Source organism: Trachurus japonicus, chromosome 13 (genome assembly GCF_045865225.1).
Source record: "Trachurus japonicus isolate A0001 chromosome 13, Traja_1.0".
Lineage (NCBI taxonomy): Eukaryota > Metazoa > Chordata > Actinopteri > Carangiformes > Carangidae > Trachurus > Trachurus japonicus.
In genome coordinates this window covers 15,857,815-16,001,993 of record NC_140919.1, presented here as the reverse complement: position 1 = coordinate 16,001,993, position 144,179 = coordinate 15,857,815, and the positions used below count along the sequence as shown (strand labels likewise).

General features: G+C 44.5%; 1 protein-coding gene and 1 non-coding gene across 3 annotated transcripts; one reads left to right on the top strand and one right to left on the bottom strand.

The window, feature by feature from the left end:
- Window positions 1-30,992: 30,992 nt before the first annotated feature.
- Window positions 30,993-31,064, bottom strand: trnae-uuc (transfer RNA glutamic acid (anticodon UUC)). The gene has a single exon. It is a non-coding gene; the product is annotated as a tRNA-Glu (tRNA).
- A 9,172-nt stretch (window positions 31,065-40,236) lies between these two features.
- On the top strand, window positions 40,237-98,863 carry epha4l (eph receptor A4, like). 2 transcript variants are annotated; one of them, XM_085794973.1, is made up of 17 exons: window positions 40,237-40,498; window positions 42,584-42,651; window positions 46,050-46,713; window positions 68,013-68,168; window positions 74,986-75,321; window positions 81,233-81,357; window positions 81,755-81,914; window positions 83,954-84,065; window positions 86,647-86,702; window positions 87,202-87,315; window positions 87,858-88,043; window positions 92,299-92,360; window positions 93,496-93,705; window positions 93,850-93,999; window positions 94,368-94,564; window positions 97,303-97,464; window positions 98,509-98,863. In XM_085794973.1, exons 1-17 carry the CDS (start codon window positions 40,402-40,404, stop codon window positions 98,621-98,623), a joined length of 2,970 nt encoding a protein of 989 aa, XP_085651099.1. In that variant the 5' UTR covers window positions 40,237-40,401; the 3' UTR covers window positions 98,624-98,863. The 2 variants fall into 2 exon arrangements, with proteins under 2 accessions (XP_085651099.1, XP_085651098.1); XM_085794972.1 differs by having other exon boundaries at window positions 86,644-86,702.
- The last annotated feature ends 45,316 nt before the right edge of the window (window positions 98,864-144,179 follow it).

Below are 144,179 nucleotides of genomic sequence, written 5' to 3'. Positions count from 1 at the left end.
TCAGTCCACGTGATTCAAAAATCTTAAATGACGGGCCGCCGCCGGCTCTGTATCTCACTGATAATTACATTTCAGATCGAACTGTAAGAGAATATTACACTGTAAAAGAGAAACACCATGCACAGAAACATAAAGTCAGAGCTCAAACATCTGAGAGATTCACATCTGTGACCAGGGCTGTCACAATCATGAAAATGTAGTTGATGATTGGCTGTTATACAAATAATTGCAATTAACGATTTGATTCTTTTTTCTGATCATTTCATGCCACTATAATAGTATAAGTCAACACATAGTTCAGTAATACACAATACACAAGAAGAGTCATTTATTGGCTTTGCAACTAAATCAATGATAACAATGTCAATAGTTGCTCATTGAAATAAGACCATCAAATATTAGAAATGAAACCATAGAAGAAGAGGAAGGGGGCACAACGTGATGATGTCATTAAAAGAGCAGCAGTCAAACCTCAAAGGATGGAAATAGTGATAGAAATATGATCTTTCTGTTAGTTTCATCCAGCTGTTTTTATACAGATGAATGGAAACCATTTTTACGATCATGCAAAGCGATTTCGATCGGCTCAAATAATTGCGATCAGGCAATGGTGTTATAATTGTGACAGGCCTGTCTGTGACTATAGTACATAATTGATGTATTTTTTAAATTTAAATTAGCATTATTTATTTCCATATTCTGTTTTCTGCGTTTTACTGTAGCACAACTGTTTCTTTATTGAAGATCATTAATGTTTTAGCCGTACAGCGTTTGAGAGAAAAAGATCTCTTGATGATTTCTTTTTTCTTTTTTATTTCATCTGTGATTCTGGGACGTTTGCCAAACAAATGAGTCATATTTCGTCATAAACTTTGAATTGGGTCAGTAGACATCAGATCAGTGCGGGTTAGCGAAGTGAAGCAAGTGGTGTCTGGTTTCAGAGATTTGGTCCGTTTGAGTCTGGAGTCGCCCGACATTTACGAAGGCGACTTCACAGAGGAGCTTTTATGGAGCTGAGGAGTCGCACGACGTGGACGAAGTTGGCTGATAAATCGGGACAGAGCCACTTTCTTGACTCTTTCTTTGTTTCTTTTTCCACCCCCCCTCTCTCACACACACATATAACACACACACCCTAGGTGACCCCGGCGTTTTGTCATCATCCATTAGTAATTAGAAGCTGTTTCCTGAGTGTGTATCCAGAGGCTGGCTGAATAAAGGCTTTAGAGGAAATGATAATAAATAATAATCAGACCCAACCAATTAAGACTGATTACCCTCTGCATGACGCTGGGTGCTGCACACTTCTCAGCATACACACACACACACACACACAGACACACACACACACACACACACACACACACACACACACACACTTACACGCATATGCTGCATGTACAGGTTGTCTCTGACATGTGAATATTTATACACAGCCCTGCTTGCTGTACACACATACATGCTGCTGGGTTTCTTCCTAAATAAAGCCAATCCCATGCTCTAATTCGTAATATTGCAGTAATTGGGAATCCCTCCCTACCCCCCCCCCCCCCTCCCTTCCTCCTCCCCCAAAACATTTGACTCCTCACAGGGGCTCAGTCTAATTTCAAGAGAGCGGGCCTGTGCCTCTCAGGATGCCTCCATAAGCCCCTCTAAGCCTCAGTCTTAGCACAAGACAAAGGCGATGTGGCTTGGGGAGGATTAGTAGTATATGGGTGGAGTGGGTTGACATCCCAAAACGTGATTAAGTGTTTGGTAAGTGACTGAGGAAGACTCCCGAGACTTAAAAGTAACGCAGTGAAGATGCCAGGGTCCTTTTCTGATGTTAAATAAGGCAGGGAGATGCAGCTCAGTGGGAGGGGGACGAGGGAGGGGGACAGTAGGGAGGAAGACGTCAATAAGGAACGCTTGGCTTCTGACGAGGAAGACGCAGCTGCTTTTGTCTCCGTGACGTCCTCAGGGTGGAGCAGAAGGAGCTGCGATCACCTACACATGTTCACTCAGTCACTTTCTCCAGGCTGTGCAGGGAATACATGAAATATTAATGAGCTGGGAGGAAGAGACTTTCTTTATGTCCTAACACACACTTGCACTGTCTTTTTTTATTCTTTTTCTTATAAATATATATATATATATACTACCTCGATGCGCACATTCACCCCAACAAAATTAAAGATTCATAGACTCAGTGCGAAAACCATCTCTCTCCCTCTTTCTGCCTCCATCAGTGAGTTTTAATGGCGCGTAATTATCATCTGTCAGTGGTCCGTCGGCGGGCCTGTCCCCAACGGCTGCTTTTTTTTTTTGTGACTGACACCCACAGCACGCAGCTCAGAGAAGTGCCATATGGCTACAGTTAACACTGACATACAGGACTGTAACGCAGCCTCATGGGAAGACAGTGACAGGATTTGTGGACACAGTGTAATGTGTGTGAAAGTGAGAGAGAGCACAAACTAACACAGTGGCTGTTGGTGATAGTATCGCTGCGGTATCTCCACTGTCAGATTAAAGGAGCGGCTCAAGATGAAACCTGTTGGAAATAGGAATAAAGAAACTGCTGGTGTGGTGTGGTTTGGTGTGGGTGGATGCAACAACAGCACTGATAAAACCAGCAGGACGCAGCAGAATTAATGTGTTGTAGAAATAATCAATAGTGTCACAGATGAGGGAAGATACACACCAATGATTTCAAATGCAAATGGAATCAGAGTGAAAAGCTAAACCGTTATGCACGCTTCAAATCTAAAAATGCAACAAGTTGTCCAAATATAATTTAGATTTATAAAATGTGGTCAGTTTATTCCAAGTCTTTTTATGTATTTTGGGGAAATGTCTGAGATGTGAGGATGACCTGTGATGTAAATGACTAAAGTAGTATTTTAATGTACATGAAAATTATTCTATTTGAAGGATAAAAGTTTATCTTAGCAAATTTCACCTCACATAACTTAGTTACTGCAAGTTTTGAAAGTTAAGAGAATCTTTTCTGTTCTGTAAATTGTTATCAATAGCTGTGTCCCAATTTAGGGTCTGGATCCTTCAGTGGTCAGCGGAGGCAACGGCTTTAGGGGCGCCTCGGACGGCCGCATCAATCGTTGGTAACTAGGACGGTCTAGCCGTTGGAGCATTTCCCGATTGTGTCCGAACGCAATCAACATCCTAACGTCAAACATTTGAAAGTTGCTGCTTTTTTACACTTCCAAGAGAACTTGGTGGAGGAGCCTTCGAACTGGGACAGTTGTTGTTGCAACACTGTGATGTAATCGACCTTCCTCTGAAGGATGCAGCCCCTGAATGGAGACACAGCCACCATCACATAGCATAAGGATACAAACGTGCTAGCCAGCGGGAGACACAAATATGCTTAAAACAACATGAATACAGACTTCATTCACTCTAAGTGCACCAGTGCCAGTATGTACAGGCTGCGAGGCATGAGGGCTAATGACACCAAGTTGGAATGGAGCCATTATGAATGTTATTGTATGAATGAGTGTTGTAATGTAATGTTGACACAGAGTCTGTGTTTCACTGCAGCACCAACACCACCACCCACCTGCCTCTTTCTTCTTCTCATTGTTGTGCTCAAGTAGACTAAACACATACCTGAACCGTGTCTACTCAGGAGATTAAGATGATATCTAAAACCAAAATAAATGTAATCTAAGAGGCCAAAAAGTGGAAGATAAAGTCAACTTTATTGACATTATTTAAAAACAACCGAAACACATTTTTTCCCCATGCAGTTAACAAAAGAGCACAACGACAACAGACGCTGCTGCTAATGAAAAGACGGATACTTTAAAACACACGTTGTGATTTTCTTAACAGGCTCATATGTGTAAAAGCTGCTTGTTTCTGGAGTGGCCTGCTGTTACTCTGTCAACATTAAAACCAGCCCATTCCCTGTTTTACATCTCACAAGTGCTACTCCTGCCTTCGCTGATCATGTGCTGGAGGTGTGTGTATGTGTGTATGTGAGAGAGTGTGTTCTGGCCTGAGTCATTTACCATTGGCTTAGTGTGATAAATATGACCTGTCTGTGCTACTCTGGGTTATGTGCCATTGAGGGATGGCGGCTGTGTTTTGTAACTGAGGAATGAGGCCGAGAGAAACAGGCCTAGTAAATGACTTTAACCCTGGGAGAGAGTCGGGTTATCATTAACAGAGGCGCGACGCCGCTGCGCTGCTGTCACAGCTCTAACCCGCGACACAGATGTGACAAGGACATGAGATGTTGTGCTACGGTTTTGACCTTGTGGCAGCTCGGAGAGGCTGCCTGCGCTGTTTGCTTGGCTGCTTTTCTTATTTTTTTGTTCTTTTTCTAGATTTATGTACCGTATTACTTGTCCGTGAGTTTCTGGATGTCCGTGACTTGCGAATGCAGGAAAACATGCTGACACACACATACACACACATGGACGTCCATATTTTTATCAGTGGCTGTTCATCAAGTTTAGTTCCTTGGGTTTTATTTCACCCCTTTTCTTAGCAAACAATCCTGTGCAAACTGCTTTCTGTCGGCGTTTTGATGAAGCATAAACTTTGTTTGCAGCCATGAAAACTCTTTTAGAAAGTGTTTCTTTACTTTATTTCTACTGGTTAAAGAACCCACCAAGACTCTGTTACTGCTTTGGTCTGCAGTGGAAAAGGGTAAAATCTGTATTTGTTTCTGAGTCGCATTCATCCACAGCAGGTACAGCTATTATTGGATCTGGCTCTGATTGGTAGAGGTGTAAACACAACATCTGGGTGAGTAGGCTATGCTAACTTTAGTCTCGTTTCCCAGCTGTGATGGTTTTGTAGCACACACACTGTCACCTGTGAAGCAGGAACCAGGAAGGGCGAGCTGCAACCTCGAAATAAGTTTTAAAAACACACAGTCACTGATCAAAGCGTCTCACACAGAGGCGCCAAAGCTTTTTACAGCAGCGCAATGAGACACCATGTTGAACTGTGACCAGCAGTTCATCGGTTCTCCTCTGGCTCTGTTTAAATGCAGATTATTATTACTATTACATTACTCTCGGATTGCAGTTGTGTGTATCTCCCGCTTATGCTGGCTGATTTTGTTGTACCTAAAATCTGGATCACTTCAGCCTGACTGAAATTTCTTAACAACAGCTGGATGGACCATGAATTCCTGTCCCTCGCTGCATTAATGGTAGTAACTGTTAACTGATAACCTGTGTGTTCATCTAGCTTCATAAGCAGCTAAATATGTAAGCTCCTGATGTGATAATGACATCTGTCAGTCACAGCTCTGCCTTGTATTAAGTGCAATTTAGAATAACAAGTGTTAAAATCGTGACCATAATTAATATATTTCTTGTTAAGCATGTTAGTAGGGAGGGATGCACTGATCCGATATTAAGACCGGATATCATCCCAGATATTCATTTAATACCTAGATCTGGTATTGGACAATGGAGCTGATCCATGATGTTAATCTATTCACTTCAATTCTATGTTTGTGACGTGTGCTACTGCTACATCACATGTCAGCAGCACCTGCAGCAACAATGTTTTACAAAGTTAGGAAAGGAAAATTAAAGTCAAGCCTGATGCCTTCACTGTCTGTGTTTATTAACTAACAAGGTGTACAGTTTATTAACTCAACAGTGGTATCGGATTGGTATTGGGCACTATCCGCCGGCATTATGAAAATCTGTTGCCAGCCGGACCACCCCTGGAACTCCAAAAGCGTTTTGATCTTCTCCAAACCCTTTGTTGGCATGACGGTGAGTAGAAAATTGGTGAATTATCGATTTTGGGTTAAGTATCCCTTTAAGCCCAGACCATCGGTATGGGCACTAGGACTGAAAAAGCTGGATCCTTATACTGTATGTTAGCAGGATAAAGTCAGTGCCGCCTCACAGAGCCACCGTTGTTGAAAACTCTTCAGCCTTGTTAAAAGAAATCATAAATTTCTCTCTGTCATTTTTCATTGTTGAAGAACTTCTCATCAAAGAGGTGTAGGAGAACCTTTTCTCCACCTGTCTTCACTTCACACAAACCTCTGTCATAACAGCTGTCTTCTTCATCCTCACGTCTCCGTCTCTCTGTCCCCCCCCCCTCCTTTCTTTCCCGACGGGTTTGTCAGTCCGTCACTTTGTAAATAGGCTGAGGCAGCGCGGCATTGTTGTTGATTTCATACATGTCATGCGACACAATTACATTAATGGCTCCCTGAATGGATTTCCCAGAGAGTCGGTCGGATTTGTTTGGGAGGCAGTTTAGAGACACAAAGAGGCTGTCATCTGTGTTTGGCCATCAGCTCCAAAGCTCTTATTAGCAGATGAGAGATTTGACAGTGCTGCTGCAAATGAAGAGATGATTTCTCTATAATGAGCACATAAGAGAGTCGTTGAGGATTAGTTCTTCTTTCTGTCTTCTGATTAGAGGAAAGACACGCACTCTGTCTCTGCGCATTAGAAAACACACTCAAGCTGCTGCTTTTGGCCTTTTTTTGGCACGCTGGTGTGACCTCTGACCTCTTTGTCAGAGCTGGGAGTGGACAGTGGAGTGGGTGAGCTGCGACGCTCCGACACGATGCTCATGGTAATCATGTGGAAATCTCACCTCTTGCTTCCCCGCTGCTCCACTCAAATCATCTCAGCGGTCGTCAGCGCTGCTCATCACTTAACATTTAAATCATCCTCAGCCTCCGCTCCGGCTTGCACCCACATGCTCTGATTTTTTCCTCTGTCGTCTGTGGTGTAGGATTGTTGTTAGGTTTCCTCGGTGCAGGTTTGAAGTGCACGCTGCAGGGGGTGATGCAGCGTGGTGATTGGAAAATATACGTATTCTTTACATGAACATAAAGATAGAGAGGAGTCAGTCAGTCAATCATACTCTTGTAAACTCACATACGTTTTGTTCTTATGATACTACTCTTGTTGGATGCACAGTCTGTGTCTTTGTGATGTAGTGTTCCCTCAGCAAAGTTACAACAAATTAAACGCTATATGGAAACACACTTGTAGCTTCACGATCGCCCTCTGATGATAAAATCTACTTCCCTCAGACCTTAATTGACCCTTGGATACAAGTAGCTTTGCTCAAACCAAATGGCCCTTTTCCACCAGCACTGCTCAACTTGACTCGACTCTTCCTGTTTTTTTTGCTTTTCCACTGGATAGTGGATAGTCCCTGGTACTTTTTTTAGGTTCCAAATGAGCTGAGCTGATACTAAAACATGAAGCCACCCCACTGCCAGCCACTGATTGGCCAGAGTGTCGTCACTGGTTTGGTTTGGTTTAGTTTTATTATGGATCCCCATAATACAATAACATTTAAGAAGTTAATTATTTAAATCCAAAATCCAAAATAATATTACAAATAGATTTTACATAGTATTACTGTACAGTTCAAGATAAGAATTCAACCTTTCTTTTTGAATTTCCATGTTGCTTATGTGGGAGGAGCTGATTGGAAGAGTCGTGACCACCGCATCTGACATAAGAATCAAACCTGCTATTTTTTAAAAACACACCGACAACAGCGCCCACTGATCTGTATTGTGACTTATTCTTTCACACGAGTTAAACGTCTACTCTGCTCTGTGGAAAACCACACTGTGGTCCGTCGACGAGATGCAGACGAGTGTGTTTGGAGCTGACGAGAGGATGGAAAGCAGAGAGCTAGATGAAGCAACCGTAGCAGCCGTGCTGTGCCTGCCCACGTTGAGGAGGAACTACGAAGCATCCAGTCGAGTTGAGCCAAGCAGAGCTGTAACTGTGTAATGGAAGAGAGCCAGTTAAGATGGACGTAGCCTCTTTGACGGCACCCACAGGTTTCTCATGCTCTGAGTCGACCGCTACGCTGTCGTGAGGGGTTTATGTTGGGTGACTCACTTTTCAAAACCTTTCGAAGAAGTGCAGTTTTCTGTGCTTCACTTTTTAAGCCTCTAACATCGCAGCTTCACTCAGACCAGCACTAAAATGATGCACGTAAAATGCAAGAAAATAGAGGGGGTCATAGTTCAGGTCATGTTGAGACTCAGACAAGTAGAACGTGACCCCAAGTAGAATGTGACCCCAGATGCAGCCTGTGTAGATGTCTGTATTGATTAAAGAGAAAATTATAGATCTGCTTTTATTCTAATAGAAGCATTGGTAACACTTTATTTGACGCCTGTTTCTATAATGCATTATAACCATACTTATAATGAATTATAATGCGGTTATAGCACTGTATAACTATAGTTATAAACACTCATAAATGATCAATGCTTTATAGCAATAATCATAGCACATTTTAAAGCATTTTATCATGGCTTATAAGGTCAGGTATTATAATACGTTATAATTGTTAGTAATTCGCTGACAATGCCCACATTGATAATGCATTATAAATATAGTTATGTGTTATAATTGGCTTATAAATGTGTATAACTATATAATCATTATAAACACTCATACATTATCATAAGGCATAAGCATAACACATTATAGAGCATTATAACTCTATAATACTTGACCTTATAAGCCATTATAAAATGCTCAATGATGTTTTATGCTTTAGTGTTACCGAGCTATTTTATTTAATTCTATACTTTGTTTTGCATCATGTTTTTCTGAACCAAGTCAAACACATGAGCAACATGAGGGGTTCTGCCTGACTTGTTTCCAGCCTTACTCCAACATTTTTACAGTATCACCGGGAGGCAGGTTTACTTTCTCATCCCCTCACATTGCGCTCTGACGTCACGGTGGAGAAAACCTCTGGGAGAGTTTTGGCTCGGATTGGTTTATTTTCTTCTCTGCGCCCGGAGGCGTCTCTGCAGCTCCGTCTGCCTCCCAGAGCCGCGAGCTGCATTTCTAATCAACTCTCTACAATAAACACGCACAGTCAACAGAGGTGATTTGCTTTTTACATGAACATAACATGTGATCAGAGCCAAACGCACTGAGCGCTGAGTGAGTGCAGCTATATGACGACGGCGGGGCTGAGGGCTCATTGTGCGGCTGCCTGGCCCGCCGCCACCTCCATCACCTCCACCGCAGCAGCAGCAGCAGCAGCAGGAGCCCTGCTACTCAGGATGTTGCAGACAGGGAGCCTGGAGTATTTGTGCTTTCACTGCCCACCATGCCAACCCAAACTGAGTCACAGTGCTGCAGGGAGTTTCACAGCAGACTGTTAGTTTTTGTTGGACGCCGCCGCTGACGCCACAGCGGAGGAACTTCTGGTGTGTGTGTGCGTGTGTGTTTGTGTGTGACAGCGCGAGGACTCGAAGCTGCAGTTTTCAAAGATAAAGACGCGGCCCGTGCCAACAGGAAGGGGGGACGGCTGACTTATGCAACCTAATGCTATTACTGTGTCTGAAATCTCCCGCTCATTCATTCACTACACTTCCTAAATGATAAGCACTCGGCCCACGGTGCCGAGCAGAAAGTTATGAATCGTTTTGAATCTTTTGTGTTTGGTGTAATATCGCTAAATAGTCTGAGAGTCACATCTGAGCTGGAACATTCTGTATTCAATGAGGAGTCAATAGAAAAAAAAACACTTCTTGATTTAACTTATTGATTAATGAAGGAAAAACACCCACAGTCTATGGTTTATTGTCATTTTTAATAGGTACCTCAGGGCAGGCAGTGGAGCAGTTACTGAGGTGGCCATAGATTTAGTGCGTTATATTGACTTCCTGTGGAGACATCTGCATAATCAGCTGCAAAAAATGTTCCTTTAATGGCTCCAAGCCTGAGTCATATATCCAAGTTCTTTCACTTTCATCGTCTCTTTGTTTTAAGTAAGCAACGTATTGACAAATCACTAATGAATATTCTATAACACACCTCACTTAGGTTCAACATTTTGGCAAATTTGCCTATTGCTATAATCCCTATAGTCTTAGGGATAGGTTAATTACCTTTATTTATCAGTGCATGTTGTTTTTAGATGGGCGGGGCAGAGACGTGAGCTACTTGCGTTTTTTAAATCACTCTGCCCAGCAGCCGTGTCTTGAATGTAGTTCCGGCTGCATTTGCCTCAAAAACAACTCTGTCTGGTAACGTTCTGTTATTATCTCATAGCGTGGTGAATGTGCAGGTCACAACTTGTCCACCAGAGTGTTTTGGAGTTGTTGGATTGTGTATTTGATGAGTTTTGAGGGACAGGGAACCTGTACCGTTCACTCCTCCATTGTGTTCACTGAGCAGCTCGCGTCTCTGCCCCGCAGATCTCAAAACAACATGCACCGATAATTAAAGGTAATGAACCTACTGCCATGACTATAGGGTTTATAGTGATAGGCGAATTTGCCAAAATGTTGAACTATCCCTTTAAGTTACTGCTATACGTCATGTAATACAACTATATTCAAGTGAAAAGGGTGCAACGGGTTTTATTTGACTTCTATGTACAGTGAACACCTTGACTTCTTCAGGTTCACAAGGTCTGATACATACACTGGGTCTCATTCATGAAACGTGAGTAAATCTGTGTGTAGATTTGCACATAAAAGCTCACTCTACTAAAACTCTACTCCGGATTCATGAACGGTGCGGATTTGATCGTAAATACGTGTGTAACTTCATGAATCCCAACCCATCGTAAACTAACAACACGCCCCCGGTGATCAGCATTAGCATAGATCTCCATACATGAATAGCCATATAAGGAGATCCTGACCACCATATTAGGAGGTAAGCGCAACCTGCTCACCTGCGGCCATGACGCAAACGAGGAAAGAGGGAGAGAGAAAAAAAGAGAGATCACGGATCAAAGTCATTTTGGGTGAAGTGGAGTCCAGAAAAAATATTTAATTCTCTTCTGTTAGTAGTGGTGTGACTGGGACAGGTCAAAGGCTGGAGGGAAGAAACAGATTTAGTGAATTAAGTAGGCCTATCCTTGGTTTATTAAAGAACCGTTTAAGAAGTAGGCCTAAAGCCAGAATAGTTCGATATGAAACATGAAAAAAAAAAAAAAATACACACAACTACAGAGCTACAGCAGCGACGGGAGGAGGAGGCTCTTCACAGCCTCAGCTGTAGAGGAGCATGGTTGTATCAACACATATAGGCAGGTTATATTGTTACAGAAGCACTAGCCATCTGTCACAGCTCCATCCAAACCGGTGCCGACTGCGCTACTGCGCAGGGTGAAGTGTGCGCCCACCAAGCGTGTAGCAACACAAAAAAGTTTTTTCCAGTTTTATATCAGATTATTATCATCATTAGATGGAGCCTTGACGTGTTTGTACGTGTCCGATCCCTAAAACGTCTCTCTCTCCAAATATTTCTAATTGTTTGTCATGTTTAAATTACGTGTTTCAAAGGTGTCGGCGTATTTTGAACATGAGAGAGAGTAATACGGATTAAAATTGTAATTTTCAACAGTGACAAGCAGTATTTATTTGCATTCCTACATTTACACAAGCGCTACACACAGTCCGGAGCAGGTGTAGATTTTGTGAGTAGCTACGAAAAAATCAGCACTACTAAAAGATTGATGAATGCGGAAATCCACGCGCTGCTCAGGGTTTACACACAAATCCGTGCTGCTCACGTTTCATGAATGAGACCCACTATATTTACTAAGGTCACATGACTTATATATCAAACTGTGTAACTTTGGTAACTCTGAGAGATATTGATAAGGCTTTTTGATAATGGGTAATTAGTAAGCAAAAGAAAAACAATCGTGGCAAAAAACATTCAGTTCTATTCAGTTAGTTTTAGTTTATTTAGTTCAGTCACTGAAAGTATATTATATATAACATTAGGAAAGGATTCAAAAATGACTTACTAATAAAGTTTAGTGAATCTTCAAAAATCTATTTCTACACTGTGTATTTAAAACCATTTTTACTATGTTAAAAACACAGTTGGTGATGTAGTGAATCATTATTTTATTCCCAATCACTTTCAAAGTGAGCGATGGTGAAAGTAAATCTCACTGAGCTGCATTAAATACTGAAGGATGAAGATAAAGCAGATGAATGTGTGGGAAAGATAAATGGTAGATGAACTGAATTGGTTTTCAGTCTGAGTAAAACCTGGACAGAGAGACAGCACAGACACAGACGAATGGAGAATTTGTGTGTGTGTTTTTTTTTCTCTGCGTGTGTGTGTGCGTGCGTGTGTGTGTGTGTGCACGCAGCGCTGTGCTGTGCTGGCCAAAGGTGGCGTTAGATGAAATGCTTGCCTCTCTGGTGACCCCACTCCCATCCGTCATGGTAGGTAAACAGCCCTCTGACACCCGCTGACACTCCACCAGGACCCAGATCACCCCGGTGTGCCAAGTTATGGGTGGGCTTCTGTGGATTGGGAGATCAAGGATAGACACACACACACACACACACACACACACACACACACACACACACACACACACACACACACACACACACACACTCTTCAGGCACTTTTTCCACTTTGATTTCTGTCTATTTAACATACAGAGATTTAGGTAGAGAAATGAAGCAAACACTAAATTTTCCATACTACACACAAACACAAACGCAGACCTGTCATTGATAAAATACATCCTGATTCTTACCCTAAATTTCAAAACTTAACCCTTAAACTACCAGTTAAACCCGTGGGCCCCAGCAGTTTGGTCTCCTCCTCACACACACAGACACACACACACAAACACAGGAGAAGATATCAACATACACATTTCCTCCTCATTGTGGGGTCAGTGTGGGGTGTGAGGTGCCTGACAGTTGGTTGTCACATTCATGACAACAGTGATGGGCTCTTCCACCACCTGGCTTAGATTAGCACCCGACGCCAGATGTATCTTTTCTGCAACACACACACACACACACACACACACACACACACACACACACACACACACACACACACACACACACACACACACACACACAGCGTGTCAGAGGCAGCCTAACAGAGTGTAGACCTACAGCTCCAGAATGAGGGGTGGCAGTAGAGAGTTGGAGTGCAGCAGCCAGCCAGAGAGAGAGAGGGCGTGACATGCATGATTGAATAAGCAAAGCATCTGCTCTCCTTCCCGGCCTCCTGCAATAACAAAAGCCTGATTTGAAAATCCGCTGCCTAAGGCCTCGGTTCATGCCTCATATGCGGCTCGGATCGGATGTGCAGCAGCAGCACCAGCAGCAGCAGCCCTGTATCTCGGTTCGTGCGCCCAGTACTTGGCCGCAAAACTCTTGTTTCCAGTGCTGGGCTGAAAAACTTCAATACACCAGTGATACGTGGAGAGAAGTTGAACTTTCTCCTCTTTTTTTTCTGTTCGTTTTGAAACATTTCTACAGCGGGTCGACGTGGAGCAAATGCAAAACGCTCTTCATGACAACACTGACAACACAGTCTCATGTCAAGGTCCGTGTAGTAGTAGTAGACCCTCCGGAGCTTTCAATAATATCTGATGATCTGGAAAGCAGATGTTTCTGTCGTTATGGAGATATAAATATTCATTTTTGTTTTGCTGAGGTTGTGAGATCTCATTCTGCTGATGAAGGTCATCTGATCTGGCTGAAAGCTCCTTGATCTGTCAACTGCTGCCTCTTAGGATAAGAATAAACTTTATTTATTTATAAACTTTTTTTTTTTTATAGCAGCAGCGTTCAATACAAAGCTAAAGGAAAACTTTGTTGCGTTTCAGTGTTTGCAAAAATATCATACATGGAAAAATGGTGGAGCAACAAGTGCCAGAGTTACAATGAGGTCAAAGCTTCTTCATGAATATACATAATGTAAACATCAAGAAGTCCAGGCGTCAGTGATTGCTGCCTGGCAACAGGTCCTACAGTCTGTAAAATGTAAAAATGCAATGTTTAGGCTAAATTTTCTACAGATCTAATAAAAGAGAGGATGGTAGTTTTGGACAGAGCCTAGCTGTAGCTGTTTCCAGTCTGTATACTAAGCCAAAGCTAAACCTAAAGCTAAAGCAGCTGCGGGCTCAGGCCACATGCAGATGTGAGAGCGGCATCAGATTTCTTCTCTAGCTCTCATCAGGAAAGTAAATAAGTGTTTCCTTTAATCTCTCCCCTTCTGTTTCCTCCAGAACGTCCAGTGAAGGTGAAACACTGAGCTAATCATTCAAAGGTGGCGTAGAAATGTATTGTTCTTGTTTTGTCAGTGGCCGTTTGTGAGCGGATCAAATTTCTGTTTATTTCAAACCGAGCGGCGGACACAGACGGGTCAGAGGGAAATCAGGTTTCATGCACATTTTCAGCATTTGCATGTTTTTGACTGAAATCATACAGTCAAATCAAACATAGTTAGAAACGACATGGAACCATGCACCTGTGTGTGTGTGTGAGTTGACACCGGGGTGAGGACACTGTCTTCAAATGACGAGCTCTGACCTGACAAACACATGAATAAACAGACGACAATGGGAGGAGGAAGTGAGAGGAAACCTCTGGAGTAAAGGTTATTTTAGGACTCGTAGTTTATCCGGACTCATATTTATGATGTTGCTCTTGTCTTGTAGATAAAAAAAAAAAATCAAGCACTCATGCTGCTTTATGCGTTTCCTCATATGCCTCCACTCCTTCCAAAGTAAAGACTAATGGTAGTGATGTCATGCTGCTTCGTATTTTCATAGCGGAAAAACAGAAACATAAATGACGGATAGTTCATGTGTAACTGTCGCATAATTCAGCAGAAAAACACGAATCCACGCTCCACCTGCTACAGACGAGAGCGTGATCCCGTTGTATTTTACTTTGAAAATTAACGAGCCATATATTATGCTTTCAAAGCAACTTTTCCAACACTTAAGATGAGATGAAACTTTAATGATCCCTCCGGGGAAACTGGGTCATCGCAGCAACAAAGAGGAGGTTATATTATCCAGCGAGAGGAGAACAAATACACGCTCCCATTGTTCCTACAACACTTTGGTCGGCCATAACACTCATTTAGAGAGATTTTAAATAGAATACGTATTGTGTTTTTTTTTTGTTTTTTTGGCTGACTCGTCTTTACCTCCTGTGCCTGTGGAGGATGGGACCAGGCTCGCATCAGCACAACTTTACCCCAGCAACAGTCTCGCATCAGCTGGGCACTTTGGTGAACAAAAGCACCACCACCACCTCCACTGTTCTCACACCAGCTCCAATACACGACTCGTTACCAAGCCGTTAGTCCTCACTGATCTCCAGCAGCTTCTGTTTAAACCCCCCACACCCTGCAATAAACATTGTCAGTCTGATCCAGGATCAGCTCGGCTTTACTTTTAGTTGTTTAGTTGTTGTTCAGCTTGCTATTAGAAAACTAGAGGACGGTGACTAATGCCACAGTCGATATGAAATCACACAGTTTGTCGTATCCAAGGTGACTCAGTCTTTATGATATATAGTTTTTAATAGAGCTAGTCTGAGCAGGAACGTGGTCTAGCAGGAATGTGTGCTTGTAAAAAGCTGAGTATGGTTCAGCTGTTTTCACCAGGCGACCCTGCCGTGTTTTACCAGAGACCTCTGTGTTGGCAGCTCCTCGCCGCTGATGTACTGGCTTGTTTCAGATTAATGAGAGGGGAGGGGGGGGGGGGGGGGGTTTCACACACAGCTCAGGTTTGGTCTGAAGGTGATGGCCCGAGTTAACACACAGACATTTGCCTTTGCGTCAAAACAACAGACGGGGGTGGTTGGGGTGGAGGGTTCTGTTGTTTAATGCACCGGCGAAACAGTGGGGGTGCGTGATGTACGTGATAGGCCGATCCAGCGTCTTATTATTAGGTGATGTCACATTGTGTTGCAGCAGAAGTTGAATCAGGTTCAACTTTCTCGTTTCAAGATGCAACATCTGCGTTGCTCCCCGAGGAAATCAGGTTTCTCTGATTACAGAACCCAGGGTTCTTTATTTACCTGACATTTAAGTAATCAGCTCGTTGGAGAAGTTGGATGGTAACTTGAATGAATATAAACACAGTCTGTGACAATGTTAACAAGCTGATATTAAGCAGATACAGTGAGGTTTATCATGCTTACCATCTCATTTTGTTGTGTTAGCTGGAAACACAGAGGAGGAGGAGGAGCGTTGGGTTTGATCATAAACCAAAGTGATAGATAAAACTCTGATCTGGTGATTAGAGATGAATAGTAAACGGACAAATGAAGGATCACAGAAGACAGTTTATTTAGGCGGAAATGTGAATGGACGTTGCTGGTTTCATAACAATCCATCCATTTACTACTCAAAAAACCACAGATGCCAAACTCATGCTGGTGCAAGAGGTTCAGCAAAATCATGAAGATGTAACACTGTTCTGAGTGTTGTGCCAGTTCATCTGCAAACTTTGACTAGCTTCTGCTGCAACTTAGGCCGTGTCCACATGGATACGAGGGATGCACCAATCCGATGTTGAGATCTGATGACCTAGATCAGGTATTGTTTTTTGGGGGGGCAAAAATGGAATTTTTTGAAAATGGTATGTTTTGAGTTGTTTTCATTGGATCAGTGTGTACTCAGATAGTTCTTGAAATGAGGCAGTGTTTACGGAGATTTTTTTCAAAATAAACAAGAAAAAGATCGGCGGATAGAGCTCACTTTTGAATTGTCCAAAACACACACTATGAAACATCCAAATACCTCCATATTGCTCGTCTGTACTGACCCGAGTTTCCTGAAGCCGCGGCATTAAAGTTGTTTGGAAAAAATAATTTTAGCCTTGTTGTAGTAGTAGCTGTAGTACCAGTGAGGGTGCGCAAGATTTGCTGCGAGATGTTGTTCCGTGTTTACATCACACATCCAAAGGTTTATAATGACGAACGAACATCTCGCAGCAAATGCATGTGCACAAACATCATAGTGCATGTTTTGGATGATTCAAAAGTGAACTCTATCTGCCGCCATTATATGAAAATCCATTGCAAGCCGGACCCCCCCCCGGAACTCCAAAAGCGTTTTGATGGTTCTCCAAACCATTCCTTGGCATGACGGTGAGTAGACAATTGGTGAATTGTCAATTTTGGGTGAAGTATCCCTTTAAAGTTTTAAATACCTTCGAACTGACTGAACGTTTCCATCCCTGAGAGTAAACAAGCAATCCGATGTAACGGTCGGTTGTTCAATAAAGTTAAGAAGGAAAAGCTGTTCTCAGGTCAGTTGAATGGCCTAATTCCACCCAATAAACATCCTTCAATTAGTCAAATGTAGCTGCACTTTGAGATGCTAATTAGAGCGCGGGCGTAGCAGCGCAGCACAACAATGGAGCGGATAACACCGGCTCTCTCCAGCCAGAAGGAGAGTGTCAGAGTGAGAGGTAAAGCAAAGGACCAACAGGCTCTCCCCCCCTCACCACACTGCACTGCCATCGTTATCAGCACATGAAGAGGGGGGGAGGGGTTGGAGGTCTGGGAATGGGAGAAGAGGGTGATAAAGCGCTGAGATCTTGTTGACAGGTCGTTGTCCAGCGGGCCAGGCTGTGTCCGACAGGCCTGCCAGAGAAGTCGTGTTGACGTGTCTTGTTCTTTGAAGAGACAGCTGGGTTCCCGTGCTGCGGTCGCCGTCCGAGCATCTCCCGTCTCCCACGGCGTGAGCTGTGTTACAGGAAGCTCTTGACATGTTGTGATGTATCACATTGTTTCTCTGTTGGACTGATTCAGCAAAACTGCACCCAGAGTGTGTGTGAGTGTGTGTGTGTCTGTGTGTGTGGGGAAGGAATAACATGTCATGCAATTTCCCAGTTGTCAGCCGCGGACAAAACTGGGATGAATGTCTGAGGAAAATATGACCATATGGAGCTCCAACTCTGATCTCTGATGCAGGCTGCACACATCTGCTGCGAGAAAACCTTTTATGTTGTAATAACTCAAATCAGTGAAGGGACAACTTGTATATTAGAATTAGCATATGTGCTCAAACCTCCAGCGCCGGCGTCTCAACATGCTTTTTAATGGGATTATTCCTGTGACAGAGTTTTACCACTTTGCAGAAACATTACTCCGTCATTTTGGAGGAGGGAGGGAGGGGGGGTATTAAAGGAATAATTCACCAAAAAATGAAATTCAGTCATTAGTGACTCACCCTCATGCTGATGAATACTCCGGAGTAGTCTTTTATTCCTCAAAGTGCATCTGGAGACCCGGGAGGCCGGTTCTTAGTCCAACGAAATCCTTATATGAGAGTAATAGCGCCCGACACAAAAACGTCCATAAAACTACACAAAAACCATTTAATATTCCTCCACACTGCTCATCCACTGATATCCAAGTGTCCTGAAGGGATATAGTCCAGAGTTTACTCGAAATGACGTCATTTAGGACATTTTTACAGCCTAAACTGTCCTGTATTAAATTTGCCTGGTGCGCGCTCTCACGTGATGCATGCGGACGTGACCGGACTTGCCTCAATGACATTGTTTCAGGTAAACTCTGGACTATATCCCTTCAGGACACTTAGATTGCTACGGACGAGTGGTGTGGAAGAATATTTCAAGGTTTTTGTGTTGTTTTGTGGACCTGTTTGTGTCGGGCAGGATGCATGCATGTGTCGCGTGAACGCGAGACTGCGCCGCAGGCAAATTCAATACAGGACTGTTTAGGCTGTAAAAATGTCCTAAATAACCTTTACTTTACTTTACTTTACTTTATTTTCTCACGACTAACTAGATGATGTAGTTTCGAGTAAACTTTGGACTATATCCCTTCAGGACACTTGGACTGCAGTGTACGAGCAGTGTGCAGGAATATTACAAGGTTTTTGTGTAGTTTTGTGGACGTTTTTGTCTCGGGCGCTATTGATTCTCATATAAAGTTTTCATTGGACTACGAACCCCCCTCCCTGGTCTCCAGATGTACTTTGAGGAATAAAAAACTACTCTGGAGTATTCATCAGCATGAGGGTGAGTCACTAATGACTGAATTTCATTTTTTGGTGAACTATTCCTTTAATGTGCTGCTGCACACAATCTCGGCATTTTCATAAACGAAACTCGCATGTTCGCTTTCTTGTGTGTGTCTCTGTCTCTCTCTCTTGCGACCTTGAGCAAACGGTTGGTTGGTTTTCTCCGCCTGGCGATGACGGTCGGAGGCGCTCTGCGGGCCGCCGCGCTGAAACTCAATAGGGGCTCCATATTAGCGGGCACTGAGTGAAACAGTCAACAGCAGTGTTTCAGGGAAGCAGTGGAGCTTTAACACCTACTGTAACGCCCTGCCCTGCTTCCTGCTCTGGATTACATCTAGGCTTACAGTAATATAGGACACACACACACACACACACACACACACACACACACACATAAACGCCAAGACTTTCTCTCAATGTCGGCCTCTCTTTCCCCCACCCTCTGTTTTTCACCTTTCCCACCCACTCACATCCACACAGGGGTTGTTCAGACTGCTGCATTGCACCTACTCATGCTCACACACACACACATACACACACACACGAAATGACATGCGAGCTATTTCCTAAGCCACTTAATACATACTTGTTATAATCTGTTTGTAAGTGTTATGTTAATGGACAAACAGCAAAACACCTAATGCGCAGAGCATTAGTGATACAACACGCACCATTCAGAAGCAGCTATGATAGGCTGTCACATGCACATGAACACACACACACACACAAACACTCACACGCACACACAGACACACACACATCACCTTTTGTTACATATTAGGCAGCTGGTAATGGAAAGCCCCCTCCTATGAGTGCTGGCCTCATTTAAGTAATTACCGTGTGGAAGGTGTAATGGAAGCCTACTCCCTTGAGCGGTACAAAATGACACACACACACACACACACACACACACACACACACACACACAAACACTTATCAATATACAGTACTTTCTACGGATGTCACGATTGCTTGTTTTCACAATTAATCGCGTTTGTTTTCACAATTAATTAATTGTAAAGATTCCTAAATACCGACACTTCCGAAATAAGATTATGTAGGAACCATATCGGCAGATGTGCACCAAAATAAAGGTAAATGTCCATTTACCTAACATAACATTGAATTGGTAGGAATTTAAATGTTAGTGTGTCATTTGTATTAAAAAACAAAACAAAACAAAACAAAAAACGATTAAAATAAATGTAAATTTGGTATAGATGACAATTTATGACCTGAATATTTCAAACACTTCCCCTGGGGGGTTAATAATTGGTCATATATTAATACTTGAAATATTTTGTGTAAACAATGAGTAATGTAATTATATTTTGACTATATTTGATTTTACACATTCATAGTGTTGTGAAATTAATTAATGGATAATAATGGTAACACCGTGATTATCTCTCTGACAATGGCTACCAAGAAAATGTATTGTAATCGTGACATCCCTAGTACTTTCACATATATGTGTGCTCTGCATTCCCTGCTATACATCCTTACTGTTGGTAAAATATCTTTCCCTACACACACACACACACACACACACACACACACACACACACACACCACCTGTCAAATGGCCAGTCCTATCTGTTATCAGCATGTCTTGGTCTGTCATACCTGCCTGTCGTCTGCAGCCTGTGTCCCAGAATGCTGACAGATAAGTCTGTGGACTGTGTGTGTGTGTGTGTGTGTGTGTGTGTGTGCCAGTCAAGCATCAGTATGTACTTTCTGGATCTCACACTCATCCACTTTTAAGGGTTTCCCACGATCTGCTGGGTTAATATCAGCCCCCATCAGTCTGTGATACACACACTCTGAAACACATCCACATCAGTATCTTACAATTCTGTAGACACATTGTTAGTCAGATGGATGTGAATGTGACCACGCACTTATAAACACAGGCACAGTGACAGAGGGAGATGCCACAGTGAGACACGACATGACGTGAGTTGAGTTTGGGTGTTTGATGGTGTAACTGAGCATGAAATAAGCCCCAGTGATTCAAACTGCAGCTTGTTAGAGGGCACGAGGAGGAGGACTGATTCTCTGCAGCACGCTTCACACGCCTCTAAAACACAGACAGGAGTCAGTTTTAAACAAGGAGACGTTGTGTAAGGTCACAACAAGTACAAAGTTACTGATGTCAATAATGCGTCCCTCATGCAGGAACTCAGGAGCCTGAATGCAAAGAGTGAATCCTGGTTCTTTTTTCTGTATTTTGGTTGTATCTCTTATTTTCTTCATCTTGCTCTTCTCTCAATTGTTTAAATCCCAGTAACACCAAAATAACTCCTCATATTGACACAACTGAGAGCTTGCTTCAGTTCCAAAGTGCTTTCCTGTAATCTCCTGTTTCCTAAATCAATGCTGGACATTGTTCAACCTGTTTGGACACTTATTTTGGACAATTCAGCGACTGTAGACTTCACCCCAAATTTTAAGGATTACGAAGAAGTACTGTCTCAGAAGCAGGAAGACTTTGGAGTGCAGTACCTGTGGCCCAGGAACCAAATCTAGACATATGGCCCTTTTCCACTAGCACTACTCAGCTCGACTCGGCTCAACTTGACGGTAATTGTTTTTCTTGCCTTCCACTAAGGATGTACTTTTTTTTGGGTAGTGCCTCAGCCGACGTTCCAAGCAAGCTGAGCCGATAATAAAACGTGACGTCAGCTGACTGCCGGCCACTGATTGGTCAGAGTGTTGTCACTGGAAAAGTCTCAAGCATGATGTCCAATGGGCTCTATGCACAGCTTCACTACTTCCTGAACGTAATGCTGCTCCTTTATTTCCTGTCTTACATTATTGGACAAACTGATTAATCCAGGTGCCTGACCATTGTGACTACTCAGAGGTTAATCAGTTTGTTCAATAATGTAAGACAGGAAACAAAGGAGCCGCATTAAGTTCAGGAAGTAGAGCTGTGCTTAGAGCCCATACAAGAATCTATTAGGGATGGGCATTTCGACTAATTTACTAATCGAGTAACCGAAGCTGGTACTAATCGGGTAATCGAGTACTGTAATAAAAAATAAAATGACGTCATGTCTGACGGACAGAGCGCAGCCGGTGCATAAATGCGCTCTGTCCGTCAGACAGTCCGCATTACTGACACACAGCGTCGTCACACACAATGTCAGGTGGATAATAAGAGTAGAGACTGGAGTTTAAGATGCACACACGAGGCAGATGTGCATCTTTATGCCGGGGAATAAATGCGCTGCATGCGCTCTGAGCGCTGAGTGCAGCGCATTTATGCCGCGGCTGCCACGGAGGAGAAAACTTTTTTTTTCTTTTCTTTTTTAAATCATTAGCGGTGCTTATTTATTAGTCCACACTACACATGTTGGTGCCTTCGGTCCTCTCTGCCTCGCATCGTTTCAGGAAATAACAGGGAAGGTTTCAGAGTGTTTGTAAAGTGAAAGTATATTTTCTACCAGACTTGAGACCTGTCGTCTCCCTCCCGACGGCGTACGTCGCCGAGGGAGGGAGGGAGAATTATTGTAAAAGGTTTGAAAGTCCGAGGCTCGATCCAAAAACGCTTTTACACAGCAGAAAATCACGTTGCTTGATCCGAAACTGTTTAACACTACAAAAAGCCGAACCAGGGCATGATAATGTAGTCTGATCCGACACTAGATTGCGCTCTGACGTGCCGTTTTTTTTAATCCTCGGGTACCCGAGTAATAAATTCATACCCGAGTAGCAGATTGCTACTCGAGTACTCGAGTACCCGGGTAACCGTGCACATCCCTAGAATCTATCCTGCTATTTTTAAAAACACACATTGACCACTGATCTGTACTGCGACTGTTATAAAAGCTGCTGCTGTGTGGAAAATCACACCGTGGTCACCGTGTTTGGCGGCTGACAAGAGGATCCAAATAAAAAAGCTAGATGGAGCAACCATAGCAGCCGTGTTATGACGAACCTGCCCACTTTGAGGAGCCACGATGAAGTAGTCATGGAAAGTGATCAAAGTTGAGTCGAGTCAAGCTGTAACTGTGTAATGGTAAAGGACCATAAGGTTCCTGGTCTGAAAAGAGTCCTTAAAGTTTTCTAAAAGTTTGCACTGAGGAAAAGGACAATGATCAGTGGCTAAATCTTACATCATCCACCACAATAGACTGTTTCCACCCAAACACAACTGTAGGAGTCTTTGGTCTCAGTGCCATGAGCCTCATTTCGACCACAGAAACCAGGAACCTTCTGAGGAACCTTTTTTGACCACAGGAACCAGAGTCTAAATTTAGTTTCAGGGTAATTGATCGCCTCTTGATAAGTCGGTAGGAAATTTGGTGGGTGTGGTCTGCAGCGCTGCACATTTTTGATTGGTTGAGTACTTTCTTGAATTTCATGTCATCTACCTTGTTTAAAAACCCACAGCTTCCAGATACCAGGAACTTTTTTTGGCTGTAGTGCACCTACAGTCCCTGGTGTCGAGGGGAATGTGCAGGAACTATTATGTTGCGGTCGCTCAGCTGAATTCATTTACTTCCGTTCACACAACATGAAAAGAACAACCCACTGACTCATTGAAAAGATTTTTCTGTGGGAAAACTGAGTCTCCAACAACCACCTAATTTTCCTCCTCCACCATTTCTCTAATTTCCTTTGTCACAGTTCATCAGAAACTCTGGATACATACAGTACTCACTGTATTCAGTTCCTGATGACGTGGCCAAGGCGAACTGGCAGCGGTCGGTAACCAAGCAACGTGGTGTAACCATCATGCATTGCACATGACTGGAGTAGCGTCCAGTGTTAATTAGCTCGACCATATCGAATTGTCTAATACATGGCGTTCCCTTTATAATGAATAACGATTTCATGTCATATCAGTGGATAAATGTCAGATCTGTCAAACCGAGCAGAAGAAAACCCCATTCTTTTCTGTCTGTAGCTGAACTGTGATTCATGCAAACACACACACATCCACACACACAGGAGGAGAGCAAACAGGAGGGGACTAGAAGACCCAGTGCTTGGAGGTGGGTGGCACTCCTCAGCGACTCTCAGTAATAAAAGTCGAGCGCGATTTGAAAAGGCCCTATTGTGGTTTCATTCTGTTTTTTCCACGAGGGTAGCATTCCTTCCAAATTGGACAAAAGAATTTTAATGGGGCGGCTAATGGACTGTGATTAGATAGGAGGAGAGGGAGAGAGAGAGAGTCAGAGAGAAATAGGTGGGCCTTGTTGGGAGTGGGCAGGATGGGGATCTAAAAGTTGAGATGGGAGGAGGAGGAGGAGGAGGAAGGGGGGCTTCGGTTTCATCCATCCAGAGAGAGAGGGGGCGATGGGCCAGGAGATTACCCCATTTACCTGCAACCTTTGAGGGGGAACTGGAGAGGGGGACAGGGGGTTTTATTGCGTAGGTTAGGTTGCGAGGGGTGGGGGAGTGGGGGGACACAGGGGACTCCACTCCAAAGGTATATCCGTACCTATAGTGCTGGGATGGACAGAAGCCCACCTGCTTTTAGCAGTTAAGTGGATTCAGTGTGGTTGAAGTGGGTTAATGCAGGGCTCACTCTCTCTGCATAGATAAAGCTGCTAAAAATAACACCGGGGTTGGTTTCTCCCAAAATATGAGGGTAGACGATGGATCGACGCACAGCTGGGAATGGATGTGACAGAAAATATGTCAGATGTATGGAGCTTTATTGTGAAATGCTGCCATGCACTTTTACCATTCCCCTTTAGAGATAATGAGAGTTAGCTATCAGCTGGAAGTTTTATGTTTCATGGACTGGAGTCGTCAGTCGTTCAGACCTGTAACTGCTCTCTGGCTTCAACACTGACGACCTGTGGCTTCAGCTAGATGAAGATTGAGAGTTAGTATAAAATCTGTGCAGAGAGTGAACTCAGCTCTGAAGGGAAAGATCCACTGGCAACAAAAAGCAGATCAGATTATGTGTTAGAGTCAGATTCAGATTTAAAGACTGATTTTAACAAACATGGACAGCAACATTGAAAGATTATGGTCAATGGAAACACTTTTATTGCACTTATCTAGAGTTATTGACTATTTGACTTGTTAGACTTGAGCGTATGCATTTTTAGCCACGGAGCTGCTGATACAGGTTGGTGGTGGTGTCGCCCCCTCAGCAACAGCACCAAGGCAGGTATCTTCTCTTTAAAATCCAAAACAGTCCCACACCGCTGACTTTTGACACTAAAGTTTCTGTATCCAACAGGTTAAAGTGTGACATTGTTGTTGCTTCTTTTTGCCGACCAATTTTAATTAGGGCTTTTGTGTGACTGTGAAATAAAAGATCTGGTTAGAAAGCACTTGACTTTTATGGTTTCATTAATGAGCTAAAGAAGTCTATTACCGAAGGATCAGATCAGGTTCAGCTGAAGGACAGATTGTGTTATTATCCTTTTAACTTTATTAACAGCCCTAATTTTTTTTTACATCTTTATCTTTAGTGAAATCACTGTTTTTTCTCTTCAACTTTCAGCTTTTAATAAGAATAAAGCAGTAACATCAAAACCAGACAGGAACTGAATCAACCTATGTGTGTTTGTTCCAACCAAAGTGTCTGTATCAGCAGACCACCAGGAGCCAGGACGCTCCTCTGGAGTCGACTCCCACTTGACCTTAAGTTCCTAATGTAAGAACAGATCACACACAGTGTTTCTCAGAGGAGATACGACGTCACATAACCTTCTCTCTGTTTTGTTAATGATGAGAAGAAGGAGCGTGTCTCTTCAGATGTTTTAGTTGTTCTAAAAAGCTGAACCTCTGAGGAAGCTCCACCTCATCAGTGCCGCCCAGTCTTTGTAGACCTAAGTGACTAATTGACAGATTTGAACATCACCGTTGAAATATGTCATTCGGTCACTCGGTGAAATCACTAGATAAATGATTTGTCACAGCGGCTGTGGCCACATGAGAAAGGTCGCGGGGGTCACGGCTGAGGTGAAAGGAGGTGGACGGTATCTCTGAGCTGAGACAAACAGGAGCCTGTCAATGATTGGCCGGAGCTACTGTTGACTTTCTTATCTGTTTGATGGAGTATTGGTGGAAAGTGCTGGAAATCAGATTACACTGTGAGATCGCAGTAGGTAAAAACACACTTGAAGGCTGTTGTTGTTTTGTCTGTGTATAAAAACCAAAATATTCCCGGCTATCAATTGCGTAATTTCTTTCCAGTCCAGGAATGAGGAGGTTGATGTGTTTCTCCTGCTGATTCAGTTTGCCGGTCTCGGGTGCTGTCAGGTATTTCCATGCCGTCACAGCAATTAGCTTTACAAGCAGCAGCGGCAGCAGCGAGTGATTGGTGCCCTTCTTTCTTTCTTTCCTTCAGATTTGGGCTCTCAGGCTGAACACAGGCCGCTGCTCTACGCTCTGATTAGTGGAGGTTAAACCTGAGAGGAGGAGGAGGAGGAGGAGGAGGAGGAGGATCTGCAGGTGGTTAGATAAATATTTGATGTATGTTATTATAGTCAGTAGCCTATTCTTCTAAAAAAGACACCAGTCAAAGATGAGGGCAGTGGAATATATTATTTATCCATCATAAAGTAATAAGAAAAGCTGTAAAATGGTGTCAGTGATACCACAGTTTATATGCATTTCTGCTTATTTAGTTACATATACTTGTGCTTTTTAATTTGAAAAGCCTGATAATGAATTATATTACAGATGAGTAAACAGGAAAAACGCATTCATATATATATATTTTTTGTATTTTCTTATTCTGCTCTTGTTGAGGAATCTGAGACTTTAAAGCAGAAGTAAGCGATCCGGTCGTTTTGGCTAATGCTGCGTTCCAGGCAGGCTTTTGAAACCGTAAATTACAGCTTCAAGTCATGACTTACGACTTTGTAGCGTTCCAGGCAACCCGTAACTCGTGTTTTTCTGACCTGTTTTACCTGTGAAAGTGCACTATAACGGCCACTTGTAACTTCTGACCCGTGAACTGGTACGACTTCACAGGTCGGAAAAACACGAGTTACGGGTTGCCTTGAACGCACCATAACGTCTTGTCAGCCGATGGAGTTAGCAGCCCCCGCCCTTGTCATGGATCTATTGGTCCTCGTCCCTACGTCACCACATTCAGGTGCATCCTTGGCTGCACACACAGCCCTTCATGCCGTTCTCTCTCCTCATTGGATAAAACTTGTAGGATACAAGAAAAGTTTTCTCCTCGGCTCAGAGCAGAGCAGAGTGACAGAGAGACCCGTGTTTCGGTCCAAACACTCTATGTAAGTGATTGCTGTCGGAAGATATAACTATTTAAGACTTATATTAACACAAAAATATTGCTTACTTCTGCTTTAAGTCTGTGCAGTATACCATAATGGAGCTTTTTTCAACCAAAATGATGCAACTAAGAATTTTTCAGATTCTTTCACATTAGTTAAGTTTGTATTTTTGCACAATTTAAAGGTATTCGGAAAAGAAAATTGAATTTGAGCCTAATGGTTCTTAAAATTAGTATAATCACTCATCTATCAGACGATGTAGCCCAAACTTTGTGCAAAATTCTATTTTTGAGTGAATCCGGGGTGAAAGTGGGGTCATTTTTTTTTGCACTGGATAATGCAAGCGCACAAATTATGTGTCACGTTGCTCATGATTCATCAGCCAATGATATTGGATCCGTCATCCGTCAATCAAACGTCTGAGAAAAACGAGGAAATTCGTCCACCACCACCTACTCCACTCTCCTCCTCCGGATCCCTGCTGTCCATCACTTAGCCTCGCTAGCTAAGTTAGCAAGCTATAACGTAGCAAATCTACTAGCTAACAGTTAGCTACATTAGCTAAACACACTCGCACACACACATACACACACTCATTGAATATCCGCTCGATAACGCCCAATCAAATTTGTTTTCCTTACTCGGGTAAACTCATGCAGCAACTCGTGGAAACTCGTGGAAGGAGGCGCGATAAACAGGACAAATGACCATTTCTGAACACCTTTAAAATACACAGAATAAAAGAGGTGAATAGTCCAATTGTCTTATTCAAACCCTCCACATTTGTACCTTGAAATATCACAAGATTATGAAAAAAAAGATGAACTTGATGAGAAACTATAGCTTAAAAATATACAACCTGTAATGGTAAAAAAAAAATCTCTGCTTCTTGAAATAACCCCTCTCCTCACCTTCTCTTCATCCCTTCGAGCCATTTCTATCTGAGTGTGTGAAAAACGCCTCATTTTTCTCCCTCCGACATCAACATCAACATTTCTACTCTAAATGTATGGATCTCTGCCTCATCATCATCCCGTCTGGCTCTCTGCCTCCTGGTACGCCCAGACTGAAATCTCCTCCGTCTTCACACCCCACCCACACATACACACACACACACACACACACACACACACACACACACACACACACACACACACACACACACTTTACTTTTACCTTCATCCCTATGCAAATAAACCCCCGGCACACAAACACATACATACGTACTGTCATTCTTTCCCCAAATTGGATAGAGACACTGCTATGCCATATTTACATAAGTAATAACAGGCAGCTGCTCCGGGGGCCGGCAGCTCCTATCTCACTGCACAGGATGGGTAATTGCTATTTTGGCACTGAGGTGCTACCTGTGTGTTTGTGTGTGTGTGTTAAAGTGCAACTGTGTTTATATGTGTGTGTGTGTGTGTGTGTGCGAGGAGGGATCTGAATAAGACTCGGAGTAAGAACGATGAATTTATTAGAGATTGGTGCATGTGTGTGCATGTGTGGAAGTGTGTACGTTTGCTTACTGATGGAGTAAATCTCTTCTTCTTCCTCTTCTTGTGTAGATGACTGTCTGTGCTAGTTTGGGTCCAGTGGGAGACGGCAGGCTGCGTCTGTAGCCCACAGCTCCTCGGCTTGATATTTGGTGTCGGGCTGGCGCGGCTTGTTATCAGCACATATCGTCCCATGCTGCAAGTGTGCTGTTGTGTGTTTTAGACACTTAGTGCGACTGGATGTCGTGTGTGTGTGTGTTTGAATATGTTCATTTTCAAGCAAATATGTGGGCAGCTGCCAGTTGCTCTGGATGACTCTGTTTCTGGGTGAAAACGTCTATTTTAAATGTGTTTGTTTTGGTCTTTGCATGTGTTTCTGACCACATTTTGTGTTTGTGTGTGTTGCATATTGATTTTTTCCACCTTCAGCGAACGCAGTGGGAGTTATAGGTTAAAGATAAGCTGAGGTTTAGATGAAAAACCATGTTAATTCAGCTAATAGAAGGGCTCCATGTGTATAGTAAGTCAATCTAGTGTGTTTGTGTGTGTGTGTGTATATATATATGTGTGTGTGTGTGTAATCCCCAGTGCGCCTCGACAGCTCGACAGCTCTCTCCTCTGTGCAACTCAATAAGCTCTTGTTGCTGTCACTGTGCAGCGGTGGGACGCCATAGCAACCGAGTCCACCTTCAGGTGATTACCATGCTCAGCCCTGCCTCACCCACCTCCTCCATCAACACCCACGGTGCAAATAAAGCCCCCACCCCCTCCCACCCACCCTACCACCCACCCCTAGGAGAAACGGAGGGAGGGTGAGGAGCAGGAAGAGAACAGCAGGTCGCAACAGAAATATTTTACCTCAGCATCATCTCTCCATCTCTGAGCCAGATTACATCGGCTGCCGCATTGTGCTTTTTTTTTTTGCAGATATCTGGTCTGATTGTCAGGCAGCGCCGATTCTTCTGCTTTCCACTGGAGAATAGGGAAAGTAAATGATGTTCAGTTGTGTGTGTATATATAGGCCTGCTTTTCCACTGTCTGAGTCTGCACAGTGAATGAATGACGGTGGAGTTGAGCAACAGAGAAAAGGTCATTTGGTTTTCACTTCGGTAACTTAGTAAGATATTGACTCAGGCTGTGTGTGTGTGTGTGTGTGTGTTTGCAGCTGTTGTTTGTGCTGCTTTCATTCGAGTTAACAAGATGTGTGCATGGGTGTGAGGATCATCATATACATATTGTGACGCACATGTCCACACAGCAGCTGCTCAGGTGTACAGATGCGTGAATAGACAGGGATTGAATTGAAGATGTGAAGTTAAAGTGTAAGTGGCAATACTTTCCAGATGTAAAGGAACATACTTGTCTGGTACAAGGACCAACAACAAAAGATCATTGTCATTTACAAAGTTCTCAGTGAAAATGAAAAGCAAAAATGAACTGAAATGAAACTATGGCTTTTTTTTTCTATCACTGCTTGAACTCCTCATCGAACCTTGAATCTGTGATTGCAGCATTTTTCGTGTTACCTTGGAGAAACAGCTTTGCCTTCAGATGTTGTCGGACGACCTGTTGTGTGAACCAGTTCATCTGAAGGCTGTTGAGACTGTGAGTCAAAACAAGTCTCACCACATTTTTATTATTATTATCATTATTATTATATAACACAACCAAACTACAGTTGAGACTTTAAAAACTTCCTGATTATCTACTGATACCCATCACCATTCCTAAATCTTAACTTTGCATCCTCACCTCGTGAAACTCATTTGGATTATTTTTTGATGCGAGCAGCCCCGTCATCATTACTGAATGAAAGCAACAGATAGTTAATTACATCGATCACACTGGCTGATTCCCAATCTGCTTAATTAAAGTCAATATTGGCACCAGGACTGATCAGATGATCGGTTCTTTCCTTCCTTCCAGGGAATCGACTTATCAAACACAACAGCCCTGTCGCTCGTCTGCAGCTCTGCACTGTGCAAAGCTATTTACAGCAGAGGTGTGTGAGAGGCTGTTCTCTCCGAACCCTGGAAGATTCCCCAGATTGCGATGTGTGATACTCCTTTGGCTTGGTACTTTGATTTTGTTGCATTAAAATACAGACACGGTGGGAAATACATCTTGTAAGTGTGTTCACTGTGCCCTGAACCGACTCTACTGTTGACCAGGACAAAGATGACCTGTGTGTTCTGATGGATGTATCTCATCAGCAAAGAGGAATCAACTCATTCATTAACTTTATAATTTTGAAAAATTTAACACATAAACAATAGTTTTTGAATGAAGTTTTTAATATCGACATCCCAGCATGCATTGATCAGGAGTTAAAGCTCACTACGGAGACTCAATGATGTACGTATTCAATAAATACAAATGTAACTCAGGCAAATGTGGAGCTGAAATAGTGTGTTACTGTATGTTTGTTTATCTAAATCACAATCGGGACACTTTATTAATCCCCTGCAGAAGATCAATCAAAGAGGAAGTTCCCATACCGGGAGTTGAACCCGGGCCGCCTGGGTGAAAACCAGGAATCCTAACCGCTAGACCATATGGGAGTGATACTCGACAAGACCAATCAGGATGTCTTGAATGATATCTTGGATGTATGAAGCGTTAATCCAACCTTTTTGTATGTATATATGTCACTAAATCCAACCACACACATCATAAACCTGTTAGTCAGATAGATCCCTCACAATTTTGACCTTGTTGAAGTTTAACATACGTAAATAAAATAAAACCCAACATTAGAAAACAAAGGCAGACTGAAGAAAACCTTCCTATCTGTCGTGCTGCTTCTTCGTGTTGCATTTACTGTAACTGCACTCTCACCTGATGAGGTGAGACCTCCCACTCCTCACATGTAAGTCATTTGCATTTATGTATGAATATGCAGATCCAGCCCGTTAAAGACGCCACGTGTTGCTTTTTAACATCAGTATATCATCCGTCCTCTGGCCCGTCGCCAGCATCTGCCTGTTACTCTCTGTGACACCGGTTCAGTTCAGCTGTAAAGTCAGATTGTTTTATGGCTGAAAAACAGGAAGAGGGGGCCGTTCACACCACGAAGAGGAGATGAGGTTTCTTCTATTTGACTGGAAGCTCCTAGGTTTTTCAAACAACATCGCCATGAAAGAAACAGGCTGCGAACTGACCACAATTGGATTTGTTTACAGTAGTGATGCTGAGACACCGCAGCCATTCATCTGGACCGGTTTGTGTGTGTGAGTAAGAGCCGAGGGGCCAAATGCTCGTCGTGTGCTTCTAAACTCCCACTACCTTCTGCGCCTTCTCTCGATTCCCACTAAATTAAGAGATGACATCAGTTGGAACAAACTCACCAACACCAAATCGCAAGTTCGACGGTTCAGCCAAGTGTCAGTTTGTGTTTCGCTGTGGCGCTTGTGTCTGTATCTGTGCGGTTAAAACTACATCTCTGACTAAGAGATGTGACTTTTATTAATGCAACGATGATACATTTAATTCCATAGATAATCCTGTACTTGTACACATAAACACAAACCGCCGATGATGCGTCCGTATCTTCCACATACATACCTACACTTGCTGCCACTGCTCCACCCTCCTTGTCTTTCCCCAAGTATGATGATTAGGAGGAGCTCCAGAGCGTCTGACACGGCGCCATAAAATAACTTAGAGACACCTTAAATCATCTCTCCCGGAGTGCTTATTCCCTTTTGCGGCTGCCAAATGTCTTTTGCGTGTAATCTTTTACATAAAAATTCTGAGCCTGCCTAGAGTTGGACCTGATTTGTGGCTCGTGTTGATGCTTTAAGCGTTGAGTGACTGTGCCGCCACAGACATCTAAATGCATCTACCGGCAGCCGCCCCTAATCTGGCAGCCAGATGAGAGTTTGCTGGCTCGTTACCCAGCCCCATAACAACCAAAAATGATGCTTCTACAACAAAACAGTGGGATAAGTGGGTTTTCATGGGGTTACAAAGAGCAATTTGTGACTTTGATACAACTCCGCTACCTTTTTACGCCTCATAAAAACAAAGACACAGCAACTTGTAAATCATGCACCTTAGTCACAGGCTAAGAAATGAAGGTTCACTTAAGATGCTTATTTTGGTTGCACTTTCAATTTACTCCCATCAGACTTGGCAGAGAGAGGCATGTAACCTCGATATGTCTTGATCAGAGAGGTTATGTTACAGCGTGGCATTAGACAGACTCTCTGAGTGACTGAGCTCACACTGCACCTCCCGCTGTGAAGTCTCAAACCAGTGGCATTTCCCCGAACAACAACCCAGGACTGGAAAGTGAGGGGTGGTAAACAACGGGGTACGCACACCGACGGTCGCCTTTTGAAAACCCTCGGGTAATTCTGAAACCACACAAAGGGTCTCTTGCCGCTCAGTTGCTTTTTCCCCGGCCGCAGACAGAGCTCGCGCCTGCTGGGCTGGACTGCCGGACCTGCCGCGATACTTATCGACTGACACGCTGCCGTCAGGGGGTAAAGAGCTGGGGTGGCGGCCAGGGGCACGAATAGGTCAGATAACAGCCAACGACGTGGCGTGGGGTACGGGCAGGGTGCGGCGCGGTGGAGGAGGTTGCAGAGTTTAACACAGCGATGCAGAGGAATTTAAAAAACAACAACTTATTATTCAGTTATATATCACTGTACCTGTCATCATGTCACACCTTTGCATCTGTTCAAAGGGGATCAGGTGTCGTTACAGCTGAACTTCCATAAATAAGCACAGCAGGTCTGACGAGCTGTGAAGTTATCCACATGCCACAGGCGCTGTGTACTTATAAGAGCCACACTTCATATAAAAGTCACTGTCTCTAAAATAAATCAAGACCAGACAGTAGCCTAAGGTGTTAATCACAAACTAAAACAGTCAGCATGCCTGGCTAACTAGTGTAGCCTACTAGCTACCTTCAGTAAAAGTTAAGCATTACTACGGTTGATATTCCATGTGGTAATATATTCAGCACAGTGTGGGAGCCATGTTGTTAGTATACGAGAGTTTAAATTAACTATTTTGGGCTCTGTTTTACTGTTTGTTTTGGGGACGTTAGCGCTCCAGCAGCCATTGGGGCGGACATTGAAGTTTTATTTTAATTTTATTGCTAATACTTGGAGTAAACTTGAGGTAACTTCTCCTCCGTCTTTTAGCATGATGTCATGGATTTAGCTGTCAAGTATACATTTAAAACCCTTTTACACGTTTAGCATTTTGATACAAATTAGTTTACCACATTAAGAGCTAAAGAGAAGTTGGACGCAGTATTTAGCCACGTCAAGGAGGTGTTGTGTTAGCTACCCTGTGCTAATTAAAGGGGAACTATGCAAGTCCGGTCAGTTTTTCCGCTGTTTTGCTAACCCTCCTCCCGGGCATGTGCATTTGTATTTGATTTGATGTTACGATGAGTATATTTGTGTAGTTTAATCTGTCATGAACGAGAGATTACGGGTTTATGGGGCGCGTTTGTGTTGCGGTGCCACATAGATAGCCAAGAGACGCTAGGTGGAAGACAGTGAGCCTCCATTCTCCCTGTAATAAGTCAATAAGTCATTTATTTAACCATCACAATTACTCCAAAGCTGTTTAATGAAGGGTAAAAATGTAGCATAGTTAAGGTTAAAGTCCTGCATAGTTCCTCTTTAAAACTGCAAGTTATACTGTCACTTTAATTTCAGCCCCAAAAAATCCATGTTCATCTGCTTTTGTTTCAGAGTGAAGTTTAAAAAATGATTCCCACGTGTATGAAGCATTGTTTGTGTTTGGTAGTTGTATCTACAGTAAGTAAGGCGGACAGGGCTTAGCGAACAGTCGATTGTGGGCCGTGTGCTCGGGCGGCCCTGTCTACATCACTTTATTTAGAAATGTCACAAGTAAACACATCGAACCAGAACTGCTAAAACAGAAGAAAAACAACAACTTTATCTCTTGAGTACAAACAGGGAGAGCTCAGAGCGGCAGACCTGACTGCCACCAAATGTTTACTCCCAGTTGAACTGATAGTGTTGTCTTATTAATCATGAATCCTGAGCAGGTTTGTATATTCCTCTCTCTCTCCCTGGATGACAGCCTCCGCCCCAAATGTAAATGTAAACAGGAAAAGGAGAAAGTGACTGGTCAAGCAGTGGTTTGGAAGATAAACACAGACATGATACAAGTCAGACGGTAATGTTTCGTAGACTTTTTTTTTTTTTTTTTCCCAAAAGCTGGACTGAGCAGATAAAGAGTAAACAGTGGACGGGCATTCAGGAGCACTGTGAGTGTGCAATAGTGGAACGCAAGTAAATGCAAGAAATAGAAGCTCCAGGATGTGTGGTAAAAGAGGAGACAATAAAGGATGCAAAGAGGAATGCAATTAATTAACTAATTGAGGTAATGTCCTGATGACAGATTTACAAGGTGGAAAGCATCAGTGATTCACATTATTATCATATATGGGCCTGAAATGATCTGGCAGAATTAATGTACGTGACTGAAAAATGGCCTCAGAGGAATTCGTATAATTACTTAAGTCCCCGCCGCGCTGGAACAACACAAAACAATTGACTATATATAGCTTATGTGTGTGTGTGTGATTGTGTGTGTTTGTGTGGGCAATATTTCCAGTCCAGTGGATTTTTATCTCATCTCTGACATTCGGGTTCAGAGCTGCTCTCCTGCTGCTCTCCTGCTGCTCCTTTGATCTCCTCTTCCCATTCTGCCTCGGCCTCCTCTGACTCCCACTCGCTCCGACCTCCGGGGACTCGCCTTTCCTGACGACGGGGCCCGATGAGCACCGCGTGAGGCCAGGAGGGATCCGAAGGCGGTGGGCAGAGCCCGTGTATAGCCTGGGGGGGTCACAGGCCAGCAGGAGGGACTTTTAAGGGCTTTAGTTGAAACAATGGCCCAAATTGTAGTCACAGAGGTGGGAGATGACCAGCAGAGAGGACGGGGAGGGGCGGGTTGGAGGGTTTCTTTTTTTCTGCTTTGTTGACAGTAAATGTGTGCTGTACTTCCTGAGGAGATGTGAATGATTGAGCGAGGTTAGTGTGAGTTGGATTTGTCTGTGAAGCACTCAGAAAAAAAAACCCTGTGACTGATCGTATGTGTTGATTTTCTATTGATAACTGTTGTTATCAATCAAAGGTTAAAAATATATATGGGAAAGTCAAAGCTCCTGACACCAACTCTGTAGAAACTGGATTATAGAGATTATCTGCAGCACTTTACAGTGGCTTCATGTTTAATTCATGAAGAGTATTGATACTTATCTTGTCAGCCTGGTTGTTATGTGCTGGTAAGGATGTTTAAAGATGGAAACCATGTCCCTCTACAGTAGATATGAAGAAGCTGATAGGCTCAGAGATGGCAGGTGTGTTTAACCTCTCTGTGACTGTTCTAAAAACAATTCCACATGTAAATACATCATCTCTTTCAGGTGTTCCCACAGTCCTGAGACCCTCCTCTGTCCAGGCTTTTGCAGCTCCAGTGGCAGGGGATTGAACCAACAACCCACACACCAACAGACAACCCACTGCACCACCTGAGCCACGGCCCGTCTGGACGTACAGAGACAGTAAAACATCATACAGGTATGTATCAGGTACATGAAAGGAAACATGATCAGAACTCTACTTACATCGTATGTTTCTTTTATTATCACACATTTATGTCCAGCTCACTGTATTCGCTTTCAGGCAGACACAGTTCTGGTTCTGGCTCCGTTCTGGTTCCTGAGTCTCAGAACCTCGGTGCTTTCTGGCGAACCAGCCCGCGTTCACACCAGTTTAAGTGGAGCCAAAGTGGGAGGATGTTACTCCGAATTACTCAGGCGGAACTTAACACAACAGCTTTTTTGCCGTCTTGATAATCCTTCTTCAGTTTTTTCAGTTTATAAATTGTTTGGTCTGGTTCAGTATGTGTTATTTTTTCGGCCTGAATGCGCCGGCTGGTTCGGAACCGGAACCGGCCGTTGTGAAACCCCTCTGTGTGTAGGTGTAAAAAGGAAAGTACGGGACCTACGACTGCATAACCTCAATCATGTAACTCATTTGAAAGCTTGTCTTCTTAGGACCACTATGTTTGAATAAAAAAAACAAGCTGGAAGAAAGAGGGAGAGGGAGAGAAAATTTCAAGTTCAAAACTCAGAGTTTTTAAGTCAAAAATCACAAATTTAATTGAAAACAATTTGGGTATTGTCTGAAATTACAAAGCCAGAAATTTGTGTGCAAAAAAGTGTTTTTTGTTTTTGTAAATAAATGAATGAAACTGGTCTTTGCAAGGTTGGAAGAGCACAGGCGCCACAATGATCTGGTGATTCTGGGGCTAAAATAACAATTATCCAACTGGAAAGTAGAGACGTGTTTACTTCTTTGACTGATAAAAAAAAACTAATTTGTGAGTTTCATTTCAACTTGAAAATTCAGAATTTCTCACTCCCCCTCTGTTCCAGCTTGTTTTTTTTAAAAAAACCTACAATGACCTTAATACGCCGTCAAAGTCACCTCCTCTTCTTGGATATTCAGATGCAGATGTTCCTCATGAAGTACATCAGTGTGTACTCCTTTTTCTTTTATTAGTCTGCTTTTCAAAGCTCCTGTGATATATTGTTACCCATTCAAAAAATACCCCACAAATACTAGCACATCCTGACCAGTCACCATGACTATAACAACCAGTCTCTCCTGGTGCTGTGCAGGAGAACTGATCTGAGAACTATCTGATAGCACTAGATGTATTTTTTAAGGCAAAAAAAAAAAAAATCCTCATTCATTTTCCTTTTTCCTCTCGGCCTGCTGCAGCTCAGCGTGACATGACATGATTCTCACTTTTCTGGTGCACACACACACACACACACACACACACACACACACACACACACACACACACACACACACACACACACACACAAACAAACACACACACACCGAGTCACAGAGAGACAAAATATCACAGCAGAGTTCTGCAGGGAAACAGGAAGTGATGATTTCAGTCGCACTGAAGACTGTGGCGTGTTTAACAAAGCTGATATATCTATAGCAGATGTATCAATATGTCATTAATTGGTCTATAACACAAGTTTCAATGAGCTTGTGTGTGTGTGTGTGTGTGTGTGTGTGTGTGTGTGTGTGTGTGTCGGCTCAAGCAAAGGCTTTGGAGTCGGTGTGCATGATTGGCACACAATGCAGATGTGTGGGCAGCAGATGCCATCTGGAGAAAGCAGAGTGGGCTGGTAGTGGGAGGGGATTTGGGTGATGGGAGGGTGGGGGGGTGGGGGGGTTGTAGCAGGGGTACTTCACTAACAACCCCCCCTCCAGCCCCCCACTCCCCTCCAGGAAAAAAGGGCTGCAGTCTTGACAGGAAGATAAAGGAAGTGATGCGAGTGTAATCAATCAAAAACACTGTGACACTAATAAAAAGAGGACACACACACACAACCTGCCCACTCACACTCACACACACACACACACACCCCGTGTCCTGAGTCCTGAGTCCGGACCGCCACCACGGTCCGTTCATAAAACTTTGCCTCCATTGGTCGGAGCAGATCAAAAGCAGCTCCCTCTCTGTTTTTTTCCTCTTCTTTTTTTTTTTAAAGGTTGCCAGGCTGGTCGTCATGGGGAAAGTCCTTTCATCTGGGGGGATGTAGTTTCAACCATTCGATGTTTGTAGGTAATTTGGCCAATTTTGGTGCAACACCAGATGCTCTGCAGGAGAGACCACAACCCCGCGACGGCACGACACAGAAACCCTGAACACGCCTGAGTCATCCCACTGCTCCCAGTTCAGTTCTCCACCGCCGCCGCCGCCGCCCGCTCAGACCAGTTCTACTTTAAAAGCACTATTACTGTCTGTCCTTCCCTGTGTGACATCGACAGTGGCAAAAACACAAAGCCACGTTCTGTCTGTGGAAGAGTCTGAGACAAAGGCAGGTCTATTCACAGTGAGCTCGGCCCTATGAGAAAACTCCTAGATGTTTCCTTGTATGGGCAGAAATAAATATATTGTTGCCAAGTCTTGGAAGCCTGAGGTTTGTGTGACAGCTACTAAAAAAAAGAGAGAGAGAGAGAGAAGAAGAAGAAGAAGAAGCAGAGAAGGCATGGGAACTGCAGCAGCTTAGGATGTGCCAAACATGGATGCTACAGGCTGGAGTCTATATTTCCACACAAAGAAGCAATTCATGTATGTTTGACGCTGTAATGAGATGAGAGAGAAATGGATTCAGACACCTGCTGAGAGCCAGGGAGACTTTCCTGTAACTGTCGTAAGCCCAGTAAAAAATGCACGCAGGCTTCGTTTAGAAAAGAAAGAAAGAAAGGAAAAAAAAAAGCGAGATGCCTTCCTGAGTGTCGTGTGATGGAATCATGTTTTGACTTTTTCCACCCTCAGAAAAAAAAGAAAAAAAGAAAAGATCAGCAGTCCTGCAGCTGATAAGGATCCAATGATTTGCCCAAGGACACTTCCAACATGGTGAATGTTTTCCAGCTGAATCACTGTCTGTGTAAAGTGTAAAAAAAAAGGCTGCATGCATGCATACCACTCTGAGGGAGACACGGTTTTATAAAAGCACTGTAACAGTCCTGGATGTCGGTCAATGGAGGGTTCAGAAGTTCCCTATAACCTGCCCACACACTGACATCCCCCTCTGCAGATCATTGAAAAGGTTGCCTGCCATGGGCACCCCTCATGGGGGCAATCGAAGACCTGTGTGGGAGGAATGAATGAAGGAGGGCACCCGGGGGTGGTGGAGGTGAGGGGGGGGGGCAGAGCCCGAAACCTGGGCACAGCTGGCTCTTCTCAAACACAAACAAAGCAGGCTTTGTCTGAGGAGAAACATCAATTCCTGAGCATCATTCACCCTCCCAAAAATAACCGCCCTGCACTCACAGATGGATGAGATGTGCAGATTCATCATAAATAAATACCCATAATAATATTAGAATAATAGCAAAGTGACTAATCCAATACAAACCGCCTACCGATCACACACACAGAAAAAAAAACAGCATTGTCAATTCCACAAAGTGCAATACCATGTAATGTTAGTGGGGTCATGCTCATGCTTGTTCTTTAATCCAATTCTGGAGGCGGAACAGGCGTCAATGTGTCCGCTAGGTGGCGACCTTGGTCCGACAGCGGCTCACCTTGGACAGCGCTGCGCTTGACTGGAGCCAGACTACATGCAGGATCAGCAGCGGAGTGGCAGAGGACGGAGACTGGCGCAGTGTGTGTGTGTATGTGTGTGTGCATATAGATATTATAACGTGCAGAAGCAGAGAGAGAGATAGCGTGTATGTGTTTGGTGGTTTAAAGTTTGGAGCGGGATGTAGTATGAAATAGGCTATATGGCGCACACAAACGCGCGCTATATCTTCTCCTCTTCGTATCCACTGGTGGTGACTAACTAACAGGACATTTCCACATTTCCACCCGTGGTTTTGTTCTCGTTGTGTGACTCGGTTGACTCACTGTGAGTTTTACATCGTCTTTGTGGGCTACCTGCATGCGTGGAGTCCGTGGACACACACACACATTTGCTGTAGTGCCCACTGGTCAACAACAGAGTGAGTTGTTAGGGGTGTGCAGAAGGGGAGGGGGTAGTTAATGATTATTTGCCCCCCTACCACCCACTCCACCCCCCCCTTCTCCGTTCACTGTGTTTCCTATATGGATTGACAGACTCGGCTAAGACCCGCCTCCCTTGGCTGGCTGTTGGTGCGCTCGGTGCGTCTCTCTCTCCCCTTGTTGTGCGCTTCAAACCCATATTCCACTGGGAAAGAGACGGAGAGAGAGGGAGCGAGAGAGAGAGAGGGAGCGAGAGAGAGAGCGAGAGTGAGAGAGAGAGCGAGAGCGCAGGACCCTGGGATAAGAGCAACGAAAGAAAAAGAGGAGAGAAAAACGGGAACAACGACACAAATGGCACTCATGGCAGGGATTTTGTTCGCGGTCACCTTTCTCGTTTTTGGGATATCTACATTTGTTTCGCCGGCACGGATATACCCCCCGAATGAAGGTAAGGTTATCGGGAGAGAGAAAAACACACAACTGCCGCGGACTTGTGACTTCATCCTCCTTCTCGCTCCGTGTTGTGCGCGTTTTGCGCCGCGGAGCCTTTTTCCACTCCGGGGCCCCTGAGTGAGTGCGTGGAGCCCGCGATGAGTTTTACCCGTCACCCCCTCTTTTTTTCCCCCCTTCTTTCTTTTTTGTTTTTAACGCAGCGACTTTTTTTTTGCGGGTTTCGCGCGAACGAAACTGGAATGAGAAGAAGTGTGTGCCCGAGTTCCCCGCATGCATGCATCGGGTCTCGGGCTTGGATCGTGCTGCCAGCTGCCCGACGGGGCTGCGAGCAGGGAGAGAGGGAGAGAGGGAGAGGGAGAGAGGGAGGGAGGGGGGGGGTAGCTTGTACTTGTAGCCCCCGATGCGTGCTGGTCTCCCCGGCGCAGAGAGAAGGTCAAGCCGATGATCTCTGCTGGAGAAGCGGTGTAAAAACGCCGCGCTGCATCGATCTGAACGGACCTGTAGCACTGTAAATGAAGCGGATTTACGAGTCAGTGGGAGATCAGCAAATTCAGCGCACATCCGACTGACCCGCAGCAGCAGCAGCAGCAGCAGCAGCAGCAGCAGCAGCAGCAGCAGCAGCAGCAGCAGCTCCGCGGTGATCAGTCAGAGCTGATCTCTGCGCTCCTGCTCCTGCTGCCTGTCACACCGCGCTGAGCTGGGAAACCATGTAGAGATTTCAGGAAAACAAATCCTACAAGTTTTTTTTTCCTTTTTTTTTTGTACTGCTCTGCAAAGTGCGTCAGATGTGCACTGAATTAAAGAGTGTGTTATTGCTGCGGTGGTTAAAATAGAGTTTCAGCTGTTTTAAAAAAAAAAAAAATCTATTATTATTTCTTTTTTTTGTTCGTGATCGAAACACGGAGCTGCAGGATGTTCAAACCGAGCGCAGTCCGACACAAAGCCAGAGCTCCGGAGCCTCCTGCTCCTGCTCCTCGGTCCCAGAGCGCAGCAGTGTATCCAGTTTCAAAAATGTTGGGGCCCAACACAGACCACAGCCTGTTTGTCCACTGCAAACACACACACACAGCTATAAAGAGTTTATTGTAATAAATAAATAAATAAATCAAATCAAATCAAAAACAGCCTGATCTGCTGTGTGGAGTCTGTCCTCTGCAGACCTGACGGCTCAGTCTGTCTGGGTCCGGATCAGCCTGTTTGACACGAGCCCACAGTGAAGGATGCATCACGGACCCACTTTCTATTTAAATATAAAATTAACAGCTCCGAATCTGAAACGCATCAGTCTGTTTTATGTAATGAACCTGGTGTAACGTTAAACAGTGGAATAATTACATAAGAGGCTTATTGAGCCATTGATTTATGCCGAGCAGTTGATTAATGATCGGATTCAAAACAAGGCTAAAACACACACACACACACGTCCACAGCTTCTTCTCTTGTTTGTCAATCGAAAATACATTTTTTAAATGAAATATCTGCTTTTATTGTGCAGGAGACAGTCTATCCGTCTGTCACGAGCGTTTTCTTTTTTTTTGTCCCTCAAGTTTATGCACACGGCTCTATGGTCTCTAACTGATTCTGATCGCATCTAACAGGCTTAAAGCTGCTGCTGCTGCTGCTGCTGCTGCTGGGGCAAAGTGAAAAAATCATTATTTTAAAGACACTTGGGAAATGTATTTGTCATTTGTTGAATAAAAAATCTGTTTCTCAACGAAAATCAATGGAAAGGACGCCAGTGGAAGCTCAGCAGGGATTTCCACCCAACAAAACATTTGGCCTGCACTTTTTATTCCCTCTCTCTCTGTGTACTCACATTCATCATGAGGGCTTTTCTATACTTAATAAACCCTTTAACAATTACTTGCATTTTCAATAAGGCCCTTTAAAGAACACACACACACAGCAGCAGCAGCAGCCCTGTTTTTCTCCCTCAGTGTGTGTGTGTGTGCGTGTGTGTGTGTGAGACCTATAAGTGGATTATAGTTGCCACTGCTGATTGTTGCATGGACAGACCCAAAGAGAGAGAGAGAGAGAGATACTGCTGCATGCTCACCTCTCTCCCATTCTTGTTTTCCAGTCACGTTATTGGACTCCAGATCTGTACAGGGGGAGCTGGGATGGGTCGCCAACCCGACAGAAGGAGGGGTGAGTACTGCAAAAGAAGTGTCCCCTTGTTATAGGACGCATGATCCCCTATTGAGCAAAAAAAAAAAAAAAATGGAGAGATAATATCCATTATTGGCAGCAGCTCTGGAGTGGACCGCCAAAGAGATACACAGCCTTCTTTGATAAGACTTTGTCCTGGTGAGCTCCTTTATGGGAATATCTTTGTGTGTGATTTATTGTGCAGCTGTCTGCACTGTAGGGACATTACAGGCTGCAGGGGGAGATCAAGACGCTGCCTAATTTCCACTGTCTTACACTGAAAATATGGATAAACGAAGAACAATTTGCCGTTTTTCGCATGTGCATACAGAGGACCCTCCTGAACACCCTCCAGGGCCCCCATGGGGTCCCCGGAATTCACTTTGAGAACCACCACCACCACCGGGGTCTATAGGCAACCCTCTCCTCACCCCCTAACCCCCCCCCCACCACCACCACCACCACCACCACCACCACCACCACCACCCACCTCCCTCCTATTCTCCCCTTTCTCCTCGCTCCCCTTCTCTCTAACCACTCTGTAATGGTCAGATGCTGGGGCCGATACTGCAGCGGGCGTCAGATTTCCTGAATAGACGGTGGATTGAATCGTTCTTTGTGGGGAAACTTTATATCCCTTTCCACCATTGAGTCGAGGAGAGAGAGAGAGAGAGAGAGAGGAACTTGGCAGCTGAGAGAGAGAAAGAGAGAGAGAGAGAGAGAGAGAGAGAGAGGGTCCTCTGGAATGGATGAATAAAGGGGGGAGAGTGCAGTGGGGTTCAGCTCTTGCCGCAGGACGACCGGGTCGGGGCTCGAAGCGACGGGGGAATGGGCTCGACTGAAAAAGCATGATCTCGAAGTCTAATTGGGCGATCTACAGTGTGTGTGTGTTTGAAGGGGAAAGAATAAGGGGCCGCAGTCGGGGCCCTGGTGCGCCACAGGGTTTATTAGACTGCTGAGTGCGGAGAGGTGAGGCCGCATGCTTTGTCTTTAATCACGGCTGAACGTGATCGTCACAGAAACGGCCTGAAATGCAGCGGTGACCTAAATGAATTGGTGTTCATAACAAGCGTCAGTCAGTCAGTCAGTCAGTCAGTCGGTCAGACCTCCAGTTCGTTCTGCTGAGAGTTTCACAACAATTAAAACAAATTAGCATCACATGAATCCAAACCAGAGGGGGAGCTGATGTTCACCTTGCAGGGTTGAGCTTTTTTCTCCATGAACTTGGCTGTCGTTCACCGCTGCCGCCGCCGCCGCCATTTTATCACAAACAAGTGATTGACAGGGTCCTGGCTGCTCCCCGTCAGGCCTCTGCATTCACCCCCTCATTACGACCAATTGGCCTCATTCTTCCTCCTTCCCCTGCTATCAGGGAAAGGTGCGGCCTTATCTCGGTGCTGCTTGATTTCCACAACAAAGGCAAAAGACTTGGGGTGGGGGGGGGGTTAAAGGAAGAGAGGGCAGAGTGGGATGGAAAAGCCGGGAATGATAGACATTTTTTTAAACGGTACAGCCGCAGCATTAACCCTCCCCTCCTCTGGGGAAATAAAGGCTTTAGAGCAGATTGTTTATGATAAGGCGTTAAATCAAATCTGGCAGTGTAACCCCCCTCCATATCTCCCACTGCCCCATTATTATTATTATTATTATTATTATGTTTTGTACAGTTTTTCCTAAATGGGGGTGAAGGTACGGCAGCCAAAGGCCCGTCGGCTCATGTTTACGGCCCCGGCAGCTCAGTCAAAGACTCTATTTAAAAAACACACGATGAAAAACTTAAGGGGAGCACACGGCTTTGAGCCTCTTAAGACAAGCTTGTATTTGCTCAACAGTGCTCTGTGGAGAAGAGTGGGATGGGTGGGGGTCGTGGTAGTTTGGAGGGAGAGGGGGGGGCGACTTTATCATAAGTAAAACAAACATTCCCCCTCTGCAAAAATAAGCCAGGCCGTGCTGGATAATGTAATCCATGCTGCAGCCTCACGTCAGCCTCTCCTTCTCCTGCGGTGAACATTTGTGCCGTCTCCTCACCCCCCCCTCCATCGTGTACGCAGATGTAAAGCAGGATCACATTAGATCATTAGCGCTGATTCACAGGCCTCCATTTCTTTTGGGAGGGAGGGGGTTTCACAATGTGTGTGTGTTTAAGAAGAGGATATTGTGTAGCTATACCACTCCCCAAGTAATTGAAGTGTAGGCATCACTGAGGCAGAGGACTAATTACAAATTTCCCTTTCTCGCAGTCGAGGAGAATCCATGAATATTAATATCTTTATGATTCTATATTAGGACCTAACAAGTCTATTAGGTGCCATTCATAAAATATGCATTAAGTTTAGGAATCAATTAATTACTCTGCCGGGACTCAAATATTGACTAATCCTTCTTGCATGCTCACAACTCGACTCCCAGTCGTGTGTGGTGTTACGTACTAGTTGTGATGTTTTCCGGATGTTTTAAACCTTCACTGACGCATTTTCCCTCTGTTTTAATCGTCCGATTTAAAGGGATAGTTCAACATTTTGCCAAATTGGCCCATTGCCATAATAGGCTTTATGCACAGCTCCACTTCCTGAACTTTAGCCAGCTCCTTTATTTCCTGTTTTACATTATTGAACAAACTGATTAATCCAGGTGTGTCTCACAACAATGGTCAGACACACCTGGATTAATCAGTTTGTCCAATAATGTAAAACAGGAAATAAAGGAGCTGGCTTAAGATCAGGAAGTAGTGGAGCTGTGCATAAAGCCAATTGCTATAGTTATAGGTTCGTTACCTTTATTTGTCGGTGCAAGCTATTTTTAGAACCGCCAAGCCAAGCGTCGAGCTGCTCAGAGCTACGCTACGGAGGCTAATGGGATTGGGAAAAACTCCAAAATGCTCTGGTGGACAAGTTGTGACCTGCACATTCACCACACTATGAGATAATAACAGAACGTTCGGAGACAGAGTTGTTTTCAAGGTAAATTCATGCAAAACCGCAGATGCGCGTTGCCTTCAGCGACAGTTTTTCGGCAAGCAGTCTCTGCATTTACCTCGAAAACAACTGTCTCATGACGATCTGTTATTATCTCATAGCGTGGTGAATGTGCAGGTCACAACTTGTCCACCAGAGCGTTTTGAGTTGTTGGATTGTGTATTTGATGAGTTTGATGAGGGAAACCAAGAAATCCCATTAGCCTCCGTAGCGTAGCTCTGAGCAGCTCGTGGCTCTGCTCCGTTGTTCTAAAAATAGCTTGCACCAACAATTAAAGGTAACGAACCTACTGCTTAGACTATAGGGATTATGGCAATGGGCCAATTTGCCAAAATGTTGAACTATCCCTTTAACAATGGTTGAGTTTGGTTTCATCCTGTAACGTTTTCCCCTGTTGTGTGGACTTTTTTCCCCCCAACGCAGTGGGAGGAAGTGAGTATTATGGACGAGAAGAACATTCCCATTCGGACGTACCAGGTGTGTAACGTCATGGAGCCCAACCAGAACAACTGGCTCCGCACCGACTGGATCCCCCGCGGCGGCGCCCAGCGCGTCTACATCGAGATCAAGTTCACCCTGCGAGACTGCAACAGCCTCCCGGGCGTCATGGGAACCTGCAAGGAAACCTTCAACCTCTACTACTACGAGTCCAACAACGACAAAGAGCGCTACATCCGCGAGAACCAGTTCGGCAAGATCGACACCATCGCCGCCGACGAGAGCTTCACGCAGGTGGACATCGGCGACCGCATCATGAAGCTCAACACGGAGGTGCGAGACGTGGGCGCCCTCACCCGCAAGGGCTTCTATTTGGCCTTCCAGGACGTCGGGGCGTGCATCGCCCTCGTTTCCGTGCGGGTCTTCTACAAGAAGTGCCCCCTGGCCGTGCGTAACTTGGCGCAGTTTCCCGACACCATCACCGGAGCCGATACGTCCTCGCTTGTGGAAGTTCGCGGCTCGTGCGTGGATAATTCAGAGGAGAAGGAGGTTCCTAAGATGTACTGCGGCGCCGACGGAGAGTGGCTGGTGCCCATCGGGAACTGCCTGTGCAACCCTGGATATGAGGAGCGCAACTCGGAATGCCAAGGTAAAGACGTGCTGTTTGACTTATGCTGTTTTTTTTGGGTCTCGCCGGCTGGTTTTTGCCCCTTTTTGCTATTTATAGACCTCCCTCGCTCCCTCTCTCTTTCCTCCCTCTGCTTCATTTCTCTCTATTTCATTTTCTTTGTCCTCTCCTCCCTTGATTCACCTACCTCCGTACCCTGTGGGATATGTATTTGCCTCCCCTCTCTCCCTCTCTCTCTCCCTCTACAGCCTTCTTTCCAGTGTCTGCTCGGGTGATAGAGGCAATGATGACTGTAAATGGAGTAATTAGCGAGCCCACTGGGAGGTTGTTGTGCAATGGGGTGCATCCCCAGGAGAATCGGTGACACCGAAGGGGAAAGGGGGGGAGGGGAGGGTGCAGAGAGCTCCTGCGACTGGTTTCGCACCGCCGCTGTGTGTCTTTTTTTTCACTCCCCACCTGCTCTTTCTCTCACTCCCAATGGAGCCTGAAGCTGGGAAAAGGAGATAGGCAGTTTTCAGAGGGGAGAGGGAAGGAGGAGAGAGAAGGAGTTTATCATTCCAAGCAGGTATAAAAAGGGAGTGGAAACACACAGCTGGGAGATGGGAGTTGAAATACTGCTGTGTGGTAGGGGGGCAATAGCCCTTCGCCGGCGATTATTCAGCTCTCATCTCAATGTGATCCTATAGCAGGCTTTTTGATGAGGTTTTAAGGTCGGTGCAGAGGAGCTCCCTCACTCCACATTTTTTTAAATCAGCTGCATGATCGAAGCTTTGGCCTGTTGCTGGAGCTGGAGCGGCCTCTAGAGCTCCTGCTTGTGGAGTGATTGGCATTTTTTTTGATAGACTCACTCTCTCTCCCTCATTTTTTTTTTTCTTTTAACAAGCTTTGTTTCATTGCTTTTTCACGCTGTAAACCGCAGCTCATGGTATGAGCGCACGCATGCATTGTAGGGCAGCAGCATCCAGTAGTATATTCAGCAGCTGTTTTGTGGATCACACATGCAGCATTTTGCCAAAAGCCGAGGCACAGTTGTTGTCAGCCGGCCAGACGAGTGGATGCTAATTCTGCCACGATGGTTTATTTATTGGTGCACACAAACACACACACCACACACAAAACAGCAGCGGGCCACAGCAGTGAGGGGTCAGAGGCTGGGCACGGGTGATTAACAAGGGGGACGGACCACTACACCTCTCCTAATTTACAAGGGAGCCTTTATCTTGGGGGACTAATTGCACGACAAACAGCTCCGGTGATTTAAGGGGACCACTACTAACTGGCTGCTTGGGGGGTGGGAGGAGGTAAAAAAAAAAAAAAAAGAAAGAAAGGGGGGTACAAGTGGTCACAGATGGGTGTGTGTTTGTCCCAAAAAACAAAAAAGTATAATTTGAGCCTTAAAGAATTCAACTGGAATGCGGCCCATCTTCCCCGTCGCTGGGCTCAGATGGCTGCGGCCAGGTTTCTGTCCCCGGGGTCGGTCGGCTTCAAAAGGAGCTCAGAGGGGAAAATGGAGGGGTTGAGTGAAGGAGACCAGAAGGTAGTTAGTTACAGACTTTAGGTAAATCTTCCCAGGACTGGCAGTTGACTGTAATAACCTCTTATTTCCACCCTGATCTCATGCTTCAGATCATAACTCCAATTTGCCCCGCAACACTTAAAACGGCCCTCCTTATCTCTCCTTTAATTCCAGTTTTAGATAAACAGCTGTTAACCCTCCAAAGAAGGCAATAAAGAAGGCTGTGGAGACTTTGATTTTTTTTATTTTTTGTACATGACTAATGCAGTGTCGTAGCGTCTGCCAGCCAGCCAGCCAGCCAGGGCTCGGAGCTTGGCAGCGTCGCTTCTCAAGCCAATACATCCATTTAGTTCACATATCGCTGCATCTGCTCGGCTTTTGTTTAAGTTTGCGGTGCCAGTGCGTCCACTTGGTTCACTCCGAAGCTCCAATTACATCGTTTTTGAGATGTTAAACATTTCGCTCTCGGTTGCGAGTGCGGGGTTGATGTTGCATCGAGGCCGACATTGCCTTTGAAAAACCCTGAGGCCGAACGCCGGCGTGGGTCAGCTCTGGTGACCGGAGGGTTGAAAGGTGGCGGCCACCGTCGGTCCTCAAGTGCAATGATGAGCTGGTTAATATTCCTCAGTGTGACAGGCTCCATGGGAGAGAGAGGGGCTGCTGAGGCGTAGCAGCTGAGCTCAGGAGGGGGTGGGGGGTGGGAGTCATACTTTTTCCTATATATCAAAAAGTTGTGTTGTGTCGACCTATTCTCACTCTGTAAGGCCTGATTTGGCTTCAAACTTTTCTTTCTGTGGTGCACATGAGCCCGATTGTGTGTGTGCAAGACGTGTGTGTTTGCATACTTGTGTGTGTGTGTGTGTGTGTGTTGCGTACGTGCGGGGTTAGAGGGGCCACCGCGGCCCTCGGTTCCCAGCCTGCAGGATGAATGGGCTCTCCTCCATCATTGTTTTGGGGGGAGCAGCAGCAGTGGAGCCGAGTGAGTGAAGCTGCTGATGTTTTTGATGGTGGAGTTGGGATTGGGGGGGGATAGAGGGATTGGGGGTGAGGGGGGGTAGATGGGGGGGCACATAGAAGTTGTATTCTCCACCCCTGGCAGAGGTCAGAGGTCGGCCCCTTCTGCATCCATCTTACTGCTCCGTCTGACAGGGTCGTGGATCCAGGATTGATTAAGACGTCAGGGTTTTGACAGCTGCGGCGGGTTTTGGGGGTGAGGGGGGGTATGTGTGTGTGTGTTTGTACGTCTGTCTGAGCTCGAGGTGGGCCAAGGGTGGCCAGGGCCAAGGAGAGAGGGGCGACCAGGGCACTGAGGGCCAAGGGGGGGGGGGGGCAGATCTGAGGAGAGGGGACGCTGGCTGTTTGCATTTGGGATCCCGTTCCCTGTCAAACGGGTGTATGTGTGTATGGGGGGGGGGCAGTTGTCCCCTCGCTCCTCATCTGGTGAGGGGGCTACTACCACTGTTGGGGGGTGGGGGGGGGGGGATTAGAAAGAACTATGTGCCCCATTAAGGCCAAATGATAATTAGCTCCACAGCTTCTTTTTTTTTTGCTGATAGAGAGAAAAGTTTTGAAGGATGACGTTTGGTTTGTGTCTCTGGCAAAGTTTCCTCTCTGCAGAGCAACGATGTGTGTGTTCAGGGAAATCAGCACATTTCAAGTTATGTTTCCGTTAATGTGTGTGTGTGTGTGTGTGTGTGTGTGAGTGTTGGAGCAGCAGCAGCAGCAGGAGGAGGAGGGGAGGCGCTATGACTTTGCCTATAAGTTGTTTTTGTTGGCGCGTGTGTGTGTGTTGAGGAGTGAAGGTGACGCACATCTCTGACAATGCAGAATGCTGGCTCATGGTTGAGCTGCGATCTATCACACACACACACACACACACACACACACACGGACACACACTCAATAGTAGCTGCCATTGCCTCAAAACAGGAGTTAAGTTCCCATGGAGACGATTGAAGCTCCAACATTTACATTTTTATTCATCTCTTAGAATTAAACAAGACTTTTACACTTTTTCTTCTTCAGAAACTTGAACTCACTTTTAACTTCTCTCAACGTAAACTTCACTTCCTGTACTTTGTGTATTCCCTGTCTGCATATGTGTGTGTGTGTGTGTGATGGTTTAGCGCCCAACTGTGATGTCAGTGTGTGATCGGAGAATTTTCTCACCTGAGACCCTCTCCTCCCTCCTCCTCCTCCTCCCTCCTTCCTCTTAATTCCCAGGAGGCATTGCTGAGCTGGAAACTCTTCTTGGTGTTAGATTAAGAGGTTTTTAAGAGGTGTGTGTGTGTGTGTGTGTGTGTATCTAGGTCTCCCATTCTCCCTCTCCCTCTGTTGACAGTGTTAAATTGTTAAATATGCGCCTGGGAGCATCATTCTAAATTCACCACGTAATTCTATTTATCCCGCCGGTCCCCGATGACTTTAAATACACACACTCAGTCTCTCACTCTTCCTCTCTCTCTCCTGCACACACACACACACACACACACACACACACACACACATACACAGTCACACAAATGAAGTATTTGCATCTTCTTCTTCTGTCATTGACCTCGGCTGCTGTAGTTGTGTTTTTCCTGCCCGCGTCCTCTCTGTCTCTTTGAATTTCCTGCTGCTTTAACGTCTCTCTTCCCCCTTTTTTTCCCCTTTTATCTCTCTCCATTTTTTTTTTGCTGCTGAGTTTCTGTTTGCAATTTTCTTCCATTCACACTCTTTCTTTCTTGTTTCATCCTCCCTCTCTCTCATTTTTTCCTCCCTCCCTCCCTCCCTGCTTCTCTCTGCTCCGGCCGTTAAGGTGGTTAGTGTTCGTCAGCTTGTCTCTGGTGGTGGCGGCAGGAAGTGGGCTGAATAATGAGATTACCTTCGCTACTGGGAGAGGAGAGGAGAGGAGGGGGGGGGGGGCTGCACACGCAATATCATCACCCCGTCATTATTCCCACAAACACACGTGCACGCTCACACCAACCTGAATAATAATAATAATAAAAAAAACCCTATAAACACAGAGAGAGAGCAGAGGATGAGGAGCTGAGCTGTTGCACACGTTGCTGCAGCCGTACATGCACAAACAAAAGTCCAGGCACGCACATGTGAAGTAACTGACACGAGTGCACAGATGCATTCATAAATATGTACAGCAGATGCAAACAGAGGAGTGGGTTTAGTATGCACACACACACACACACACACACACACATACAACACAGCGACACACTCAGAGCTGAGCAGAATAGAGGTGAATGTACTCATCACTCTGCCTGCCACCAGAGAGGCTCATTTTGTGCTGCTGAATAGAGACGAGGAATCTATTACCAACGGAGAGCAGCGAAGAACAACAGATACAGAGAGAAAGGACAAAATGTCTCATGAGCAATCCCCCCCCCCCCCCGCATCCCCTCCCCATCCTACTGAAATAATTACTTAAAGCATTTTTTTATACTCTGCTCTTGTTTAGCTCCTCAAATGATGAAAAAAAAACTCTCCTCTCCTCTCAACACTTCCTTGGCCTGGAGGGAGGGAGGGGGGAGCTGCTGGTGGTAATTCAGCCGTCATTAACCAAGGTGCTGAAATGCTTTTCCTGCTCGGGCTGCTGTCCTGCCTCAGTGTTTGTTCCCTTTCCAGTCCTCGACACTCATCACCTCTCCTGCCTCCTCGTGCCCCCTCCTCCTCCTCCTCCTCCTCCTCCTCCCTTTGCCCCAGCTCGGGGCAGGAAGCCGCCGCTGGTGATCGAGCATGACCCGGACGGAGCTGACGGCTGCAGCGCTCCCACAGCAGCAGCTTAAACACACACAGTCACACAGGAATACGCTGCCACGAATATCCATCTTTAAATCGTTCGTCTCCTGCTGGTTTTTTTTTATAAGCTCATTTTTTCCAATGAAAATCAAGTTTCTTTTTTTTTTTTAAACCGGAGGAGTCTGTTTTATTTTTTGCCCTTGTTTCATGGAGCTGACACTGGTTTTAAAGGCAGTGCCAGGAGCACGCCAAACTACATTTGAAACAAAAAAAAAAAAGTGGAATTACAGCAGCCTCAAATGTCAGCAGGGAAAATATGGTTTCGATACTGGATGTGACACAGAAAAGTTTATAAAACTACAGCGTGTTCTTTATAAAGCAAAGAGGACGCTGAGTGGATAAGAGGAGATGTATTCTGCTCTGGTTTTTTTTTTTTCCCCCATGTTTTAAACTGTCATGGTGAATGAGATCACTGCACCGGTTAAACAGCAACAGGTGTCATTTAAATACCTGGAACTGGCTGATCTCCACTGTGACTCATCTAAAACTGAGGCTGGCAAAATAAAAAGCTGGTTTTGGTTTGTTCGAAATGAGAATAAAAATCACCCCCACCCTCCACTCACCCCCCTCCTCCTCCTCCTCATATTTCTACACAGCAGCTTTTCATTGTCGATTTAATTCACACTGGGGAAAAAACAACAAATAACACAAAAGTGAAGCGAGCAGCAAAGATGCCAGGCTGCTTATTAGATTTGTTCACATTCAGAGTTTCCCATTGATGGACACTGTTGTTGTTGTTATTGTTGTTGTTGTTGTTGTGGAGCTGGAGGCGGCGTGGTGCTGCTGGTGGTGAGGCAGCTTCAGAAGCGTCTCGCAGGAAGGAAGAAGAAAGTAAATATTTTATATCAGGGAAATTTTCTCTTGTTTTTCCAGAGTTTTCAGACTTTAAACTCCAGCAGTGCACGTCTGTTTCTTTCTTTTCTTTTTCTCAAAAAAACACAGATACTGATAATTTCATGCACCGCTGCCGTCCAAAAGAAAAAACAGTTGACATATTTAGCTTTTAGAGGAAACACTTCAGTTCCTCTAAAAAATTCAGGATGCAGAGATGGATGGATGTTCCCAACATGGCTGTCAGGAGGAGGAGGAGAGGGATGATAACCTCTCTCCTCTCCTCTCCTCTCCTCTCCTCTCCTCTCCTCTCCTCTCCTCTCCTCTGCCTCATCTTTTTGAAAAGCATCCTCTCTTTGAAGCCCGCGATGGGAAGAGGGAGCGATTAAAGCAGTCAGCAAGCAAATTAGCATGTCAAAAGGCCCTGAATCAATACCCCGGCTCTCTACCAACACAACCCTGCAGTCCTTTCACCCCCTCTTCTTTCCCCCCCTCTCTCTCTCCCTCTATCCGTCCCTGACGTTCCCCCATTCCTCCGGCTGTTTCCCTTCTTCTCCCCCTCCATTTTCTCCCGCACTCCTGCACACTCTCCCTCTTGCTCCTTTGCCCCATCTCTCTCTTTCTCTCTCTGTCGCTCACTTTAAAATTGTTTTCTTCCCTCTCTTCTCCCTCGGCTGACAGACGGACAGAGAAGAGGCCGGGTTTGTAAAGAGAGATGGACGGATGTATAGGCAGAGAAAGACGGATAGGGGAGAGAGAGAGAGGGAGGAGAGAAGAGAAGTGGACAGCGATCAAGTGGGCATGGTCGGAGAGAGAGAGAGAGAGAGAGGCCTCTGCCACCTTCTTTGTGCCGACAGAGTGAGGGAGAAGAGACCTTTTCTTGCCAAGAAAAGTGGAGGAGATGGAGATGAGGAGGCAGGGAGGGACGGAGAGAGAGAGACAAAAAACATGGGGGGGGGGGGGGAGTGAAGTGGAAAGAGATTTAGTTCCAGTCTGGCAACAGTGCGTTTTCTACACTTCATCCATCGGTTCACCATTGCACGGAAATCCCTTTGATCTGGGCCAATGTGTTACTGATCGTGAGGAGAAGGACGGCCCGTGTGTCTGAGAGTGTGTGTGTGTGAGGACGTGTGCGTCTGAACCGGTATCTGTCCTATATTTATTCTGTGCATCTGTCGCTTGCAGCCGTATCGCATGTTGTATCATAAACTTCTATTAACGTTCCAATCGCGCCGCGCGATCTGAGACAAAGCATCCGAGCAGATGGACGCCCGTCTCTCCCTCAACCCCGGACAATGGGAGGCTGATTGCAAACACCTTGAAAGTGTTTTTCTTGTCTTTGCTTTTTTCTTTTTTCTTTTTTTATCTCTCCCTCTCTTCGTTCTCCCGCTGCTGATTTCTTTCCTTAAACTCCCTCCATCCTGCCGGGGGGGCGATAGTAGGTGGTCTTTTTCTCCTCTTTTGTCGTCATCCGGTTTTTTTCTCCAGGGGTGAGAGACGGACGGACGGAGAGAGAGAGAGAGGGAGGGAGGGTGGAAGAGTTCAGTGGCCAAATCAAAGGCTGCTCCGTTGCAATCAGTTAGGGGTTATGACAAAAAGGCCCTGCAATAAAGAGGCTGCTCTGTAATCTGATTGGCCCTGAGACTGGACGCAGTGTCCATTTTAATGAGCCGAGATCCCCCTTTTCTAATCACAGTGGTGGAGGAAATAGCACACTGATTCATTCTCCCACACACACACACATATACACACACACTGGGGATGTGTGAATTGTATGGAAGAAGAATGAGGCATATACGCAGGTTGATGCATTGACACATAGAGCTGTCGTCAACATCTGCCAGTGTGATGGATCTGCAATGTATTTAGGGCGACCAGGGTTTTCTGGCAGTGATGTATACGCACGTTACGGCAGAATAACTGATATGTCGGTAAAGAGCCGAAACCTGTGTGCACACCACTTCCGAGGTGCGTTCAGGTGCATTATGTTCGGTAGGAACCCTGAAAAAAACCTTCAGTTTCTGGATCCATTCTGAATAGGGATGCAAACAATTAATCGACTATCGATTAATTGTCGATAAGAATTTAATCGATTAAATTAAATTACTTGCAATTAATCGTTCCTTTTCAATGGGAGTTTTACTGTGAAATGTAAACAAGCAAAGCCGACATAATGTATCAGATCTCTGTGTAAACGTGTGCAGCGCTGCGCACTGCAGCACACAAGGGAGAGAGGGAGAGGAGGTGAAAAGAGACAACACTGTTACCTGTTGTAGCTATACGGGACTCAGGCTGTACCATCGCTAACACACAGACGACCGGTGAGTAACGAGTCAAAAAGCCGCCGACACGGAGCTGCCTGAGGAGTTGTAATGCAGCCTGAACGCAGCTCAAACCGACCCGGTGCCTCAGCACGGCGGAAAGCTTTGATAAACACACCGGATCCGCGCTGGTTTACAGTATCCTACCGTAGTTTAGCCGGTCGCTACCGGAGCTTAATTTAAAAAAAAAAAAAGAAAAGAAAAAAAAAAGCGCTCGTTGCGGTGCCGCGGAGAACAGCGCGTGTGTCCAAGCTGTGTTGGTTTATGTAACTTGAGGGGACAAATGAACCACATGTTTATTGTCATGCATTGCTGACCTGGGCATTGTTTCTCAATAAATTAGAAAACCCTTTCCTATCATTCCCCTTTTCCCTGCATAGTTGAAGGAGACTGGCTCGCATCCACGCTCCCACTCCCTCCTGCGCCGACATGTCACCTTAAGTCACATAAACCAGTACGGGTGTGTGGACACAACCACCTTGATGTCAGCGCCTCATCACCGCTGGTGTTAAAAGGCTCCGTTCTTTCTGCAGTCAGGTTAAAGCGCATCCGCTGTGTTGGTAAACAAATAATCCCTCTATATCAACGGAGGCAGCCGTGCTTGAGCAGCTTGGGTTGGAGGTGGTGTGAGTGCGGGCCAGCGGGGGACAGGGGGGGGGGGGGGATTCGGGCTTCAGCACGGTACGGAACAACTGGCCCGTGTGAGTGCGTCCTTATTTGTGGCCGCTGCAGCGCCACACGGGCTTTGCCTTTCAGCAATCAAGCGCTGTTTTCGTCTTTGTTAATAACAATAACAGCAACAGCTGTCGGCAGCTGAGATTGCTGTGCCGTCACCATAGAAACGCAAGACGCATTACGGCTCATTCGCAAAATACCTTTCAATGGAAACACCCGCAAATGGCAATTGCACTTTTTCGAAGTTTCAGAAATATCGCTTTTATTTTGCGAAAATCTGTAATGGAAACGCAGCTCTCTCACCTCATCTCATCTCATTATGATAGGACTTCAACCTCAGAGCTCTCTGTCCCAAATAACCCCCTTAAATTTAGGTTCTCAGGAAAATCGCCGCTTATCAATTAATCGATCATCGATCGATAAGGTCTATCAACTATCGATTAATGAATTACTCGATAATTTGCATCCCTAATTCTGAATGAATGAATTTCAAAACAAAAACCCTTCCAAATTTGGCTTCTTCTCTCTAGCAACAGTGAGGCTGTTGAGGCTCAGACCTATAACCACGATGCAGAAATTATAAGGCCGTTACATAAACCTTCAAGTGTCATTTGATTTCCAGGGTTGCCATAATAAATTTGTCTGTTTACAGTGCCGTGTTACCTTCGGGGAGCCGCTGTGTCCGACCAGCCCAGAAATAGTCCGGCACATAAACCGCCTCTAGCTGCCTGTCCCCTCCTGTTCCCAGTCTTTGTGCTAAAAGCTAAGCTAATTGGCTGATAGTTGCGGATCCGTGTGTGTTCAGGAACGAGGGAATAAGAAAGATATGGAAACATGAAACAGGAGGAAAACTGTGAAATGAGTTTTCGTACATCGGGAATCACTCGACACCTCTCCCTGGTTTTCAGCCCAGACCTCAGATCAGGTAGCCGACCTCTCGCTGCGACTACATGTGTATGTGCGCCGGCATGCAAACTACACGTGTATCAAACACGCTGCGGGGTGCAACCTCCCCGCAGGAGAGCTGAAATGTAATTTGGGGGGGATGTGGAGGTCTCGCAGCACCAGGAGGGGGGGCGGAGGGAGAATCCGAAGCTGCGGATCTCCAGCCAAAAAGCAGAGGTGTGTCCATGCTCAGGCACGTCTCTGGGATTAGAAACCTTGATCCTTCCTGATCCACAGCGAGCAGTCAAACATGGCTGCAAGAGGAGGGAGGGAGGGAGGAAGAGGGGGGAAAAAAAGGAAAACGCTGTCCCCTTGAAGGCAGCATGGACTGGAAGAAGAAGAAAGAGAGGAAAGAAAACAGAGAAAGAGAGATAGGATGGAGATAGAGAGGAGAAGAAGTGAGTGGAAGGAAACAGAAACAGAGTTGTGTGTGTGTGTGTGTGGAGTAAAAGGAAAGAGAAAGATGAATTGACTCCTGTCCAGTGGCCCTGATAAACGACTGGAGGTGTGAAAGGTGCAGCGGGGGGTTATGGGTACAGACGGTGATCGCTCTTTGAACAAGCCCAGTGTGGTTGTGTCGCGACCTCCAGCAGCTGTGGTTGATATTACTGTCAATATCACTTCCTGTGTGTATGTGTGTGTGTGTTGTGGAAGCAGGTTCACCTCACCGACTGAGGAAGTAGTCCCTGCTGCCACGGCGACCCAGATCAATGGAGATCGTTTAGCACAGAGGTGGATGTCCATGTTGTATCAGAGCTTCACTTCACAGAGAAACTGAGCCGTCATGACTTCCTGTGACTTTGTGATGTCACAACAAAGCAGTCATTAAGCCCCACCCCCTCACTATCCAACACTTGCAGGATTTGGTTTCTTTGGTTTTATTCTGAAATCCAAAGTATTTTTATTGGATCAGCAAATCAGAAGAGAGGGTTTAGAGCCTCCTCCCTTCTGATTGGCTGAAACTGACCTGTCGATACGAGAGCCCCTGAGAGGAGATGTAAAAAACTACACTGAGATGTTGTTTTCTTTGTCCTTAAAAACCAGAATCATATCTTCCTGAGGATATGAGAACTTAAATAAGTGTAAAAGGTTGGATCTTAAAATGGCTGAAGTGCGGCGTGTGGGCGCGACGCAGCTCCTTTCTGTGTGTTTGGGGTGTAAAAATACAATTTTTGGCAACGCGCAGCGAGAATAGTACAGGAAGTCTTGAACACATTTTTTGGCAGCTCCTGCTCCGCACAGCGCAGATCGCTGACGAAGCCGCCGAGAGTGGAGCATCAAGTTAAGTGGCGGAAAAGAAACCATAAAGATAAGGAGAGATAGCAGAGGAGGCAGGAAGAAGAGAGAGAGAGAGAGCGGCTCGCATGCCACGAGTGAAAGAGGCCGCGGAGTCCGAGCGAATACACAAAACACCTCGCAGGAAACTCGAGTAACCTGCAGAGCCCACACACACACACACACAGACACACACAGACACACACACACCTCTGGATCTCACGCCTCTTTTGTTTGCATCGTCCCATCATCGCCGCGCCTGTGTGTCTGTCCTCACATCAAAGCTACAGGCTAAAACGTTACACATTAGCAGAGTAACCCTGTCTAAGCAGCAGCCATTAACCCCAGGCTCCTGTTACACACCCCTCTTACCCCCTCCTCTTGTTGCCACCGACGCCACCTACCACCACTGCAAGGCCAGGTTCAACTAGCCTGGGGGTTACGGAGGAAGGCAGAGTGCACACACACACATGTAAATGCGACTAACTTAGGAAAGCACGCAGGGCAGGCACATACACAAACACAACACGTGAAAAGGAGCTGACACAGTTTCGAGTCGGAGGGGGTATCGCTTCCACGGCAGCAGCGAGCGACCTTGATCCTGTTTTGAGAGTCAGAGAGAGGGAGAGAGAAGGGGAAAGTGGGCGTCGGCCTGAGTGACACCGGCAGAGGTCAAAGGTCAAAGCAGTGACAGCCACAGTGGAGACTGGCCGACCGTCATGGGGCCTGACATGAGCTGTTGAAGAGCTACTGACCCAGGAAAGGTTTTATGTAGCCTGCCAGAGCACACACACACACACACACACACACACACACACACACACACACACACACACACACACACACATTACATTTAAATGCTCACAGTGCAGAGACACAATGGTGTGCACGTTTTTCTCAGGGACACACACCCTCGCGCGCACATACGCACACACATATGCACAATAGAAGGTGTTTTGAGGCCCCAGACAGGCTGTCGTCTGGGAGCTACAAGTAGATTACCTAAACAAACAACCTAAAAATACCTTCCTTTTCAGCCGTAAGTCGAGCCCCTGCAGCCCCCCCCCCCCCCACACACACTCTCCTCACCCCTCCTCCCTCCTCCTCCTCACGGCCCCCCACCGCCGCCGCCACGCCGCTTCTGAGAAAAACTGACAGGGCTGCTGATGTTAAACTTGCTCCTGTGACCACAGACGGCCCCGGCGATTAAAGTTTTGTATGTGTGTTTATGCACAGTTAAGTGTTGACAGATGAGCAGCGCGCCGTGTGATGTCACACGTGTGTTTGATCTGATTTACTGTTCCAGGAGCAGCAGACGCTCACTCTGAGGTTGCTTTTTTTTTTTTTTTTATGGTGAATTTATCACTATGACATCATATGTGATCACATCCAATAATAGACATCCATATTTAGATATCTCTACTGTTTCCCTGTTGAACCCCCTTCCCCCCCACCACCATCTGCACAGGGGACTGGTTTCCTATTGTTGTTTCCATATTTATCTGGATCCCAGGCCACATGATACGGAGGTAAAGGTTTATTCTGGCTCTGAGGTGTATGTGATATGTTTCTGTGGCCATGATGTCACACTCCAGTACAGTCGTAGTCACCTGAGGTCACGCACCTGTGTACGGCACATCAGCAAGGATGGAAATTCAATAGTCGTATCACTGTTTAACCAATGTAATTTAATAGAATGAGTCAGAATAACAACAGAAATACAGGCACAATATAAAAATAAAAGTTGTACAAATTGTTTAGTTGCAATCTCCAATGATCCGGATTGGATCATGAATGTTTAACAGAATAATTGGCGACTTAGATAAACAAATATGCCATTTGTTTTTGTCAAAGTGTCATATTATTAAATGTTTTTCCAGTCGCAAACTCTCAACTATGAGAATCTGCAACTTTTTGCAAGTGAACTGATTTTTTTTTAGTTTTTTGTGCAACAAAAGAAGCAGAGTGACGACATCCAGGAAGATTATTACTATTTTCTGACATTTTATTGACTAAATAAAAAAAGGACAAACAATAAAATATAAACGAGTCAATTATTTACTTAAGCTTCACATTTTGTTAGTGCCAGTGTGATATATTTGATATTTATCAAACAATTTATCACTTACTGTATACCTGCTTTTTTTCGGTCACTCATTGTGTTTTACTGCGTGTTTTTGTCTTGTGTGAAGCTGTTTTGAATAATATGTTTTGTTTTTCGTCAGCTGCTAGAAACAAAATCAGCCACCTTGACACCGCTCTGTATACGGGTATTGTGTCTGTGTGGGCGGAGCTTCTGAGAATTTGTTTAGCTGTTGCGTTCAGATACCAACGGAATAATCTAATCCACCTTTAATGCAAATGTTAGCATGCTAACGTTAGCCACAACACTGCTTTGAACCACAATGCGGCTTTTAGGGGCCGTTACTGTGCAGTTCTTTTCTCCTGATTTTGCAACAATATAAATATTTTATGTATAAAAAAATAGATAAAATAACCAAATAAAAAATTTAAAGTGTCACGTTAATAATACAATATGTTGCTCTGCTTTATTTATTCATTTTATCAAGCCGTGTTACTCAGATGAGCTCAGAATATTCTACTACTGGCTATGAAAAACCTTGATTTAAGATGAAAGTATATTCATGATAATGCAAAACCACTCAAAACACGTATGTCAGGAAAGATCCGAAGTGCAAACGACCTGTAATGACTTAACAATAGTGTTGCCTTGTGCCGGGTTTTTGCGATGATTTGTTATGTATTTGTGCTCGGGCCCGACACGTGGTTTGCACTTGTTTACAGAATTGCATGAGCCCCCGTTGAGACGGCCTCCCTATCGCTTCCTCTTCCTCTTCACCTATTCTTAGTGTGTTTGTGTGTGTTTGTATGCGTTCTCCTCACACATCCTCCCTTTTCCTGCCCCATTCTCCTGCACTCACTCCGGCTAGAATGGTTTGGTTCTCCCAATTGTTTAGCGGGGTGTGTGTGTGCCCATGTGAGTGTCCCCTCGCACAACAACATTAGCATACACCCCTCCACCTCTCTACCTCCGTTTTTTTTATATGATTGAATTGAAATGCGTCTCTTTTCATTGTAAACAATGTCAGGAAAGCTCGCTAGATACACTGCCCAGCTAACACACACATAGCAGGTACATACACACACACAAACACACACATATGTCCAACATGAGATTTGAGCCCCTGGAGACTTTGGGGAAATTTGGACCAAGACAATACCTTGACTTGAGTTTGTTTACCTCCCGTTGTCCCCCACTGTCCCCCTGCTCACACACACACATAGAGCCAGTTTGGCGGAGAGTGTGTTTGCATGCATGGCGCTGCAACGTGCACCTGTGCCGCCGTCCAGAGGGCCTTTGAAGGGCTTTGTGTGTGCTGAATACCTGAGAGTGTGTGCAGGTGCGCGCAGGTTTGTAAGCCTCTGTTTGTGTATATCTCTCTGTCGTGTTTGATTTGAATTAAAGCCCATTACCCACCTGCTGCGTGGATCTGAGGTCACAAAAGGTCCTTATTGGGTTGGCACCGTGCCCGGGGGCGGCAGCGGTGGTGGTGCTTTTTGTGAATCTGGCACGGGTAGCAAAAGTGGAATCAAACAGGTCCAGGAAACAAAGATGGATCTGTTTGCTGTCTGAACCCCTCCCCGATCCGTCCATCTCTCTGCACGTCTCTGTCCAGTTTGATGTCTCTGTGCACTTTGCCCTCTTTCTTTCTCTGTCTCCATACAGTCACCTCAGCACCCGGCGGGGCCTCCCTCCCTCCCTTTTAAGGAGCGCTCTTTGTCCCTTTCTGGAGTGGAGCTGGGTGGAATACTTAAGATTTTTGAGATATGCCCATTGTGCTGATATTCCTTCTTAAGGCCAGGCTGAAGGAATTAGGGAGGAAGCTGAGGCCTACGTGTCAATAAGAACGCAGAGACCTCGGTCTGCAGGAAGCCTTCGGAACAATATTTCACTTTTCTCTGTGCCGTTATGCAATCCAAACACTAATAATACAGGTGCCACCTCGGTTCTAACAAAAAAAACCCCGGCTTTTATGTTGCAGCAGGAAATAGTTTGTTTGCCCCTGTGCATTAGGTTTCATATACTCTATTGCTGCGAATATGTGAAATATGTCACATTTCTGTTCAAAAAAGAAGCGTAAATGTCACTGAACATCTCCATTTATTTGCTCTCCGGGTCTTATTTTTCAACATTGTTGTGCTCATCTGGTTCTTTGGCTGCTTGCTGGTCCGGACATTTTAATTAGGGCAGCGTCCTGGGTGGCTGGTACATGATGATGGATTGGTGCTGCTAAAAATACAGTTATAAATCATCCAGAGTTTGACAGACAAACTGCTGGCAACTCTCTTTCTCTGGCTGGTGGTCGAGAGCCGACTGTCAGGCAGCAGGGTTAGCCTCTGTGTTATTACCATCGTTAGCCCGGCTGGCTTTTGTTCTTAGCCTTCATTAACACCGCTGAGGCTGTCAACCTGGACCTTCTTCTGCTTCTTCTTTCTTTTTCTTTTGCATTTTAGAGTATTACCCCCTTTCTTTTCCCGTAACCCCTCCCAACGGCCAGTCGGGGAGGGGGTCAAGGTCAAGATGTGTGTCGAGTGTATGTCATCAATCATGGTGATCAGTTTCGGTGGCCGTGTGTCCCTCATCCATCACGCTGATGGCTTTCGCTGGCCGTGTGTCCGTGTGTGTCGCCGTCCGGGCCGGAGGTAATTAATAACCCCCCCAGTGACGGAATTAATGAGTTAACCTGCTCCACTCTCCTGCTGTTCCTGTGACAGATGTTAACGGTCAGCAGCTAGTTATCCCTGCTAATGCGCCGGTGGCTCAGGTGTACCCATGTATGTCTTCTGACTATATACACGTCTCTGAGGGGAATTGACAGTATATATCTCTCTCTCTATATAGACTCTGAGTGATTTTTTTTTAAACCCGTCTTGGGACCACAGCCAGAGGGTAAACAAAGCACTGCTGGAATAACAATCCTTTTTTTTCTAGCAGGAGTCTTACCTGAGCCACGAACTGCTTTCCACTGGGAGAAGTAAAAAAAAAAAGAAAGTGAGAGATAGAAGAGACACAAAAGACGGAGGGATACGGCAGAAAGGCAGGTTTGAATAGAGATCTCTGGCTCCTCAAGGTGCAGCAGGAGAAGGAGAGACTCTCCTTGCCCTCAGGTCCTGAAAGCCGATCGCTTGTTTTTTTTTTTTTTTTTTTTTTGAAAGAGCGGCTTTGTGAGGACGCCTCTGACTGAAGAGCGCTCGCTGTCTGTTATGACTAAAAAGAAAAAAAAGAGTGGCCGAGTTTTCATCACCTAAAGAAGAGAAAGCGTTGCAGCCTTGAAAGGAGAGAAAACGCCGTAGTTTGAACTTAATTCTCCCTTTCTTTTTTCTTTTTCTTTCTTGATTACAACAGAGGCGATTGTTCTGCCTGGGCAGGCCTGGTTATTGTGTGTGTGCCGTGTGCTGGGTGTTATATTCCTGGAGTTTTTTTTTTTTTTTCTTTTTTTTTGGGATGGCTATTGTAGTGCAAGTTTTGCTCTCATGCTTTCACTCCCTGGTGTATTGGATACTTTGTTGTGTAGGCTGCAGTATAACTTGCCTATCAGGCTTTTCCATGCGGGTCAGTGGAGGTGGGCTGCAGTGGGCGGCCGTGTGGGTAGACAACGTGGTTTTATTCGCCCGTTGTTGTTCAAAGCCCGGTGTGTAGGCTGCTACTGGTTATAACTGCCTCGCGTGTGGGTAGCTATCATTGTATCATTAGCTTTTTCTTTGCTTTTCTTTTCTTTTTTTGGGTTGTCTTGAGCAGAAGTTGCAGATATCTCCCCCCTCCCTCCCTCCTTGTACTCCCTTCGCACCGTGCAGCCAATTCATCCGGCGAAATCCGCACCGCACGGACAAAACTACTCATTAACTCCCACAACCCTCCTCCTCTTCCTCCTCCTCCTCCTCTTCCACCCTTGTTGCCCACCCCTCCAAACGTGCTTTAGCTTAGAGACAACCGGGATGTGGATGGGGCAGGGAGGGAGGGGGGAGTAGGGGGACGGGGGGTGGTGGTGGTGGTGGAAGACTGACAAAAGGGAAAAAAGGACTAAAGCCAGAGAGGAGGATTGAATGAGTGAAAGAACTGCCGGGAGAGAAAAGAGGGGAAGAATGCGATGTCCCAGTCTATGAGGGTTTCCATTTTTTTTTTGCCTTTCCAGAATAGAACAGTAAGTCACCAGTCTCTTTGTCTGCCTTTGATCTGTCGGCTCAGGGATTTGGCACCTGACAAACCCCTCTCTGTCTGAAAGGAGGCCTGCAGAGAGAAAGCCTAGGAGAGTGGGAGAGAGAGATAGAGGGCGAAGGAGAGACTGAGGGAGGGAGGAGAGGAGAGGAGAGGAGAGGGGGGGTGAACGTAGGAGAGAGAAAGAGCAAGAGAGAGTGACAGCGAGCGGAGACGGTTTAAAAAAGACGGTGTGGAAAAATGGGGTTAGACTTTTCAGAGGATATGATGAGGGCTTCTCAGCTCACATCCCATAAAAACTAAATACATGTGTGTTCATGTGTGTCAGTATTTGTCTGTGTGTGTGTATATGTGTGTGTGGGTTTGCCACGGCTGGCCCGGGCAGTGATAAATCCAGCGAGTCTTAAGGGAGATTCCTCTCTGAAGCCACGGTCTCTTGGACCACCCACTACTGCGGTCTCTTCCCTCACACTCACACACACACTCGCGCCGCTAATAGGAAGCAAATTCCCGAGCTTTACTTGGATATCGACCCCTCTCTCTTCCTCCCTTGGACTCGTTTCCTTTCTGCGGGGCAGTCGCTGCTGTAAACAAGCCCTCGTGTGTTGACATCACATTTTCAAACACAATTTCTCAAAATGCAAAGACTTTCATAACCACTTGAAGATGAAGATGAAGATGAAGATGAGGCTGTGGCAAAGCATCCTGGGACGGCCCCCCCTGGTTGGCTGGTATGGGAGCTGCATGGGGTCAAGCCGGGACAGCTTAATAATTGACGAGCGAAAAACTCATCAAGCGTGCACAGTTTGAGGTGGCCTGCTCTTAGACGGTGTCTCCTTAAAGAGGCTCAGGCCTGCAGGCTGTGAAGCATGGGAGTCAATTAACTCTCCCTCCGGCTTTTAGCAACAAGTCTCTCTCAATCGTCTCCAAAACAGCTGGGTGACCCCGCTCTCACCCCCCCTGGACACTTTTCCTGGTCAGCGCACATGTACAAACCCAGCAACTCTGTGTTTTGTCACCTGAAGCGGTCACAACCCCGCTTTAAACAATACCCATAAAATCCCCAACCGTCCTTCTGTTCTTGTCCCCAGCGATGAGTCCCGGCCCATTGAGAGATCGTTTTTAAAGATAGAGAGATAACGCAAAGTGCCCCCCCCCCCTCCCCTGGACTAATCTCTCCTCTTTTTTTTTCTTTTTTTGGAAACTGTGAAGAAAAGAAACGAAAGGCTTCACGCACCCCCGCCGGCCACAATCAAAGAGGCCCTTAGCTTAGCGTTAGCGGGTGAAGCGGCAGGGATTTAGCGCTGATTGACTGAGTGGTGAAGAATGGCTCAGCAGGTAGCAGCTAGCCTCGCTAACGCCGCGCTAATCTGGCCAGCAAGGAAGAAGAAGCCTGACTTTTATTACACCTCTAACAAAAAAAAAAGAGGGATTTCCCGGTATTTTTGTAGTGGGAGGAGGGGAGCAGGGAGTCGTTGTGGATTTCCTCTGCTGATCGTACGCGCGAGTGTTCGTCGCACGGTCGGTGGAGTGTGTGTTTTTGTTGGAGCGTGGACTTCCTCCTCCTCCTCCTCCTCCTCCTCCTGCTGCTCCTGCTCCGCCGCCGCGGCGCATGTGGCCAGGCACTGATTTGATTTCTAGTGCGGTGAACGCATGTGGGAGTTTGTTTATGCGACTGCTCTTTTGTATGTAGGATCCCCTGATGTATTTATGACTGTGGCATTGAAATCTGTGCCTTTCATATGCACTTTTAGATCTGGGTTGAGTGTGTTTCCGAACCCAGAAGGGGGAATCGCTGAACCCCTGCAGACTAAAAGTGTGTAATTATCTGATTTATATTGGGAATGAATTTACCCATCCGTCTCCAGTGGGTCGCCTTAGTACGCCATAACAACTCCAACACACACACACATTTCAGTTCAGTTTCAATTTAGTTTATTGGAAAAGGGACAATGCACATAATAAACATTGTATAAAAAAACACATGTAAATGCACCCGAATTAGCTTAAAAAGCTAGTTTTCATCGACAGTCCTTCTGCCAGATTGTACAAGGCAACCTTTAAAAAGAACAACAATGGAATAAAATATTATACACATACACATACTTACTGTCTGTATACATACATACGTTAATAAATACATATTTGGACAACAATAACAACATATAAACTCTCACACATGTACCCTTCTACTACAAAACTCAAACCAACAACCCTTCGGGGGCCCTCGATGCGATTCGCTTGCCCCACTGCCCTGCACACGGCCGCCCCGCTGACTGACAGCTTATTCGGTCCAATCGGTGTCGCGACTGTCTGCGCCGCACCTCTCGGAGAATTGTTCTTTTGTCCTCCTCTTCTGGTTCAGCGCTCAGGGGGTGAAATATAACCCCGTTAGGCTTCCCCGGCAATTACAGAAATGGATAGAGGAGGGAGAAACTCCTTGAAAGACGAGCCCTCCAATCAAACTGTCACTCAAGAGAAAGGCGAGCGCTGTCGCCCAAAAGAAGGAAAAGTTTCACTTAGGTTACAATTTCAGAGGTGTGTGTGTATGTGTGTGAAGGTGTGTGTGTGTTAGTATGTGTGTATGTGTGTGTGGAAGGCCCTGCGGAGTGAAAGCAGCCATGTGAGAGTGACAGAGCTCCTGGTGTGCCAAGTGTGGTGGCATTTGTTTGTTAAATGGTCTGAAATGCCAACGGCTCCGGTTTCACTGAGGCTCCCGACTCCTGGCGGAGGAGCCAAGCTCGGATTTGTGAAAAAAAGACACGAGGCAGTGATTTGATCTAGTGCTTTTTTGTCAGAGGAAATCGCAGCCTTCACTCCCGTTCTGTTGTTTTTGATAATAGAAGGCAGGTTCGTGAGAGAGGAGAGAGAGAGAGAGAGAGAGGGGAGAAAGCCTCGGAGGTGGAAATTTAGGACAAAGAGAGGAGAGAAAGAGAAAGGAGAAGAAGAAAAAGAAGAAGCCTCAGGGTAACATTTTGTTTCCTGTTGCTAATTGGGGGGGAAATGGGAAAGATAATTATTTCCCATTTGAAGTCAAGTGCAAACAGTGGCACCACCCTCTTACTACAAAAACCATGGACTGATAATGATTTGTGGCTTTAATTGATTTCCAGTTTCTTTTTTATTATTATTAGAGATGTAGATGTTGGTCTGTCGGTAAGATCTCAATTATCAATCAATTAAGATGATGATTCCTGATCAGTCACTTAACTTTTCATCCTTTGCCATCAACAGGTCTGGACAAGTTTCACATGATCAGTGACCAAACAATTAATTGTAGAGACTCGGCTATGTTAAGCCTACACCTGCATTGTCTCTGTGAGCTTGATAGCACTCAGAGCTAATGTATGAAGTTTACAAATTGGTTATAGTATGGTTGTAGGCTCTGCTACCAGATGTTAGCATGCTGTCTCTGCAAACCAAGGTGATAAAACTTGACTTTACATCTGCAAAGCATCAGCATCATTGTATGCACGAGCATGTTAGCGTTTAGCTCTGCCTAATTAGATGCTTGCGGAGGCGCCGGCAGAGCCGTGTTGTCTGCACAACTTTCCCCCTCGACCGTAAAAAAAAAAAAAAAAGCTTCACGTGATGATGATCATGACTTTGTGTGTTTTTTCAGTTCAAAGCCGCCCGCCGTTCTCAGCTGATGTCGCCGTGTCGACGTCACGTCATGTCACATCTAACCACCTCCTCTGTGTCTCTGTTCTCTTCTCAGCCTGTAAGATCGGTTACTACCGCGCTCTGGCCACCGACGGCGCCTGCTCCAAGTGTCCGCTGCACAGCTACTCCGTCAGGGAGGGCTCCACCTCCTGCGTCTGCGACAAGGGATACTTTCGCTCCGAGACGGACCCGGCGTCCATGGCCTGCACCCGTGAGTATAGCTACTACACCCACACACATGGAACAAGACGTGAGCCACGGCTGTTATTAAGAACGCTGCGCCATGATAGGCTGTGATTTACAGTGATTTGTAAACGTACCCTGCTGCTGTGTACTGTATTTGTAACACAATACTCAAAGAAGCCACACACACACATACACTCGGACTCACACACACACAGAGTGATTGCCTTCAAATGGTCACAGATTCTCTCGTGCAGTGTCAGCCTGAATTATCCCCTCACACGCACACAAACAGCCGCTCTGCACACACATAAAGCACGCGACGGCGGCGGCGGCTGCTGCTTTAATAGGTGTCTTTTGATTCCAGGTGGTACTTAGTGATCAGTCATGGTGACAGAGAACTAATAAGGGTATTAAACCGCGCCATCCCAGATTCAGTCTTCCGACGGAGAGACTGCCAAACAGCAGAGGGAGGGAGAGCGAGAACAATGGAAGAAAGACAAATAGAGATAAAGACGTTGGCGGAGAGACGGCGGCGGAGGTGATGAGAAAAGGTGGAAAAACAAAGGGCAGGTGGGAAAGGAAGCCGGAGAGATGTAGATATATATATGTGGAGAATGAATAAGCTGTTGGTAGAGGAAAGAGGGTGAAGGTGCCAAGGAGGAAGACAGAAGAAAGCAATTAGAGGAACGCACGGAGCTGAAGGAAGGTGTTCAGTCACTGTTAGATTTCTCGCTTTTCCTCTGTGTGAGTCAATCCCCGTCCTCCCCCCTTCGCTCCTGACTCACCACCACTGTGATAACAAATATTGTTTAACAATCTCGCTGCATAATGACACTTCTTCTTTTCTTTTCTGAGTCATGCCACCAGGAGGTTGTTGCAGTGGTTAAAAAGAAAAAAATATCCAGAGAACAAAAAAAAAAAAGAAAAGAAAAAGTAAAAACAGATTTTCCCAGGAAACATCACAGCACATGACACATGTTTGTATGTGAATATGTGTCACAAAGTGGTTTTAACAAGCAAAACATCTGTGCTAAGTCTCTTAGCTCATAGCTGGCTCGTTACTCGGCCCAAATGATCCGTCAGGTTCCTGTGGATTCATCACTCAGCAGAAACAGTTTACTGAATCAGACCACCATCCCACACCCCCCCCACAAATACACCCACCAAACACTTCACTGTCTAAGCAGCAACAAAACTAAAACGGCCTTTAATTGCTCCCCTGCCGTACGGTATCCACGCACGATAATAAACAAGAGTCTATTGTGGAATATTGTCAAGATCGAGAATATGAGTCAGTGTTTTACTTGTGTTATGCGGTAATCTGCCGAAGAAGAAGCCTTTTTTCAATTTTGGCCCCGACCTTTTTCCAAGTGTCGCTGAACCAACAGAGTTTTCTTTGACTTCGGTTCAAGCAAAAAGAAAAAAGTTTTTATGAATCTGCTGCAGAGAATGACTTCCAGGAATATGACAACGCAGCACCGTTAGTCAATCAATCAATCCTTATGTGATTAATTTGTCACTATTATGATAGTTGACAAATGATTTAGGCCAGTTTTCAAGTGAAGATGCCAAATACAGAAGATTAAATTGACACTAAATCTTGTTTTTTTCAACTTGCAAATCACACATAAAGTCACTGTTGACTGACTGATCCTGGTCCATTTTAGTAATTCAATCCACTTGACCCACAAAGTCTGTAAAAACTTTATAATGTTCCCTCTGCTGCTCATGAATGTTTACAGTTTTTCCAATATAAGAATTTACTGCATTTAAGTAAAAATGTACTGTATTTGATGAAACAACCTTGGACCTTGGAAGAAACTGTGTTAAACATGTTTTACACTTTTCTAATGTTTTAAAAATCAAACCTCTAAATGATTCATCTGGGAAAATAATCATCAGCTTATTCAATTATTGAAATAGATATTAGTTGCAGGCTCCAGGGCACATCAGATACATGTTGATGATAAGTTTATGGCTCCTTTTAAACACTAAACAGCTCATCGTTTTCACTCTGAACCAGATTTTTTACTGCAGATTCACTTTAAAGAGATCTATGACTTGGGAAAAAATAATAAATGTAATATACAAACATAATCAAAAAAAATCTGCTGGTGAAAGAAGACACTTTTAAGCTTTTAATATTATTCTCAGCTAACACCGTCCTCCTGGGTGTTGCGCTTCCCTCAACAAATCAAACTCGGAAAATTAAAGAAAATACAAGTTTTACATGTTTGTAATAGTTGTGTGTGTTTTAATAAAACTTAAATAAATCCCTAGATAATGAAACATGACGTCTGGCTACGAAGTCGCCCCCCCACCTCCCTCTCCCTTTATGCTGTTTTGCCAGATCACTATAATAATATAATAATATTGGGTTACTACCGCACTTTAAATGGAGGCGACTGGGGCTCATCTCCATTGTCCTGTTAGTCACTGTGGCATGTGAGCGTGGCTGCTGCAAGCAACAGCTGTCAAAGCTCATTACCCGGCTCGTTTTATTGGACCCTGCTATGCAATTTCTTCTGCTCCGCGGCGAGGAAGTGAACATTAGCCGGACTCTCTCGGCGACCTTTGGCCCCGCCTCGTCGTCAGCCGGCTCGATCTTTGAACTCTCACCCCCTTGTCTCTCTCGTTCTCTCTCTCGTCTTGCTGTTTTTCTTTCCCCCGTGCATTTTTTTTTATTTTTTATTTCTCACCCACATGTTAGAGCTCTGTAATTACAGCTGTCACTCAAACATCCCTCCCCATCCACATTTTGTTTTCAGTCTCTCTAAATCCACTCGGAGTCACGAACACAGCAGATGAAGGAGAGAAAAAAAAAAAAACGCTCTTAAAGTCATTTCCCAGTTTGACTCGCTGAAGGTCAGGCTGGGAAAGAGCCAGCATCTCTGGTAATTGGGGAGCATGTCTGAGTGTGTGTGTGTGAGAGAGAAAGAGTGTGTGTACGGGTAATTGAAAACGCTTTTCCTCTCTCTTAGCTCGAGGTCTAGCGATGCAAGATGAAGATTAAAACTGGATGTAGAGTAATTGTGTCATTGTGTTGCTGCTGGTGTGCAGGCCTCGCGTCTTCTAGCCTCTTCTCACATCTTTGCTCTTTTGATCGACGATTAACGTTCGTCAATGTCTGATCAAAACACTCGCGCTTCCACATTAGAAACAAGGCGCGATGCAGCTGTTTGCCTCCTCGCCCGAGGAGCCTGGCTGGCAGGATAAATCAACTCCATCACTTCTTTGAAAAGAAATGATTTTTGGACATTTTCTTTGCGGCAACAACCTGTTGAAAGATTTTTTTATGGATTGTTTTTTATGTTTCCTTCATCTTCTTTGTGTTTCCTGGCGCGTTGCTGCATGTTTTATCATACTGTTGTTGTTACTTTTATGCTTACTTGTAAATCAGCCGCCTTTTCCCCCCTCATTTTTCTTCATTTACGTCAAGGCCGCTCCCCCTCCTAAGACCCATAGATAACTTTTAAGACATTCAGCAGGTACGAGACGGTGATATTAAAATACAATCTGCAATACACATGAATAGATGTGAGTATGGAGGCAACACACACCGACCACAGGGCGGTAATGAGGACCAGGGACAGACGCCCGAGGGAGCTGGTTGCTCAGGTTCTGAGGAGGGGGGGTGTTCTCCATTTTGGGGTTTCTGTTGGCTCCTGATGTGTTTCTCAGATTTTCCCCAAGTTTTCTTAGCGGTGGTTTGACAGAGGAAGAGGGAGGGATGGAGAGAGGAATGGGAAGGAGTCAGGGAGGGGAGAGGGGAGAGGGGTGAGGGGGGTGGGCCTGCGCTGGGGCTGAATGAATCCCAGCCGGATGGTAATAGCGGAGGTCGGCGCTCCGGCCAATTTTTGCCTGCTCGCTGCGCTGCCTCGGCCCCTGCGTTAACACACGGCTAACAACCGCTGATGGGAAGAGACAGAAAGAGAGAGGGATGAAAGGAGGAGAGAGGGGTGGAGGGAAAGATGGAGGAGTTAGAGTGTGGGGTGAAAGTAAAACTGAGAAGCGCAGATTAAAGAAGGAGATGGAAGTGAAGTGAAGGCGTGACTGGAAAGAAAGAAATGAGGCTGTGAGCGAAGCGCGAGGCCATAAACGAAGCGAAAAGGAGAAGAAGAGGGGAAGAAAGAAATCAGAAACTTTCTGCAGGAGAAACTTTCTCCCTCCCTCCCTTGGGATTTCTCCCATAAGGACGTTTTTTTTTTTTCAATTTTTAAGGCCAGGTTGAGCGAACGTTGTACCGAGGTTGTCTGAGCGTTTCGCTCCCACTTCCCCCTGCCACGCTCTCTCCCAGGATTAATTATGGGATGTCAGTCACAGCCGACGGCTCTCCCACGCTCCCTTGCTCCCACCGGTGCATTCTGGGAGAGCGACAGGTACAGCCAAAGGTAGTTTGTGTGTGTGTGAGTGTGTTTGTGTGTGTGTGATGTCTGGAGAAGCTCTGACGTGGTGGAATGTGTTTAAGACTTTATACAGTCATAAAGTTATATCACACTGTTGCAACTCTCGTCATAGCAACAAACAAACAAAATAATCTTTATGAGGGGAATACACACAGACTCACCTGTCAACACACACTTAATATGACATTAAAGGAATAGTTCGGCATCTAAAAATACAGGTAGGCTATTTGCTGTCTTTCCAAGAGTTGCACATATATGAAGCCAGGACACAGCTTAGCTTAGCTTATCTTAGCTTAGCTTAGCTAAAGACTGAAAACATGGAGAAGCAGTTAGCCTGCCTCTGTCTGAAGGAAAATAACTAACACATTTAAGATTCAGTCATTAGCTTGTCACATCCAACTTAATTACTTATTAGAGTGAAATGTTTTCCTTCATTACCCGATGGTTAGCTTGACTGTTTTTGCTAAGCTAAGCTATAACCACCTCCTGGCTCCAGCTCTCTAGCTAAATGAATTTCCCATAATATCAAGCTTTAGTTCTTTACTTTTAATTTCCCTAAAGCCCCTTTATTCATCGTATAAAAGCTAAGAAATAACAAATATCTTTTATTTCGTGTATTTTCATCCCTAGTGAGCACAACAGCTTCTCAGACATTGACCGGAAACATCAATATCACCTTTGTTCTGTTATCTTAAGTTGAGTTAACAGGCTGAATTACAGCTTTATGGCCCCTCTCAGGCGGCTTGCTGTGGGGTATTAAAAGGTAGTAGAGGTTAGTTGAACCTAGCACACTGACAAAGGCGCTATTATGATGACAAGTGAGTGTAGCACCTTAATTTAGAAACCTCATCTGTAACTTGCTCCCATCGTCTGAGCAGCGGACGGGGGGGACTGAGGTGGAAGAACGAGTTAGGGAAAAGTGGGAGAGAAAGCAGGGGGGAGAAAGGGAGGAGAGAGGAGGGGGCAGTGCTTTATCACAATTTTTAATGAGAATTTATTAATAGGTTTTCACGGACGGCTGCGGTTGGAGGGGGAAGTTGAGTGATGCTAATATTAACACCGTGTACTCTGCATCCTCTCATCTCCCTGCCTCGGCCTGTAGTGACCCCTCAGGTCAAAAGAGGCCGTTCCCCTCACCTCCCATCATCCTCTTCTGTCGTCTGCCCTCCACCCACCCACCCATCCATCCATCCGTCCATCCAGCCTCGTTCCTCCTCCGTCACTCAGCGGCGGATGAACAGACGGTGTTTGTCTTCTCCTTCTGTCCTTCTGTTCACTCACCTCCAGCTGCCAAACTAGCGCCTGCATGCATGCACACCGTACAGTAAGAGCCACGAGCGCCGTGAAACTTAACCTTACTTCACTTCTGCACAAAAAGCGCAGCCATTCCTTGCCGTGACGACCCTTGTGCACACACACACACACACACACACACACACACACACTACTCCTACTCCTGCTCGCCGTCCCCTCCGTCGCTCTCTGTGAAATCACTCATTGCCACTCGGCTCCTCCAAAAATAACACTGATAATTAATTTCCGTTGTGAAATGATTCGTCTGTGGACTGGCTGGGCTTTCATATTTCACCCTGCATCGATCCCCCTCAGCCCGCTCGCGTGCGCTTCATTAGTCAGAGAGAGAGAGAGAGAGAGAGAGAGGGAAAGCAGACAGGCAGTGAAAGAGAGAGAGAGAGAGGGAGAGTTAAGTCAATTACCGCCGCTTATGTTTGAAAGCAACGCAAAAAAACACATTAATTACAATAGAGCTGACATGTAAATTGGGATTGATGAGCAGGGGAGTTTGTGTCACAGATCTGTGCAGCAGCTTTAATACAGAACTGCACAGTACTTTTTTTTTTTTTTTAATACTTTTTTTTTTTTTTTTACATCAAAGCAGAAACTTAATAACAGGGTCCAAAGCAAACTTTGTCTACAGTTATTGAGTGGGTGCCATAAAGTCCTGCTGTGAGCAGCGGGCTCGGGCTCGGTGCCACCTCCAGCTGATTGGACGAACGAATGGGAAAGAAATCTGCCGGCCTATTGAATTTCAGTTAACGCACTGTATTAACTGAGGTGAAATCAGATCCTCCCTCGCTGTAACGGACAGGACGTTAAAAAGGGGAACGCACGAAGCCTCAGCCCCTCATCTCCCCCCCTAGCAATCAATGGACGACCCAGTCAATTACACGTTTACATCTTCGTTATATGTACATATGAAAAAGAATTAATTACAGCAGACAGTGGAGACTCACTGTTAATGTAATGCTCAGCTGTCGTTGTGTTCTCCATCAGGTGATCCCTCTGTCTGCTTCCATTTTCCAATAGAAACCACACTAAATTTATATTAGTGTAACTCTCTACCTGCTTAGCATTTGCCCTCTAGCCACCGCTGGTAATAACATCAACTCTCTCCTCATTCCTCCTCCTCCTCCTCAGGTCCTCCGTCGGCGCCCGTCCACCTCATCTCCAACGTGAACGAGACCTCGGTGAACCTGGAGTGGAGCGCGCCGCGCAGCACGGGCGGCCGCCAGGACCTGACGTACAACGTGGTGTGCAAGCGCTGCGGGCCCGACGGCCGGCGCTGCCAACCCTGTGGCAACGGCATCCACTTCAGCCCCCAGCAGCTGAGCCTGAAGGGGACCAAGGTGTCCATCAACGAGCTGCAGGCCCACACCAACTACACCTTCGAGGTGTGGGCGGTGAACGGGGTCTCGCCTCAGAGCCCCGGGCCGGAGCAAGCCGTGTCGGTGACGGTCACCACCAACCAGGCCGGTAAGACGACCACCATAGTTTCTGTCCAAGTGCAACATCAATGGAGGTTAAAGCCCTCTGGTTGATAGCTATTGATTCATTCGACAATAAATAATGTTTAAGCTGCTCTGACCTGTTGCTCCGTTTGGCCTCGTGCATCGACATACCAATATATTGCTCAACGCTATTAATGATGTCAATGTGGATTCCAATGAGACATGTTTTTATGAAAGATATATGGACTTGGCTCTGTCAGGACCTTCACCACACGCCAAGAGTTATTGCACAATAACACAGTTAGAGGGAAAGTTACTGCTCCTCCGCAGAAAAGAGGTTTCTCAGATTCTCAGAAACTTATTTTCAGGTCTACAAGTGCAGACGATAAATTAAATCAACTTAACCACAGTAATTATAAACTTCTACAACCTCGCTGTAGTTGCTCGATGTAACTATGAACTAAATTTGATGTTTTGCATCCTTCACATGCAGTTTACTCAGTTCTGATTTCCATTTTTTCTTCCTGAGCACAGAAATTGATTATTGAAAAAAAATCCAGATTCAGTTTCTCTCTTCTCTTTTGGCCCTGGGTTTAAATGTGTTAATGTCTCCTCCTCCTTGACCTCATCAATTATTTCCATTCACCGGGACACATCCTCATATTTTAGCATTTAGTTTTTCCCCGACTTTGAGGGAGAGACATCTCCAGTGGTGCAGCCTTTGAATCCAAGTTTAGTCTCTCGACTCGTCTGTGCATATGAAAAGAGGGAGTGCATGTTGGAGCAGCTTTGTAGTTGTGTGCGCTGGCTTATGTTTGATGCAGGGCACAGGTTCGTTACACTCAGCGCTTGAAGTATACTTTTTTTTTGGGGTGGTGATGGGGGCCAGGGGGGGCGGGGAGGGAGCGGGGCAATCTGCGTGTCAAAACATGTTTATTAAAGCTGTGAATAATTTGGGCGAAGGCTGGGTGATTACTGAGGAGGATGATGGATTCTCTGCAGTGGGAAATGATTTTCTGCAATATTTCACTTGAGTTTTGCATAATTAGGCATGAGAAGCCTCGGCTGAAGATAGGGGGGGGGCGGGGGGGGCAACATGCTATATTTAGCTCTCTCCGACTAATGAATTAGATGAGTTGTATTGATCTGTGGAGGCTTCATTACAAATGCTGCTGGATTGTGTGTGTCTGTTTCCGTGTCTGTTTGTGTGAGTGTAATTATTCCAGCAGAATAAACCCATGAATACGGCCCCTCTCTCTACTCCAGAGCTGGAGAAGAGCCCTCTTTGCCTGGGGTTGCGTTCAAAGCCTCCTGTTGTTTTGTCATTTAGCCATTTTATAACTGGTTGTTGTGCAAATGGATTTTATGACCCTGGCCCTTTCTCTTCGTCCCTCCCTCCTCTCCCCTCGCTCGCAGCCGATCATTACCTTGGTCTTCTTTACTGCTCTGCTCTTGGGTGGTAAGCTAAGTGCCTCTTTTGTGTCGCTTTTTTTCTTCTTTTCTTTTTTTTTTATCACTAATTTCCCCTCCCTGGGAAAAGCGAATATCTTGAATAGGGGGGGCTCGGACACCGGGCGTTTTAAGGACACATGGCTTGGATGTATCATCCGGGGTCAGGAACGATGGAGATGAATGGATGCGCTGCTGCCTGTGGGAGAGCTGCGAGTCCTGCCAGACAGGCATGTGTGGGAGCTGTAATGGAGCGCACCCTCGAGTCCAGGCCGAGGGCTCATGTCAGTTCGGTCACAGAAAAAAACACACACACATGGATTCATACAAAGACATAGCAACACACACAGACACACACACACACACACACACACACACACACACACACAGACACACACACAGACAGGCGCACACAGCGTCATCCCCCAGAGGTTGCTTGAGGCTAATCTGCTGACTTCAAGTTGTAAGATATAGATGATGTTGCCTTTGGCTTGTCACCGTTGCATGTTTCACAACTGTTCCCCGGGATTAGTTATATGACGCTTGCAGCTGGAACCTCCATTAGAGACTGTATGGATGTGTGTGTATATGTGTGTGTGTGTGTGTGTGCAGAACTGACTGCATGCTCAGCTCCAAGTGAGAAAATGTGTTACGCAGAGTGTTTGTACGATCGTGGATGGAGATGATCTACATTTCCCCGCTCAAACAATGTCTTCTATGTGTCGCCGTGTGTGCGTGTCTCTTCTAATTTGTGTGCATATATATGTGTATGGGTGTGTGTGTGTTAAAGAGAATAGCTCCAGACTGATTGGATTTCGTCCTGCTAATGCTCGGTAGGGGCTTTTGGAAGATCTGGTTTCAGCCGCTGGTAATCCAGCCAGTCATCTGTGGCTGTCCCTCTCTCTGTATCGCCTCCCCTCATCCAGACACCGTGGATTACACATTTATTATGATAGATTTATTAGGATTTATAAGTGCTGTGGAAAAGACAACCCTAACCCCCCTCCACCCTCCACCCCCCCACGTCACCGCCTTTCCATAAAAGTTCAAATTTCGGCTAGTGAGGGGAGAAGGCAGGAGATTTAGGTGAGAGCGAAAAAAAAAATGGGTGAACAGACAAAAAATAAAGACACGCATGTTGTTGATCGCATGTGTGTGTGTGCGTGTGTGCATGAGGAGGAGGAGGTCAGATTCCACATCTCGCCATGAACAATTCCAACGCCGTAAATCAGCCGGGGTGTGTAACCCTGCATGTGGAAGAGGAGGAGGAGGAGGGGAGGGGGGTCAGAGAGAGGCGGGATGTCCAGGCTTTGAACTGACCCTTGGCTGTAAATGGATGTTTTTCCCCCTTTTTATGGGATCAAGCACTTTGTGTGTGTGTGTGTGTGTGTGTGTGTGAGAGAGAGAGAGAAAGAGAGTGGGACTGCGAGGTGTTTATGTCTCCATACAAAATACTTGGCAGGCTTAGGTGACTAAAAGTGAATTAGTGCATGAGAGAGTGTGTGTGTGGGCACGTCTGTCTGTCTGTCAGCGCACACACACGTGTTTGTGTGCGAGTTTCCATCTTCTCTGGCAAGCTGGACAGACATACATGTGGAAATGTGTTTGGGGGAGATGGGAGCAGGCTTTATAGTTATGTGTGTGTGTGTGTGTGTGTGTGAGAGGGGGGAGGAGGGGGGGTTAGGATCTTGTAAGCAGGAGCCATTTTCTCAACACCCTGAGAAACGGCTCCCACCTCGGCTATTTTTCCTCGGCAGGCAGCAAAAAATTGAGTGACTCCGATCTGGCAACAACCAGGCCTCCAATCTGGCAACCACATGTGCACCGCGGCCCCCCTCCACCCCTACCCCCATCCCCACCTCCCCTCGTCTCTTTTAATGTCAAACTGTAATCGACCGCACATTCGCGCAACTGCTCGCGTCGACCACAGCTGCTCCTCGCTGCACAAATACACGCTGGCAAAGACAAACTCGCTCACAAAAGACAAACCTCACCAAAAAAAAAAAAGAAATAAAAAATGACCTCACAATCTGCACTGTTTCGCCCCCGGGGAGGGGGTGCGATTTCTCAAAAAAACCAGAACCAAACCAAACTGCGTGTGTCTCTGGCAGGTTTAACTCATTATAATGTATGCATAGGTGTGTGATTGAGGTTTTCACTGTCGCTCTGAGATAATGGGACTAGGTGGATTTTTTTTTTATATGCGAATTTCTATCTTTCTGTTTGCGTAATGAGGTCCTTCGTGTTACTGCTACTGTGTGTGTGTGTGTGTGTGTGTGTGTGTGCAGGCTGTGAAGGTTTTTTTTTGGAGAGCACAATTCTGAAATGAGATCTGAATATTCATTGCCTTTAACACTTATTATTCCACCAACGTTTTGAAGCCCACACGTTCAGGAGACAGTAAGAAAATTACAGATCTGCCCCACATTTAAAAAAAAAAAAAAAACCCATCCACAAAGGTGCCTGCTAGTCTAGCAGTGGTCGGCCCGGAAACGCAGCCTCAGGTTCGACTTTTTTTGACTTTTTCGCTTTGACAAAAAAAACTTAAACGTAGATGTGTATCAGTTTTGCTTTTTAGGCATTCCTCGGCCTAATTTATCTGTAACAAGTCATAAAACCGGGTCTTGATGGATTACTTATTTTGTGCCTGGGCTGCCGTCTCACGTAGGGAACCTCAGAGGGGACCACTCAGAAAATCACTCATCTTTATCCTCACATTAGTCGAGGGAAAAATAAAGAGCGCAACAAGAGGAGGGGGAACGCGATTAAAACGCCATATCTGTCATCTTTGCGGGGGGAAAAGATGGATGTGTGTGTTACCGCGGGGGAACGAAGGCCGCTGACCCCTCAGGGGTTTTTCTTTCTGAGCCGGAGCGCTCTGGGTCGGCCCCAGGAGGGCCCTCAAATTGGCTCTGGCTGCTGCCTAAGATTGATCGGAGGGATACAAATGGCCGCCATCTAATTGTTTAACGGAGACGCAACACATTGGCCAACAGGATGACACAACCTTGGGTTAATCTATTTACCAAGAGATGTCTGCAATCCCATCCCTCTCTATCTCCATCGCCCCACCACCCCACCCCTCCCTACCCCTCTACTCCCTCCCTGCTGCTTCTTCGCCCCGCTGAAACCCAATCCCCGGCTGGTGCTTGAATTCCAGGCCCGTTTGAACTCAATCCCCGGCTAAAAGCAGGGGTTTGTTAGCGTTTAGCTCGGAGGAGGCTAGGCTCCCTGGAGCCCCCGCTCAAAGTGATGAGAATGTATATAATGTCATAGATAATCCAATCATAATCGGTGGGCCGCGGACCCCTCATTAATCATCCCACTGTAATTTTTTAAAAGGCAGATGGTCTGAAACGAGTAAGGTTACAGTATCGCTCCAGAACCAGGGGTCAAAGATTTAAAAACCCCTGTGAACTTGTAGGAACAGATGTCACAATGAAATGTTACCTACAGTGTGTGTGTGTGTGTGTGTGTGTGTGTGGTGTCAAGCTCTGTGGGGGATGAGTGAGGATGCAATTGTGTGTTTATATCCTGTCTCTTCGAACCTGTGTGTTCATCCATGTAACCTCTTGTTGTCGCTCTTTAAACTCCGCCTGTCCACACACACACACACACACTCGTCTCCTCCTCAGAGCTCAATCTGAACACGAGTGTCTCTCTGTTTACAACGCTCTTTATCTCGCCCCGTGTTTATGGATTTCTCTTTGTCGCATTGAGCGAGTATGATCCAATTTTAGCGTTGTCACAGCCCCCCCGAAGATAGAGGCTTGATTTGTGCAGCGGCGACACACCGGTGGGAGGAGACGAGTGCCAGCCATTATCTGTGCTTTAACCTTCACATGTTAAAGGCGTCTGAACGCAGATAACGTGGCTGCTTGAAATATGGCCTCATTATCAGCCGCCGCGGCAGAAAGGGGCCCGAGATAAGATCGCCCACTCGAGCTTTAATGAAAACCAATTGATTTGCTCCTAAAAAAAAAAAGAAAGAGAAGAAAAGAAAAGGCATTGGGCTCATGTTGAGCTTCCTGGGGCGGACTGTGTTGTGCAGGTTTCCCAGGGTGACCCAGGAGTCTGCAGAGAATGAGGTTCGACATCGTTTTGCCAGTTTGTAGGATGAAAACATCAGCCAAGAGGAAATGGGCTCCGTTTTATGGATACCAACCATTAGAGGAGAAATATTAGTGCATCAGTTTTGCACTGCACAGTCTAGCTTTGGCAATTAAGCTGTGTGGCCATACAAAGCTCTGTAACGCCTCGGCTTTTGAACGGACGCCAAGTCCAGAGACAAATGGAAGTGATTGCCTTGTGGCCTGGCCCGATGCTTGAGTTTCTCAGCGGGAGCGAAAAGAGTCTGGGATTTAGGAGAGGGAACACAAAACAGACTCAGTGTCTCCAAGGCTGGAAACATCACGGAGAGGACAGGCAGTGGGCGAACAGCTTTTTTTTCTTCTTCTAAATATCTCTCTCTTTGATCGTCTCTCCAGCTCCCTCACCAGTGACTTCCATCCAGGCGAAGGACATCACCAGACACACCATCTCTCTGGCCTGGCAGCCGCCGGACAGAGCCAACGGTGTCATCCTGGAGTACGAAGTCAAGTACTACGAGAAGGTGAGGGTTGTCCCTGTAATCCAGTGTTTTGCAACCTTGGGGTCGGGACCCCACGTGGGGTCGCCTGGAATTCAAATGGGGTCGCCTGAAATTATTGATAAAAATATTTTTTTAACTAATTATTATTCTTTATAAAATTCTGATTAAAAACACCACATACAATCTTAAACAACTGTATTTTATACTTTCACTTTCTCGAATATGAATCGAGTTCAAATAAAATGCAGCATATAAAAACATCTGAGCTGGCGCATCTTGACTGACGGTTCGCCAGAAATTGTCAAAATGAGGTCATGAGCCACGAAAGTTTGGGAACCACTTCTGTAATCGCTGGGAAAACTGTACATCTAACTGTCTTGTTTCCTCTGTGTCTCACTGTTTCTCTCTTTGTCCTCAGGACCAAAATGAAAGGAGCTACAGAATCATCAAAACGTCATCCAGGAACACCGACATCAAAGGCCTCACCCCGCTCACTTCCTACGTCTTCCACGTCCGCGCTCGCACGGCGGCGGGCTACGGGGAATTCAGCGGCCCGTTCGAGTTCATGACCAACTCCGGTGAGTTCAGCCACAGAGCTGCTGCTGCCGCCGCCTCCACCTCCACTCTGCGTCGCCTTAACGACATCAGTGCAGCGCCGAGCCAGAGCGCGGCCCGGTGCCAGCTCCATCGCACCCTGTTTCTGCAGAATCCTGCTATGATAGCATCTTTTACGAGTTTGTCTCTTTCATTGTGGTCATTAATCAACATAGCTGTCATCTAGAAGAGACAAATGATATCCTGCTCCAGCACCTGACTGGCAACCTGAGCAGCTCACATTATTCAACTTGCAGCGAGTCTCGGTGGACGCGGCGGCTACGGTTCAACTTATATGGGTTTTTGAAGAATGATACCGATTCTGACATTTGTAGCCGGAAGCTGCTGATGGCTGCTTTTTGTTTCTCGTCAGCAGCGGCTTTAAATCTGAGCGTGTTACAGCCAAAAAAATAAGGATTCATTGTTTCCATCAGGCTCTGAAACATTATAAAACCCTAAGATAACAACATTAGGAAGCGCCTTCGTGGGTGGACTCTGATCACAATTTCAAATTAGTCCCCGGAAACCCCCTCCAGCCTTTTGGAGGGTCAGTCATGACGGACTCATGCTGTGAGTTGTCAAAGCCAAGAGAACTTTATTTTATATTCTAGTGGAGATCAGATTTCCATTTGATGGACTGAAGCAGATGGAAAAAAAATAACGGAGAATCTTGGGACGTTGATTAAATATATTTAATACTGTCGGACAGATTGGAACAACCTTAAAGCTACTGAAGGGGAAATAAATCTGAATGTTAGAGAGTTTGAATTTAATGAGGTGAAAAGTCTAGACAAACATGGAGATTAATTATTATTATGTCATTAAAAGTCCCATATTTTACACTTCTGCTGTGTTTTTAATAGAAGTGTTGATCCATCAGAAGATATATTAGTAGTTTTAAGAACCAAAAACCCTGTTAGTGTAGGTTTCCATCTCCTCGCTCAGCTTCTCTTTGCAGCCCTAGTAACAACAGGTAGGTGTCAGCCAATCAGAAGACAGGAGGCTTTGGGCCTCTCTTCTGATAGGCTGACTGTTTTCTGGGTAACCATCCAATAAAACTAGAGCAGATTTCACAAAATCCTGCAAGTGTTGGATGGTGGGTCCCGGTGGTGAGGAGACGGGGCTTTGGGTGACTGCTTTGTTGTGACATCACAAAGTGACAGGAAGTCCTGACGGTTGGTTTTAAGGCTCAGTTTCTGAATACAGGCTCTGTGCATTTCTCTGTGGACTGAGGCTTTGATACTTTCACAGTATTAATATAGAACCTAGAGCTGCTTTATAATCACACTACACATGGACATCTACCTTTATACTGTATGGAGCTTTAATACAAACATCTACCTTTATACCGTATGGAGCTTTAATACAAACATCCACCTTTATACCGTATGGAGCTTTAATACAAACATCCACCTTTATACCGTATGGAGCTTTAATACAAACATCCACCTTTATACCGTATGGAGCTTTAACACAAACATCTACCTTTATACTGTATGGAGCTTTAACAAAATGTAAGCTTTCATTATTATCTCAGATTTCCCTCAGTGAACATCCTTCCGCATGGTGCTGAGTGTTGCTGACAGATTATGATGTAAGGGGTCACAGGGATGCTCTGGGGGCCCAGGTGTCCCCTTTTGTAATGTAGATGGAGACAGCGGTGCATGATAATGACACGGTCAAGCTCACATCCTAATGGGCCGTCATTGTCTCTCAGTGGAGCATGCAAAACAGCAGGATTTACAGAGGGGCTGTAAAATGGAGGGAATAGGAAGCAAGGACAAACAGTGTGTGTGTGTGGTGTTGGAGAGGAGGGGGAGACGGATGGATGTGGGAGGGAGGGAGGGAGGGAGGAAGGGAGGGGGGTCAATGACTTTGACAAACACAGAATCCACACTGCTCTCCGAGTACAGTGATATTGACTTTGCTCTTTGTCTCTGTCCAACCTTCCTGCCTTTCCTCTCTTCTCTCTCCCTCTCCCCCTTTTTTCCCTTTTTGCCATCTTTTTTTTCCTTCTCCACAGTCCCGGCTCCCATTATCGGCGATGGGGCCAACTCCACGGTGTTACTGGTGTCAGTGGTGGGCAGCGTGGTCCTCCTCATCATCCTCATCAGCGCTTTCGTCATCAGCCGAAGGTGAGGCTTCATTCGTCCCTGTCTCTCTGTCCCTTCTGCTTCCTCTCTCCCCCTCTTTTCCTCCCAGGTGAGAGATGTCTTGCTTAGCCACAGGAAAAGTAGCTGTCAGGCGATAGACGTCACTCAAAAAAACACACACATAGTAACACACACTCAGCCCAAGAGCAGCCAGTGCAAGTCAAGTCGGTCGCTCACGTCGTCGGATGAGTGATGACTCGCCACACCGGAGACGTGATTGACAGCTCCCCGACAGCTGAAGAGATGCAATCAGTGACCCCTCGCTCCCCTGTCCTCTGCATCCATCCTCGCATCCCTCCATCTCTCAGCTAGTGGCTGGCTGGTAATCCTGGCCGCCAGTTATTTTCCCCCCGCTGTGCCTTTCCTGACTTGCCGTGAAGAGAATGAGAGAGAGGGATAGAGAGATAGGAGAATAGGAGGAGGAGGAGGGAGGGTGGACAATGAGATAAGCAGGCAATGAAAAGTAGGAGATAGAATAGAGAGACTGTGAGACAGAGAGGCATCAGGTGGATTTGCAGTGACCCAATCTCAGGGTGTTAACCAGCGAGCAGGACAAAGCACCGTCACAGAGATGGGATTACATGCAGATGGGCCTTCTTCACCTCTGGGTGTTAACCACCCCCCCCCCCCTCCTCTGTCTCTCTCTCTCTCTCTCTCTCTGTGTGCATGTGCATCCTAATGTGAAAAAAAAGAAGTATTGTTTTCATGTGTGTGGTGTGTGTTGGCATTGAGGGGGAGGGGAGTGTTAATGGGCTTGTGTTGCTTCCTCTATGTGTCTGTTGATCCCTTTATGCGTGCGAGTGTGTCTCTTTATATATGGAAACCAAACCACTGTTTGCACGTGTGTGTATTGGTGCTGAGGATGATGGGGAGTGAAGGGGGCTGTCGTGTGTGTGTGTGTGTGTGTGTGTGTGTGTGTGTCCTCTCGTTTTCCATGTGATTGCCTCCCTCTCCACAGCCAAGCAGGTGGTTGTCTCTGCCTTCTTTATATGCATGTGACGGCCGCTGTCATTGTGCCGCTCGCTGCAGCCATCCTGTGATTGTAGAATAAGGGGGGCTGAGGGTGGTGGTGGTGGCTGGGGGTTGGACTGTAATCACGTAGCCGTTTACCATCATTACACAACCATAGAGGAAGACAATGTCCCCCGCACATCTGGTCATTTCCACCGCTGACCCGACGCATCAATACGAGCGCAGGTGTCAGGCTGCCTGAGGGATTCGGAGGGATTTAAGTGCATCTTGTCTCGGATTGATTTACAGCTTTTATACCCGCCGGCCTCTCCGCTCAGCTCCTGCTCAGCTCCACGCCGTCGTCGCTGTATGCTCAGTGCCCTTCAGAAACCATTAGTGCTGAAAGATGTTTCATTTGTTTTGAAGTAGAAGCGACACACAATGTAAAGGCAATCTCATTACAAATAAAACACCAGAGAAAATAGTGCAGTGCCGCAAATGGCTTTTTAGTAATAACCTCAGTATCCAAAGAACCACCCATTTTATATTGTTATACTTATGTATATATTAGATCATTTGATTATTGCAACTGATGCAAACATGTAAACAGCATTTTGATGTTGAAGCTAAATATGGCTTCAGTATATTTACAGTTGTTTGGAGCAAATAAACAATCAAACCCACATGTTTTCTATATAAAACCTTGATAATCAAATAAACTAAAGACATATTTTTATCTGAAATGTTGTAAAATTTAAAATATAAAGAAGTAAAACATGAAAATACTCAACAAAAGCAAGCACTGAATTGGTTTTACATCCTGTACTTGCATGATTGTCATCTGCCACAGGATTTTCTAATATTTACCTAAATGGCAAGGCAAGGCAATATTACGTGTATATCCCATTTTAACAAACAGTTTGTCTCGAAGGGCTTTACACAGCATCATGACAACATCCTCTGCCCTTAGACCATCACATCGACTGGGGAAAAACTCCCAAGAAAGCCCTTTTAACAGGGAAAAATGTTGAAAAAATGTTCAACCTTTTGTAAGAATGTAATAATGGAAATTGTGGCACCTGTGGATAGGTCATTATACAGTAAATGGTTTTCAGTTTGTTATGAATGACTCAACTTCATATTTTAACATCTTGGGAAATACATTTAAATCAGTTTTTAAGTCAGATTAAACAAAAACACAAGAGAGCGTTGTCAATGTCCTCATGTTTTGTAAAACTTTTTTTTATCAGAGTGAATAAGTATTTTCCCCTAAAACTGTGTCTTTGAAGCTTCTATCTGCATAACAAAGAGCAAAGTGCAATTAATAGCCCCAGAATCTGATTACATTCAAATCCACTTTCTGCTCTCTAATAAAAAATTATATCGATGCTTCATCAGTAATCTGTGATTGTGTCGGCACTTCACACCATTTAATTGACGTATAAAGTGGGTTTAGAAGTCTGGGTTGAAGTTTTAATTAGGGATTACGGTGCAGTGACACTTGTCTTCCATTATCATTATAATGTTTTGTTTTCATAAGAGCTGCAGTCGTGTAGTGTCTCTTGTCGTGACGTGCTCTCCCTGACCGTCCTGCTGTTTTTGCCCCCAGAAGGAGTAAGTACAGCAAGGCCAAGCAGGACTCTGATGAGGAAAAGCACTTACATCAAGGTAACTCACAGCCAACACTCGACACCTACACACTCTATAATTGAAAAAACATTAGCGCTGTCAGATGTGTTCATGTGTGCATGCACTTTAAAAACCGCAAATGAGGCCCATAAAAGCAGGTGGTGGGGGGGAAAACAAACTATTTTAAAGTTAATGTACTTGCATCCCAAAAAAAAAAAAAATCAACAAAAACACTCATTATCAAGTCATCAGCATTGTTATTTCGCATCCCACAAAAATTTCAAGTTAATGAGCTCCATCTTGATTGAAGTCAGCCACAGTGACATGAAAAGCAGAGGAGTCCGTGTGAGAGGAGGAGGAGGAGAAGAGGCTCCACAGAGGAAGGCAGCGTAGCCTGCAGCGTGATGGAAATAAAGAACAGATGGAGTTTCGTTGCCAGAATGAATTAACCTTCATTTTTCACTCCCTTTTTCTTTCCTTTCGATTATTTTTCTTTTTTTTCTTCCTTTCTTTCTGTCTCGTAAACTCCTTCCCTCAGGAGTGAGGATTTACGTCGACCCCTTTACCTACGAGGACCCGAACCAGGCCGTCCGCGAGTTCGCCAAAGAGATCGACGCCTCCTGCATCAAGATCGAGAAAGTCATCGGCATCGGTGAGGAAGAGCCTTCATCCCTCATCATGACATCACAGAGTTACTCTGCAGTAAAGCACACTTTGGATAAAAGCATCCACTTTAATAGGATAAGCCTATATTTGGTATTTGTTTCATTCAAATATTCCTGCTGCCAGGATTTCCTCTGTGTGGCTCCTGGAGAACAAAAAGCAGCATTTACCCAGACAATAACATTTTGTCTGCTTCTAGACAGGTCAATGAAAAATAAAAAAAATACAAAATAAAATAAGATCAGTGGAGGCTAAATATGTTGTCTGCGCTATTTCTGTGGCCAGAGAAAAGTCATCCAATGACAAAATAATAAAGAGAAAGAATCAATATCCATTTCCCCTCTCTCTCTCCGCACCAGTGAGTGAGTGAGTGAGGGGAGGAGGAGGGGGGAGAGAGGGATTAGAGACCCTGATCAATGTTTAAAGTGGACCCCTTCTAACCTGCACGCACACACAACCACACACCCTCACCTACTCTCCCCTCTCCTGATGTGATTTATGTCTAAGTAGCTTGTGTGTGTGTGTTTCCAGGGGAGTTTGGCGAGGTCTGCAGCGGCCGTCTGAAGATGCCGGGCAAGAGGGAGATCTGCGTGGCCATCAAGACCCTGAAGGCCGGCTACACCGACAAGCAGAGGAGGGACTTCCTGTCCGAGGCCAGCATCATGGGCCAGTTCGACCACCCCAACATCATTCACCTGGAGGGCGTGGTCACCAAATGTACGTCACACACACACTTTTTAAAATTTGCAAATGAAATGAAGAACAAAACCTGGTGCATTATATATTTTATTTAAAGGGATAGTTCAACAGTTTGGCAAATTGGCCCATCGCCATAATCCCTATAGTTTTAGCATCAGATTTGTTACCTTTAATTGTTGGTGCAAGCTATTTTTAGAACGGCAGAACAGAGCCGCGAGCTGCTCAGAGCTATGCTATGGAGGCTCATGGGATTTCCCTCATCAAACTCATCAAATACACAATCCAACAAGGTAGTAAATACATAGACTGCTGGCTGAAAAACTGTCCCTGAAGGCAACACGCATCAGCGGTTTTGTATGAATTTACCTCTAAAACAACTCCGTTTCGTAACGTTCTGTTATTATCTCATAGCATGGTGAATGTGCTGGTCACAACTTGTCCACCAGAGCGTTTTGGAGTTGCTGGATTGTGTATTTGATGAGTTTGATGAGGGAAACCAAGAAATCCCATTAGCCTCTGTAGCGTAGCTCTGAGCGGCTCACAGCTCTGCTCTGCTGTTCTGAAAATAGCTTGCACCGACAATTAAAGGTAACAAACCTACTGCTATAGCGATTATGGCAATGGGCCAATTTGCCAAAATGTAGAACTATCCCTTTAAACTATACAAGGTGGTAGGAATCATAACACACACACACATTTCCACACAGAGACATCATAATAACACAGAGGACATTCATTTCTGCTGCCTCCGTTCTCCCTTAAGAAGAAAAAAAACAAACACTTAACAATAAATCATTACAAACTACGTCTGCGGTTTTAGGGTGACTTTGGAGAAGGGTGAGCGTTGGGACACACCAAACACACACACACACACACATTTATATATATATATTGTATGATATCTGTAGTCGCACATGCACACACTTGTATTTGTGCACATGTCCCATCCGAGGGTATCCCCAGGTGGGCTCTGTCCAGATGGAAGGGGTCTTGCAACGGTGGTTGTTGGAGGGCGGGGGAGTTAGAGGTAGCAAGGCAGTTGTGAGTGGAGGATGAGGGGTTTGGGGGGGTGGGGGGTGGGCGGGGGTCTAATGGGTCCAGGAACAGACCCTGTAGCGCAGCACCAGGCTCATTAATCATGGTGTCAGCCGTAAATGTGTTTGGGGTTAGGGAGTGATACCCTATCCCTCCTCTATCTGCTGCTGCACGGCCACAACACACTGGCCAAATCCCCCCCCCCCCCATCTCTCCCTCTATCCCTCTGCCCTTGGCACTCTCTCCTCTCTGTCGCTCCCTCTCTCTTTTTTCTCTCTCTTTCTACCTTTTACACTTTCCCCTGATGCTATTTGTTAGGTTAAAGATGTGTGTGCGATGTAAGCACATGTTGGCATCTGCACATCTTTGGTGGTACATGTGTGTGACGAGCAGCAGCCTCGGCCCGGGTTAGACGGATGAAGTGCCTTAATGTGTCGTGACACAGCAGCCCAGCCCTATCTGTGCTAGATAACACACACACACACTGATAGACACAGACACACACAGACACAGACACACTTAGCCCAGCCGGAGCTGAGAGTGAACAGCAGCAGCAGCAGGGGCAGAATTGCTTATCACCTATCACACCTCTCGCTGTGGGGAATGACCTCGCAGACCTCGCAGAGACAGAGGAGCGAGGAAAAAAAAAAGGGAAAAAAAGGCCGACAGATGAACAGAGGGAAGGAAAAGAGAGAAAGAATCACGACACGAGCGAACGGCGGCGACGGGGGCCAGGGAAGGTGCAAATAGAGACGCTGGGGGAGAAGGCGACGTGGAGCTGACGGATCAGAGGAAAGACAGAGAACAACAGCGGGGAAGAGACGGAGAGAGAGAAAGCAGAGGGTGGTAAGAAAACTACTGAAGCGGAGGCCGGGGGAAGAAAGAGACGGAGCGAGACGGAGGGAGAGAGAGATGAAGGAGAAGCAGATGAGCCACGCAGCAGTGACAGGAGCCGACATGAAAGGATGGCGAGCCAAAGCAAGAAGAAGGACATCGGATAAAGTCCCACTCCACCTCCTCCCACTCCGAACTTCTGAGAGCTTGACACAAGGTTTGGGCAAATTAGTCCTTCACACTTAAGAGTGTCAGTGGAATCTATTAAAAATCCATTATTTGAATTGCACTCCCTTCTCCATTACAATCAAGTTAAAAGGAATTCTCAATCTGGCCTCAGTTTGCTGGCATGTCCAACAGAGCCAATTAAGCCTTATTAATTATGGAGGAACTCCAAATAGGCACTAAAATACATAAATGTGCAAAAATCTCTCAGTGCAGCGGCTGCGCTCCACCATCTTCGAGGCCCGTATATACTTGTTTCTATCATGCTAGCGGGTAATTAAAACCCCGGCCTCCATTAGAGCTCGGAAATCAGACGTAATATGTTTAACGGCTGATTTACATAAGAGCATGCTAATTTAGAAAAGATCCACTTTTTAAAAAAAAAAGGAGGATCTTTGTTCGTCGCAGACGTCAAGGACTCGACAGAGCGCTCGCCCTCAATATTGTCCGCCTTGTTGCGAGCCGTCCCTCCTCCCCTGCCCCTGTTTTGTTGGCAGGTGATAATCGTCCCACTGACGGGGCCCATGCCCGGAGTTCATTGCCAACGGCGGCGGGGCGTATTCAGTAAACAAGGAATTAGCATGCAAATGGTATGGGAGGAAGAGGGCGGGGCTGGGAAGGCGAGAGTTTAAGGTCGCAGGTCAGACGCTCCTCAGACTTTGATTGGGGAGCTGTCAATCACCGGCGGCCCCGGGGGCAGGGGCGCGCAACAAAGGGAACAAAGATGGCTGACAAAGAGGGCCCCCGCTCTCCGCCAACTTTAACTCCACTTCCTCCCTCTTTTTTTTTGGTGGTGAGGGTGGAGGGGGCATCGCCGGAGCGCCCCGTAATTAATGGAGTGCCAATCACGCGGCGGGCAAGGCGGTGACTGACGGCCTCTTGGCACCGAGACTCATCCGCCGTGGAGTGGAGGAACTTCACCTTCAAGACCTCGGCTGCCAACCGCTCGGCTGGCTCTGCCTCCACTGCCGCCGCTCGGGGGCCACGTTCTGCTGCACAACTGCCCCCCACCCCACCACCCATCCCCATCCCCATCCCCGCCGCCACCACCCCCTCGAGGCGTTAGCTTCAAGTCAGCACTTCTCCTCAGCACAATAAGCTTTTAAGTCCACCTTAACTGTGCCACTTGAAATGGAACAGCGGAGAACAGCGCCGTCCTGGGAGGAATCCGTGGCGGCGCTTTTTTCGGCATGTGTTGTTGCCATGGCTGGTTAGGCACCAGCTTGCCGCCGTTTGGGGACAAAAACAAGTCACCCTCCCTCCCTTCCTTTCCTTTCCTCTCCTGTTTCCTCTCCTCTTTCCTTTCTTCTTTCCTCTCTCTCCTCTTCTCCTCCTCCTCGCCCCCCCCCGCCTCCCTTCATCCTAAGAGACAAAGACAAGACAGAGACCCACCAGGGAATGTCCACCCTCCCTGCCGCCTGCCCCGGCTCAGATAAAGACACAGACGCTTCCCCAAGAGAGACAGAGAGGGGGAAGACAGAGGGATGGGGTGAAAAAGGCCAGAGAGAGAGGGACGGAGGGAGGAGGAGGAGGAGAGGCGGGCACTGGGGGGAGAAAAGAGAGAGATAGAGAGAGAGAGAGAGAAAAAGAGAAAGCAATAAAGAGGAACTAGCAGGAGAGTGACAGATGCGTCCAAAGTTGGCAGAAGAGACAGAGGGCAAAGGGACGGTGACTGACAGAGAGGGAGAGTCAGAGGGAGTCTGGGTGGGTGACTGTGATGAGGCGTCCAGCATCACTGGGGATTTGCATAAACACAAGATGGTGTGCGTGTGTGTGTCTGTGTGTGTGTCTGTGCGTGTGTGTGTGTGTGTCTGTGTGTGTGTGTGTGTACTGGATACTTGTTGGAGATGCCTTTGCATGTGCAGGGAAGTGAAGGGGGACGTCAGGGCAACCGTAACTCTGAGCTAATTAAATCACTACGGGACAGAGATGGATGGTGTAACACACTACACACACTGCACACTGCACACTACACACACACACACTACGCACTACACACACACACACACACACACACACACACACACACACATATATATATATACTACACACACATATTCATTCCCCTTGAGAACCCTCCTGCTGTGTCGGGGCTGTGATGTGCATCGTTTACCTCCATAATCATCTGCCTTTCATTCTCTCTCTCTCTCTCCGTTCCTCTCTCTCTCTCTCTCTTTAGGTAAGCCAGTGATGATTATCACCGAGTACATGGAGAACGGATCTCTGGATGCATTCCTGCGGGTCAGTCATGCGTTTCTTTCATGTGTGTGCGTGAGCAGCTGATCCTGCTCTTTATCTCTGTAATGTCATCCACCAAAATTACAACCTTGTTCACAAACATTCGCCCTAATCTTGATCCACTTACTGTTTGTTTTTTTTCCAAAGAGGAAGTGGGTGCAGGTTTTTTTTTTTTCCTTTTAATCTCACTGTTCCCAGGATGCACTGCATATTTTACTTAAAGATGACGCTTCACTGGTTGTGGAGAAGAAGTCGTGTTTGTGCTGCTGAAACAACTTGTTGCACATTTTATACGTCTTTAAACAGTAACGGAGCATTTAATGACATTTATATACATGTTATATACGGAGGCTCATGGGATTTCTTGGTTTCCCTCATCAGAGTCATCAAATACACAATCCAACAACTCCAAAACGCTCTGGTGGACAAGTTGTGACCTGCACATTCACCACGCTATGAGATAATAACAGAACGTTACCAGACAGAGTTGTTTTAGAGGTAAATTCATGCAGTTTTTCAGCAAGCAGTCTCTGCATTTGCCCCGAAAACAACTCCTTTAAATCATTAGAAATTTTACATATGGGACAATGAGAAGTTTGTCACATATTTCACTTCCTGTATAGAAATGACACAACCTCCATTAACTCTGATAAAGATTAACGAGTCCGAATGTTGGTTGTAAATTGGTGGAATTGAGATCTGTCAACTTTTCCTCTGTGTGTGTGTGTGTGTGTTTTACCTCCATTAGAACAGATGACTTTGGTTTAGCACCACAATTAAAACACAGGGAGGGTTTATCCTCTCCAACATAATTAAAATCATATGTGATGTTAAGTCAGGATTTGTTTTTTATACGTATGGATGGAGTTACTGTGAAAATAAATTATCCCCCTAGGAGCCCCCTCAAGGGCCCCTGGGGGGAGGGGGGGTCTCTGGATCTGACTTTGAGAACCATAGAACTTAATTCACATGTTTAATGATGCTTCATTACCGTTTTACCCAGAATCCCTCAGCTGTTTATACACGAGGACTAATTAGTGACAACGCGCTTAAACTTGAATGAAACTAAATAATTAGTTTACTAATGACTTAACAGTAATTGGCCACATGCATAAACATGGTATCCTCTTCCCTGCAGAAGAACGACGGGCGCTTCACGGTCATCCAGCTGGTCGGCATCCTGCGCGGCATCGCGTCGGGCATGAAGTACCTGTCGGACATGAGCTACGTCCACCGCGACCTCGCCGCCCGCAACATCCTGGTCAACAGCAACCTGGTGTGCAAAGTGTCCGACTTCGGCATGTCCCGCGTGCTGGAGGACGACCCCGAGGCTGCGTACACCACCAGGGTGAGTGTCTGTCTGTGTTTCTGTGTGTGTGTGTGTGTGTGTGTGTGTGTGTGTGTGGCGAGCATGTGTCAGCGGTCCGTCTGTGTGTCACCTTGCTTGTCGGCGTTGTCACATTTCATTAATCAGCCCATCGTTCAATTACAGGGCGGGAAGATCCCCATCCGCTGGACGGCCCCCGAGGCCATCGCTTACAGGAAGTTCACCTCGGCCAGTGACGTGTGGAGCTACGGCATCGTCATGTGGGAGGTGATGTCATACGGCGAGCGACCATACTGGGACATGAGTAACCAAGACGTAAGTATTGAATCAGGGTGCGATATTAGAGCTGGAACAACGATTCCCAGCTTCTTGTTTACTGTCGAACATTTTTAAAAGTTCCTTCATCATTTTAACTCAGTTATTTAATCAGTTTACCTGCGGGGGGATAAACCAGCAGCAGCACACTCCCTCGTCTCATTACACACTGAATGCACATTTCTAGTGCCACTAATGATGATAAAGCTTTTAATTTATGCACAAAACCAAATGTGTTGTGTAGGTGGCTAAAGTGAGGTGATTAAAAATTACGTTAAGAGTTTAAATTTATCACACGGCTTTAATCAAACTGCCTCCAGTTTGAGAGACACAGTGACTCACAGTAGCTCCACTGATCTGCTCTGCAGGTGATCAAGGCCATCGATGAGGGCTATCGGCTGCCGCCGCCCATGGACTGCCCCGTGGCGCTGCACCAGCTCATGCTGGACTGTTGGCAGAGGGAGAGGGCCGACCGGCCAAAGTTTGGACAGATCGTCAACATGTTGGACAAACTGATCCGCAACCCCAACACCCTGAAGAGGACCGGGGGCGAGACCGCAGTCAGGTGAGAGGCCGGAGCTCAGAAAATCTGAACACACACACACACACACACACACACACACACACACACACAGAAGAGGTTTCCTTCCAAAATTATAGCACCGTGAATGATCTGAATCTTAATTTCTGCTATGTAGACATTATTTACATTTTAGACCTTTAAAGCCTTTAATCCAGTGTTTTTCAACCTTGGGGTTGGGACCCCACGTGGGGTCGCCTGGAATTCAAATGGGGTCACCTGACCTTTGAAAAAAAGTTTACTGATTAAAATATTTTTTAAAGTGATTATTATCCTTTTTTAAATTATGATTAAAAACACCACACACAAACTTAAACAACTGTATTATATACTTTCACTTTCTCGAATATAAATCGAGTTCAAATAAAATGCAGCATATAAAATCTGAGCTGGCGCATCTTGACTGACGGCCGCGATCACGTGACTGCATCTGATCACAGGGTCGCCAAAAATTTGTGTCTTGAATAACCGTGTCTTTGTAAGAATTTTGATTGGTCCACAAGATTTTGAACTATAGATCTAGATTGAACAGAATAAATCAAATTACCATCATGTCAGTTTAGAGAATCACATTATTCCAAAACAATCACACAACTTAATTTCACACACTATTTCCATTAATTTGTGTGATTTTTTTAATGTTTTTTTTTTTGACTGTATCACAAACAAAGCTAAAAAACAACACCAGACCGTAGAGGAACAACAACAACATGGCGTCTGTTGCCAAATGGTCCAACCATCTTGAAAATTATAGAAAAAGTTGTGGAATTTCACATCAAGTTCACACCAATGAATATGTCCTGTTAAAGAGGGAGTGTGCTGCTTAAACACACACTGACTCACAGTATACACAGCTTAAACACTGTACATTTATGACATAGGTAGTGTGAACTCACACACACACACACACACTCCTCTATTCTCCCCCTGGTATTTACATTCACCATTAAACATTATCTACCAGCACCGTGTGGCTCTTTTCAGCGCTAACACCTTCCATAATGGATTTCTCGGCAAACCAGCTTTAATGGCGCCGCACGCCCAGGAATGCAGCGGCTTTAACAGCGGAGGAGAATTACGACGTAACGCTGAGTTAAAAAAAAAAGAAAAGAAAAAAAGGGAAAAGGAAAAAAAAACAAAACAAACATGACCCTGCAGCTCCAGCACCATTACTGTGGAGTGGCTAAACGTGTTAAGAATGACCTCAGCGTGTTTACAGACTCGACGCGGGCCGCTGGGAGTCTGTTTTGACTTTAATGAGTGTGCGAGTGCACGAATACGTGGACACACAATGTGCACGCACACTCACCTAATGGGACACGGAGAGAGAGAGAGACCATGTGGAGTAATTAGCAGAGCTGCATCCTGTAAATGCAGCTTTACAACCTTTGCAAGAGTGAAGTTGGAAAGTGACTCCTTAAAGACTCCGACATCCTGCTCTCAAAGTTCAAGTCAACATCTTGTGCAGCTAAAGGGAGACAGTGCGAGTGTGAGAGAATCACCGGAGCGAGACCGGACCGGACCGCCACCACCACCACCAACGCCCCACGGCAGAAAGGAAGGAAGGATGTGAAAACAAAAAGAAGTGAAAGAAAGAAAGATGGATATGTGAGCGTGAGGAGGAGGAACTCGAGCGAGCGGTGAAACTCACCGCAGTGTGACCCGGTTGGGTGTTTTCTGTGAAATAAGGTTTAACTAACTGTGGCGGTCACACCCAGGAGGAGGAACGGTGTTTGACTTGGCTGCGTTTCTGGTAGGACGGAAAAAAAAAAGCAGGGACGTAAAACCGAGCTGAACCCGACCGGTCCAGAGAAGGAAGATGGCGAAGAGAAACGTAATAAATAAGTTGGCTGTGGTCACTATAGTGATGAATCAGTGCCGTTCTACCTCTCCAATCTCCACGTTAAAGGGATACTTCACCCAAAATCTATAATTCATACATTTTCTACTCACTGTCATACCAAGGAAGGGTTTGGAGAACTTTCAGAGTCATCAAAACGCTTTAGGAGTTTCAGGGGGGGTCCAGCTGGCAACGGATTTTCATATAATGACGATGGATAGAGTTCACTTTTGAATCGTCCAAAACACACACTATGAAACATCCAAATACCTCCATACTGCTCGTCCGTACTGACCCAAGTGTCTTGAAGCCGCCACATGAAAAAGTTGTTCGGAAAAAAATAATTTGATCTCTGTTTTTAGCCTTGTAGTAGCAGTGGCTCCCAATGGCTCTGAGATTTGCTGTGAGATGTTCGTTCGTCTTTGTAAACCATTGGATGTTTGATGTAAACACGGAAGAACATCTTGCAGCAAATCCTGCGCATCTCGCACAGCCACTGGGAGCTACTACTTCTTTTTCATGTGGCGGCTTCAGGACACTTGGGTCAGTACGGACGAGCAGTATGGAGGTATTTGGATGTTTCATAGTGTGTGTTTTGGACAATTCAAAAGTGAGCTCTATCCGCCGCCATTATATGAAAATCCGTAGCCGGCCGGACCCCCCCCCCCTCCTCCTGGAACTCCAAAAGCGTTTTGATGACTCCAAGTTCTCCAAACCCTTCCTTGGCATGATGGTGAATTATCGATTTTATGTTAAGTATCCCTTTAACAGAACGTAACACACACACATGCACACATCTGGGTTTTGTTCTGTGCTGAAAGTCGAGGTGATGTCCAGAAAACTTGAACCGGTGAAATTAAATCCTCGTCTCTCTCTCTTGCAGCCGGCCCAACACCACCCTGCTGGAGCCGGGCAGCCCCGAGGCGACCTCGTCCGTGGGCACAGTGGAGGACTGGCTGCAGGCCATCGGCATGGAGAGATACTGCGACAACTTCACCGCTGCCGGCTACACCACTCCAGAGGCCGTGGTCCACATGACACAAGAGTGAGTAGGAAGAGAGAGAGACAGCGAGAGGAAAACATTTGTGTGTGTGTGTGTGTGAACAACATTTTATAACTGTATCAGTTCAAGGCAGTGGGAAGCAGATCGCTGCTTTTAGAAAACAGACAGACAAAAGACGGTTTTATTTCGTTCATGTTCTGAATTATTCACTTGTTTTAAGAAGAATGAGACTCAATAGTTTTACAAATTCTTCAGCAGAAACAAAAGACTCCCATTTATCCCATGAAAAACATTAAACATTTAACTTACTTTGCAGTATTTGGAATGATTGAAGACTGCGACCTTTGAAAGAAATGCTCAAGAAAGAAAGAAATGAAGTCTTTCAATAAGACATTTCTGATTTTGAAATGAAATGAAAAAGATAATTTGCTCTTTAAACAGTTATTAAAAGAATAGTGTGACATTTAATTCGCTTCCTCGCTGAGAGTTAAAGATCAATACAACTTTCTCAAACCTGCATCAGCCGGTTAGCTTAGCTTTAGCATTAAAGGAATGTCATTATGACAGACTGTGGTTTTTTAGCTTGCTTAAAATTACTAAACTAAGATAAACGTAACTAAATAACTGTAGTTCACAGCAAGTTGCATCTTCCTGCTTTGATTTCTAGCTAAACTAAACTAAGCTAAGCTAAACTGAGGCTGTTGGCTTCATGCTGCCTCCTGTACAGATGCAGTAGCGATGTCGATCGTCTCATTGAATTCCCAGCAAGAGAACATAAACATAATGAGCCCGATTTCTCAAAACTCCAAACTGTTTCTTCAGGATCAGACCAAGAATCAAAGTTCACATGTGCTGAATGCGTCTCAGTCTCTTGTCTCTCGTCTGTATTATTTTCATTTTTCACTTATTGAGATTACAGGATTAGTCTCGCTGCGTTGGCAAGAGAAATTCCTCACGCAGCAGTTAAACTGTCGGAGGCCTGGTTTCCACTGGAAGGCTGTAAAATTCATCATGTGTATCAGGCCTTCATGTGTTTGTTATTGTTGTCCTCCATCCCTAAAAGGCCTCTCTCTTCTTTTCTTCCAGGGACATGGCTCGTATAGGTATCTCCTCGGCAGCGCACCAGAACAAGATCCTGACCAGCGTCCAGGGAATGCTGTCCCAAATGCAACAGTTGCAAGGCAGAATGGTTCCCGTCTGAGAGATTTTAAAGCGGGAAAAAAAGGCGGAAAAAAGGAAAAAGGAAGCAAAGCGACTTCGTTTTCTTATGAAAAAAATACATAAATAACAAAAAAGATTAAATATTAAAAAAAAGAGAGACAAATAAACTATGAAGAAATAGTTTACCTCATCCATGCACTTTAAATTGGATCTAAAAAGAAAAGAAGACGTCGATGAAGAAGAAGAAGAAGAAAAAAAAGTGGTGAAAATGGCACTTTTTTTTGTAAAAAACAAACAAAAACAAAATCAGACCTTTACCTTGCCCTTTTTTTGTTGATGTTTTGGAGAAAAGAGGGCGTTTGTGTCTGCAGCATTTATGGATAGATGAAGGGATGGCTGGAAAAATGCTTCCAAGAGGCCAATCTGGAGTGCCTTTAACGGTCTGGAAAGGAAAAGCGAGGAAGAGAGGGGGAACCATTTACCTTTCTTGCTCTTCTTTGGGCAGAGTTGTTTCTGGAACTTTCTTTCTGGAATAATCCGCAGAGAAGAAGTTTCTTCTTCTTCTTTTTTTTGTTTTTTTTTGTTTTTGGATTTCCTGTGACTGTGTTTATTGTACATGACTTGTTTCTGTGGGACTCGCAGGCTGCCCCGGCCACCATTGTTCTGTCTCTCAGCTGGATCTGTTTGGTATCTCACGGACAAAAAAAATGGAGGAGGATCCTCTGAACAGTGAGTCTCTGAGAGGTTGAGGGTTTGGTTTTTTCTTCTTTTTCTTTTTTCCACGGGGAGACAGCAGCAGCAGCAGTGGCGGCGGCGGCGGTGGTGCAGCGAGGACTTATTTTGAGGCGCTTCTTGTTGTTTCTCGCTCTGTTCTGGCCTCGTTTTCCTCCCAGAACGCCGTGTTTTGTTGCCCTCAGGACGTTGCTGAGAATGTCTTTGATCTTCCAGAGGAGCCTTCCCACTCCCCTGTCTTCCCAAAAAACAAAAAAAAAGCTCTCCCACACCTCAGATAAACACACAATTTGGATTCTTCCATTCATCGCCACTGCTCCGCCGCAAGACCCCCTCCCCCACCCCCCCTCCTCCCCCTCCTGCTCCTCGCCGCCTCTGACGGACTGAGCCGTTTGAACCGGTCCAGTTGCCTTTTGTTTTTTGTTTTTTTCTAAAACGAAACAGAACCGAAGGAGTTTATTGGCTGTGGGATTTATTTCGGGACAAAACAAAAAGGAAGAGGGGATGATGATGATGATGATGCGACAGTGTGGATGCAGAACACCCATCAGCATTACCATCGCCATGGAAACACACTCACCTGTGCTCCAACCGTCATCAAGGTGAGGATCGATACGTTCCACTGTTTGTTGCCGCCGACACTCAGCACAAAAAAAAAAGGCCCATTAAAACAAAACAAATAAAGATATTGGATTTCACCTCCTGTTATTACTGCAGCATGTTTCTAATATCAGATAACACACACACACACACACACACACACACACACACACAAACACACTTACTCCCTTTAGCTCCTGAAACTGTGTTAATTAACAAGCAGGTTGTGCCACCGCAGGCAGCCAGAGCAGATCAATAGCCACTGGTCTGTGATCAGTCTGCGTTCCCGACGCCGCCGGCATCTTAATGAGAAGAATTAATCAGCCGCTGACTCCCAGTCAGCCGCTCGCAGCCCACCGCAGCTCGGCAACACTTTCCAGGAAAAGTAGGAGAGGAGGAGGAGGTGTAACTTTCTCCTGAGTGAACACATCAATATGTTGCCATGGCAGCGGCCGGCTCTTAACGGAGCGTCTAGAATCATTTTAATACATCAAGACGCTGCAGATTGAACCATTTTTAATTTTTTTCATGAGGAGAGGAGAGGATGATAATTTATGTGCATGAATTAGAACAAGTTAATAAAGTCGGTAAATGTAGCTCCCTCCACCTCATCCAGTGACATCATCAGTTCAACTGAAGTGTCGTTATTGATTCATCAGGTTTCCTTACTCTCAATGTTCACTTTATTAGGTTCAGCGACACTGATTCAATCTAATGCATAAACGATACCGTCACAAAGTTGGTAAAAGGTTCAAATGTCATTTTATACAGGATGTAATCAACTAACAAAGCAGTGAATGATTATTCACATTAATCTGCCTGATAAACCATGTTTTTTAATTAAACATTTGGTTTATTAAATGTACAGAAATTGTGAAAAATTTGTATTATATGTAATTTTATACATAGATATTTACCTTTCTATCCTAAGTGCATAAATATGTTGAACACATTTCTTCCAAATGACAAATTGATTCAGCATTCATGATATTGTGAGGTACATTTTTTCCTCTTTAACATCAACACGGGGAGAGTGAGCCTCAACAGTGTGATGTCACTCTTAAACGCAGCATTAAAGTTCAAACTGTTCAAATGTTTCCTGTAAAAAAAACACAAGTTTTCTTCTGCACATGAAAGAAAAACCTATAGTAGTGAAAGTTAATGGTCTATAATTGGTCGATACTCCTGCCTGAGCAGAGCAGAGGGATTATTTCAGCTGGCATCAGACTAAAGTGTGTTTAACTCCGACTACACACACAAACACACACACACACACACACTCGATAAACGTCTATTGTCGTGCCTTTGATGTGTGCCACTAAGTCAAGGGCATGTTTCATACATTATAAACACACTCACACACACATACACACACCAACACCACCAACAACAGCAGCAGCAGCAGCAGTATGTGCTTCACACTAGTTAATACTCCGCTGCCACCAAATCCATATTTTCCTGCAGTAGTAGCGGCCGCCGGCTCTCTGGACGCTCCGGCTTTGGCTCGGGGTCACGTTGAGCGGATGAGCCGGAGCTGCAGCAGCGACCGACCGGAGGCCGAGCTCACGCTGTTGATGTTCCAAACCACCATGACTGATGCAGCCTCTCTCTCTCCCCCCTCTCCCCCTCCTCTTTCTCTCTCCAGCTGCTGCCGTCCATCACCAACAGGATCCCGGCCTCGCTCACCACGACCAGAATTCGTCCTCCTCTTTGTCTTCCTCCCTCCTCCTCCTCCTCCTCCTCTTCCTTGGAGCCTCCTCCAACACCGAGATGACAAATCTACCCCCACCCCCACCTCCTCCTCCTCCTCCTCCTCCTCCTCCTCCTCCTCCTCCTCCTCCTCCTCCTCCTCACCCCCTCCACTCCCAGCATCCGGGGACGTCGACTTGACGAAACTGGCCACCGTTTTGCTTTGTGGCCGTCCAGCAATGTACTGGAATTTACTATGAATGATTTAACAGCATTAAAAAAACAAGAGACAATGAGAAGAATGTAATATAATCGAGAAGCCCTGCTCCAGCAGATAATGTGCTTTTATTTTGAAAGTTGAATTTTATTTTGTTTGTTTTCTTTTTTGTTTTTTTATTGCTTAATTCTGTTTGCATGTAAAGTAACAAGCGTTTGATTTGAGCGTGCGGATGTGATGATGTATGTGTGTGTGTGTGCATGAGAGTGTGTGTGTGTGTGTGTGTGTGTAGCTGTGTGAGTGGAAATGTCTTTGAAGTACTATCAGTAATCGTGTCTGTTCTGCCACTGTGGAGGAGGAGGAGGAAATAACAGAGTCGTATTGTTTTTGATATGATAAAAAAGAAAAGAAAAACCCTGGACTTTTTTTTTTTTTTTTTTGCTTCTGTGTTGTCTAAAAAAGATAAAAAACAAAACAAAACGAAAAAAAAAAAAAAAACCCACAACAAAAACAATGTAAGGTGTGTTTGCTGCCGCCGTCGTCGTGCAAACTCTACTCAGCTACACAGCGTTTTACTGAACTGAAGCTTTTCTGGATTACAAAACGAGTTCTGCTTTGGCCAATGGACACAACATGGAGTGACTGGAAACCTCCCTGTGCATACAAACACCCTACTACCCCCCCACCCCCACCCCACTAAACCCCCCTCCCCTTCCCCCCAATCGTGTTTGGACTCTCCGAGCTCGTGACAGGTGGAGGAGGAAGCGTCGGAGCCGTATCTCTCTCGACAACGACACACCTGAACACAACAAAAGGATCAGAGAAAGGACGGAAGAAGGAAAGCTGTTGTTTTTTTTTTTTTTTTACTTTTTTTATTTTCTCCAGAGCACATCATACAGCTACAGGTTTCACCCAATGGACAATGTTTTTGTTCCTTTTATCTCTTTAAACTATACTTATGTGAATGTTTTTGAACTCGTAAGTGACGCTTCATATAATTCAAGAAAACACCTCCGCCCTTAATACAGCTCGACCGCTCTCTCCTGTTTTTGGCAATGCGATTTTTGTTTTTTTTGTTTTTTGGGGGGTTTTTGTCTATGGAATAAATGAGAAAAAAAAGGACCTGTTTGGAAATATGCAAGACATGTTGGGAAGGAGATGGAAACCAGAATGTACTGTAAAATACTTTTTTCCTTTTACTTAAATGTCGGAAGATTTGAAGAAGAAGAAGAAAAAAAAAGAAAAAAATTAACAAGTCGCCAGAGTTAATGTTTGTCATTGTATGCCTTCCGATGCCATATGATCTAGACATGTAGATCTAACATGCTCTCAATCTGTTTGTTTGTTTTTTTTGTACTTTTTGTTTTTCTTTTTGGGACATGATCATGATTTTGTTTTATTTTTTTGGCCTTGTTTTATTTTATGTTTTTATTTTGTTTTTTTGTCAAGGAGCTCTAGGTACATGTAACTTATGTCATTTATTTATGTCCTTTTATATCTAGTTTGTAAAATAATAGCCTAAAGTGAAGAAAATAAAGGGGGTGCCAAAGTGCATTCTTATTAAAGTAGAAACCATACGACAATCTCCCTGCCTCTCATTCACAAACACACACACACACACACACACACACACACACACTGCAGCGTGTCTGATGCAAAGGCCATCAGCAGTTTCATCAGTTATTGCAGTCATTATGTCTGCAGAGGAGAGCTGATTACCCAACTCTTATGCATTGATTACTGCATTATATGATTGCATATAATGGGGGTGTGTGTCTGTGTGTGTGGTTGTGTGTGTTACATAACAAAAGGAAGCAGCCAAGGTAACACAACACATGTAGCAGTTTGTTTTTGCCTTTTATTTTTTATAATCTTGTCGTTGTGTAACTGTAACACACAGGTAAAGAAGGTAAAAAAAAAAAAAAAAAGGCTTGTGTGTGTGTGTGTGTGTGTGTGTCTGTATGTGTGTGTTGGCAGTTTGTCTCCACCGCAGCACATGTGCAGCAGATATCATGACTCTGGACTCCTGGACTTGGCCCTTCAGCTCCTCTTAGGCCTTCAGGCAGCAGCAGCAGCAGTGTGTGTGTGTGTGCTTAATCAGAACAACATCTGCTTCCTGCACTCATTTCCAGCTGCGATAAACCGTTGATTGTCCTGAGTCTTTGATAAGAGGCTGGGAGAGACGGAGGGGGAGGGTGGGGGGAAGAGAATGGACAGTTTTAGAAACGGAGCTTGGGGGGGCTGAACGTTGAGCCAAATGGCGTTTTTACACGTTTCCTGTGAAGTGACCAGCACAAGGCATGCATACATTAAAAGCTCTGAGGTTTTTAGCGGCGGCAGATGTTTATCGGGGGCCTCGGAGGGAAAGTGTGCCTCCTTCGCTGATTGTTGGCAAGTGTGGACGGGAAGACAGAAGGAGATTAGCGAGGCTGGGTTTGATAGATTTACCCCGGACTCAAAGTTGGCTTGTGATTTTCAAATTTTCCAGACAATTGACTAAATAATAATAAAAATGGAGACAAAAAAAAAGATCTTGTCTGGGAGCCACAAACACTTTTTTAGATGACAGAATATATATTTCACTGAGCATGTAAAATATGTTGGAGGTTGGGGTCGCCAGGGTAATAATGTTTCCTCAGGGGACTTTGAATATGTGTGACAACTTTCCACAGGAGCTGGAACAAAAGAGAAACAGACAAATAAAAAACAACAAAGTTAAAAATGTTGCTTTATTAAAGGGATAGTTCAACATTTGGGCAAATTGGCCCAATGCCATAATCCTTATATATTAATCCCTATAGTCATAGCAGTAGGTTTATTACCTTTATTTGTCGGTGCAAGCTATTTTTAAAACGGCCGAGCAGAGCCGCGAGCTGCTCAGAGCTACGCGACGGAGGCTAATGGGATTTCTTGGTTTCCCTCATCAAATACACAATCCAACAACTCCAAAAAACTCTCGTGGACAAGTTGTGACCTGCACATTCACCACGCTATGAGATAATAACAGAACGTTACAAGACAGAGTTGTTTTCGAGGTAAATGCAGATACTGCTTGACGAAAAACTGCCCCCGACGGGAACGCGTGCGGTTTTGCATGAATTTACCTCTAAAACAACTCTGTCTCGTTCACCAGAGCGTTTTGGAGTTGTTGGATTGTGTATTTGATGAGTTTGATGAGGGAAACCAAGAAATCCCATTAGCCTCCGTAGCGTAGCTCTGAGCAGCACGCAGCTCTGCTCCGCTGTTCTAAAAATAGCTCGCAATGACAATTAAAGGTAACGAACCTACTGCTATGACTATAGGGATTATGGCAATGGGCCAATTTGCCAAAATGTTGAACTATCCCTTTAAAATTGCTGGCAGATGTTGCCACAGTCTGTTGATTATCTGCAGCAAATCTCACGGAAATTCGTCCAACAGTTGTGAAGTCGTTTCCCTCGGGATCGTCAGAAGTCGGAAGGATTCGTCCTCTGGGGATCATGAATTTAAATCTTACCATTAAGATATTTCAGCGTGGACAAAAACTGGATGAATGATCGTCCCCAGGAGGAAAGAAGAAGAGGAGGAGGAGGAGGAAGAGGAAGTGTTGTTGAGACAAGAAACAGCTCAGACAAAGGAAAGTAGAAAACAACAGGCAGACAAGAGAGAGGAGGGGGGAAAAAACCCTGACAGTTTTGGAGTGCAGGTCCAAACTGTCTGCTGGATGAGGCTCACCAGAGAAAGTTGAGTCATGTTGGAAGTTCAGGTGATGGCCGTGATTCAGCTGGAAAGCTGCCGCCACCGCCGCCCGCTCTCTCCCTCTCTCTTCATTGCCGAGACGAAATCAGCTCGATCTGACAACTCTGTCAGTGAAGCCGATCTCTTTACCTCGGATTCAGCCCGAGGAAACCGTCTCCTGGGAGGAGATCACCGCTTCCCTGCATGGGAAGAGCTATAACGCAGATGGCTCAAGTATTTTGGATTATTGTTGAGTGCATCTATTTCAAAATCTACAATAAAATTTTTGAACGTGGCCCATGTTCCCGGAGTTGTATCCAGAGGAATCTCTGGGGTTAAGGAGTGGACAGTTTTTTTTTCTTTACTTCCACCTGCCAAATGTTCAGGGTCGACGCTGAAAGTTATCTTCCTCTTTTTCAGTCATTAATCTTTCTCAAAGTGCCATGAAAGTGAGAATCTGAAAAAAAAAAACACTGGTGCTCCTCCAACGTCTGATCTGATGTTGTTGTTGCTTGGCAGTAGCTTTCGCCTGCTGCACATAACTCATGGTCAGAACTAAAAAGAAAACAGCAACTTTAGGACTTGTGAGCGTTTTCAGCCTTGAGACTCGTCTCGGTCCTGTAACAACTCAATCAGCGAGTGAAGCTGAACAAACAAAGAGGCTCAAATGAAGACCAACTCAAGAGATAACAATCACACCCCCCTTCACAACCTCTTCTACACACACAAACACACACTGAGCACCAGAGGCCTCAATGCTTTTGTCAAGCAATCTAATTAAGAACCGTTGGGGTGAAGTGGCGGCCCTTCAAACTGGCTTAACCTGCACAGCTCCGTACTGTCGCTGCTAAAACCCCTCTCCTTCTTTACATCAGGTCACTTTGTTTCATATATTCAATTTCCTGATGTGGAAGATAAAACCCCTCCCGTCCCGTCAAGCTAAGCCAATCACAATGGGGCGCCACCCTTCACACTGACATTATGATTACTCCGTCCTTTGTGCTTTGTCGTTCTTTAAGTGCGTCCTCAGAGTCCGCACAATGATATAATCCATAATCCAAAATGCTTTGACGTTAATCCGCAATTTTGAGTCAAGAGTTTTCTTTTTCTGAACAGGTGATTGGTTGGTGTTTGGGGTTTTTTTTTTTTTCTTATTTTGTGAAGGACGATTGAAGAGGAGGACTTGAGTGCTGCTGCTCTGACGTAGCGGGGGGAAGGAAAAAAAAAAAAAAGAAGAGAAAAAACCTTGAGGAAGAAAAACTACAAGAGCCGAAAAAGCTTCAGTGGTGGAAAAAAATAGTCGAGCTGAGACTCTCCAAACGTCTGAGCGCATCGATCCAGAGGTTTCCAGCACCGAGTTGACCTTCTGTCTGGTCTGCAAGGTTTTTACTTCTGAGGGCTTTTTGATGGACAAACGCAAACACAGTTTTTGTAGGCCCTGAAATAAAAAAATAAAAAATACAAAAAAGCGATGTATGTCAGAACAAAACAGGAGCAGAATCCTGGCAGCATGACAGAAGGTGTCTTAATTTAGCAGCGTTTGAAATCTCTGGGTTCACAGTCAAACAGCTTTTGGTTTTCTTCAGACACCAGAGGCACAAACTATCGCAGACAAAACACCCGACATAACATGAAAAAGCACTTAACGGCAAAGAAGCAGCCCCGCTCTCTCGGTTGCAACCCCACGGCCTAAAGGCAACGGAGAGTCTCCTGTGAGTAATGGAAATGAACGAAAAACAAAAACAAAGAGAGAAAACAGAGCTGTGAGTCAGTGGCACAAACAAAAGAGACAAAAAAGGAGGGGAGAGGAGAGCGAGTGAAGATTGATGGGTGACGACTTTAGAGACGAAGCCCGAGTCTTTGGAAGTCTTCGGGTCGAGGGTTTATTGGCAACAGATCTGAGAACATTTTCCTGCAGAACGGTTGAAATATATATATATAAGTGAATCTTCAGTGAAGGTTCTTCAAAGAGCAGAGAGGAGGAGGTTTCTGCAGCAACAAGGAGAAATAAAAGACAGCAGCGGGAAAAAATGTGTGTGTGTATGTGTGTTTGGTGTTTCAACTCTGAGAATCTTCTTGATTTGTTCTCGACAAATTCTTTTCATTGTTGCGACACGATGCTTGAACAATAATAAACCTCAACACTTCATCAGTCACTGTTAGATGTTCCTGTTTGTTTTGAGATTCATGGTCCCCTGAAGATGAAGCCTGAAGAGTTTTGTGATCTGACAAAGAAAAGCACAAGTTAAAGCTGTTAAGTCAGGTTTTTACTTGAGTTACAGTTCTGGAGCACTTGGTTTTAAAAATATAATGCATTGTTGTACTGATCCAGAGTGGGCGTAAAGAACATGCATGATTTAATAGAATAAACAGCTTGTACAGAATATGATACAAAGACAATTGAAAAGGCTGTGAACACACAATCATCATGTCATCAAGTCGTGTTTCTTGTTTTATTTTAGGTCATGATGAAGTTTGGTTGTTTTAAATATAGCAAACATTTAAAACTACAGTATATGAATCTATATCTCTGTAGTTCTTTCAAACCATTGTCAGACAAGTTAACATGCAACAGTGCAACATAACTAAGGCTCTCTTGATGCCCAGCTCCGATTGGTTGCCTATTTCCCAGATCTGATCTCTGCATTTACACCTGCTTTGCCTAAAGGTAAACAACATGGACACTGATGAAATGGACATGATATGTCAAGCATTTTTTATCAGCACAGAATAAAGGTCCTTTAATTGTTGGTGAGCAGAGCAGAGCCGTGAGCTGCTCAGAGCTATGCTACAGAGGCTAATGAGATTTCTTGGTTTTCCTCATTAAACTCATCAAATATGAAAATCCAACAACTCCAAAACACTCTGGTGGACAAGTTGTGACCTGCACATTCACCACGCTATGAGATAATAACAATACGTTATTTTTCGTTATTTTCAAGGTAAATTCATACGAAACCGCTGATGTGCATTGCATCGGGGGCAGTTTTTCTGCAAGCAGTCTCTGCATTTGCCTCTAAAACAACTCGCATTATTGATGATGACATACGATGATGACATGCGACTCTGTATGGCAGGAAATATCTGTTTGTTTAGATTACAAACGTATTGGCAGATTTTCTTATCTGATTTATTTTCACATACGAAGGAGGCCTGAATCCGATCTGACAGTATCTGATTTCATGCGTTTCATTTTTTCCCCCTGTTTACACGTTCATGTTACAGATCCAATCTGTGCCACTTGAGAGGAAAAAATGTCCAAATCTCTTGGACCATGAGTATGAAAGTTGACTGTGATTGGTTTTTCAAAAAAATGCTGTGTTACTCAAAAGTGCGATATGTCTTTTAAGTGTAATGTGATAATGAAAAGTACCAATACTCAAAAAATATAAATGCACCGTGTTACTAGACCACTATTGGATGAAGCCAAGTTTCCAGAGACGAACGTGAACCTACTGACCGTTTTGTTCTGGTTCTGATGATCCTCTGATTCTGCTCTAACACAACCAGCACACTGACATATGAGGATCTGAGTGAAACATCTGGGCGGCTGGATCTGCTGCAGACAATCATGTTTCCTTCTACATGATGAATGAATCTCTCCGACTTTGGTGCTTCTCTACATTTTTTCTCCCTTTCGTGCAGTCGTCAGGTAATTTGACTTTTGTTGATGGATCGGCGTTAAAATTTGTTACAGATGAAGTTCAGTTGTAATTACTTTTGGTGATTCTCTTGAGTATTTTTTTGTTCTCTGCCAAAAAACAGATGAGCATTTCTGTCTTTTATGTAAATATCTTTTCAGCTGTGGGTTGGATCGATGCAGAAATTCAAGCTCCCCTGAGGATCGACACCTTTAAACCATTTGTGACCAGAACGACCGCCGGTCTGTTTCCACTCATCTGATTCATCCAGCTGTCCACACGTAATGACTCGTCTTTACCTCCATTACATCCCTGCAAACACCTCAGTTCCTCTTTCTTTCTTTGTTCGTGGGATGATGAAGGGATTGCAGGGGGGCTTGGGGTGGATGTCTGGACCACAAGGTTTTCCTCTGTTTATGAATTCACTGTTCAGCACCTCGTAAAACACGGCTGTTTTCAAATATGTCAGGGCTCTGAACATCTGTCTCTCGAAGGTTTTGGAGGACGGAGCTGAGAGAGAACCACCAGGTGCCGGTCGTCGAACACGGAGGAAAAAACTAAAATCCATAGATTGATAAAAACCTGAATTGGTGCTTTTGTGGCTCACGGCAGCAGACGGTAAAACCAACACAACACAAGAGGCTTTAGGAGTAAGAGGCCCCTGCATCTCTCTCCACCTGCCTTGTGTGGGAGAGCGTTTCTAATCCTCAGTGATTGTTGGTCTGTCGGGGGGGATGCAGAGTTTTATCGGCCCCCACCAGACTAATCTCACCTCGGGGCCACGGGGAGCCGGCGGGTGGCCCGGTCCTAAATGAAGCCAAGGGGAGGTCGCCTACTTGACCACTCAATTGCTCTTTATCTAGATCCACCGGTCCACTCAGCTGGTCCCCACCTGATAGCCTGACCTTTGACCTTATACTGAAACACACACACACACACATACATCCTAATCTGTAGTGCAAACCACTCTGTTCACTCCTGTGTTCACAAACTGGAAGGTTAGGGAAGGAAAGTCCACATGCATGGAGGAGTGGGTGAGTCCCTCCCCCCTGCTCACCCCCTCCTCCCCCCTACTCCTGATGAGAGTCCAGCAGGCTATCAGCTCAGGCAGAGACCTGGTTATCGCAGTGAAAGCCGTTGTTCAAAATCCCATTGATAACGGCCTGATGGAGCGAGATGGACGGACGGCTACGTATATACAGAAAGACAGGGGGAGAAAATTGGAAACGAGAAAAGAAAAGAGAACCTGTAGATGAAAGGAGAAGTTGGGAGACGGCCAAGGTGATTCAATTCAAACTCTGCAATTGCAACGTCCTCCACACTACACACACAGACACACACAGGTACACACACACTCTTTTATTTTTTAATATCACCTTATTTTATTTAAAAAGTTTGGAGAGAAAAAGTAAAACCAAGGAATGACAGAGCGAAAGGAAATGAGAGAAAGAAAGAAAGAAAGAAAAGGCATCTTGTGACACAACACTCATCAATCATCTGTTGGTTCGAGCCCAATGGAGAGAAAAAGGAGAGAAGATGAAAGAAAGAAAGAAAGAAAGAAAGAAAGAAAGAAAGAAAGAAAGAAAGAAAGAAAGAAAGAAAGAAAGAGTCAGGCTGTGGGATTTTCTCCGTTGAATGCAGCTTTGGCCTTTGGACCGTTGACAGCAATGAGATTCCTATCACTGCTCACATGTGGGTTACAACACATGCACAACAGCCGACACACAGACACACACTCACACACATGTGGACATGCACATATGATCCATGCAGGACTTAATCCTCTGTTTCAGCAGGTTGGAGAGTGGAATTAAAACAGGACGGAGCGACAACATGCGATACCATCGAAATTCACCAGGAGCCTGTTCCAGTCTCTGAGGAAACATGTAACAGTGTGTGTGGCATTAAAAATGTATCACACCCATCACGGCAATAATGCTCAGTACAGTATCACACTAATACTAACTACCACTGCTTTGGTTTTGGTTTTATTATGTCATAAAACAATATACACCAAACACACTCACTAAAATATTTACAATACACACACACACACACGAAACAAAAACACAAATAACCTGGAAAAGAAAAACTGATTCAATAACACATGAAAACAGAAAAATAAAACAAAATGAAATACAATAATATCTGAAGTAAGACACAACAAAAGATATGATGCATGAAATTGAAGTGTGATTCAATAAAATACACAAAACACAACAATAAAAACACTGAACAATATTACAGCAGCTCTGAAACTAACATATATAATTATAAAATATAATAATATTAACACCAATAATCTGTTATTAGTAATAGATTTTGATAATATCCAGTTATTACTTATCTTTTCTATATTATATATATTTTACAGATGTAAAAAGAGCAACATGAACATTGGAGACATGTGCGGCAGACGAGTCTCTAATAAAACAGATGCAAAATAGAGTGAATATAATAAATAAACGTCCAGCTGAGCTAATCTGCCCTGTATGTACACGAGAAACCCTGAGGCTTCACGGGCACAGAGGGAAGTGATGTGTCATATAAAACTGTCATAATATAAACTTCATAATGTGACTAAGCAGCGGGAGGACTCTCTGTAACTCAGGCTCTAATCACAGGTTATTACTGTTATCATAAAACACACATAGTAAGAATCACAGAGCTGAGGGATGTTCGTCCTAATGCGTCCCGACAGCTTTCTAATAAAGTTGATGAACTGAATAAGAGACTCCTCTGTCCACATACAACACACTACAGTACAGTGTACAACACAGTACAGTACACTATACTACAACACAGTGCAGTATTTGTACCCTATGTTTAAGTATGTGAAGCCTGTTCACTGTTTCCATGGAGTCAAGACTAAACATTAATATAATATAGGACACAGAAATGGACAAAGCTTCAAAGAGAAAGTAAAGAGGCACTTCACAAATTTCACACACACACTTTAGGAGTGTTATTGTGTGTGAGGAGATGTAAAATCTGCTGCTGGAGGAGTTTTTCTCTAAAATTACCCTGATGATGTCATCAGGCTTTTCTCGGTTTGATCTCCAGACAAACCTTTTTTTTTTTTTTTTTTTTACCAAGAAGTTACTGAGCTGTAGCAAAAGTAGAAGAAGTAGGTGTTGAGTTGGCAGAGAACATCCAAAAAGTAATGTGAGATGGGATGCATGATGGGAAATGTGTGAGCCAGTATTTTTTCTTTTTTAGGAATGGAGCCATACTACAAGTCAGGATTTCTTTGACTTGCTCATTGCTGCTCTATGACCTTTATGACCCTTCAGGTATCGGTTCGGTGGCTCAGCTGGTCCAGCATGAACCACTCAGGGTTACCTAACAGGCCTGATTATTTAATGTCAGTGTGAACAGAACAAATCACTTGTAACTCAATCTATTCAAATAAGATGTTGGTCACTTTCATTTGGGGCTTTCAGTCAGATACAGAGAGGATTTTTTTTTGTTTTACGTAACTCTAGCAGTGTTTTTCAACTTTGGAGGTCGCCTGAAATGTCTAGGCCGGACTGCAGATGGAAATTAGCTTTAGAGCTAAATCTGGCATATTTACATATTGTATGTTCATGAATATGCAGAGTCCTGTTACAAATAAAAAAAATAAATGAAAAATTCAAATTAAAATAGTAATTGATTAAAAAAAATACTCATAAAACTAATTATTATTCTTTTTAAAATTATGATTAAAAACACCACACACAATCTTAAACAACTGTATTCTATACTTTCACTTTCTTGGATATAAATCGAGTTCAAATAAAATGCAGCATATAAAAATATCTGAGTTGGCGCATGCACGTGATTGCGGGGTCGCCAAAATTTTGTGATGTCAAAATAGGGTCACAAGTCAAAAAAGCTTGGGAACCACTGCTCTATAGCTACATTTGTCATAACTGTGTGCAGGAATTTCAAACACTTCTGCATCAAAGCAGCTGTTGCTTGACAAAAATACCATAAAAACACGAGTTGTTCTTTTTCTCTTCATTCTTTCCTGCTCATCATCTGCTTCCATGTTGTAAACTGTTATCTTGTCTGTTCACAACAACATTGTGAGGGATCCCTCCTGTGTTTCTCACCCTGAGGTTCCTCCTGTTTTTCCCATTAAGGGTTTTCTTTGGCATTTTTCTTCAGTCGATGTGCAGGTCAGAGGTCAGAGGATGTTGTTATGATGCTGTGTAAAGCCGCTTTGAGACAAACTGTTTGTAAAGATGGGCTATATAAATAAACCTGCCTTGCCTTGTTCTGTGGACACTCACATCTGTGGCCGCCATCTTTGTTATTCCTGCTTGGTGACGTCTTGGTGTCACATCAGGGCCACACGACCAGTTCACACCAGAGTCTAAATTTGGCCAGATTTTAAAATATAAAGTGAACAGCAAGTTCAAAAGAAAAAAAAAAAGGTCAGATGGAAATTTGAATTGAGCAGTGTGAACATAATTTTAGGTTCAGGTTGTACCACAGTGACAATGGGTCCAAGTCCGACTCACGGCCTCTTGCAGCGTGGCTCTCTCCAACTTTCCTGTCACTTTCTCACTGTATGAATCAAATTAAAGGCAGAAACTGACCCCAAATGTAAAAGCATATACATAAAATGTTGTGTGGTCGCTCATGTCCTGGTTGAGTCGTAACAATCGACTGAGTCTTTAAATCGTTCCCTGCAGCTCCGACTCTGTGTGTGTCCATTCTGCTGGAGTTTGGTTCTGCTCATGTTTCTCAGTCCAAACACATGCAGGTCAGATTTAGTGCAGACTCCAAACAGCCACAAAATGACAATATGACATACTGTATGTAAGCATGTTTCCAGTCCAGCCATACCTGGTGCATGCTGGGAAAAAAGCTCCTTCTCCTTAACAACTCCTTAATTATTCCAAATTAATATGGGAAATGACTGCAAATTAATGAGTTAATGAAACGACGTTCCCCGCCACGTTCTTCTCCTCTTCTTGCTAATTACAAATCAACAAAAACAACTGGACTGGAGATCACGCAGAGTGATGTAATCTGATGTGGAGCAGGCGGAGAATGTGTTTTTCAGAGCTAACAAAGCTCAGCGTGCGCTCGTTGGTCGGACACTGGAAATTGAGAGCTCAATAAAGCTGCTGTAATAAGCCACGTCTGCTATTTGCCTGCATGTTTATTTGCTCTTCTTTTCATCCTGCCTCGCTCAGCGTGTCTCCTCCTCATCCCATTCGAAGCATCGCTCACTCTCTGAACTTCACCGCACCATCCTGCCTCCTCCTCCTCCTCCTCTTCCTCCTCCTCCTCCTCCTCTTCCTCCTCCTCCTCCTCCTCCTCCTCCTCCTCCTCCTCCTCCTCCTCCTCCTCCTCCTCCCCCCCTCGGAGTGAAGGATTCTGGGGTTGGTCCAGGTTCTTCACCCACACACGACCCCATCGACTGAGCTGCTCTCCACCGGCTAAATGATTGATTCTAGCCTTTGCTAACTAGACTCCTGAGTCCAAAAACAACTAAGGCTGACCGGCCAGTCGGCTGCAGCATGCACGCATGTGTGTGTCTCTGTGTGTGTGTGCGCGTGTGTTAGTGTGTGCATGTATAATCAACCCAAGAGACCCAGTAAAATATGTGCGTAGTGAACAAGGCAGAATGTGTTTGTGTGTGTACTTGTGGTGTGGGGGTATAAAAGTTTTAAAATAGCAACTCTTTTGAGTACTTAAGGTGTGTGTGTGTCTGCACTGTGCGAGTGTGTGTTTGTGTGTTACTTGTGAGCGGTGTGTCTGTGTTTACGGAAAGCATAGCACAACATCGCCTTTTCAGCTTCATGTTTTCCCCTAAAATCCCAGAAGTGTACATGCGCATTACATGAGCTCTTTGGTGTGGGAATGTGTGTGTGTGTGTGTGTGTGTGTGTCTGTGTGTGTGTGTTTGTGCAGGTTGACTTGACTTCAGTGAGACCACACAGCGTGCACCGATGGAGACGCTGCACGGCCATAATAAGGTTACGGTGGAGGCTAATTGAATGAAGTGCTTCATGCTTTGGTGCAGCAGTTAGCCTGCTAGCACGTCTTGAACCCATGACACCAGTCGTTCAGTCCATTAAGCGGCTATAAAGGTCCAATAACAAACAGAGTGCAGGTCACAGGAAGTGACATGTCGAGACTGAGCTGTAGCTACCTGGAAACACAACGGCGCCGATAACATCCCAGTGACATTATAACATTGTGAAGCCTGGAGCTCTGATCACCTGCTCACCAGCTTATTCACCTTTTTATTTCCAGCTCTGCTCTCTATCTATTCAGTCCTCCTTAACCCCCGAGGCGCCACCCACCTATTAATAACTATTATTGCCGTTTCTTTACCTTCATTACCGCAGGTCAGTGGATGTATCTGGGGAATGTATATGGCTAGACGGTCGCCGTGGAAACCGAAGTCTTTCCCCTTTTTTATTAATTGGGCAATTAAACTGGGTCAAGAAACCTTTTTTTTTTCTCTTAACAAAAACCACACACATGGGGCCAGTAGCCTAACGTAGATACATGTAGCTACTACTGTACTGTACGCTCCCTCCTCATCCAGTGGCCACCCACACTCGGCATCATGGGAGTTTGTGAGTCGGCAGTTAGGAAGTAAGGAAGGAAGGAAGGAAGGAAGGAAATCACACAGTATCTCAGTGTGTGTGCCTATATTACAGAAGAGAGATTAACTGAAGGATGCTGCTAATTACTGGTGTCAAAAACAGGTTCACTCCAGACTGGAGGACGTTGACACAGCCTGATTGATGACGGCTGTTTTACCTCAAACAGGGGCACAATACACACACTCATACATACACATACACACACATACACACACATATTGGTATTAGGGCAAAAGCCTCCACATAAACTTCAGATGCTATGATGAATAAAACATGTTTGTATGTCACGTTAAATAAATGGCATTATAGATGATGTCCCTTTCTTCTGTTGTGTTGTTTTTAATAACCCAACCTCCTGGGCTGCGGGGAGCAAAACAATAATTAAAATTAAACATGTTTGATATTTGCAGCTGCCTCGCTCACCAGAGACATGATGGTTGAACAGGTTTACTGAGCGTGGAGTTTTTTTTATTTTTTATTTTTTTTACTTCACCTCCGTTTCCCTCTGCAGGTGTTGGTGTGTGTCTCCGTGCTGGGTATTACTGAAGGTCATATAGATGGTAGTGTTACAAACTGCAGGTTGTTGTCCAGGTTTGTTTTGGTGCAAAGAAAAACACACACGAGTGGCGTCTGAGGGACAGGCAGGTGCTCTCCACCACCAGCTGTTTCTGACAAGTCCTTCAGTCGAGTGTATTGATCCGGTCTGAGCTGTTTGCTGCTCTTTTGTCAGAGTTCAGCTACAGGTTTTCTTCCAAACTTTAGAAAAACAAACAAACATCAAAGTGCGACAAAAGCGATAGATGAATAAAGAGGTGATGGACAAATAACATACAAGTTGGCGGTAACATACAAGTGGTTCACATGTAAGGACTGTCGATTGATTAAATTATTGATCTCACACTTTTTAACCCTTTAACAGGCATTGTAACCGCGCGGTTGAGCTATATTCGCGATCGAATTGCCATTATAAAACCTTGTCAAAACTATTTTTTGGTCATTTGCCCTCATTCCCCTCCTTGACTAGAGTGTGTAATGCCAATTACATCCAGTGGGTGGCAATGTAGTAAAAAGACAGCCTTGTCAGAAAGCGCCGTCAAAACCGGAAGTTGATCGGTGACCGCGGCAACCAAAAGTTTTCTCCTCCCGTGAGAAGGAAAGTTGAGGTAAGAAAAAATCTTATCGTATTTCATGTTCCTAACACCCTAACGATTATATTTTTGTTGAATGGCAGAAACCTGACCATTAAATTAATCTTTGTGGTCTCCTTGAAAAAGTGTGTGACCGCTCGGTTGAGTTGCCCGTTTAGGGTAAATTGAAGCTAATGCTAACCCAGCAAAAGTGTAATCACTATTCCCCGTGCTAGATTGCATTGTTTGTGTTTTACCTTCAGATCGGCATTATCTATAAAGCCATTTACTCTTTACATAATACAATCATAATAATATCTCTACATAGTAAGAGAAATAATGAGCTAGTGCTCATTATTCCTGTCATATAGATAATCCTAACTGAATAACACTGTGCATTGAATAGGCCTAGTCATAGTTACAGTTATCTAGAAACTACAAACATTAAATTTTACTGGATAAATATATAGCACTAAAGCTGATTATTATATCCTTCTTTTTCAGATCTCTACTCATATCTCTGCTGCGTGGACACCATGGATGTCTACACATGCAGATATAGGCTACTGTAGTACAGCTTGTGCTTGTGTTTTTATGGGAAACGTTATGGAATATGTTGTTGTTGTTGTTTTCAATAAATTGATGAATTATATTAGCAAATTCTGCTGTCTATAATCATTTTATATGAAAAATCTTCAACTTAAGTTGCACAAATGAAACAATTCCATTGATTCCTAATAGCCTACTTGTTACATTGAGCCTAAAGTTACCCTTACTGGGCAACTCAACCGGCCGATTGACTTGCATTTCTGCCACCTGATTGGGTCAACTGGAAAAAAAAAACTGAAAAGTTGCTAAATGTGGAGCCAGGAACACAATTTTACCAAAAAATAATTTTTTGAAAATGTATTTCTTAATGTGCCTGTTAAAGGGTTAATGTAGGCTACCCTAAAAGAAACTTTTCAAGTGTTTACCAAATTACCAATGGACAATTATGATTATTCATGCAAATATAGCTTTGTTATTATACATGAACCAGAAACAATGACTTATATTATGCAGGAAAAAGGCTTCACTGCATTTGACGTTAAAAATGGTCAATAATAACATGACAGCTCCATCAGAGAAGAAACTCGGAGCAGAGATCATCATCCACTCATTGATTGATTCATTTACTCAAATTTCATTCATTCAGTCCTGGTGGAGTCAGTTCTCCTGTGAAACCAGGAGAAGAGAAGAACCATGAGCCTCCAACTTCAGGCTGTGGCTTCTCTCCATTGTTAGCACTGTTAGCATCATTAGCTCCACACAGATGACTTCATGATGACCGAAGACTCAACTCCACCGATCAACATGGAGAAGTTTACACACAGTTTAACATCCATACACTCCTCTTTTGGCTTCACTGTAACACTGATAACTACATTAACTTTAGATCATGCATTTCCTGAACAATTAGGTCTATGTTTATATTAAGCCTCAGCATGAGAGCAGACGCTGCAACTAAACAAACGGTGAGTTCAGTGTGTCCAGGTTTTCACAGTGAGCAGCTGTTTGGACTCCAAGTGGACCAAACTCTGTGGCGTCTGATCAGGAAACTTCACTGTAGCTACACGTCTGTTGTTGAGGCTCTGGTGATTTTCTTTTTCGGGTCGTCTCTTCGTTTTTGAAGAATTACATGTTTTATCCGTGGGTCAAGAACAGTCTACGACCCCTAGAGCTGATGTAACACTCTCAGACTCCTGGATGGATACACTCAACTCAGTGGCGAGTTGACATTTAAAGTGTTTCTCATCAGGAACACACACACACACACACATACACACACTGATTCATCAGTGCCATGACTTTTATGCTAAATTTTACTTGCACCGCCTTGTTTTCCTCCCTCTCTCTCCCAGGATCCTCTCTTTCCTCTGGCCTCTGCTTATTCTCTCTCTCTCTGTCTCTCTAGTCTAAATAAAGTGTCTGCAGGGTAACTCAGTCCCTGAGACAGAGGAGATTAACGTGTCCACTGGGGACGACAGTGAGCAGAGGGAGAAAGAGAAGAAGAAAGTGTGCTTGCTAAGAGGAATTCAGTTCACTTAAAAATAGACCCCTGGCTTTTCTCTCAGCCGTTTGAGTTCAGAGGAACAACAGCACTGTTTCCTCACAATGAAACTGTCAATCAATAATGCTTGTGCTAATGTTATTACAAGAATATTTGCTTGTTTTTCCCCCCAGTTAATAAGTCTATAAAGTTGTAGCTTGAAAAATGTTTTTACAATGTCTGCAGAAAAAAACAAAAACAAAAAACCCCAAAAACCCCCAACACATCATATCATCATATTTAAAAAGATGATTCAAATTGTTGTTGATTTTTTTGTAAATCAGCTAATTGATGCATCAATATTTTCTGAACATTTCTTTATATATTTTTTCTTTTTCAGGCTCTTATCTTTGTTACCAGCTTGTAAGGAGAAGTCCTAAAAAACAATATCCGAACAGATTGTAACGGTTTCTGACCTTGGGATATAGTCAACAAGTCCTCCAGTGAAATACTGCAGGCTTAGCAGACCTTGGTTGTCATGGTTACAATAATAAACAGGCACGCTGTACCAACAACAGTGTAGGTCTTAACTTAGTTATTGGGCGGGGGATGAGGGGTTGGCTCAGACACAAAAACTACATTGTTAGGTTTTAGGAAATGATTGTGTTTTGAGTTGAAACAAGTACTTCCTCGGAATAAGCGGTCTTTGTCGCCATGGTTACGATAAGAAGAATGTACTGTTGTGTCAAGTGGTCATGGACCGAAGAAAGAAAGCAAAAGGGGCTGAAAATGCAGAAACTGCAGTTCCTTAAATGACCACATGAGGCCAACTCCGAAACTGAGAAAATCCCCATTGACTCCCATGTTAGAATATTTAACTTGTCAAAATGTTGAACTATCCCTTTAAGGTGATGTCACAGAGGCAGCATCCATCTTTCTTCTTTTTTACAGTCTATGGAAGTGAAGACCCCTGTGTTTGATGCACCTGTGTTTTCTTGACCCCCACAACCTGCCCCTAAGGTCACTAGATGCCCCCACAACTAAATGAGGTCAAAATGCTGCACTGATAGCTAATCTCTGGGCTCTTACTTTGCAGGAAATCAGTCTTGACTAAAAGTTCTGAAAAAAAAAAAAAACCTTGAGTTTGGCTTCTTTTATTCCCAGTATTACTGTAAACTAAATAACATCTCGTTTGTAACCAGAGTATTGCAATAGCAGTCTCACCATGGAAACACACACATGGGAGCGCATTAACATGTTCATATTTCACCCCTCATCTCCACGATCATAGGCTACTTATGAGCTAAAGCCGCCGTAGATAGTAACAACACTTTTCCTTAGAGCCAGGCGTTAAAGTGTAACTTCTATAAAGAGGCGAGGTGTGGGGGGGCGGGGGAAGGCGGTCACCTCGGAGCCGAACCCTCCCAGCCATCCGAAAAGGAAATCAAACAGGCGGCCCTGACAGACAATCCTCCAATTTATTTGGCTCACAGTGTGCTGCCGGCGGAAGGCGAAGCTAAAATGGAAACTCAGTAACTGACCTTTAATGTAATACGGCGCCGATGGCTCGACAAAGAAAGCCTCTGGAGGAGCGGCTGCTGTGCGACTCTGGATGTGTGTGTCTGTGTGAGTGAAAGTGTGTGTGTGTGTGTGTGTGTGTGATGAGTTATGACCTGCTCTCATGTCGGCATTTGGGAAGTTGAGAGCCAAAGCCAGGTGGATTAGGACAACTCGCCTCTGTGAGAATACTCCAAGTGGGTTTCAGAAAACATGAGTGTGTTTGTGTGTGTGAGGAAGACAAAGAGAGAGTGTATGTGTATGTGTGTGTGTGTGGGTAGGAGAACAGAAATACACAACACAGGCAGTGACATAAAAACAAAACAAAGAGGAAGCAAAATAAAGAAGAGAAACCACAGGAACAACACAGAAAATAAAACGTGACTCAGCCCAGAAAAGCTTCAAAAACACACGACGAGGCACCAAACTCTCTCTTTCTCTCTCTTGCTCCCTGTGCCCCGGCTGCACCCAGAGGTCACGACCTCTCTGACCTCCACCAGAACAGGTGTGCGTCCGCCAGAGTTTCACTGAGTCTTTTTGTGTTTTGCTGGAAACAAATGATACTTGTGAACACACACACACACACACACACACACACACACACACATTCAATCTCTCTTTCTCTCTCTGGAGGCCAACGGCGGCACTGGAGCAGAAAACACAAGTTTCCAGTGACCGAGCTCGGAGGAAGATTTTTCCAGGAGGGAAAAAACATTGGGGAGAAAAACGAGGAGGATTATTTTCACGGTGAAACGTATCGACGGTTACTTCATGTAGCTACGGCCGTAAAACACACACAGACGTGCTAAGTGAACATTTCCTGTTGCCTGCTGTAAATGTGAGAAATGAGAAATCCAACAACATCCGTTTAAATTATAACCAGCTCTTTTTACTTCATGGCAGCAGCTGAACGTGCTGCATTAAATAAATGAATAAAGGAATAAATAAAAATATTAATAACAATCTCCTGCTAATTGAACAAACAGCAGAAATGTCAAGGATCAAAGCAGCCGCAACATTAAAAAAGAGTAACAGACAGCGGGACTCAAACACACACACCTACAGGCAGCATGTTGTGTTCATGCAGATTTAAAGCCACTGATTGAATCACACAGCTGCCAGTTTATTAGGTACACTTAGATATGGCTAACGACATCTAATTAGATATAATAAGGAAATAAGGAGATCCTTTGTGCCCACTGTTATCAGATTATATAACATCTGAGTCAAAGGAAGTGACTCAACGGTGGACTCATTGAATTATTATTGTTTATTAGTACTGATCAAGATAAGATAACACATTTATTGATTTATTGAAATTCAAGATTGACATAGCAGCACAAAGGGAAAATAACAAGGACATAAAATATGAAACAAAATCTAGAATAAATAAGATAAATTATAAATACAATAACATATGAAATGCATGTACACATGTATATTATTATCATTAACTATGATGAATATTTTTACTGTTATACCTGATGAGGTGAAGGATAAGTGAATCTACTGTTTCCTGTCTCTGCCAGGCTGAGTAATAACTTGGAGCACTTTTTGGCAGGAAGTCTGTGACACCTTGACCGACATCTCTGGAGTCGTCTCCTCATTACATCTTGATCTCTGCCTATTGGGGAATTTCTCAAATGTCAGCCGATCCTCCACTAATTATAAAATTAAATTAAATTCATGAAATTTTGCGTGTGTGTGTGACCAGGAAATGGACGGAAATCTGATTCTCTTCTCCTCTTTGATAGAAGCAGCCTGTCGGAAATGAACGGCCGTATTCTTCCTGAGGAGATCACATTGAAAAATAAATATTTAGCGACTTTGTCTGGAAAATATGGGAAAATTGGTGTCTTATGTTTCTTCTCTATGCACTCATTTCTTTCTCATTGGATGTCAGATAGGTAGAAAAAAGTTTGAAAATACTTGAAGTGAACAAACTGCTCCTGCAAACAAACATCATTGTAATAACCGTGAGTTTGATGGAGCTCATTTTACTTCATTGTCCAAAAACTTTTGAATTTAACTATTAAGTATCTATAAACATTGACATGCTGCTGCAGAATGAATCCCAGAGACACCATACTTAATTTTTTGCATCCTGAGATTTGGATTTCACACTCAGCCATATTGAGATTTCAATGTTTCATCTGAAAAATATTTGATTTTTAAATAATAGGAATGAATGAGCTGGATCAAAGAGCCACCGAGAGAAGGAAAATTGTCAAATACTGAGACATGAACTGTTTTTTCTTTCTTTTTTGGTTGAAAACAGAAATCAATAGATTAATGCCTCCTGCTTTTATGAGTGTATGATCCATAGAAGATGTAAAGAAACCTCCAAGTCCAAGGAAAAACTATACGGTTTGGTTTGTTTGAAGTAACAGAGATAAGCAAATAAAAGATTTAGAGATGCTTCCAGAGATGTTAAAGTGTTGGTGTTTTGTTTAACAGTATTATCATCTAAATTACACCTTTAACAGTTGTAATCCTGAGATTGCACGAGTGTTACGTGGCGTTACATCAGTTTCCCTCCTCACAGAGGAGACACTCCACTTTCATAGAAAGAGAAAGAAAAGGAAGAAAGAGAGAAAGAAGGGAGGAGGGGAAGAAAGAAAGAAAGAGCTCCAGTCAAAGCTCCTTCTTCTTCTGCTTTCAGGCCATGAAGAGAATTTACTTATTCATCTGTTTCTCTGTTCTGAGCGAAACATAAATACATTGATCAAAGCTACGCTCGTCCTGTGTTTTGCTCACATGTGTTTTTGTAAGAGCGAGCGATGTTGCATCGGTAAACATTATTATCCAGGGACGAGGTGTAAAGTGACAGCGAGACAACGAGAGAGAGACAGAGGGAGAGAGGGAGGAAGGGAGCTGCTGAGGGGAGATATCATTTGTGTCAGTCCGAGCGAACACCTATCGATTTACATCCAGCGCTCCACAATGAGACCTCATGTTTAATTCATGCAGGGCCCATGAAAGAGCCATAAATACAGCGGCGCCACTCGTCAAGTGCAGCTTCCCCTCGGCACAGATAGTTATAGTGAGCGCAGGAGGTGGAGGGACGGGGACGGATGACGAAGGACGATGTGGATGAGACGCACTGGAGGTGAAGATTAGGATGATATAATGTTCCTGCAGTGTCTCCTCAGCAGGTTTTTAGAAGATTCAGTGCAGATACAGGATTGTACATCCCACCCGTTCCACCTGTTCATTTTTTCGTATTTGAGGCGTGCTTTATGAAAGCCTGGAGCTGTTTATTGGGCGCTACGAATGTCTATCAAATGCTGTACGTAGCTTATAGCCAATCGTATCAATCCTACCCGATGATGTATGTAGAGCGACAGAAATCCGATGAGGGAAAAAAACGCTAAATGCTGCTCTTTTTTCAAAAGACAGTTGACTTGTGACAGTTGATGGTCCTGTCACTACAGTATGAGCCCTGGCTACTTGGCCACAAGGATATCCCTTTGGTTGAATGGCAAGCGCACATGACTATTACCCTAGGGTTCAAACCCGGCCCGGGCCCTCCTTCGTCCTGCCACATACTTAAAACACTTTCTAACGCTGCATTGAAAGGTAAACCGTCTGCCGCTCGACAAGCTATCAACAAAGTTGCTTCGGTGTGTTGTCATCGTCTTGCTGCCCCTTCCCCCGTTCTGTGATTGGTTCCCTCATTGAGGGGGAAAATTGGGTTCATGTGTGTGCATTCAAGGCAGCATGGGTATACCCAGGCTAGCTACTTGTACATGAGTGAGATGTGTTCTTTAATAGAGTCCTAGCTACAGGACGGAGGCTGGAGGAGGAGTCCTCAGTCTGGAGTTGCACCCCAGAGTCATAGAGGCCGTCTTCAGCCCAGCCGCCTACTGCTTTGACGACCTGGAGGATTTACATCTCACTCCCTCGCAGTAAAACAGCCGCTCAACTTTCATTCCCCCCCACCCCCACCTCCACCTCCATCCTCACCCCCCCTTCTCCTTTATGATCTGGAGTGGAAAGGGTGCGTGAGTTATGGGCTTTGTTTGGGACACAAGAAATATAAAAATGCTATACAGCCGCCTCATGTCACACATGTCAGGGGAAGGCGGGGGGATTGTCTGCTTCGCATGTGTGGAGGATTTAGGACGAGGCGGTCACATGTGCATATGTGTGTGTGTGTACATGTGTGTGTGTTTGCAGTGGGTGTTGTTTCATCAAGCCGTCATTACCTCCAATCAGATCAATGGATAAATCAAGTGAACGCAACACTCGGCTCTGAGCTCTGAGGAGATGGAGTTACTGAGAGCGGAGGGCGGCTGCTGGTGGACTCGACTCTGCTTTCAACACAATACGCACTCTGTTTGGCTCCGCGCAGGGGGAAACGGCCGCCGCTGCCGTCTAATGAATTGAAATACACACCGCTCCATTTGTCAAAAGAGCACTCTGCCCTTATACACTTCACTAAATCTCCTCGCTGCTGAGGTCGTCACCTCACAGCGGACATCCCTCGCCCGTCATCTATCTGCGACTCGCCTCCACTCCCCAAACGGCCACTTTTCTCACACAAACACACACATGAAGCAGAACAAACCTTCATTGGGTGCTTTACGATGGAGAGGAGCCGAGCTCAAACGACTGCTCTGTCCTTGAAAGAAGAGGTATTAGGAAGACAGACGAGGTGTAGGAGGAGGAGGAGGAGGAGGAGGAGGAGGAGGAAGCACGAGAAGGAAAACAAGGTAAAAGAAAGGGCCGTTTCATAATGACAGTCAGCTTAATGAAAAAGTAGTTAGGGCTCGTATATCTGCTGGAAGGCCGAGGCCAGGCGGAGGAGGGTTTGGGTTCGACTGAGGAGAGGAGAGCCAGGCCGGGGCCGGGGCCGGGGCCAGGGAAGGGTCGGGTCTGGTGGGTGCAGGTTAACGAGGGAGGGAGGGGTCAGGGAGAGGCTGGGGAGGGGGTGTAGGTGGGTGAGTGAGCAGTGTCGGCCTTGGGTGCGTTGCAGTCGGACACATCCATCCACGACGGCAGACAGGAAGGACGGGACATCAGTCACCGGAGCTGCAAAACCGCAGAATGCAGCACAGTTACACACACACACACACACACACACACACACACACACACACACGCACACACACACACACACACACACACACACTCCTCTTCTCTGCCAGTTCCACTCCCCGCTCACACTCGGCTTCTTCCAGTAACTGATGCACTGCAGAGTAAAACACATAACCGCTAATGAGCAGCAAACGAATGCATCAAGGAAGTCGCCGGCTGGTTTAAAGCTTTTCATTCGACACCGCCGCCGGCTGCTGCTGCTGCTGCTGCTGCTGCTGCTGCTACTTCTCACAGCTTCTCTCAGACGCGGTGCCTTTTTCCAATCGCCCACAGTGAGTGAATGACTCGGTAATGTTCAACAGCATGTGAAACGGCCCATACACGGCGGCGGCCATAGAGATGAGCTGCAGCCGGATGAACTGGGCCAAGGGTATCTGCTACAGTCAGATGAAAAGCCATCCGGTGCACAAGGGAGCTTCTATCCACCAAGGAGCAAACTAATTTCTAGGCCAAGAAAGTTATCAGTGTACTGTGTATGTGTGTGTGTGAGCAAGGGAAATTAAGACACAGAATGCGAAGCAGCCAAACAGGAGGTGAGGAGTTGAAACCAGTAAAGTACATGTGTGTGTGTGCGTGTGTGTGAGTTGGAAGGTCTTAATGTGCAGTTTGAGGGGTAATTAGCTCATACATCAGCCAGCCAAAACAAGTCAGACGGTGAATCTTCTCCTCGCTGGCCTTCAAACTCCAAGGTCTGAATCTATCGCATTAATGCAAAGAAAATCTCCAAAGCTCCTCCGCTCAGAGAAGACGGGGTTGTGCAGTAACCGACCGGTCAAAGAGCTTGGAAGCGTCCTTTGATCATCGAGGTCAATACATAAAAAAAAGAAGAAGGCTAAGGCCGAGGAGGGGGGAGTATAGCTCTCTATATCGAAAGCATACTGTTAGCAGGCTGCGGTAAAGAGAAACAGAGCGGATGGCAGCAGACAGGTATGTCTGGAATGCCCTGGGAAATCAAGCTTTCTGTAAACTCTCGTCCTCGTTCATTCCCCGCATCTCACACTCGCGCTCTTTTCCTTTTCCTCGAGGGTCAACGCAGCCAAATTATATAAAAACAACGGTCTCACCTCGCTCTGGTGGAATCAACCCGAGATAATACCTCATCATATATTTATTCAGCTTGTGAGGCGTTCATTTCTGAGATATTTGTCTGTATTTCTGTGGCTGAAAGCTACAGCAACGTCTCTTTTTTTTTTTTCCCCCTCCAGAATCCATTTTAGGTTTTGTAACATGATCCAAAGTTAATGAGTCCAAACCAGGAAGCAGGATAGAGCTGTGTGGGTTCCTGTGTGGTGCAGACTTTTACAAATTAAGACTTTTTTTTCCTTTCTGTGTGTAACACAGACACACACAAATGACAGGCAGATAATCACGTACGCACGGGGGCTGGGATTTCACAAATGCTCATCATTTATCAAGTTACACATCAACCTTAACAAGCCTGGTTGTACGGCTACTATTTTTATTATACATAATGAGTCTTTTCTGCCAAAAAAGAAAAGAAAAATAAATTACATTCGAGTGTCAGGTGTCTGCATGATTCAAAGTGATAATTCAGGTTATTTGTCGTGGGGAATTGTGTGAGGTAGTCGTGTATTCAGATCAGTTTTCAGGTATCGCATGCAGCTCTCAAAGGCAGAGCAATGCACATGCGCCAAAGACAGCCACCAAAACTATCTAATATCTATTTTCAGTAGTTTATCGCCACATCAAAACAAAGTGAAGTTTTGCTGTTCCTGACCGTTAGCGATGTGAGAAAAACAGTGCTATTTTCTACAAGACGTTAACACATCATCATGTAATAACACCGCATTATGTAATAACCTAATAAATTCTCAGCTCATTACGTAATAACGCCGCATTTTGTAATAAGCTGCCACATTTCGTGATAAATTATTACATATTGAATCAGTAATTATAAAATGCGGGTGTTGCACTTTTTCAATGAAGAAAATGTAATAATTTGGTGCATTATGTAACAACTTATTACAAAATGTGGCAGATTATTACAAAATGCAGCGTTATTACATCATGAGGTGAAAAATTATTACAATATTACACAATGCGGTGTTATTACCTAATGTGGCGCTACATGGCATCATTTAAAACAATTCTAAACACATTGAATTACTCCAACTATCTCTTTATTGAGTCTTGTTGCTTACAAGCAAAGGAGAAACAAATGTAAAGCAGACAAATCTTTAGAGGAAGAGAGTGGATTTGGTTGGATGTGGTTCATTGGTTCAGTGGATCATTAGGCTTTGACTGTAGGACGCCGTCAGTTTCTTTCACCCTGCTGCAGCTGCTGGGTGAAAATCAACTGCATAGAAAATCATCTTGTGTTAAAAACATCGTCTTGTTAAGACTTTCAACCATGATAGAGGTTTTAGGAGAGTTACAGATCTGTGCTCTGCAGGTAAACATCAAGCCCTGGTTCCAAAAACCTCATCCCAGTTTTCACATGCTACATCTGCTCCAACAGAGACTGGGATCCTGTGGCCTGAAAACATCTGATCCCAGTTTCTGAACATGCTCTGCTGCTACACAACTGGCTGAGCTGCTGAGGAGTGATTGTCAGAGACCTGGATACTGTTAGAGTCTTGTATATAAAGGTTTAAAAATCAAAACCAGGACACTAGTGCACATCTAAACCAAACTGTGAATTTTCCCTTTAATCTAACCACATTGTATTCTGTGCATACAACCTTTCCATACACACTGGTCTAATGCTTTATAACACTTTTGATAGACTCTGACACATTAAGTCGGAAAATGATGCACGACGGCTCGACGTCAGATTATAGAAAACACTTGTGTGCGTCATCCTGTGAGGAAATTACAAATTGCGTCTTCTGTTCTTTAAGATGAGGCACTTGTTGAGAAGCAGTCAGCTGGATCTGGGTCCCAGTTTCACACCTGTGCAGAAACCCAGTCCCCGTTACTCTGGATAATCCACAGAACACCCTGTCGACATTTTTCATTCAGTGGGCTGTTTCTCTGGCACAAAAGTGGTTCCACTGAAACACACTGAAACAATTCCCCTTCATCCACACTGCGCTGGGTCGCAGCCAGATTCTTCAGAGACCGAAAGAAAAAAAGAGAAATCAAATCTGCATGGCTACAAAGCAGCAGTGGAAAATGACAATATATGTTTTGTTTTTCATAATTTGTTTGAAAAGACTTTAGTGCTCCTTACCCTTTACTTCTGTTTATGCACTGAGAGCGTCGGCAATGGGTTTTCCATGCAAACTCCTCGCATAGCAGCCCCCCATTTAATAAACACAGAGCCTGGGCCTGGGCCTTTGCCCCGTACGCGAGTTATGAAAACGTGGGAGTGTAATAATATGTAAGTGCACAATAATAAACTTTGAGTACATGTCTGGGTTTATGCTCTGCTCCTGACCCCGAAACCTGAATGTGTGATAAGACGTAATGAATTTCTCTGGCCTGACATAAAACATAGCATTGAGTCAGTGTTTACCCTGCGGAGAGGAATGCCAGATACACCGAGCTCTCGGCTTGTATCGGACAACCGCCATCTAACTCCTCACACACACACACACACACATTCCCACCAAAACGAGCTTTTAAATTCATCACATTTTATTCATAATCTTTACAAGGCTGTTAACTGGAGGACAAGGCGTCTGGGTGTGTGTGTGTGTGTTTCCACTGTACACTCAGTATTCGCCTGACTTTGCTTCCTCACATATTTGCCTGGAAATATTTCTCTCAACCTTTATCTTTATCACTCTGTCTTTTGTCTCTGTCTGTTGCGCTATTGTCTCTAAATCAATTCGCCTGTGAGCCGACCTTCAGAACTAACTGTATGTACTTTTTTTTTTTTTTTTCTTTTCTTTTTCCCCCGGTGCCAGGATTGATAACTGGATTATAGGCTCAGTAATAAGTACACAATGGCCTTCTTTGATAAGAGGAGCACAGTCAGAACGGGGAGGCTGAGAGAGGAAACTGTGCCTCAAAGAAACCACTGTGGATTACTAAATAAAAGAGCCATAAAACACAGCCCTTTGGCTCTAGCAGAGGAAAGCTTATGCTAACACGCAGCGGTAATGATTTTAATATCTGCGTTTAGAGCCGGAGACCACACGCTGTAAATTTCAAATGCACCTACCTAATGCCATGAGATAGAGAAAGAGAGCCCTCCACCACAACTCCTCCTTCGTCTCCTCCGTCTGCCTCCCCCCTAACCTTCCCCTCCCCTCTGGGCCTTTTCCTTCACTTTTTTGAGGCAGAAATGTGCAGAATCAGCTTCTGTGTTTCTCTTTATTGACACAGGAGCAGATGATCTTTTTATTATTTATTTCTTTCCACCCGTTTGGAGAAAAAAATGAGCATTGCTTCATAGCCACACACACACACACAGAGGGAAAATCTGACCTCTTCTTCTTTAAAAAAAAAAAAAAAAGAGAATTAAAAATTGAATTTTGCCTCTCCGTGTGTTAACATCTCCAGTGAGACTTCTTTTTTTCTCTCTCCTCCTTCTCTGATCAGAAGCAGGCCTGGGAAAATGAATCTATTTAACTCTTGAACACACAAGAAGAAACAAATCTTATCATATCTTTGAAATTACGGCTCCACTTTGGAGGCTGTTCAGGCATCTGGCAAGTCACATCAAACGCTCTCTAGTGGTCTAAATGTTTTGTTCCAGGCCGTCTTCTATTAGCCTGCAATTTTGCCAGAATATGATAAGAAGTGAAGCAATGAATGCGAGAGCAGCTCCTCCACTCTCTGCCCTCCGTCCTCTGTCCCTGCATCTGTTCACTGTTAGGCGGATAATGATTTCAGTGCCCCTCCTCATAGCTCGACGCTGTTCCCATCCAACAGTCCAGGAAATTTTAAGATTTCTTCTTCTTTCTTTTTTTGCTTGTGGTTATTCTGGCAGGTTTTATGCAAATAAACATAACCAAAGAACACATTCACATGAAAATATCAATTATCAGTTAACGCTGAAGGATGTGTTATTTTTTTCTGTCTCCGGAGATGTTCACGGTTTTTCTTTCTCTTTTTTTAATAAATACCCATGCGTATCAGCAGAATAATGAGTCACATTCAAACCAAAACTTTCACATCAATCACCGGCTGTGTTTGTTATTCTATACTTAATCTTGCTTTGTTTCTATTTTGTGTCATGTTCCTGTGTTTCCGCCTCTTTTTCCATTGAATCACCGTATTTTCCTGATGCTGTAATGCTCTCTCACTTGGATTAAGAAAAGAGAAAAGATGGTAATAACGCTCTAGCTTGCACGACACATTGATAACTATGTACAAATACTCTGCTGTGATTAATATTTTGTTTAATGTGAAAACTGAGTCTGGATTAACATCTAAGTCTACTCACTTAACTGAGAAATCCAGGATTTAGACTGGATGATATTAAATATAAACACTACTCACAGAAAGTTTGGGATATTTGGCTTTGAGGTGAAATTTCAGAATGCACCTAAAATGCAAGTGAACTTATTTTGACCTTCTCTAAACTTTTGAATGCCAATGTCCAACTGTTCAGTGTTTCAGTATTTATAACATAACATGCTGTTCTCTAACAAGCATCACAACAAGTGTCTGATCCATCTTCCATGAATCGACCACTAAATGTTCTGGTTCACTGACAGTTTGTATTGAAACAGTCCTCTTCATCAGGCTGTTCACACTCTGACATCATGAGACCAAGACAACACCTGTATAATGATCCACCAACACTATATCTGGCCGTGTCGATGCTTCAGATGATGGGATGTTGTCGGAGGGAAGTGCACTGAGCTCAGAGTGTCATTAGCAGGCTGAACAGAGACACGGAGAGACTGGAAGAGTCACAGAAAGACAGAGAAGTGGACGTCCTTTGGCCACATGACAACTTATTGACACACTGATCGATGCAAACTATACTGACAATGTTTTGGGTTTATTTATTTAGCTCCACCCCCTTTCCCCAAAAGTTGAAGTAAATGTTTCCTGAGGTTTGTGACGTGGTGTTGACTGATTATTTTACTGAGGTTTTGAATTATATACAAGTTTAAGCACTTTTAATTGATGTAACATTCACCTGATTGTTAGTTGTGTTTGATATAGTGTGTATAAGTGTACCTTTAATTAAGAGAGCAAATTACCCTTTAGACAGATATTGTACTTGTAGTCATATAGACGTTAAAATTCAGGACCTACGCTATGGTCTGTAATATATAGTAGTTAAGGTGTGCCTTGTATATAAATCTGTAGATCGTCTGCATATTATTGTATTATTTATTGTAAATCCATTGAAATAAAGACAATATCTAGTGTCTCAATGTACTTTTAATGGTGTCTGCTCTTAGGAAACATATATTGGCACATTTCCAGGCTAAAAGTTTGGTCCCATTGTCTCAGATCATTGATCATTCATCGGGCAAACTCTCCGGTGACAACGTGTTTGTTCCTTTACCTCATCATGCTTGACTCGCACTGTTGCTGTACCATTTCCCATTTTCCCTTCTCCTCCCTTACTGTCTGCTGATGCATCTACACATCCACACACATACACACAATGCTGCAAACACACTGACAAATGCACACAATCCCACACACAGCACGGCCGTCCTCTGGCTGTATCTGTCGGTAGTGGTTTATAGCCTGAGCCAGGCACCTCATTAGTGGACAGCTGCTGCTGCTGCTGCTGCTGCTGCTGCTGTTGCTGCTGCCGCTGCACCTCCTTCCATACCTTCACTTCCTCCATCCCTCCATCCTCTCCCCCCTGTGAGCTGCCCTTACCCTGAACTTGTCCTGAGGGGGAAGATAGAGAGTGAGGGAGGAATGGGAAAGGAAGGGAGGCAAGAAGAGAGGAGTGGAAGAGGAGGAGGAGGAGGAGGGTAAGAATGAGCAGTCAGATCATCTCGCCTTGCTCTGCTCGAGTGGGGGAGTGTGTGTGTGTGTGTGTGTGGGTGAACATTCCCTTTTTCATCTGTGTGCATCAAGGTGGATTAAAGTATGATGATATAGCGTCTGTACTGTGTCGTACTGTACTGATCACAGAAGAAGAGGAGTGAATCAAACTGAGTGTGTCATTCTTTCAAACCCGTTACTCCTCCGTGACACACACACAGAATCTGTATCTGAAAGTCACTTGCAGACAAAGAGAGAAATAAACATGAACTTTCTGATATGAAATATTATATCAGTGGAGTCTCATGTTTTCAGCTCCATCCATCTGACTAAACACTTATCTGTCCCATCTCTCGGATCTTTTTTCACCTCTGGAATAAATCCAAGCTGTTCTGCTCTCAGAGCCTTTCACCCCCAAAAAAATCCTCCCCTGAAGGGCCGGCGTCAATCCCTGCTCCTCTTTCATGTCTAATCGACTTTTACAAGCCCCCGTCCCTCATAGGCCGACTTTTACAACTTTTTTTTCCCTTTTCTTTTTACTCCTGATTGGTCGGATGACTGAGTGTCGTCGCCGAGCAGCACAGGTGCAAAACATTACCACGCTAATCAGAACCAATTACAAACAGGTGTGTCAGTGGTGCAGGCCGGGAAGGTGACTTTCTAAAAAAAGAAAAAAAAAAGAAAAATTGGGGGCATGAGGGGGAAACAGTGTCTGAGGCTAGGGAGTCGTTACATGACTGAACACACGGGGGGGGTTTCATGAAGCGAACTGACTCGTTTTAATAAGTTCTGCTTGTTTCCGTTGTACAAAGCGAAGCTGGGCCGACGCCAGCTCTGTTAAACAGGAACCTCTGCTTTTGTCCAGATGTGGTCGCTGGGGCAGGTTTAAGGTGCCTCAGTCGTCTCTCTGCTGTTACTGCTCATCAGCATCACAACATGAGGGATTAGATCAATGTTTAAGATCATTAGCATTTCTATTAAATTGAGAGAAACCATTGCGCCTTCTAGTGTTGTGTCGTAACTTCCTGCGTTGTGTGTGTGTGTGTGAATGCTGTCCCAGCTTGATCTTTCTACATAGTTTGCCTAAGATATGTCACTCTGCCGGTGAAATCTTGGTTTTCTTTGAAATTTCAGATATTTTATTCACACAAAAGGTATTTTTGATACCACTATCTCCACGTGCAGCTGCCAAAATGATTTAAAACACATTTATTTGTAATTTCAAGTGTCAACATGTCAGTATTATGCTGGATCAATGTCAATATGGCGAGCAACAAGTCTTGATACTTGATCACTATGCACATCACACGTGAAAAATAGGTGAGATGCAGAATCTGTAGATTGTGTGCGTGCTGAAATGAGAATGAAGAAGTTTCCACATTTGAAATGCACACGCAACACGTCCAGTGTGATTCTGGCCCAGGACCGTTTTTAAACATGGTGTACTGTACGTAACTATGGGAACACACAGCCTCCATTGTATGTGCAGCTGAACTGCTGTGTGTCTGCAACTTTCAGCTCTGTCTCTGAATACACTGTTTACAGGTGCCGCAAGTGTTGGATTCTTTTCATTATAGATGAAATCTTGATTATTTTTTGATAAATAAGATCTCCACATGGAGCTGTAAAATTAAAACATATATTTTTCATGGCTGTCATTTTCTGATTTTCAATAGAAGCTTGTGTGAAACCTGTCAGCCTCTCTACCACATCTCTAGATCACACGATCTGAAGATTGCCAAAATGAAACAAGGATGATAGGAAGACACCATGCAGCCTGTGTGTCCTGTCTACCATTGCTGGCTGTTCATATCAGGGCTTTTTGTCATCCAGACTTACAGTAGGTGATTTGTCTTCAGGTTCTCTGGTGCATCTTGAGCTGATGACAGGAAAAATGACAGGAAATGTGGGCAGAGCAAGATGTAGAACATCGAGTACCCAGTTCGCCAGGATTGTTGTGATTCTCCTGTGTTTCCACCTCATTAGAAGCAGAATGGTAACAAATGTATGGACTAAATGACAACACAAATCCACTGCAAATGCCTCTGCTTCCAGCTTATCTCAAGGCCACACACATAAATGATATTAGAGTATTACACCAACAACAATGTGGAAAAAGACAAATACACTAATGTTAATGTACATTTTTTGTTAAAAGACAAAATAATAGGTGCCAAAATCAACAGCGACAGAGACTGATGTACAGTGGAGTTGGCATTTTGTGTTGCAGCCTTATCAGATTAATTAATTTCAGCCCGAGTTCTGCTCTGATGTCGTCGTCGCTGCCTTTGTTGATGATGATTTAATGCTCCCGCCGCTGTTGGTCTGAGAATATTTATGAAACCACATTATCAGTTCATTTGTTCTGTATCCATTAAGAGGTGCAGTGTGCGCTCAGGGCGGTTTGTGTTGCTGACGATTTGAGTTATGGACTCCTGCTGCCCGTGTTTAAATTGCACTAGCACAACACATCAGCACTAAACAGAAGAAGACTCAACTTATTTACCCTCCAGTGTGAATTTTAGACGTTCATCATTAGTCTTCTTTGTGATGTTTTCACACATCTCACAATTAAAACAGGTTAATGCACGAACCAAATAATACTACGAATGAATGAACAGAGTGGCTGTTTAATTATCACATTTTAAGACTTTGGTAACAGAGACTGGATATACCTACCTATGTTTTTCTACCAAATGAACAGGGAGTGTCTTAATTTGAAGCATCTGACTGTCATCTCACTTTAATGTGAGATATTTATAACATGTCAGGGGGAAACACATCAGTTAACCCTTTAACAAAAAAACTTCAGTCTTTATATTGGTGCAACATGCAAACCATCGGGTTGCAGATACATCAGGCTTTTGTAAAGTATAAATAAAATGTGCATTTTTTTTGGAGCAATCAGCAAAATAAGGTGTGATAGCCAAATTATATGCAATGTTGAAGTGTGAACTTAGTTTTTGGTGAGGTGTGAATTGAGTTTATGTTTGCAACTAAAAAAAACATGAACGCTCGGCACTCAAAATGGCTGGCACTGGCAATTCAGACGTGTTTTTGACCTGCTGCTGTTTGGTAAAAGAAGGCTGAATAAACTTTTATGTTTCACATTCTGCGGAATAAAAAATGTACAAAGAGTTGAATTATATTAGCAAAATGAACAGCTTTGAGCTGTTTTGATTGGCCTTTTTCAGGAATCTCTGTCTGTTATTCTGTACCAGTTCACAGTAATTTGGCAATTTTTGGTGGAACTAGATGGTAGGAGGAGTGCAGCTCATTAAAAAATGAAAGGAAATTAACATGAACTAGTTCATTTTTGGGAGAATTGTGAACTTTCACAAATCTAAAAAAGAAAAAAAAAAGAAAAACTAAATTATGAATGTGAACTAGTTCATTTTAATGTGTGTGAAGTGAAGTTTGAGCCAGCTCGTGTGAACGTGCACATGCACAACAGTAGTGGTGAGCTGCCAGAAAGATGTTCAAGATGCTACTTTAAGCTCTCTCGGCCCAGAACGAGATGTTCACTGCCAAGAATAAAGAAACAGTTTATTTTGGTTTTGGACTCCAGATGTAAACACACTTGAGATGCACCCTAAACCTCATCGACAACACATTCAGTGTCATGTGAATGGAAAAAGGCTTTGTGGTGTGAATCCTACGTAGCAGGTGACAGGCAGCTTAGTAAGTCAAACATCTTAGCCAGTAATGGATTGTTGGGATAACACAACAATCAGGACAAGGTGTTTACTGGCACTGGTGCAGCATGTAAATATTAGGAGAGGGTAAAGACATGAACAGCAATCTGTGTTTTGGCGACGGAAGGAAAAATCCAATTTGACTGTGTTGGAGGGAGATTTGAACGTCAAGTGAAAATGTTATTCATCGTAACAAGACGCTGTCCAGATGTGTGTTCATGCCAGAGGAGGCCAGTGCTCAGGCAGGAGCCTGAGGCAGAGCTCCGATAATATAGATATATGGAGGCAATATATAACACTTTAAAATCCATGATACAGACCTACCACAAACTTAGAGTTTCCACAAGCAGGGGAATAATTTCCACTTGTCAAATCTGAGAATCCTCCTTTTGGAGTTTGACGTATTCACTAACATTTCAGTAACTGTGTCTTCTAACTGTCCAGCAGCTGGAAAAATGATGAACAACATCTGGGCTGACTTCAGAGACACTGACCAGACTGGGAGAAAAAAAAAACTTCATCAGCTTCCTCTGCATGTTTTTCAGGGTAAACAAGACAAGTTCAAACCCAGTATAAGGATGGACAGCATCTGGTTGATGTGTGAAATTGACGACATAGTTGAAAAATCATTGTGAAACAGTTGCAAACAACTGACATCATCTCTTCCATCATATCAGCCTGAGGTCAGTGTTTATCTGTTTGCTTCTCTCCTACTCTGTGTTCACATGTACAGTATTTTAATACAGATGAATTTCCAATGAAGCTGTTCTCATTTACTGTTTGTACCAACTTATTTTGAAAAGAGCAATGGCTGATGTGAATTTCCAACAAAATTCAGTCATGTGGCCTTTGGCTGACCAGTGGTGGAACTATGATCACTCAGTCAGTCACATACATTCATAATTAGCCAAAAATAAATCTGAATTTTGACATCAGAAATCAGAATTGTGATTGTCAATTTTTTGTTGTGCAGTATTTTAATGCAGATGAATTTCCAATGAAGCTGTTCTCATTTACTGTTTGTACCAAGAGCAATGGCTGATGGGAAGTTCCAACAAAATTCAGTCATGTGGTGTTTGGTTAACCAGTGGTGGAACTATGATCACTCAGTCAGTCACATACATTCATAATTAGCCAAAAATAAATCTGAATTTTGACATCAGAAATCAGAATTGTGACAATGTTTCTATAATGCTAATTTACAATAATAAACAGTGTTTTTTGTTGTCAAAATCTAAACACAACAGCATCTTTAAGATTGACCACAAACTTCAATTTTGCCTAAAGGCAACACGTGCTGTCAATCTGATGCTCAGTGATGTAGATGTGTTGTGTTTGCTGTCTATTAATACCAGGACTGGCTGTAATGGGCAGTGTTGATTCCACAGTCAAGTTTATTGTGAGGCAGGTGTGTTGGGTTAGTCAACACAAAACATCCACATGTTGTTAATCCAGAATCACCCACTCATGACAGGTCATTATGTGAAGTGTAAGGTGGAATGTGATTGTAAGAAAGACACACAACATTTCTTAAGGCTTTCTCTGTGTGAAAGCTAGAAAATTGCGATCCAAGAAAAGCTGAATTGAGGGCAACTGGGATTATTTTGTATGTCTGAATGGCTGGTGTGGAGGTGCAAGTGTGTAACCTCTGTGGGGTCGATATCAAGGCCATTAGTTCGTTAGTGCTCCTGGGTGAGTTGTTGAAATCACCCGAGGCCAAGTGTAAATCACAGACAACTCCAAATACCTACGAGCAAGACCAGTTGAGTTTGATCCAGCCTCTGATTTTCTTGGATAACGGATAGTCTTTAGACAGAAAATGTGACGTTAACCTGTATTTTATGACCAAACAGGGCCTCAAAGTAGTTCAGGAAATAGGTGTATATTATAGTGCAACTTCTCCAAAGCACATATCACTTAAATTCACCTGTATGTTGAATAGATATCAGATTCCTCTTGGTGTTTTTATAATCATATTGTTGATACATATTTTGATTGATACATTATTAAAGCATAAGTAAGCGATCCGGTCGTCTTGGCTCCCTTGGCTGCACACACAGCCCTTCATGCCGTTCTCTCTCCTCATTGGATAAAGGTTGTAGGATACAAGGAAAGTTTTCTCCTCGGCTTACAGCAGAGCAGAGTGACTGACAGACCCGTGTTTCAGACCAAACACTCTATGTAAGTGATTGCCGTCGGAAGATATAACTATTTAAGACTTATATTAACACAAAAATTCCGCTTACTTCTGCTTTAATGCACACAAAAAATCTACTGATCATAATTAATGCATTAAGATTGATTAAAAAATATTTTACTTTCTAGATTGACATTAATCACACAGAGGAGGGCATTCACATTATTGCAAATTTCTATAAATGTTATTTTTCAAATCTAATTACCAAACCTTTTGGCACACTTCATATTTGAAACTGGACCTGGACCTTTAAATCAGTCTTGTGAGTCAGTCTGACGCCAAAGTCAAACTTGACCATTACTTAATTAGTTAGATACGATAGTGTAATTTATTATTCAGCAGATGTTAAATTGTTTTTCCTGCTTTCAGTAAAGCTCATGTGGAATCAAACAAACAACGCACTGACTCATTCGCTGACTAAGGCCTGCAGCTGCGTCGAGCATAAGCAGTTTTACAAGATTGATTAAATCTTATTCCTTCACCCTGATCTGACCGGCTTTTAACGCAGAGTCTTACAGTGGTGAATGACGTGAAAATGAAAGCTGCAGATGAGTGTGTGTGTGTGTGTGTGTGTGTAGAGCCAGAGGAGAACGGTATGCTTTACACAGTGCCTCAGAAAATTATACAAACAGAACAGTGGCCACAACGGCTCCCCTGCCAAATGCTGGGTTTCTCATCGACCTCAGCTAACCACACACAAACACTTGTACGCAAACACACAAAGAAACACACAGGGGGAAGAGAGACAATGGCTAACATGCACAAGCACATACATGCATAAAAACACACCACGTAAAGCAGAAAAACACACACCTGCTCAAGGAAAACTGACCTTGTGGCTCACATCCCATTACATGACAACAATGTGAGACATAGCAGAAGCCGAGCAAAATCACTGTCGGAGTGGATCCAATCTAAACATGAAACCGCATCTCCCTCTCTGACCTTCCTGGGAAACATGTGGACAAAACACACACTCACAAATATACAAAACACACATCCAAAAGTCCAATTGATCCAATCTATTCTCCATTTTGCACATATTGATGGAGACAAAATGGACCGCAAACACCACAACGCTAACAGGAGAGAGCATGTCCTGCAGAGACGACGGGTCCTGACTGAGAGATGGAGGGATTTCCCGTATGCGAGGCATGAAACAGGAGATGGATGGAGGGAGGTAGATGAGGAAGAGGGAGTTGTTTTGGGGGTCTGACATCCATCCAGATCATTCCGGGGAGGCGGAGGTTGGCCCTCCTCCACCTTGACATTTGTTCAACTGCATCCTGGCTCACAGATCACAGAAGAGACGAAAGGTTGGAGGCCCACAGGCAAAACGAAGTCAGGTCGGGGAGTTTCCTGAGTAAGCATGGTGCAATGTCGGAGTCTTTGCTTCAGCAGGGAGCGGTGGAGGTGGAGCTGCCGGGAGGTGGAGGTGATGATAGTTCAGAGAGAGGCCATGTCCTGCACGGTTAACTTTTACTGTCCGAGGGTCTGGGGAGGGAGAGTGGTAGGCGAGTGTGTACTTAACTGTGTGTGCACAGGAGTGTGTGTGTATGTATGAATTAGTTGTGTCAGCACTTGTCTGTTTGGACACTTTCCCAGCAAATTTTTCATGTTGTGTAAATATACAGCAGGAGTGAGAGTGAAATGATAATTCTACTTTATTACAACCAAAGTCTTCATTTTGTAGTTGCAGAAATTATTATTGTTTATTGTGATGGACTCTTCCAGTGGCAGTGCTGCAGAGTAGAAGCAATAAAATGTTACAGCACGGCGTTTAACTACATTTTCCAGCAGCTTTCCAGTAGCAAAGCTAAAGTAGCTACCACAGTAGCTACATTGCTCGGCTCAGAAACCACTGACATGTTGCACCACCCATACAGATGTTGTACCCACACATCTGATCATAGACGTCGCCCTAGTGTTGTTTTTGGCAGCCTGTTTTAATCTTAGTTTTAGTCTAGTCTTTGTGTTGAACTGTCATTTTAGTTTTTATTAGTTTTAGTCATGTTCATACTCTTTTTTTTTGTCTAGTCAAGTTTCAGTTGACTAAAAGACTGAGCATGTCAGTATGACTATTTTCATCTAGTTTTAGTCAACGATAACTGATAAAATTTTTGTCTAGTTTTAGTCAATGATTTTAATCTCTTTCTAGTAATGTAATTCAATTTAACCCAGTGAATATAGTATTATTGTTACCTTTCAGACTCAAGAAAACATCCATTCCAGACATGGAAGATGCTCTGCTCAACATATTTATTTTGAGCTCCCACACACTAGGCTATATTTAGCAGATATTTTGGAGAAACCCTTTACACTCTCTCTTTCTCACAAACAAATACACATACATGCTAGTCACACATACACACACTAGCAATTTTGTTGCGTCTCGTCTTGTTTTCGTCACGTGGTAAAGGTTCGTTGACGACAATATTTTGTCATAATTTTCGTTGATGAAAGCAACACTGCTGTACGTTGCCCACAAATTTCTTCAGGGCGGTTTTGAAGCTGAGAGTGGGCTGCTCCACTGTCGCCATCTTGGCAGCGCTTAGCATCATTAGCACGGCTCAGACTATGGGTGTCTTACTCAAGGATAAACCTAGGGTTAAGTCATTTTTCAGGGTAATCAGCTAAACATTTAAGGAATCAGATATAACAATAAAAAAACATTGATACCTGCTAAGTAGGGTTCCAGGGTGCCATTCCGAAGGGCCGCCACTCCGAACGTTTACTTTAATTTGTCGGAATGCCGACCCTTAATTATTTATGGGAAAAGGGTGCCATTACGAACATGAAAGAAAGGGTGCCATTCCGAACCTGAAAAAATCTTGAATGGTTTACGGCACGGAGTAAATAAACCTATATGCGGTGGTAGCGTAGTGGTCAGAGCATCTGTTTTTGACGCGGTGGATCAGGGTTCGACTCCCGGCGGAGATACATATTAACTGCGATTTTATTAGCCTCTACCTAACCTTTTTACTAAACTTAACCAACTCCTTTCTACATTGCCTAAACCTAACCAAAGCACAGAGCAAGGACATTTTATTTCAGCAGGAGTGCCGCGGCTGCATCAGACCATGGATGTAATGCATCAGACTCGCACCTGGGTGAAACTTTGGAGGCGGAGGGGGAGGGGGAGGGGCCGGTCGGGCGCTGTCCCCGCGGCGCGTCGTGTCAAGCCGGGCAGGAAGTCAAACCACGAGAGAATCCGGTCAATTTTCAAAATAAAACACATTCGGAACGGCGGCCCCTCGGGAAGTTCGAAATGACGGACCTTCGGGAATTTTCGGACTGGCAGACCGTCGGAATGGCGGTCCTTCGGAGTGGCGGTCGCCCCCCGCTAAGTAGTGCATACATCAAAGTAATACTAGAATTACGCATAGGCCTACCTCAGTTTTTCACACTCACATGTTGGCCTTATATTATGTTTCAGCCCTGGAGAATGAAATTTGCTTCTGATTGAGGAGAGAATTTATGAATGAAGGATATATCTTGATTTAATAAATGTGTTCATTAATCTGTATTTGCGTGGTATGCAGTAGTTTGTCCAGCTTTGTCATATAGCTGCACTTATTATAAAAAACATGTTGCAACACGCCTCTATTTTCTCTTTCAGATGAGTTTTGGCTAAACCAGTTTAAAACCTGCACGTATCGTCTGACTGCTTGTGTTTTTGTCTCCGTCTCTCTTCTCCTTCCCGGCTCACTGTATTCTTGATTCTCAGTAATTAACTTGGTCAGTCCAATGTTATCATTACTACAGAGAGGAACCCCCCCTCCACCCCCCCAGTCCCCACACACACACCTCCTGTATCGGTCTAAACCTGTTTTCACTGGTTGTAGTGATTGGCTACTTTACTCTGTGCATGGTTGTGATGAAAAATAACCACCCAGTTATCTCCTCTTCCCATTCTCTCTTCCCTTCCCCTGGCAGGCTCTGCTCTCTCCTTCTCTCTCTCTCCCTCTCTCTCTGTGACTTTGAGCGGTGGCAGGCGGCTCTCAGAGGAAGTGATGCAGCCCATCTGGGGTGGTCGTTAACATGCTCCGCGGAGATGGAGCGCTTGGCATGGGACACGTGAAAACATCTTACGCGCTGAATCCACAGCAAGAACCCAGGGGTGCATTATAATGGAGAAAATCATTTTGGGGAGGGAAACGTCTGGAAAGACAACAAAGCTGTGGGAAATGTCTCAGCGACGACCACAAGACCACTTTATTTTCTTCTGGTTAGTTTCAGCGATCGGAGTTGAAACCATTCAGGGGGAAAATCAAATCACTTCTCAAGTATCATTTCTCCAGTGTCTTTGCCTTGTCTGTGAAAATAAGTGGCTGAGATGTTTACTTGTCTCTCTTTCGCTGCCAGTCCCCTCGATCCACATAAAACCTGCACTGATGCACTCACCAGGACTTTTTTTGGTAGCCGTATAGCACTACGTCACTGTCCCGGCAGTAAAACGCCCCCAGACTTTAAACACCGTCCCGCCGTACCCTTCAAGATCAAATGACATGATGATGACCGTTTTACAGAGCCGCACGTAATGTCACTCAGCTCCTGGAAAAGTGATGTAGCCTGCAATGAGGTCATGAGATAGTTAAAGTTCCCCCCTTTTACCTCTTATGCAGATTTATGCTTATTAACTGTGGGGTTTGCCTGCATAATGAGCTCAGACCTGTGTCACACCGAGTGCCGGTATCTGCTGTCATCAATCTACTGCCCATCGTCAAAGAAAGGCAGTGATCTAATTCTGCTGCAAACATACATTCAGCTACACCAATGGAAATATGGGAAATGCTTTTATTTCTTACTTGCAGGGAGTAAAATGAGAAGATTGTATGGTAAATACTTGAGCTAGATAGCCTAACTTAACATAAAAAGCGCAAACAACAGGGAACAGTTAGGACTTAGATCCATCACCAGCCACATTTGTGATATTAGCAATCACTCACATTTTGTGCTTGAAATATTTCATAGAAATTCAATAATGCCAAAACTCTCAGTGTTTATAAGAAACTGGCGAAAGAGCTAAAATTGTTTAACACTTATATGATATAAGTGGCTACGTATTTTATACTTGAATAAACATTATGATGAATATAATAACAAAAACACAGACACAGACATTACATGTATATTAGCCAAATAAGAATCTATTTTACTGTATAAGATAAAGACATTTTGAATCATTTCAGAAAAAATATTGATAAAAAGCCTTTGATATTAAATGTTTAGATTTACATTTGTTCTTATGAGTCTCTTCATCAGGTAATAATCTAGATCAGCAGAGGCTCTGTCATTGATTGTGTGGTCTAAATATGAATAAAAATATACATGTTGAATCCATCATCACAGTCTTCGTCTTCTTCCACTCTGTTGATTTATGTCAGTGCTAAAAACCAACTCTTAGCACTTGGCTCTGAATTCGACTTAGGGGAGAAGTCTGTGTATCTGTGTTTGTTTCTTTACTGCACACACATGGGACACACACTGCGTACTCACTGGAGATGCATGAACGTGCTCTTAATTTGCTCCAGACTGCAAGAGTGGGAATTGAGAGAGTAGTATCTAATATTTCATATCTTGTTTGTTCCAACCATGTTATAAAAACAACAACATATAAACAGAAGTTCACTTTACAGAGAGGCTTGCAGTTTCTGGTGGAAAATCTAATTATTGGTAGAGGTCTTATTGAATTATTCCCATAAATTACCTTTGTCTTTTTTTAAATTATTATTATTATGCATATTCTCTCTCCTTGTCTTTTTACATGTTGTATTCTTTCCCTTTATACATAATAAAGTGAACTGAA

Excerpts from the sequence above, each read along its gene's own strand:
- epha4l (XM_085794972.1), top strand. The coding sequence starts at position 40,402 with ATGGCACTCATGGCAGGGATTTTGTTCGCGGTCACCTTTCTCGTTTTT. Across the intron at positions 40,499-42,583 it reads GATATACCCCCCGAATGAAG|TCACGTTATTGGACTCCAGA; the intron begins GTAAGGTTATCG and ends CTTGTTTTCCAG. Across the intron at positions 86,703-87,201 it reads GGAAAAGCACTTACATCAAG|GAGTGAGGATTTACGTCGAC; the intron begins GTAACTCACAGC and ends TCCTTCCCTCAG.